This window comes from Amia ocellicauda, chromosome 1 (genome assembly GCF_036373705.1).
Source record: "Amia ocellicauda isolate fAmiCal2 chromosome 1, fAmiCal2.hap1, whole genome shotgun sequence".
Lineage (NCBI taxonomy): Eukaryota > Metazoa > Chordata > Actinopteri > Amiiformes > Amiidae > Amia > Amia ocellicauda.
Window position 1 is genome coordinate 11915806 of NC_089850.1, and position 122498 is coordinate 12038303.

At 40.6% G+C, this 122498-nt stretch overlaps 4 protein-coding genes across 10 annotated transcripts; 2 read left to right on the forward strand and 2 right to left on the reverse strand.

Moving 5' to 3' along the window:
- The first annotated feature begins 632 nt into the window (after positions 1–632).
- LOC136758598 (NADPH oxidase 3-like) lies at positions 633–8239 on the forward strand. Its single transcript, XM_066713129.1, has 13 exons — positions 633–674; positions 1348–1443; positions 1558–1668; positions 1762–1846; positions 2635–2780; positions 3073–3254; positions 3581–3710; positions 4314–4406; positions 4944–5206; positions 6002–6164; positions 6841–6981; positions 7069–7193; positions 8062–8239. The coding sequence occupies exons 1-13, from the start codon at positions 633–635 to the stop codon at positions 8186–8188; spliced, it is 1704 nt and encodes a 567-aa protein (XP_066569226.1). The 3' UTR covers positions 8189–8239.
- A 1033-nt stretch (positions 8240–9272) lies between these two features.
- tfb1m (transcription factor B1, mitochondrial) lies at positions 9273–29591 on the forward strand. Of its 6 annotated transcripts, none has more exons than XM_066719390.1 (9): positions 9273–9351; positions 9567–9629; positions 10187–10331; positions 11198–11349; positions 11539–11647; positions 12128–12279; positions 13118–13237; positions 28105–28232; positions 28614–29591. In XM_066719390.1, exons 3-9 carry the CDS (start codon positions 10199–10201, stop codon positions 28870–28872), a joined length of 1053 nt encoding a protein of 350 aa, XP_066575487.1. In that variant the 5' UTR covers positions 9273–9351; positions 9567–9629; positions 10187–10198; the 3' UTR covers positions 28873–29591. The 6 variants fall into 6 exon arrangements, with proteins under 6 accessions (XP_066575487.1, XP_066575658.1, XP_066575644.1 ...); XM_066719547.1 differs by having other exon boundaries at positions 9286–9311; XM_066719477.1 differs by having other exon boundaries at positions 9291–9336.
- Positions 19547–23448, reverse strand: LOC136765381 (claudin-20). The gene is made up of 2 exons (XM_066719584.1): positions 23012–23448; positions 19547–22488 (listed from the first exon to the last, which is right to left on the reverse strand). The coding sequence occupies exon 2, from the start codon at positions 22382–22384 to the stop codon at positions 21707–21709; it is 678 nt and encodes a 225-aa protein (XP_066575681.1). The 5' UTR covers positions 22385–22488; positions 23012–23448; the 3' UTR covers positions 19547–21706.
- A 2467-nt stretch (positions 29592–32058) lies between the features above and the next one.
- On the reverse strand, positions 32059–108601 carry LOC136765538 (rho guanine nucleotide exchange factor TIAM2). Of its 2 annotated transcripts, none has more exons than XM_066719598.1 (27): positions 108444–108601; positions 81068–81169; positions 79087–80304; positions 74746–75181; positions 72207–72379; positions 71221–71445; positions 68471–68656; positions 68106–68252; positions 65780–65842; positions 61374–61541; positions 58779–58883; positions 58590–58668; positions 58391–58480; positions 57634–57885; positions 53441–53544; positions 40855–41025; positions 40351–40419; positions 39541–39666; positions 38598–38706; positions 36831–37010; positions 36013–36131; positions 35796–35904; positions 35388–35446; positions 35151–35253; positions 34691–34778; positions 33838–33980; positions 32059–33368 (listed from the first exon to the last, which is right to left on the reverse strand). In XM_066719598.1, the coding sequence occupies exons 3-27, from the start codon at positions 80302–80304 to the stop codon at positions 32740–32742; spliced, it is 5151 nt and encodes a 1716-aa protein (XP_066575695.1). In that variant the 5' UTR covers positions 81068–81169; positions 108444–108601; the 3' UTR covers positions 32059–32739. The 2 variants fall into 2 exon arrangements, with proteins under 2 accessions (XP_066575695.1, XP_066575704.1); XM_066719607.1 differs by lacking the exon at positions 108444–108601 and adding an exon at positions 84896–85079.
- Positions 108602–122498: the final 13897 nt, after the last annotated feature.

Genomic DNA, 122498 nt, shown 5'->3' on the forward strand with positions numbered 1-122498 from the left:
AATTATGTGTTGAATATATGCAACGTATATTAAAAAGCAACAACTTAATTCATGTATTTAATTTGTAATTGAATGTGCTGAAATGTAGTCCTGCAATTGCATGAATGTGCATACTGCTATGTGTCCTGCTTCCTATGCTTGGATTTTAATAAATAATTACTTTTTTTCATGTATTTACAGGAACGATTGAAATAGTTGATCACAAAATAAATGAACTGAATCTGAATCTTTGCACAGTACTTTCATTAATTCTTTCACATTTTCTATGTATAAATGCCCTCCATTCATTTGGACAAAAGTAATCCAATAGGGTATTTTTTGTGTGATCAATCTGCAGACAAAATGGGTTGATAATAAATGAATACAATAAATAAGTTAAAGGGTAAGTTACTAAATAAGTAAGATGCTGCTTAGTGTTCCTCTTCTAGTTTTATTACCTGATGAAACTGCAAGTCATGACAGTGGATGAAGTGAATCTGGTGAAAGAACATTACAGTAGACATGGAGTTGGAAGGAGCTACTCGTCCCAGTGCGGACAACTCTGCGCACATTAAGACACCTGTATGGCAAGATAAGAAGGGGATATTGTACGAGGCAACAGTATGTACTTGTAGAAGCATCAAGCAACAGACATGGACTGGGTTGTCAATGAAGGAATGTCTGTTTTTGTGGTGGTAAGTTTTATCTATTATTTATACAGTATAGCTTTTTTGACAAAATGTTTATGTTAAAATAGCTTAGGAATGAGAACGAGGAATTTATCTTTTTTGTGAGGCTTGGGATATTTTAATAGACCTACCATGCTTTTTCGATTTTGTACTGTAGTCAATTCTGCAATAATATATTGTTTAGATAGGAGAAACACACACAGTTGTTGTCTGAAGTATTAATACTGTTATTTTCTGATTGATATAGTATTTAAATATTGTTGATTAAGCTATAGTTCATTGTGAACACTTTCAGCCTATGGCGAAAAACTGTACAGATCCCAGTTCATTGGTCTGTGTTCTATGGAGTGTGTATTCAGTGATTTTATAAATGTATGTACAAGTCTTATGGTGTAAATTGTTCTTTACACTTTTGGATCTGCAAGTTATTTGACAAATTGTTACCTGTATACAAACATATTCACATGTTTTGTCTCCCAACCTACAGCGTGAAATATTTAATATATTTAACAACCTGTATTATAAATTATAAAAGAAAATAAATTATGCCCAAGAAATGTTTTACACTATTTTGTAGAGTTGGGTATTTTAAAAATGTAGAAAGGTGTAACTCGATTTCAGTGATGTAAATGCTTCGAATCAGTAGTTTAAATCCAAGCATCCTTGTCTTCTCTTTCAGCTCTTGTGGCTGGGATTGAACGTGCTTCTGTTTGTGTTGGCTTTCCTCTCCTACACCAGAGACGAGGCCTACACTTACACCCGTGCCATGCTGGGAGTGAGTACAGCGCACATGACCATGCTTAAATGTACAATTAATCAGATGACGACTGGACTTTAACTGCTGAGGGTCTCGGTTGATGGTTGGTTTATTATGTTTCCCAATTACCAGTCTGGCTTGTCGTGGGCTCGAGCTTCTGCAGCCGGTGCCAATTTGAACTGCATGGCGGTTCTGCTACCCGTCAGTCGCAACCTTATCTCCTTCCTGCGAGGCTCCTGCGCTGTAAGTGCCATCCACGGGCTACTGCACAACTTTTCCCCATTGTGATACCTTTTGCAGTCCTATGAAAACACTTTTGTTTATTGTCCACCTTAGTGCCAGAAGAGAGCCCTCAGAAAGCAGCTGGACAAGAACATTACCTTCCACCGTATAGTTGCCTACCTGATAGTGGTGCATTCAAGTAAGACTGAAAACCTGTCCTTTCCTACTAAAAAAACAGCAGACATCAGAAGTACTGAATAATGCATCAATCTAAAAAGCTAAGTTGCAACGATTCACTGTTTCATTATGTATGAAACCATGGTAAACAACAAACAGACAGACTCCATTGTCTGATGCAGCTAGGCCACGTTATGCTTTTTTAATTGGCTTAAACACAGCACTTTTGATGTTGTTTTTGTTGTTAGTGGTGCCACTAAATAGATTCACTGAAATCATATTCAATGCAAGCAAGCATCAACTGTCTCTGTTGGTTAAGGATGTACTATGAGGAGTTATTTTTTATGAATTCACAGCAAACAGGAAGGAACCTCTAAATACAGGAAATGGAAATACGCAAATAGGGTCTTTTCATAAAACAAGAAAACCTGATCCAAATAATCAGATAATAAAACAAATACATGAACAAAATAATGTAATATGAACATGATGCAGTGTAAACCTATTCAGAGAAGAGTATTAAAGACAATTCACAGCCATTAGCTATGTGCATGTGCTTATGATCAGATGATACCATAGTCCTATCTAATTGTGCAAGTCTATATTCAGTGGGCTATTTTTTCCCACTGTGTGACAAATCCCACAAAGAAAGTGAGGTCATAAATATTTGAGTGCTCCCCTCTCCCAGTGTTCAAGACTGCTTCTGTGTGCCTTCCCAAACAAACCTGTTACGGCTCAGTATTTCAAAATGTTATAGGGATTGTATTTTATTTTTTAAATCAGTAGTTCTTGTTTGGTCTGTCCCTGTAGTCATCCACATTGTAGCACATCTATCGAACATTGAGAGGTATCACGAAAGTCAGTCACTGGAAGCCGGAGATCTGCTGCTGAAACTCTCTAGTCTTGGGGAGAAGTGCAACGAGACGTACCTGAACCCAGTACGGACTTACAATACGGTAAGAGAACTGAAATAGTTTTCACCTCACCAATCTCTGTTAGGAATTCCTGATCACTGTTCAGTTTTATTAAAAATGATTCAGAAAGCCACTTCCATTTGTCCCTTTTGCCTCAATGTATTGTAATAAAGGTGCACTTTTACAATACAAACCTTCATACAAACACCAACACTGTAATAATGAGGAATGTCTTGCTGAAAAGCTAGAATTTGGATATTTTCATGGGGAAAGTCTTTACATAGTAGTTGTTTTTAACCTTTTGTTTTAAAATAAATCAATGTTGTTGTTATAGACTCCTATGAAAGAAGTCTTGATTAATATATCCGGAATTTCTGGATTGGTGATTGCGGTTGTTCTAGTCCTGATGGTGACCTCATCAACGGAGTCTGTTCGACGATCATCTTACGAGGTTTTCTGGCTAACCCACCACTTTTTTGTTGTGTTTTTTATTGGACTAATCATCCATGGCACTGGGTGAGTGAGAGTGAAGAACAGCCTTTACTTTATATACTGTTTATACTTCAGTGCTGTACATTTGCTCAACGTATAAACTAAGGTGGTTTGTGCAATTTCTTAAGAACAGGAGCAGAGGATGTTCCTTATGCTAACGGGAAATATTGCCCTTTCCAAAAGTGCCTGGCACAAACACTTGAATAAACCACTAATAAAAATGTAATTAAGGAAGTTCACCTATTCAGTTACATGTAAAACATTTTCTTTGGTTTTAAAGAACCTTGTTGGTTGTATAAATTCTTATTCTAATTTGAATGCCTTGTTTATGTTTTTATTCTGTATTTAAGGAGGATTGTCCGAGGGCAGACCCCACAGAGCCTATCAGACCACAACGTGTCTTACTGCAAGCATCACGTGGATGAATGGGGAAATGTCCCTCAGTGTCCTTTGCCACATTTCACTGGAAACAGCCCAGCCGTGAGATTGATCCCTCCTATCAGTTTAGTTTGCTAAATGGGCAACTCCAGTCATAAGTATCCTTGAGCAACTGATTAGGTCCTGGGAGAAACGGGTGATTTCTTATCTAAATAATTAGTTTAAATTCCGTTCTGAGAGGGAAAGAAATGCAGAGGATATTATGACCCTAAAATGCCTTCCTTTTGGGAGGATCATTTTACCAGACTTGGGCTTTTTAGATTTAAAACAATTGCAGTGTTTCACAATATATTTGTTTGCAAGCTATCAGTTGCTTCCCCTTAGTGCTCTTTGAGTTTTAAACACCATAACACATGGAAGTCCAAAAGCTTGTTAAAGAAAAGCTGTTGCATTTAGAATGTAAGATCTTTTATTGAATTGGACATTACAATTTCACTGTTCTCTTCACTAAGTTGAATTCTTCAATAATTGTTTGTCACAGCACCTTTGTGTTTTTATGAGCCTGTGATATTAACTCATCTGTTCATATTTATTTAAACCTTATGGAAAATTATAAAGTATGCATGGAGATTCCCACAGAGTATGTGACTTCAGAGATTAAAAGCATTTCAACAGATGTCCACTCAGATCTAATTTGTCTTTCAGTCATGGAAGTGGGTTGTCGGTCCCTTGTTCATCTTCGTCTGTGAAAGAATTGTGCGTTACTATCGATCCTTGCAGCCCGTGGTTCTAACTAAAGTAAGGAATATTTTGACCGCAAGTATTAATTTATTGAAGCTCAGCTTTCTTTTAAATGTGATTATCCTGCATACACAAGAACACAATTAAAGGTGACAGACACCTAACAAAGGCTATGTATTGTTTTACTATTTTTAAATGTACCTTTCCTGCACCATTTATTTATGTAATAATAATAATGTATAACTTTTACGAAACACATTTTAAAGAAATCACAAAGCACTGTACAGATTCACATAGCAGTAGGATGATTATAAACAAGTACTCAGACAATCATACAACCAATTTGTTACACAATTTAAAAAGCCACAGTGAAAGGATGTTTTTAGCACACATGTGAATACATTTTACATGATCTCTGAATGGATGTGTCCTGCTAAAACTCCTTGGAAAATGACCAGAAAACAAGCAAATGACTAGGGCTTCTTTAAATGCTTGTTTTGTGATTAAAGGTCCATTGTGTTGGCTTACCCAGGACACAGGGGGGAAAACTTAACAGAATGCAATGTTTCATTACAAAATATTCTGTTATTTTAGGTGGTAACCCATCCTTCAAACGTCCTCGAACTGCAGATGAAAAAGAAGAGTTTTAAGATGCAATCGGGACAGTACATCTTTCTTCAGTGTCCCATGATATCACCTCTAGAATGGCACCCCTTCACCCTGACGTCAGCGCCGGAGGAGGACTATTTGAGTGTCCACGTACGCATAGTGGGAGACTGGACCGCCGCCCTGCATGCCGCCTTTGTGGATCCGAGAAGAGATCCTGGGGTATCTGCCTACTTGACTCAGTTGCCTAGGCATGTTAAGTCAACTTCCTCATCCCCCCACCAAGGTTTCATGCTTTAGAAATAGACATAGAAGCAACCTGTAGTACTTGAAGTGGGAGGAAGTTGTATTCATTTGTTGGCACCTTTATTTGTGCACACTCTGCAGTAAACCATGCCATGAATTAGCAACCATATTAATTGAATAAGCATGTGTATGAATTAGGCCTATAACTCCTGCCCACAAAATAAGAATTTTCAAGACGTTTTTGCAAACATTGCTGCTACTTTATTGAAGAATTTAAAGCCATAGATGACATTGTTAAAAACAGATGCATTTTGTTCACAGGCTTATTTGTTCACAGTTTTGTAATTTGTGATCACGATATTGTAAACTGCCCACGATTCAGTGAGAAGCAATAATTCATGATTTATATAATGAATCGTGGTCGCCAATTTAAAAAGTGTTCATAGCTCATGCGGCACAGATTCATTTGATGTTATTCTATTTGGTTTTATTGTATATCAGCAGTGTTAACTCTGGGCTATAAAATGAGACGTTCTCAGAGTAGAAAATGTATTTGTGCTGAAACTAAACTGCATTTCACAAACAGGAAATACAAGGATTTTACACTATAATATTTAAATTGCAAAATTGCCATGTTTGAGAGTGCATTTCTAAAATGACCCATTATATTATAATATCTTCGGTCATGTCTAGTTTGAAGGCATGACCAGAAAGAGTTAAACCAGGCTATTACATTTCTTTGGGGTTTCCCTTGTGCCTGTTTTTCTTTCTTTCATGCTTTGCTTTGGCATTTCTCCCAGACTGGCAGTGGATGGTCCATTTGGCTCTGCCAGTAGTGATGTGTTCCAGTATCGCATCAGCGTGTGCATTGGCACTGGGATAGGAGTGACTCCTTTTGTCTCGGTTTTGAAATCACTGTGGCACAAATCCTGTGACTCTTCCATGTCCCTCAAACTTCAAAAGGTGAGCTGTGACCTTTTGCTGTGATTGTGACTCCCAGAGGACCCCCTACCCTGCTGGTTTTTGTTCCAGCCAAGCTCTCAATTACTAAATTGAATCCATAATTTAAGTAATAATTTACTTAAATTTGACATTTTAAATTGTGTAACTGATAAAAACGTAGTTCCTAAGATAAGTTCTGCAATTTTATGCTCAACTTATACCCCCTACTGTTTAAAATAATGAATAATGAATAATGAAAAGGCTCTGATTTAGGAAGTTACTAATTCAATTAAGGGTGCAACTGAGTAATTGAGAGTTCAGTTGAAAAAATAAACAGCAGGGTAGGGGATCCTCCAGGACCAGGGTTGAGAACCACTACTCTCAAATCACAAGGTAAAAATGAATAAATAAATATGTTTGTGTGAATCTTAAGCATGATTTAAGCATGCATTATAAATGTCAGTAATTTCAATGTGACAGCACACAGAAGACTATCTTAAAATTTCATATTGAAAGCATGGCTGGGATTAAATCAAAACTTTGACCCACCCGCTAATAGAAAACTAAAGAACTGTACTCAGTTGCAGCTTCATTTTTAGTGAGATGCCACTTTCTTCTAATCATAAATGTAACCGCTATGATGTACAGGTTTGTAGTTTGCTATAAAGATTCAATGTAATTTTGTTCCCTCTCCAAGCTGTACTTTTTCTGGATTTGCCGCGACAAGTCTGCCTTTGAGTGGTTCTCAGACCTGCTGTTCTCCCTGGAGACCCAGATGACAGGGAAAGACGATCTCCTGAGCTTTCACATCTTCCTCACGGGATGGGATGAGGTTCAGGTGGGTGCAGGAAGCAAACGTTTCAGTGTTGTGTTTATCGAGTCGTCTACTGTGCCTCTTGTCTGAAAAGCACCTTCAACTCCACAGGCTCGGCACATATCGCTGCACTGCGGAGAACAGAGAGATGTCATCACAGGCTGCAGGGAGAAGACCTTCTATGGCCGGCCAAACTGGGACCAGGAGTTCAGCAATATTGCGGCTGCCCATCCCTGGTAAGTTCACAAAGCTGGTTTGGAAGGCTGAGTAGGTTAGAGAGGGTAGGAGTACTGGGTTCATTTCCTCCTCAAATCATAAAGATGAAGACAATCCATAGGGTTACTTGAACACAGGGTCCCCCAGCCCTGGTCTGTTAACATTTGAGAGCTATTGCCTTGAAGACAGGCCACTGAAAGGCACAAACAGGGAGTTCACCAGGCCGGTGGTTCTGACAGTAGCTGATTACACTCAGTGATGCCAGAGCTGCACCAGGTGTGTGAGCCACACAAACCAGGCATTGTGCTGCAGTGATAGAGGGAGGAATCCTAAAGACAGAAGTCCTGTTCTTGCGCATAATGGAAACGCTGATAGTCTTCAGACAGACTCTGACAAGCCCGTGGCGCAGTATCTCTGCTGGCTGACGGATCAACAGTATTAGATTGCATTCAATATACTGTGCAGAGACACTTGGCAATCTGTTTATGTGGTTTCAGAGGCTGGTATTAGATTAATTAAACTGGGTGAAATATGGGTGGTGTACACTGAAAAAAAAGCCATTCATGTTCTGTACATACTTAAATCGTGGCGGTGTCTTCTAAGCCTGTGTGCAAATGCATTTATGAAGCTGGGTAAATAGTGTTATTCTTACTGAACCAAAATTCAGTAAAAATTAATTTTGCAATGAAAGCAAACCGCTGAAAATATACTTTTGAAGGGTTTTGCTCAACTATTAATCTTCACAGACCACATCAGCTGTATGTATGGAAATGTCTTTGTATGGCATTTATTAAGTTGTGGTGATATATTGAATTTCCAAACCTGTCCGGTGGAGATTCCTAAGTGGGTAATGTGTCTTTGTGTGTCCTGACGGTTTCCTTGCTACAGTGGAAATATCGGAGTGTTCTTCTGTGGCCCCAAGCCCCTCTCCAAGGTCCTTCACAGGATGTGCAACCTCCACTCTTCCCCTGACCCCCGGGGGGTACACTTCTACTTCAACAAGGAGAGCTACTAATAATCACTCGGCACGGGATCTGTGGCAAGAGTTAAGAGGGTTGACTGATGTGCACGGCCTCCTGGGAAGACGCTGGTCTCTGGAGAACAAGCATATCCTTCACTTTCCTCCCTCCTCCATCGCCTCATTCCCAGGATTTGCATTGAGCTAAACTCTAAAGAAATTAGCTCCTTTTTTGTTTCAGCGCAGCTCTGGGACAATGCTTATTTCCTCGCTCGTTTGAGGCAGCCGGTCCTCTGTGTATTATTGCCATTGTTGTGGAAATCGCATTACGTTTTTATTAGTGCCCATATCTCTTTATGAAAAATAAAAAGGATAATAAAATGAGTCGGTATTCCCCAAAGCCACCATGGTGCTTGTTCTATGAGTTCCTTCCGCCTTTAAGCTTTTATTATTAGTGTTTTTGTGCATCTGATAGAAAAGAAGGGATATCAATTTAAAAGAGTGTTGGTAGTTTTTAAATGAATTCCTTCCATTCATTAAAATTATGCCTGCCAAGTATTGAGGTTAATATTAATTTATTGTAATCCACTGAAACCACTGGGGAAAAAAACTGATTTATTAAGTTTACAGTTTTTAAGTACTCTTAATACTTTAAGTGTATATACTTATTTTTATATTCTCAAATAATTGTTGATCTGTCTTCAGTATGCAACATAAAGATAAAATGTATTTCAATTATTGGACTGTTGTCTGATTAAGGTTACAGAATGTGTGTTTCTTCGGTTCTGTAAATGTAATCCCAGCAGCAATATAAAACAATCTGGTGTCAGGTAAGAGAAAATGACTGTTTGTATATTTTGTACCTCCATATTGAAGTCTCAATTTCAAATGTGCATCAGGATGACTAAAAACAAAATGCACGTTTTGCCCTCCCTGGTCCCCACTGTCTTGTGTGCCTCTGGCTGAGAAAGACAGGGCAGCTGTGTAAGAAGCGACTGGCTCCCTCTAGCGGCGCCGCGCGTCCACAGCACGCACAGGATACAGGCGGCTCAAGGGCAACCGGAAGCTCCGCCTTCTCTGAAACGTGATTGGTCGCGGCGGGAGCAACCTCGACGCCAACAGGATGAGCTGGACGTCAGTGTGAGACGTCACGCTGTGCGGCAGGATCGACAGCGGGCTGGTGAGAGACGGGTGTGAGAGGCCGGGTAACGTGTCTTGTGGTGTGTTTTATGCTGCGTTTTAGGTCTTATTTGTGCTAGTCGACTGTGAAGCCAATAGATAAGTGACGTTAATCAGCTTGTCGATGTAGAAAAAGCGAACTTGCAGGACGCTGCGAAATCGACCTCAAACAGATCCCCCGAAATAAAGACCTGTTTAAGTTATGTCCTTCAGTCACATCTTTGAAACACAATACTTGCGTTTATTCTTCCTACAGCTGGGCCACATCGCTCGCCTCAACCTCTCCAGTGCCCTTAACGTAAATAGGACATTAGGTCAGGTAAGACGACTTGCTCAATTATGTTGATGACTTAGTGTCACAGTGTTTTGCTCAGAAACGAGTCCCTTTGTGTACTGAGTCTCTTTGCACATAATTGATGCTTATGGGATTAAAATCCGTGTAGTAGCAGACGTAGCAGGATTATAGAAAGTTCAATCCTTCCTTTGCATTTCTGATTCCCTATTTCCAGGCTGGTTTTGCTCCCCCAACACACCGCTAGATGGCGCCACCACTAAGCATGTAGCCCAGTGCTGTATTATGGTTAGAGTAAACAAACCTGCAAAAAGGAAACTTCTATTCAAAGTGATGTAGTGTGAAAAACCTGTGCATTGAAGGAAAGACGTCCCTTAAAGTCTTGCTGAGGCACAACCAGGCTGTAATGAATATAGAGGCCCAATGGCAAACTGAAGAGATTTCCATTCAAGTAAAAGTATTGTTATCCTTGTGTGTCTGTTAACCTCACATCACAGACTGTCTGGCCTTGATGACTTCTCTCTATCTAGTACAAATACCGCTTATATCTAAGTTGGTGCTTGTTTTGTTTTGTGCCCTTAAAGAAACGCATAGGTATGGCGGTGTCTGGTAAGGTGGCGTCTTTTCGGTTGCCCCCCCTCCCGACCATTGGGGAGATTATCAAGCTGTACAACCTCAGGGCTGAGAAGCAGCTGTCCCAGAACTTCCTGCTGGATATGAGACTCACAGGTGGGTCGTGGGTCTGGGGTCTGGGGTGGGCAACGGGGGTCATCGTGCTCCAGTGAGGAGCCATGGCACGCTCTGCATGCATTGTGGGTATCCTGCTTTAACCTACCCACTGAAACTAGACAAGACACACTCACAATATGGCCTAGACCAAGTCAAAACTTGGACCTAACTGCAATAGCAAATAACAGACTTATACCCTGCGGCTTTTTAATTTGTTGCCAGAAGCCGCTTTCTACTGATTGTAAACTGGGTTTGTGATTTGTGATTTAACAGGTACTAGGTCAAAGATTTGATTTGGTCTAGACCTATGATTACATTTTATGCTATACATAACATCCTATGCTATATTTAATGCTGTTTTTAAGTGTGCCTTCTGATCTGCATCTAATGTTGTCAATGTCAGGGAGTGTTAAAGGAAAACTTGTGAAATATTGAAAAGTCTAGTAATACAGTCAGAATTCATTAGCAGACTTGTTAATGTATCTTAAAGTTGATGCACACAGACCCAGAAAGTGTTATTTTGGGGAACTGGTTATATGTAATGGGCAGTTTGAGATCACTTGCCTTCATAAGAAGTCTTTGGCACAGTTTGACAAGGTGAGCATTTGCTATCGGTTCACCTAATGTATCCGGCCCAGTTTCATTGAAGAGAAGTTTAATTTCTGCAGGAATGAAGATGTTAATGTTGAGATTCTGTTCTAAATATTAATTGAATGAATGTAAAACATTTTGGGATAATAATCATGCCTTGATTCTGAAACTGCCGTGGTGTTTTTTAATGTTCCATTCTGGACACAGGTGCATTGAATGGATTTTTATTAGATTTTTTTGAAATCCCCAAAATATTGTATGTTGTTCTTGTACAGATAAGATTGTGCGTCAGGCCGGGTCTCTGAGGGGCACTCATGTATGTGAAGTAGGCCCAGGCCCGGGAGGATTAACTCGCTCAGTCCTCAATGCCGGAGCCTCTGAAGTCTTTGTGGTTGAGAAGGACACCCGTTTCATTCCAGGTTTACAGGTAGGCACCTTTAACAGGGATTGAATTTACTTGAACAGTTTATTGAACAGACAGTTTGAGTCGCATTCGCAGTGGCAATTTGCTTGCTATTGAATGCATTGGCGTTGGCCCATGGCACATCTTGTGTTGTGTTGTATCTTGTGCTGAAAAACAGGTGGACTTTCATTATGTCTTTTTGTGTTTTCATAGCTGCTTGCTGAAGCTGCTCCAGGAAAAGTCAGGATTGTTCACGGTGACATACTGACTTACAAGATGGAGAATGCATTTCCCAAACACCTTTCTAAACAATGGGAAGATGGTGAGCGTGAATGTCCTTTCATTTGGAACCCTACCAAGTGTGTGTGTATACTGACAGGATAATCAGTAATAAATGAAAAGCATTTACTCTGAATATAAGGTAATGACTTTTGCTCTGCTCTGAGTATTGAGTATTGAGTATTCATTCAGTTAGTCTGCAAAAAGTTCAGTCATACAAACCAGTATATATTTACATCCCGCAGGATATGGATGAGGAACGAGTGTAGTAATTGCCCCATTAAGCTTGTTGCATTTCCTACGTCAATATATCTATTTCAGTCAGTGTGTTTATAATTGTGTACACCACTCATTAGGCTTCAGTGACAACAATGCAACTGAAGGCGATAAAAAGATGAATAATGTTCCCATAGTATTGAAGTCTTGTTGGCAGACATACATTGAAGTCTGTGATAAAGGCCTTTGGTAGCTGTTGTCTTTATCCAGAGACCCATGAGTAAAATCTGGTTTCTTTCCTGGACAGACCCACCTGATATCCATATCATTGGAAACCTGCCTTTCAGTGTCGCTACTCCACTCATTGTGAAGTGGCTGAAGAGTATTTCCAACAGAGCCGGGCCCTTCGCATACGGCCGCACCCGACTCACTCTCACCTTCCAGCAGGAGGTCGCGGAGGTATGTTATAGCCGAGTTTGAAAAAGGAATACCGTGTGACCGCGAGATCATTTGTTTTCCCTGACAGAAGAGAGGGACAGATTTGAGACAGACGTACAATCTGGTTCCATCCAGTTGCTTTTTCCATAATGAATACATTTCAAATGTTGAAATGTGGGTTAATGCTTGCATTATGCTCATATATTTGTTACCTAACATCAAAGTCACTCCCTGGCCTTGAGCACTCCCTCCCTTCTCTCTCTCTCTCTCTCTCTCTCCAGCAGAATAATACGTTTTATTTTCGGTGGTACTTAATGAGTAAAACTGCAGAAAATTAAATTGCACAGGCTAATGTGATCTCAAAGGCCATTGATTGGAGCCTAGCTGTGAATTGACTAGGGAAAAAATATATAATAAGGTTCATCATGTTGCCACTCATTTTCCTAAGCGTCCAAGCACAAATAAAACATATTTCAGCGGTGCAACCCTGTCTTAAAAGGTCTGGGAGAAGTGGGACCGATAGTGCTTCCCCCATAATGCACTGGGCTACAGTGTGTTGTTTGGCAGAAAATCCTCAATAGTAGAAAGTACAGTACAGTGAATTGTTTTGTACATTTTCTATGGCATGATCAATGATTTATCATGTAATGATGATGTAATTCTGGTTAAAAACCACAAACAAACCACTGACACTGGGATCTCACTCCCTGCAGCAACAGTGTTGTCCTCCTGTGGGGTGGTAAACTGTGCCGGCTCCAGTGAGCAGGGTGGGGTGGCGCGTACCTGCTGTCCCAGTGCTGCGTGTGTGCAGGCCTGTGCTCTGAGCCCACGCTCTCTCCCTCCCTCCCTCCCTCCACAGAGGCTCAGTGCCAGCACCGGGAGCAGGCAGAGGAGTCGGCTCTCCATCATGGCGCAGTACCTCTGCAACGTCAGGAGCTGCTTTACTATCCCTGGCCGGGCCTTTGTCCCCAAACCTAAGGTAAGAGCCCCTTACAGCAGGGTAGGGTCTGGCTTAGAGTGGTGCAATGAAAGTGATGATTTGGGAATATGAATACTTCGGTGGGTCTTAAGTTTTGGCCTTGATGGTTTTGTCTTCTGTATTGCAAACCCTGCTAGCTCAGGTTGTTGTGCCTTTAAGAGTCTCACAACTCTGTAGTTTTGAGTAGGATGGCAGGCATGCAGGCTGCTTTGGATGCAACATGTCTCATTGCAGGGGGCTTTGCAAAACTCCAGCGTTTTTCGCAGCAGATGGAATGTGACAAACTATACGTCCAAAAATAACCCGATTTAAACTACCCAAGTTGTTCGTTTGCTCGAATGTGTTTCTTTCAGAAGCTTTGATGGCATGTCAGATCCAACATTGCTGAGAAAAGCGCTATTTCGGAGAACTAAGGCTCCAGTGGAAAGTTTGGAAATATATTTCTCATGCACACAGCACTTAACTGATTATAACAAAACAAACGTTTACAACCCCCCGTTATATCATGAGATACCTGGTAATTAGGAGCGTTTTATTGTGATTCATTAGGAAAGGTTTATCAAAGTCATGGCGTGACATTGGCAGAGCTTTAGAAGGCTGTAATTGCTGTAATTTCATTAGAACTTCTTTGTGCAGCTGTATATCATTATGTGCCGCGCATTGAGTGGCCTGTGCGAGTGAATGGTGACAACTGTGATTGTACAGTGTGGGTTGTGAGTAGAAGAGGGCAGTCTCATTCTACAACTCTTGCTTCAGAGATACACTATAAATATTGCTAGGGAATGATGTTTCCTCTTGCCGCAGTTGAAGCATTACAATATAAAACAGGCCGAGGTGTTTTAGTTCGGATTTTACTTTACATGGGTGTTGTGTCTATCAAAATCAACTGGACAGCTTTGGTGTATGTATTTTGAGGTTTATACATCTTGCTCAGAATGAAACGTATATAATCTTCAAAGACTGCGAAGAGCAGGTATTGGTTTGGTTTGGACTGGTTTAACAGTTTGTTTAGGACAGCTGGCCCATTGTGATTTGTTTCTCCCGCCCCTCAAACCATTCTATATCACAGTAAAGCTATATATTAAGGCATAGAAAATCCTATGTTGTGTAAGTTAGTGTGGGTGCTATTGCCTTTTTTTTTTTAGACAGAGGAGTACTCCACTACTCTCTTGTGTTAGTGGAGATGCCAGATGATTTCTTAATCACAGTCTCTTGTGTCACCAGACTTTCCCAGAGTCCTTTGCTCTGTCACAATGGGTGAGGAGCAAAGAGGCAGGAGTGGGTTACATAATTGGAAAGAACCAAAGCCACCCAAGCGTGTGAGAAGTTAAACGCCAGTAATGGAATTTGCATCTGTCTTATCCATTGGAAGTATCGGCTAGGAAAGAAATCTCCCTTTCACAATTGCCTCTCCCGATTGGGTATTTTCTCTCTCTGATATTTCCTGATAAGGAATCTAAGAAAATGCCCCAGTTGTGTTTTTATTAACATCCATTCTTTTCCATTCAGTCTTCAAAAGCCTGGTCAACAACTTAGCTCCATTTGTAGAAGTCACATTTGTATTGCTGTATTGCTGTTGTAATGGAAGGTTACTGCTATCGTTCACAGGTGTCTCGGTTGTTAACTGTTAGAGACGTCAGTGGGGTTGTGATATAGCTTATCAGAGTACTTGCAAGCCGGTGCAAGAGAGAGGTAACACTATAGCACAGTGTAAGATCTATAGGATTTATCTATAGGCTTATAAACTGTCAGACATTCCAGGGTGTTTTCATACTTTTTAATGTACTTGTGCGCATCCATGATTCATTTCCAGGCAGTTGCTTTTCCTGGTGAGTAACTCATTATGTCACCCTCAATCACAGCCTTTGCCCTTGGAGGGTTCTGTCCAGAGCGATTAGCTATCCACTCAGACGTGCTGAACCATGGGCTTCATTTGCCCTCAGGCGTGTGAGTGAACTATACAAGCAATGTCACTGATCATCTTCATATATAAAAAAAAACACAAAAAAAACCTGCGTTTAAACGGATTCATTCACCTGATTTTTATTTCCGTACTGCATGTCAGAATCCGTCTCCTGTGTGTAACGCCTCCCAGCTAGGGAATGGCCCTTTATCAGCAGCGCGACAATGGACTCCCCCTGCTCCCAGCCTGTTCTCAACTCTTAATTGCTTTTGATATCCTTGAAATGTTCTTGCGATATACACTTTTTAACAGGAATGCGATATCTGATAGGTATTGTTCTGTAACATGTTATGGGAACCTATCTCGGTACAGAATAATTATTGGAGGGAAAGGCCATGATGATGTACCCTTTCTTTCTTTCTTTTTCTTTAGGAATTATTTTCTGTGTGATTTAAGAGTTCTCGCCTCCTGCACGGGCCGTGACATATACTAAAGCATCAAGACTTTGTAGTGCCATAGTACATGTCACTTCTGGACAAATAACTTGCTTTGTGAAGCCACTACTCAGAAAGAAAGGACAGTTTGTGTACAACTCTTTCTTTTCACAGAAGCATTGTAAAAAAACAATCCAACCTTAACCACATTTATATATCTTATTTTTGGCATAAAGTTTGTGTTTTCATCTATCTTCATCTATATAAGAAAATATTGCCTAATAGTGGAATTGCAATTTTTCAATCCTGCTTAGATGCATAATCTTGTTTTAATGGATTGTGTATGTTAATCAATTTTCCTATGTACATGGAACACACAATTTGCTAGCAGAAATCTAGTTTTGAGAGGCTCGTGCAATAAAGTAATTAAAATGGGATTATTTTGCCTACATTAATCAAAAAGAACAGAAGCAGGTGCTGAGTAAGCAGGTTATTCAAAATAAATAATGAATGCCATACAAATGTATTTCTTCTAAAAGAAGTCTGGCATTTACTGGGGGGTGGGGGGTGGTTCTGTTTTTAGTGTGACCTTTTCTGTTATTTGTGGTTGTTTATTTTAGATCTCAGAAACGGTACATGTCCCTATTCCCAGGTACATTGTAAAATGGAACTGAGCTCAACTTGACAAATCTGTGAAAAGCAAGCAAACAAACAATTCCCTTCAGTGCTGTCCAACATTTGATATTGGAGCCATTTTTATTGAGCCTTCTTAAGTGCTGCCGCTAACTTGAAATTGTCATTTTTGCACTACACGGCATGCAGTAGGATTTTCAGAGAAATTTGTAGTAGCACTTCAAGGTCATCTGAAAACCTGACACATCTGGTACATGGAAAGAGAGCCATGCTGCGCTTTAAAGAAATACACATTCATGTGTGGATGTCTCACTGCAAGCAGCATAGTGGAATATGTTTTGTATGAAAGTTACTCCTGAGTGGGACTGATTAAATGTAGCGAGTGGGTTGTATGATAGATTATTTTTCTCTCTCAGATTCAAGTTCTTGTGGCGCTGCATTATTCCTGTGTGCTTGTTAAGAATCCTGTAATTAGTCTCTTGAATTCATACTGCTTTTTGGGGGGGGGGTTTGTTTCCATTATTATTCAGCTTATTCTCTGAAGCCAGGTTTTGTTAGTGGGTGTTGGCATGATGGAGTGCACATGAATCGACTGAGCTAATGAGATGTGAAAGAAGTCCCTGTCTCTTTTACCATGGCAGATTAACCCCCAACACCGCCGTTGCTCGAACCGAGTCCCAGTCATTCAAAGTGCATCATACATCTGAGCTAACATCAGTGATTTGTCATGACAACAATTGCTGGTAATGCCTTTGAAGAGACAGGGAGAGGAGAATGTAGGTTAAATACACCAAGGAGCAACCTTATTAGCATTTTCCCACAAGGAACCACTTTGCTCTGTGGTGTGTTGCATAACATCTTTCGAAATGTGAGAACTCTTTTAATGTTGCATCTCCAGGCAGAGTTTTCATTTTGCAAATGTATTTACTTTTTCAGTGACAGACAAAATCCAAATGCACTGAAAATGTCTCGACTTTTGTGAAACGGAGGCTTCAATAGCCAGAAAGCGCCTCAAGCATTTTGGAAGCAAGCTTGTAAAACCATCATACAAAAGTAAACTCCAAATCTGGTTCATAACATTTACTGGGAAATTAGATGCGAATTAGAAGGGGGAGGGTTAGGTGAATGTGCCATTCTATGAACAAATGTCCTGCAAATCAAATTAGACTCATTTGATGCATTAGGTACAGAGCAGAAAAGGCCCAGATTTCATCTTGACATATTGACTCTCGAAAGATATAGCCAGCTGCAGCATATTGTCGTAAATGTATTTTATTTCTCTGTATTTCCCCCTCATTGGTTCAAGTCATATAAATCACCAAACAGAACTTAATTTAATGTATTGATCGTGGTGTAAAGTAATAGATTTCCACAGCTAGGTTAGTGCTGTATTTGAAGGTATTGTAAGATCCTACATTTGCATGATCCAGATAAACCAAGATCCCTTTGTTCCGACTGGTGCGAACAGAGGGGAAAAAATGATTCAAAAGCTAATGGTTGTTGCAAAACGAGTGGGACAAAATGTACTATTTCTTCCTCCCACACAATACAGCAAGTGTCTTGGCAGAGATGCACACTTATTCACAGTCAATCTAGCAACCTACTGTGAACATTATTTTAAAAAGATTTTTCTTGAAGTTGAATCATGGTGTTGTAGGCTATGTTATTGATGTGATTTGTGTAAATCAGGAAAGTGCTCATAATACCATGCTTAATTGCTGCAAAACACAAATAGTAATGCTGACCAAAGAAAAAAAATCAACATGATTTATTGGTGGGTTTAAATATTATCTTGATGGATATTAACCCTTCAAAATACAAGTGGATATTTTTAAATTAAGCATTCAGAATGGACCAGGAGAGACTTTTTTACCTAGTTATACAAACTGTGCTGTCAATGTAGTCCCCTATTACTCTTTCTTTGTATTGCATCAGTGATGTCTGTTTAATAACAAGAATGATCAAATTGCAGAAGCAGGTTGGGGAACATGATTTGGATCTGTAACCGAGTTATATAAGAATTTCAGATCTGAAAGTTCCTTTAACGCAACATATTGCGCCTCCAGAAAATTCGCTGTGTTTCTTGTTGGCAGCAGAGTAGGTGTGATCTCTGAACAGAAAACATTTCACAAATCAATGCATAGGAGAAGATAGCTACTGTCACAGAAATCAAACACACAAAGAAAACCTGATTAATTAAGCTTTTTAATTGAGATTAACAGGGATAAACCGCTAACAGGGAAAGGAGACAAATTCAAAAGCGGAAGCTGATGTTACAGAGTGTATCACAGTGAAATGTGCAGACTGGATATAGTATAGTATGCAGTACAGCGCCAAGCATTCAAAAGAGCAGATACTAACAACAGTATCTGAGAATAGGACTTTTTGAACTATGCAATGCCTCATGCTGAAGGTAGATATTTATACTGCAGCTCTGACAGACTTTTTTGGAAAACTAAAAGCTGCCATTACATTCAGAGTTGCTCATTTTAATAGGACAAAGATCTGTATCTGTATCATTATAGTCAATGAATAATATTTTTATATAAATGTCTACTTCTCTCCTACTTTCACTAAGCTGAGGAGCAAGCTATGTTGCTGAAATTACATTACAATTTATTTATTTTTGCAGTTTATTCTTATACAGAGTACTACACATAAAACTGTATCTAAGAAAAGCGATACACACACAAAATAAGCAAGTTAGAAGTTAGCTAGGTCTCCTATCAAAAGTTTGTCATGACTTTCTTTGCAGAGGTTTGTGTGCTCTGTCTCTCACATCAAACATATTCCTCTCCTCTGTTATACACTTTCTACCTTTGCTACCGGCATTGATGAATTGTCTTCTTATAAAGAAGGTATGGGCATGTATGTCTGTCGGAGTAAGTAAGGTAGAACACAGATACCCTTTGCAAAATGCAAAAGAGTAAGGAAGGGGAACTTCCATTAACAATAATAGGCATTTCATCTCATGCTTCTTATTCTTGCGTATCCCCGAAACCTAGGCTATATGAAATGTATATTTAACCCCACAATCGCTTTCTACATTCCTAGTTTGTATTGTACTGATACACAAGGTGATTGGCACTTAAAAATAATACTGAGAACCAGCTGCACCTAATTAGGTTCAGGAATTTGAATATTGAAATCATGTTCTATTATACTTGCATTTGTGCTTCACTTTAGTTGATATTTTCTAGAAGGTGCTTGGGAAAACAGTCATTTTGAGCATCATAATAATAAATCACCCTCACCTACCCCAGTGGTTTGTTGCTCTGGTACAGAACTGTTTTACTATGAACTCCCTCCCTCCCCCACCCACCCCACATCTATGCTGGTTTCTGATGTTATTGCTATACAATTAATACAAATTAGGTTTTCAAAAGGATTGGCACAGGCTTAACAATTAACTATACATGATCAAAAAACAGCCAGGTCCCCCACGACTCCCACAGTGTGTGGTTATTAAGCCTTCAGGTGGTAATTTGGTTTCTGCCATCTGTTCAGCTTCAGGAATTGAAAATCAAGGCGAACAGAGAACAACTCTATTACACGAGCACAACAACTGTAGTCAGAGTGTGTAATCGCACGACTATCGCCATACGCAGGCAGCACATTGGTAAATTGGTCAGCCGCGACAGTATGTTGTGTGCTGTTTGTGCTCTCCCTGTGAGGATTTCCGCAGTGAGGATGCATCTGTAACTCTGAGACTCCTGCAGGATTGCTACAAATAAAACGAGCAGCAATGTGCCTTCCTGAGCTGAGAAAAGCATAGTGCTGTAAAGACAGAATACGTAGCCTATCAGTGCCCAAGTCAGGGTACTGCTTCTGTATTTCTTATTTCAATAATCATTTGATCAAGGTAAAAGATTGTGTGTTACTCTGTAAATACTTTTTCTGCCCCTGCCCCATTTTTAAAATCACACTTTGGTTTGCTCATTTCTCCTAATTTGTTATAGTTTTAGTTGTGTGTGTTTTTAATGCGTGGTGAAAATTGGTATGAATAGTTCTTACACGCTTTAACTGACAGAAAGTTTCCCGACAAAGTAACACTATAATCTCCTGAGGTTCTGAAAGAATATACCAGTATCGTGTTCCTGTACAAATATGTAAGCTGCAATAGCCTAGTTTATAAGCAAAGAAGCTTACGTTCTGCTAATTAAAAAATGTTTCTGTTTTGTGCCACTAAATCATTGCAAAGCATTCTTAACACTATTTGCCTCCCTTATTGATTAGACATTTTGCAGATCAGTAACATTTATGATTGAATAAGTAAAAACTGAGGTACGAACCATTAGGAAATGAGTAGGTTGACTTTTGCCAAAGGTGTGTGTATGTCTGTCTCAAGCCTGTGAGATTTACAGGAGGGTGAGGGGTTGAGGTTGGGGGGACGGGGGGGTTGAGCAGAATTGCAGCCGGGTGCCTGCCGTCTGCAGTTTTGTTGAGAGGCTTTGTCCCCAGGAATTGATCCCCTCAGATGTTTAAGTAAAAGCGGCAGATGTTCGCTATTAATGGGGAGCTGCGGAGAGAAAAGGCGACAGCCCCTCTTACATCAATACCCGGACCCACAATGTAGATGTTTGGTCAAAGAATTCTGTAACCATGACAGTCGAAAAAAAAAAAAAAGCAAACGAGTGTGAAGCACATGCGGCTGTGCGTGGAATAAATGAGCAGCGCGCACTGTCTGCGAGAGCTTGTTTTTGTTTGGATAAATAAGGAGCAAGGAATGTAATTACGCAGCCTATTGTGCCGACGAAAGGGCTTCATTAGACTGCGCTCAACACCCACAGACAGGAGAAGCTTTTGTTCCATGTTATTTTTCCAACTACGTATCCCTTTTTTTCCTCTTTCTTGATCCGGACTATAACAGTTTGGTCGGTATGAAGTACTACAGCTTTTAACATACACAAGTGCATCCTGGAGTTTGTCTGCGAGCAAGCATTCCACGGTTTTATTCACAGGCTGTAGATCGCATGCTTAGGCAGAATATCAATAATCATATTAGCTGCTGAGAATGAAGGAATAAGTTGGAAGTATTATTCCAGCAGATGGTGAAAAATACAAAAGCTTGGGTTATATTTTTTTCATCTATTGTCTCTTCTGCCTTAAAAAATAATCCTTAATGATAGGTTGCAGAAAAATGATTGCTTTTTAAGTTTCAGACCCCTCTGCGACAAACATTTCTGAGATAGAATGGCTAATCAACTTCCACCAAAGCCTGAATATTAATTACCAGCACTAACATTCACATCAGAATTAGTCTTTTTTTCTGCAGTGCCTCTACTGCAGCACCAGCCAGTTAACTCTGTATTCAGAATCTGATTGTTCCCAGCCTTTCGATTGGGAATACTTAAAACGTTTGTGCTTTCCATACAAAAACAAAAAGAATGAAGGAAAAAAAAAAAAGAAACAGTGCAAGTGATTGCCCTCCTCCCGCATTTTTCTCCTTGCAAATGCAGAGTAGGCAGCTACATTATACCAGCTGTCTCGGACTTGAAATTACACATAGTCCTGCAGGCTATAGCCAACCTTATTGTCTAGAGGTTCGGAGGCTGAAGAACATTGCTGCTGCTGCTGCTGCTTGTTTGGAGGAGAGATCTGAGGTCCCGGCTGCTTCCTGGAGCAGGACGTGCAAAAGATCGACCCCCCAACGAAGAGGAATCCCGAGGACACAAAAGCCACATACACCGCCCCCCCGGGCTCAAACTTATTACTCTCGGGAACGGAGGAGTCCAGGAAGCTGGTGATGACCTCGTTGGTGAACCAGGAGGCTGGGATCAGGCAGAGGAATCCGGCAAGGATGAGGCAAACCCCCCCGGCGATGGCAGTGTGCCTCTTGGCTTGCCTCCCGCCACCCCAGTGGGTGCACTTTAACCCCACGGAGGACAGACAGATGCCCAGCGTGGCCAGGACGCAGCACAGGACCATAGTGGTGCGGGCGGTCTGCAGGTAAGCAGGCAAGGACAGCACGGAGTACTTGAGGGTGCAGCTGAACATCCCAGTGCTGTACCAAGTGCAGTCCATCCACAGCCCCTGCATCTGAGAGATGGCAGTGATGATATTGGAGCCCACGTCCGCGCTCACTTTCCAGTTGGGCAGCAGGGTGGCCACCGTGGCCCCGAAAACTCCCAGCAGCGCCAGGATGAAGGCAAAGATTTGCATGCCGGTAGAAGCCATCCCTTTTCCTGTTGTTTTTTTTTTTACAACCTCACCTTGAGTCAACGTGGCACCCTGACGATGATGTGACAGAAGATAGCTCCCTTCGCCAAGGCTTCAGCGAACTGTGTGATTTGGAAATGAGAATTGTTGAAGTTGAAAAAGCCAGCGTTTTACCGGCACACGCGCGCGCACACACATTAAAAAAAAAAAAAAAAAAAAAAAAGAAGAAAAGCCAGATAAGATACTGCTGCTGCAAGTAGACGACAGGATTCATTCGTAAATGCCTATGTTTTCAGTTTGTCTGCGTATCTCCCCAGTGCTCTTGCTTAATACAAATTGGGAAAAAAAGAGTTTCTGCTATTAACAAAAAAATAATGTCAGTACTTAAAGGTGCAGCATCCTACTTTCAGCCTAGAGAGAGTGTTACTTGCTGATAATGGACCTCCCTTACAGAGAAATCGGTAAATCCATACTACTGTAAATTAACTTGGAGATTGGAAATTAAGTTTAACTCGTTTCTCTTTTTTTTTTTATGCAGTGTGAAGAAATAAGTGCATCCCTCTTCCCCCTTAACAGTATTATGAAAATAGCAGAATCAACTGATCAATCAACATCTACAGTATCGGAGAATGTGAGAATCCTTACCTCTGTGGCTGGTGATTGTCAGTGCGGTGATGTGTCAGGTTGTCTGCTGTGATTTCTAAACACAAAAAAAGGGTTGAGGGGGTGAGGATTTAGCTGTACAGATCCATTCATGTCATCAATTTCCTTAGCAACGCTACAGCTAGAATAGATTCCAGTTATGGTCCACACATGCCTGCTTTGTGCTTTTAAAACAGGGTGATTTCCTTTTCAGCAACATAAAACGAGGCTTCTGCAGGGTAGACTCAAAAAGGAGTGTATTTTTAAGGAGCGGGAGAATTTTCATTGATTTAAATCTGCAACGTCATCCTCTAAAAGACTGTGATGTGCAACTGTTGAAATTCCCTTTTCTCACTACTTATTAATACTGTTTATTTTTAAACGAGGGATTTTTTTTTTTTAAACTAAATGATTCTGTTTGTCGTCAGAGATTCTGTTCAATACATAATATAAGCACCCTCTCACCGCTCCCCCTGATATTTGGCTCTCATTAGTCTCCAGCATTAATGACCCAGGCAGGTTTTTGTGGCATCTCTCAAGTGTTTGTGGGATCAGAACCCGTCCCCTTCAAGAGAGCGCAGGGTGGTCCCTCAGGAGGCTATGAGAAATGGTAATATCCCACTGATTGAGCCGGACCACGCTGGTTATGAACAGGCATGGATGAACTCTCTCTGGGAGGCAGGGAGCACAGCTGCTGCCCCCCCCACACACCCACACCTCCCCCAACACCTCCCAGCGCATCTCTATTGGGCTGCAATGGGAAAGTGAAGCGTCAGCACAGTGTTCCCGGTACTTCCTCCACTCAAGAGGGAGCTAGCAAGCCGGTTGGTACTATAATATAAACACACACACATGCAGTGACAGACAACGGCCAGCCTTCTGCGAATAAACTTGCCTGGATACACAAGTAGTATGGTAAACGGTGCTGACCTTTGTGCCACATGCTTTAAACTCTCATGCTGGCGGGTGTTGTGCTCTTTCATGTGTGCCTCTCCATCTTCACTGAGTGGATCCCAAAAGCGTCTTCTGAAGTCATGCTGGGGGGAAAAAAAACTGCTGATAAATAATAGAAGTGCCCATAGCATGTACTCGGGGAATCTTGACGTGTTAGTCTGTGATGTGTGGAACATACCGGAAACATTTTGCATTTGTGTTTCCAAATCTCAGAGCTCAGGTAAAACAAGACAGCCCATTGACGGAACTAAGCCAGACTCCTCAGTCTGCGTCCCAGCGCTGCGGCTCGGCTGAAATGTGTATGGGCGGCACAGTCACAAGCCAAATGTGCGATTAAACTTAGTCATGAAATAACACCTTATTTGGAAAAAAGTACTGCATGACTAAGAAGCACAGATTGCACAGCTTAAACATTCATAAAACTATAGCATCTAATACCAATGATTTATTTTTTAATTATAACTATCTTGATAATCAAGGTTGATTTAATAAAAAAAATGCATACTTGCTTTTCTCAATAAATAATAAGGCAATAATCAGTGCCTATAAAACAACTGCCTTATCCCTCTAGGTATATTACCCACATTTTTCACAAAGAGAAAAGGAATGAATGGCCCTATCAATAATGCTCGACTAGATTACACAGTTCTGTGCCTGAAATGCATGCAGTTTGAAAGCCGCAGCTAATTTACTAGCAAGTTTGAATGCGGATCCAATACATTCGGCTCTGGCAGGGTCCCAGCGTGAACAGCGTTACTACATTTAAGGAGCCTATTTGAACACAAGTTGGAAGGGGGAATTGTTGTAGGAGGATACACGTGTCTGCTGGTTTACTGTTATTGACATTAGTGCAGCTCAGTTTTATAGGGATGTTTTAACGTATCACATGTGAACATCATCAAGAGAAATTGACCTAGAAAGCCACTTACCTATCCTATAAATAAGACAAGACGTGGAAGAGTCTCTCCTCTATTTTTACCCTACTGGTACCTCATCTTGTAGCACAATACCCTTGCGTGGCAGTGTTATCCCAAGCGAGGGTTGAAGTGCCTTCTGGGAAAATTGTAGTGACCCTAAATTATGGGCATATTACTGCAACTTTGCTTTTTTAGCACACATTCTACTGTCATGGGATAGCACTGGTTTTACTGGATGCATATTTGTGCCTAGGGCAGCTTGGAGAGCGTGGGAAGTGATACATACGCTTGCTGCAGCACAAGCTGTCTTTCTTTTTGGAAGCTGCCTACTTTTTTTTTTTAGTCCCTCCTTTTAGCTGCCGAGCTAAAGCAGGTTGCCTTCCAAAGGTATTGTCACAGTAAATGTATTCCAGCTCGTCTCCATATTTATTATTTAGTTCTGTATTGAATTGTATGAGCTGGAAGTAGCCCATTATTATTGAAGGTGCAGATGCACAGTAGTTTAATCAAGACCCCTCTTCTCTCTGGAGGGCCGGAAGCTGAAGAGGGGTGCAGTTGGAAAGAGGTGCTGATGGGTCAGTGTTGGACACTTAAGTCCGTCTTTGTAAACGGGGTTCAGGAAATCGATAACATGGAGATGGAGACAACCTCCCTCCTGTAAGTATACGTAGGTACTGCTGCTATTATTTAAGGGCTTGTGCAATAAGCAATAGCCTACATTAAGGAAGTGCCCTTGTGTTCAGTGTTATTCAATGAGCGACTCCATGTTTGGCAAACGAGGAAAGAAACCGAACAACAAGTGCTTTTGATCTGTATTTCATTCGTTCATTGGGACGCCAATGTTTTGAGCACTGGGAAAGCTTTGAACTCGCCTGGTTTCCATGTCCAAATTCTGCCCACTGAATCAAGTTTTCCTTATAGCTTGACTGTGTGAGTTTACAGGTTTGGCCTGGCTCCAGATCTAAAACTTCAATGCTGATTTTTGAGAAACAAGGGTAGGATTTAAAAACCAGATAGCAGAAGAATTTGTATTGGATTGAACATAACTGTTGCATAACAAGGCAATTTAGAAACCAAAGTTGGTCTGGGATTAATTAGGGGTGATGTTAAATGTTTTCCCCTTTAAAAAGGCAGGTTCTTAAAAAAAACGTATAAATGTATGTTTTAATTGCCGGCCTCAACTGGGAGGCCGACTTTTTATTTTCTAACTTGGTGTTGCTTTGTTCAAATGCAGAATTGGTACATAATGGCACAGATAGAGGTATACATGTTTAAAAATAATTTTACAACAGGTACATTATCTATTATTTGGCAGCTCTGTCTACAATTTGAAGTGAATAATGTGGCAAAAAACACTTCAATAAAAAATCTAAAAGTCCCCCCCCAAAAATAAATAAATCTGAATATACATCACCATTTTAGGATCATTATTAGTTTAGATTATTTCTGGCAAGGAAATAAATTATCAATTTTAATATCTTTCTTTTGTGATAGCAATACTTCAGAAATTTCACCTTGAACGTCTCTCTGTCTTTAATGATCCGAGCTACATCATCACAGCATGCAATTTAAAAGCTCCTCTCAATACAAGGTTAGTAGCATAGGAGTTTTCCCGGTTTAGATAACAAGCTGATTCAGAAAGGATAGGATATATCAGGGCAAGGCTTGTGCCAGCCTTAAAGGTTGAAATGTATAGGCTATAGTACAGTCCAGTACAGTTAAGAATACATACAAATGTAGGTGACATTCAGTGGAAATAATGTTGTTAACAAACGATTGTTGGTCCCAAATTAGATGTGAAAGCGTCTGTCAAATTTCCTTTTTCATGAGATATTGTAATCTGGAGACACGACAAGACTGAATGTTCAGAGATTCAAATCTATACTACAATTGATTTTTGTTTTTATTGTTCTTCCCCCCCTGAATTGATTGAGTCAGTTGAAAGAGCAGTGATGCTTTGATAAGCATTGCCCCAACCACCCCGTTCCTCTAGCAACACTGCAATCTACAGCAGCAGTTTAAAAAAACAGAAAAGTTGATTGTCAGAACAGACAACCCTCTCAATTCACAACTGTAGAAAATGCAAATCCCAACTGATAGGCATGCAGCTTACATTTGATCAAAATGTAAATCGGTTTTCACCTCAAGATTAAATAAACAAATCCATACCTGTGAGATCTCCAGGTTTCTCCCTCAGTGCTGCTGCATTCTTCTCCTTCACAAAAGATGTTGCAGCCGGCTGCGAGGCTGTGGGCAAACGGTGCCGTCAGTCCTCTCCAGAGCACATTGAGATTAAGTAGGCAGTAATGTGGATGATGATTACCAGGTGAACACAGGTTGTATAGTACATTCCATTAGCCTAAGCCCACGTTGTGGTCTCAGCACGCCAGTGAGCCGTAACCGTGCGGTAGGTAAAAATAAAACATAAAAAAATAAAACGCATCATCATAATAAAAAGCTGCTGGGTCTGTTATTTGAAATCCTTGAAAGCTCATAGGTGTACACATCAACTAGTATGTGTGTGTTTGTGTGTGTGTGTGTGTGTTTGCAGGTCAAGAAAAGCTTGTGTGTGTGTGTGTGTGTGTGTGTCTTGCGCATAGGTTTTCCTTTTCCTATGAGAACAGGAGGAAAAAGGCAGTGGAGAAAGTCATCTGCCGGCAGATGAGAATGAAAAAATAAATAAAAAAGGAATATGGGGCTACGCTGGGTAAAGCATGAGTACTTCAGCAGCTCCTCATCTCGGCACAGCGATGACAGAGAATTATGACTCTGCAGTTAAATGGAACTAAAGCACGGCTCCCGTCTTCACCTTGCAGTAGCAGACTGCTCATCCATCGCTGCCTGTGTAGTCTCATGCTGCTTTCCTGCGCGGAGGAAATCTGAAGCATGTCGACGGACGCTGACGGCACACCGCTCCACATCGCTGGATTTCGGAATGAGAGCTTTAGATGTCGCCTGCATCCCTATATGGCACCTTTTAAAAATATTATTTAACAATACTTCCCCAATGAGGCGAGGACAGGAAGCAGGAGCCTTATTAAATATTCCTTTTCTGAAGAGGTTGTATTTATGGTCCCTCTCACAGGTGTTACTGTGGCAACCGGAACTCTCTTCGCATCATGCTGCGTCATTTATTTATTTAATTTCGGTTTAGTTTTTCTTCCTTCCCCTGAAATCCATTCTTGTATCTTCCCGAGACTCTAACCCGCTTGTGTCTTTGTGCAGGTGGATGTCGGGGTCGTTCACTTCACTCCTCTGGTCGTGCCCAAGATAAACCAGCCCTTTGAGGTGGTGGAAAAAGTGGTCAAGAACGTCTTTCAGTTTAGAAGGAAATACTGCCGGCGAGGGATCGAGTAAGAGCCAGCACCTTTTTTTTTTTCCTCTGTCTTTCTAGGAACCGCAGATACATTTAGCCTCTCGATTAAAGCTGCTATCAATACACACTTCCACTGTGCTGACACAAAACTTTTCTTCATATCCTCATGATCACCCACATGCCCAGAAAACAAAAGGGACACTGAGATGAGAGAAGCAGTCGTGACTCGTATAAGAACTTCATACCAAAGCAAAATGTTCACAGAAATGCAAGGGTCACATCAGTTATATTTAGACAGAACATAAAAATAAAATCTAATCAGTGCAAAAAAATAATAATTTATTGAAAACTCTCCTTCACATTTGTCGCTGGTGTGCGGTGAATTGTACCAGACTGAATTCTTGTTTTTTTTTTCCAGAATGCTTTTTCCAGAAGCCCGGCGTCTGGAGCTCGCTGAACAGATGCTCCGCAGGGCCGACGTAGACCCCACCCTCCGTCCCACAGAGCTCTCCATTCCCCATTTCAGCAGCCTTTCGGACGCGTACAGCGAACTGTGCGCCGAACACCCTGGGCTCCTGGACTACGAGTTCAGAGATGAACTGAGTCAGAAGAGGAAGTCAAAGAGCACACATCACAGCAAAAGTCATGTGAATGTGGAAGGGGAAAATAAAAGATAATGGCTCTGGCAAAAGGAAAACAGACCGCAATTTTCTTTGAGCCAGGATATAAATTATTTAAAATGCAAGTTTGTTTTTTTTTCCAATAGAGAGAAGAAATGCCTTCGCAAAATAAAATGGTAACCAAAATGGAGGCAAACGAGGGCTCTGAGCAGCGGTGGAGGACAGTGCGTCAGTGGTGTGGAACGAGGCTAAGAGCAGCATCGCGTGAAGGTTTTTGTTTTATTTTTTGCCAACAGACTGAGCTGGAATCTCAGCTGGAATGCAAAGCAGCCGTATAAGCTTGTGTCAAAACTAAATCAGAGCAACTGAAATGCAAGGTTGTCTGCTTCTTGTAATCTCAGAATTCACTTTTTACTCCAGCAGCAAACATCTACTTACAATAAATCCTTAGAAGGCAGAGAATAAGAACAAACGTTTTGTGGGGAGATTGTTAAGTATAATGAATGATCTTGGGCATTTTTTTTTTTATTCTAGATGGGATATAGCTGGTGAACCCAGGCTATTGTCATCTTGTATCGGATTGGATTAGAATAGACAGTTCTAGGTTGTACCGCAATGGAGGGAGCTCTTCATGTAAAGCAAAGGAAAATGATTGTTTCAAGTGTCATACAAAGTGTATGTGTAAAGTGTATCAAATCCAAATTCTATGGAGAAAATGTTTTCCACAGTACCAAAAACTGCTGTCACACTGTAATTATATTATAACACTTAAGCTATGACTGCTGCATTAATTATACTACGTGTATTGAGTAGACCCAGTTTCAAATATGGTGGGGACCCAACTTTCCTTGATCTACCCAAGAAATAAATTAATCAATGATATAGTGTGCTGACCATCTGGACAAAATCCCATGGTGAACACACTATACGGGTGAAATCTTACCGGAAAAATATCCACATCATCTAATCCAGTGGTTCCCAAACTTTTCCCACACTGCGGCCTAGCTGATTGTGGTATAATCGTGGCTTTGAGATGAAGGTTATGACGTAGGCTGCAGGTCAGCAACGGTTTATGGACAGGTGTTTGGAAACCACTGATCTAATCTACACAGGCAAAATCCCACAATACAAATAATGTCCAAGAAGAGCAGACATTAGCATACCTGCTCTCAAGGTTAGCTGTGTGAGTAATGAGCTCTGGTGAGGGTTTGAGCTTCCCGAACAGAGCAGACTCGCCCTGGGATTTTACAAAATGCTCTCCACTTTACAATGCTGTGTAATTTTGACCCACTTTTCCAGACTAGTGTGTCTGGGATATGGTCACAGAGTGAACTACCAGCTAAAACCCTCAGCAAAAACACTGAGCTCTTGATGCTGGTTTTATTTTAACAATGCAACTTATTTGTCCCTTTTTTTACCTCCTCAGTCTGCACTTGCCAGTTATTAAATTCTGCAACCCCCTTGACCCCACCTAGGAGTCTAGAAGTGTGCTTTCACTACAAGAAGGATTCTTCAAACCCAGTCATCAGTGCCAGCCAAGCTCTTCACATGCTAATTGAACTAATTATTCATTTACCTAAACCAAGTGAAAGAGTTCCCTGGGTCTAATGCAGGCGATGATTTAAAGAGACCAATTAAAGCTATGGCCCTGGAAGATGGCATTTCAAGAACACTAATATAAACAGTGATGGCTTTAAAAAAAAAGAATGGTCCTGATCTATACCCACATCAGAAAGAGAAAGTACAAAATAAATTAATAGAAGGTGACACTTGCTTTTGAAGTTTAGATTACAAGTTGGCACAACATGCTTTGTTCTACAGCCAGGCGGGTCACAAAATATTTAAAATGTTTTTTCAGTGTGATAGAGAGGTTGTCCAGTTTACTCAGTTCTGCAGATTGACAGCGAGTCGGGATTACTCACCTGCTGTTGAGGAACCACACCCCGCTGAGCCACCACACGCCCCCCTCAGGATACAGGGAGCACCTAATAGGAAGAACAGCATCTGCCATTAGGAGGAAAGAAGGAAATTGACATCACTCAGTAAGCAATCACACACACATGCACGCTGCACTGCCAGCTGAGTCGACAGATCAGAAGGAAAAATCAATTGGGGTTTCAATTCCAATTTGTTCAGATAAAGGATAAATGATGGCAGTAGACCACTGAATGTCAAAATTAAGTACAAAGTGATAAGATCTAGGATTTAACGATGTTCAGACTTGGAGGGGAATTATTTTGAACAGTAGGAGTACAAGGAAGCACTTTCCTGTAAAGAACAAATAACTTCATAATTCGCTGGACAACATATTCTAAAAACAAAAAAAGCAACTGCAATAAATGGCAGATTAAAACCATTAAACTTAACTAGTAGTAGCATGTATGACCCCCTGCAAATGAATCCTAAGGAACGCTACAAATAAATGATCCTGTAAGTGTGGGTGCCTCACTTTGATCTTACGTAACATGACACTGGCATGATTTTAACAGCCAGATTAATTAAAACAAATTACCATGCATCCTTTCTGAAGCTGCACCAAGTGAATACATGATCCATTTCATATCAACCTTTTGAAAATAGCGACCCGCATAAGGTTTAAGAAGTTCCCTTGCAACCAACTTCTTGGTTTGCCCCTTTTGGAAAATCATCCGAAGCATTAAAGGATGTGCAAAGCAAAGCAGTTTTCTCCAAGTTTAAAATAGCTTGATGTTTCTCACTTTAATGCAAATACTGTTTAGAGCATAAAAAATTGTTACCATGGTCTGATCTTTCATGCACATTAATCATTCTCTTATCAATGGAAAAGCCCTTGGGGAAGAATTGGGAATTAACTAAATATACAAGTCACTTTTTTTGAGTTTTTACCTCAATACATCAAATAATTTGAGTCACAGATTTAAGGCTTATGCAAAAGGTAACAATCACAAACATTTATGGGAAATTAGTCTTGTGGTTTTGAAGTGTGTGTTCAATACAAGTAGAACATGTTGTATTACCATTACTGGCTAAAACAAAACTAATGGCAATTCACTTTTCAACTTTGAATGGGTTCCTGTGGGAAATAAAAATATGTTGGGAACAAACAGAGGGATGATAAAGATCCCAAATTGAGGCGATTCAAGTTTAAAAGGTACAGTCTGCTTTAAAAAGGGGGTGGAATGTACAACTTCACGAAGCGCTTTCATATTGAAAATAAGTGAAGGAAGAGTATCTTTTAAAAAAGCAGAACCAGAGTGCAACAAATGTATTACTAGACACTGTATTTATTGCAAATTACAGTATTTCGTTTTCTCTTTACAAGGTCAAGTATGTGTAAAGCATACAAAATATATCCCCAAGTTTACAGTACAGTCATTGAGAAAATACAATATACAGTCTAAGTCTGAAAACAAACATTAAGTTTGGCCTCTGTGCCACGGACAACCTGAAAGCTTTATTTCTTGCCAATAGCTAACTGAAATGAGTGAAACCACTCTTGAAAGCAATGCCTCTGACCATTCACCTCTACATTGTCGGAGATTAAAAATAATACTCCTAGGTTTTAGATTTAATATAATTTACACCACAATGTTACATTATACAGTAAAGTCTCTTTATTGTTAAATTTTAATCCATGTAAAATCTTCAAACAAAAAAATCCACGCTTAGGCGAATTGCCTGGTTTTGTTTATTTTCCTATAAAAAGAAACAAAATAAAAACCTATTATCAATAAATAATAAAAAAATCCTGGATTTACAAGTAAAAATAAAACATACATTTAAAATATTTAGGCAAACTGTGTTCTTAGTGCACAAATACAGCAAGGCAGGGTCCCAGTAAATCGCATGTGCTTCCGCACATCGGACCCGCTCGTCTCATTGGAAAGGAGGGGATCTGGCCCGTCTTTAGCTTAAAGGTCGGTGAGAGTCCGGCCCTGCGCGGCTCTATAGGGTAGGGACGGCCGCAGTGTCTTTGCTGTCCGATGGCTCGTAAAAGCAGTCCTCATTGACGACCGACGCCAGGCTCTGCACGCTGAACTCGCGCTCCAGCAGGGCGTTGAGGTCTGCGGCCGGCCCGTCCGACTGGCTGTCCAGGGAGCGGTTGTGCTCCTTCATGGCTTTCAAAATCCCTTTTTTCCCTCTCAGGCTGTTGCCTTTCCGTTTAATGGGGCAGAAATGTGCCCTCACAAGCTTGGGTTGCTTCTCCGGCCCCTCCGGCTCCTCCCCCTCAGGCTGCACGCGGGGGGCCGCCTCGTCCGAGATCTTCAGCCTCTGGAACCGGGCCTCGATCATGTCGGAGGGGGACTCCCTCCTGGCTGTCTCGCAGAAGTCGTCGTCATCGCTCAGGATGTCCGACTCCTTGACACTGGCATGTTCCGACATGCCGCGCCGCCGGTCCGAGCGGGGGGCAGGTTTGGGCTCCACGGGGCCCTCGGTGGCGGGGCATCCGCTGCTCTGGGTGCCGCTGCTCAGGCTGCCCTCGTCCGAGTCGAGCTGGCCCCCCTTGGCCCCCTCGCTGCCTGCCGCTCCGTTGAGGGAGGGCTGCTTACATAACCAGGCGGCTCGGGAGGAACCTGCGATTACACAGATGTTTTAGTTGGCATGAAAAATAAATAAAATAGAAAGGGCTGGAAGCTGCAGCCCCTACCATCTGATCATGCATACGTTATATCAGTCCGCATTATTTCTGTTCAGATGAATACATGCTGTGCTTACAGATTCTTCCTACAACAATGTCTATTTCCCCCCAAATAAGGGGAAATTAAAAATGCACAAGGCTTTAATTTATTATTTTCTTAAATGAGCTTTCAGGATAAGAAGCTATAGTGGCAAGACTTATTTTTTGTGGAAAGACATTTTGTTTCTAATAAAAACTAAAATATATTTTGAGTATTAAAATGGAAGAAATTTCAATAAGATTTAAGCTTGTTAATTATAAACTGAGCAAGATGTAGTCTTTAAGAAATCCAATATACTGTAAATTAGTATTTGTGGGGCTTAGGTTTAAGCAGTTACTGGTGACGTCTTGTGCGGTTCTCTCACCAATTCTGGCTGATGTGGGCATTGTGCTCCTCAGCGGTGCGAGACGCTCTCTGCAGAGCCTCTCCAGGGGCAGGTTGCGCCTGACGTTCTCGCGGAGAATGGAGCGAATCACCTTGATGATGTTGGCCTTGCTTTCAGGAACACTGCGGCAAATGAAAACATTACCACCATTTATAAAACGAAACGGCGGTTTGAACAGCACAGATTGTAGACAAACCACAGAGGTTTATTTATTAGTTTAACGGAATTAAAATTGAGTATCGTGAAATATGATGGCTTGCAAAACCCTGCCTGAGCAGGTAGTTCAGTGATGGTCTCCTGCCCCAGCTCATACAGTCTATATAATAAACAAATGCATTGCACCATGGTTACATAAATGCATCATACACAGTTTTTCTAATTTTACAAGAGCAAAGGGGTTTAACAGTCCCTACTCAGTCATGCAATGAAATTAAATTGTGTTTGGTCATGTTATTGCAATTACAAGCACACACAGGAACAAGTCAGGGGTGTGTGCAAGAAAATTTAAGATTTTATAACTTGAGTTTTCTTGAAGCTTTTGTTCAAGAAACCAGTAGGTATGGTTCAGGATTTGCATCAGCTTACATATCTACTGCCTACATATTATCATTATCTGCTGCACGCATTAAAGAACAAAATAAAAACTGGCGATGAATCACAACATACAAACTAGTAGTCAGTCATGGTTTATTTATCGTAAGAAGCCACTTTGTACTACTTCCAAATAAAAAACATAATCTTTAGATTTATAATCTGTGATTCACGGGTATGGAAAAGCTACGATTTGGTTTAGGTCTCAAATTAATCTTGACAACCAAAAATCAGGCCATACCTGCTGCACAGCTGAAATACTGTTTCTGGTCTCCCTTCAATTTCAGATTTTGTGTGGATCAGTTCCCAGATGCAGTTAGTTTCTGTTCCTGCAAGTAGAAATACAAACGTTTTATCCATTTCAACTGCATTTAGATGCAAAAACAACCCAGTGAATGCCAGTATTGTGAATATAGTATCCTCTACCTGAAATGTAGGACAAATATAAGCAGGATTGTTTATTTTTATATTTCCTATCCACTCAGGCATCCAGAGCCCTGACCACTGCTCTCAAATCATATGAACTCAGCACTAAAGGTGTAAGTGCTGCGTTTGTCAATTTGTGTATCCATAGCTGTACACAAATGAAGTCATACAAACTGCTGTTGTATCATATTACAACAAATCAACACTAGTATTTGTACATTAAAGCAGGGAGACCGACTGCCCTGAAGACTGGAGCTAAAGCCCCACACACTGACCTGCGGAGTTGCCCAGGCGGACCTGCAGGGCTGACAGCGGGATGAGCCAGCGGAACTTAAAGGGATCCAGATCCCCATGGGAATAGGCCGAACGGGCATTGGTCTGCAGAGAGAGAGAGAGAAACCGCACACATTAGAAACCATGGATTCTGACCATTTCTTTGCAGATATCTAGGCATAAGTGCAAAGTTCAGGAAAGGAATAAAAATAAATAAAAAAATACACACGATGTCTTACCATCTTCTTTTTAAGTTTGTTGCTCTCTCGGTAGACTAGTATCACAGCTTTCTTGAAAACTAAGGAGGGAGGGAAAAGTTTAATCACAAAGTTGTAGATGCTCATTGTGTGTTCCTGAAGTAGTACATTATACATCTTAACCAGCGCATGTGCCAGAAAGACTTACACTTGAAAACAAAGAAGTAGTGCAAATGTTAAAACCGACCACACAAACTGATCTTATTCCTAGAAACCTTGGGATTAGATTACTGGAATAATACAAAATAAAGGCCAAGCTTTACATCAGGCCATTCCACTGCAATGTGTAATGCCTCTTGAAAAGATTTCCCATTGTGAGATGAGTAGAGGAATCGTTTGAGGGAAACGAGGCTGCTGGCAGCTGTCTCATTTCCCTGCTGGCACACTTACCAAACACAGTGAGCTCAGGGTCCTTTCTCATGCGGCCCAGAGACGGGAACGGATTGAGCCAGACGACAGAGGAATGCATGAGGAACTCTCCCATGGAAATCTCTGTGACCTTGGGACGAACCAAACAGAGTCTTTTAGCATGGTAGCAAATGTCAGGTAGTCTTCTCAATACAATTACCACGTACAAGCACACATTCCCAGATGTAAACATTCATACCTCTTTCTCTGTTCCACTTTGTTCTGCTACAAGCTGGTCAAACACAGTCCCATAGTCCTCATATATTTTCTGCATTTCATTGATGTGACTGGCAACCTTCTCCATGGCCTTCAGGGCTTCTGAAATCCGGCATGTAAAAAACTATTAATAAACACCACTGCCCCACATCCACACTCCTACTCTTCTACGATATCTCATGTTTAGAATGAACAGCTGTAGAACGCATCTTAAACCTGAACCTGGTTCACAGAGACAATGGAGCAGAACTGTATCAAGAAGTTATTACCGTTAATCCCATGAAAGGATAAATTAGTGGTTCAGAAGGGGTTCAGTGTAAAGCTAATTATTCTGCTATTAAATTAATACTGTTGTAGGAGGTCCTGGTCCTTGAGCTTTCATTCCAATTACTCTCCATTAACCTGGGATAATGTGCACAGATTGAATGTACGCAGGCGGATGACCTTGTCCTTTATACCCTTCTGGAAGACTAGTGTCTTGCAAACCTCAGACTGTGTCGCTACTGAGGGTTGGCACAGATTTCAGGTTCATCAGAAAGAAAGCGACAGCTGTGAAACTAAAGGTTGTATGAACAGCCTGGATGTGATGCAGTTTTCATACATGTGTGCAGGTCCATTACAGCTTGTCCCTTGTGAATGTTTAACACAGTAGATCTACACAGGATTGTGGCACTTCTCATTGTTGGTCTGTTTTACTCCTTGGCTCTTGTCCCAATTCTTCACACATTCTACAATGCTTTCCCAACCGGTACTGCATGGTGCAAAGAACAGTTCACAGTGAAAGTCTCCAGGGCCTCTTGCCTGTGAGGTGATAGTGCTCCTCGCTGTCTCCATCAGTCAGGGACACCAGCTCCCTCAGCAGCAGGGGGTATTTGAGGACCCTCTGCACCGGCTTGATCAGGTAAGACTCCAGGGTGGACGAGTGCTGCTTTGTGGGGTTCCTGGCATCCAGGAACTCTTTGAAGGCTCGGTCCGTTTTAGCTGACAATGGGGAGGAGAGGGATAATGTCAGTTACAGGCTTTTACACGGCCTAGAATACAATTACACAGGGGGGAAAATACATCGTTCATATAAGTACAACAGCAAGTTCAGAAGCTGGTGGCACAGAATGTGAATCACAGATCTAACAAAACAGAGTTCAAGACCACATTTGCCTAGCGGTTATGTGAAACAAGATGAATCACTTTGGCTGATGTATCTATCCATGACAACTAATCTTAAATCTTATAAAAGAAAGGAATTGATTGTACAATTATTGACTTAAATACTTTCATTTCCCCCTCTTCCTCAGGTCTTCCGATTTATAGTTTTACTTATTCCTACCATCTTTGCAGTTTATTGATCTGCCTTTACCAACATTAAAAACAGGCAAATCACATAAGTCAGTGGACTTTGGAGACAGCTTGCAGGTTAGAGTTTGGATTCCAGACCAAATCACTTTTTAGATCGCAGCTAACAAGCCTTTGACCATTCCTGCACCGAAACTATGATCTGTTCCATGACTAAAACCAACCCAGTGTCTGCAACATCCTTGAACGTCTAATGCCTTCTCACCACAGGGGGGCAGTGCAGTGCACTGCAATACAGTACAGTACAGATCGGCAGACTGCCCTCTCAGAGAAACACTTTGGTGAGAACACACAAGTCACCTGCAGACAACTTATTACAGTGAACCATGTGTTTTTTTGGCTTCTCATAACACTTCATGACCCGGACTGATTTGAATATATACAAAAGTAAATACACAACACTTGGCACCCAATACAGGGCTGTAGGAAAAAGGTAAAGACAGTAAACTAGCACCAAACACAAAATAGTGGAGTGCGAGTGGAATGTTAACTGAACAAGGAAGTAGCCCTGCTTCTCTCTCAGCACTATTATAACAAAATATACATAGAAAAGCAACGCAAGGGTAGACCCTGTTAGTGCAACACTGCAGTTGTTTGATGGGTAGCAACAGGCAGTCACACCGACAACTCGGCCTGCTATTTGCATTCGATTAACAAATAGAGAAATCAGAACACCGAACTGCTTGAAATCAGTTTGAATTATGTTGATCTTTAACACACGCCAAGACAATTATAGTGACTGTTAGACACCAACAATCTCATGCTCGGCCTGGCTTTGCTTCTCTTTCGTTGGAAATTGTAGTCTTGACCTCAGAATGGCAAGTACCAGGAATAGACGGAGGGGTTGAGGAAGGGGGAGAGCATCAGTGCTGCTCTCAGACCAAGAGGTTTCCTTAGTAACCAGGGAACCTCGAGAGCACAGCTCCTTCTAGCAAGGAAGCCCTGAGATTCGAGTGTGGTCTCTGCAGCCCTCAGCATAAACAAATCGTCTTTGCTTTGTTTGGATAACAAATTAATAATAAAAATAATTTAAGAACCGCTCTAAATGACAATGGCTGTAAACTTGAGACGTGTTGGACTACACTAATGTAGACATGCATTTTTAAAAACAAGAATAAAAAAAACGGTAACAATGTATTCCCACTGATCTAGTACTATGCCATCAAGTTGCACTGAATATTAGACTGTTCGATCAAGTAATGAAATTTCAGGCAGTACCTCTCTCCAGCACTTTCTGGACCTTGATGTGGTTCGCACAGAATCCACTGTAGAGTTTGAAATGGTCAGCGTAGTACAGGAAGGATCCTCCCAGGGAAAACAGGAGTTTCTGAAACAAATGTATAAAAGATATGGTCAATCTCAACTACACCTGTGATCAGATTTTGCTTTGGATTAGTCAATAAAGCTGCTTGTGACTGAGAATACTATTAAAAATTGCATTTCCATCAAGTATACAAGAAGTACATGTGTGCTAGTTTTCTTCATGTATACAGCATGTTTCACAGCTGATCACACATGTTCTGCATACGAATTACCAATTGCCATATAGACAAATATGATAGCTTTGCTATTGGATATTAGAACTGAAACCTCTTTGAAAACTATTCTTCAATCTTAAACTAACAGCTCATTGTTTCTATAAACCACAAACTAACAGATTACATCCATGGTAAAAAAAATAAAAATAAAACAAAAGCAGGATTGTGTTTGTGGAGTTCAGCACATCAGCAAAAAAGGGAGGAAAGTAGTACAGTACATTTCACCAGTTACTGAACTGTACCAGCAGCTACTTTGCATTCACTCTGTTTAAAGGGTGGGAAAGAGACATTTGCAGCTTCACTTGAATTGCAAGAGCATGCCATTGACTACCATATGGGCTGTAATACATTGTCACTATAATTAAAGCATTACTGCACCAAAATTAGGAAGTTGCCCAGCTGCTTCTAATAAGGCGATTTAAAAAAAAAAAAAAACATTGGATTCATTCCACCACCCCTCCATACCTGCAAACATGGCATGAAGCTCAGCTCTTATGACAGGGTGAAACCATGTATAGTTGGCCAACACAAGCTGTGCAAAATATATTGTTGCAGACTAAAAGCAAGTGAACATAAAAGGACCCTCCCTTAAAAGAAAAAAAAAAAAAAAAAGTGGGCCTCACCTTGAACTGCCCTGGGGTCTCCAGTGTGTTGAAATCCGGGGAGGATGCAATCCTCTCCTCCAGGGTCTGCAGGAAAACCTTCTGGAAATCCAGCATCTCGGGCAGACTGCCGAAGAGGGACTCCATCTGACGAAAGAACCACAAGAGTGATGAAGACACTAACACTTTTCACCTAAGATATTGTAAACATTAGGTCTGTGTGGGACTTTCAACGCTCTGCTGTCCTCATTACTGTACAATTGCCAGTTATCTCTCCATTGTGGCCAAGTTGGCAATCAGACACATTGATGCAGCCAGACACGCTAATACAATTGACCTGAGAAAGAGTAGGAAAAAGAGACATCAGCTGCCAAGTCTGGTGGCTTTTCTTTTTGTTGTTATTGTTTACATGGGGAATCTAGATCGTAAGCCGTAGTGCTTAACCGCCAACCTGGCAGAGCTCCCACACATAAACCCATGTGACCAGTGAGCCGGTAACAGAGGATGTCCCCACCAGCTCCTCCCACACTGCTGACATCACAAACACCAGTAGCTGATCCAGTTTGAGAGATCTTTGCCACTTCTGTTCCAGAGTGATCCGACAGAGCACTCTAGCAGAACAACGGAAGGGTTTTGCTTTCTGGAGCAAGGGAATAAAGTGACGTAAATGAACTCCCACGCACACGAGGAGGGCTACACTTCGTGCCGTTATAAGTCAATTAGGGCTAATTGACATCAAATCCTCTTCCTCCAGGGAGCTGACTGTACAGCACCAGTCAGTATCCCATCACTCCCACTGCATATGCCACCCTCAGTCTCCTCTCCGCTTACCTCGTCCTGTGTGAGGAAGGTCTCGTTCTGCAGGGGCTTCAGGTAGATCTCGAACAGGCAGGCGAGGTCCTGTGGACGAAGAAAGGGCACAAAGAAACAAAGTGAAAACAGGAAGCGCAATTAGCTCATTATCAGCGCACATGATCAGTAAAACTTGGGCGCTTGCCACTCTAATTGGATTTTAAAGAAAGAAAAAGAAAAGCCACTTGACTCTGCCAACAAGCATGGCTCTAAGAGGAAGCTTTTCTTAGACTCCAAACAACTTGCTTGTTTGTTTTTCTGACTAGACGTTCTCCAGTTCGATGGAATCAAAGTTGGTTTTCCATAAAATAGAGGTAGGACATCCACAAGGGGGTCCGGGTAGGGGACTTGTGGAGTTGCACTGGTGACTGTAAGATTTATATGTACAACTTGAATCCAAATGGCTTTTATTCATACTTTTGTACAGACTGTGACTACTACACTATAAAATGATTAAGTGTCAATTCAGTTTGCAAGACCTACCTTCACATAAGACTTCTCTGTGTCCACCAGCTCCTGGATGACCTTGCGCAGCCTCTCCGTGGCCGACATGTGCCTGGGACAGGGCCGCAGCTCAGCGTCCCTCTGTGCCTCCATCAGTCCCCCGGAGCGCTCCTGAAAGCTCTGGTACAGCGAGCACACCGTCTCCACACTCTGCACAGACAGCAGGCGAGGGGGAACAGGTTAGCTTTGAATGATCATCAAATGCAGCATTTTTGTTTTCAAAGTGCAGAGAAACCTTTTAAAATGGCAGTGACTCATGAATAAGAGTGATTAAGAGGTCACCCCAGCATTTGTGCGACTATGGTGAAGCACCTGCTGATGCCCATTCAAAAACGCAGGCCTTTTGTTTTACCCACTACCTCCATTGGCTTAATTCTCAATTGTACTTGACTATTGATTTTCAAGTATATTGCATTATATTTCTTCACCTCATTTACCATATTTCATTTTACCATTCAAATTACTGCATTATGCTACATCTTACTGGCACATGTTCTACAAGACTGGAGACATTTTTAATATCCCCTGTCCTCTCCACACCTTTTATATTTATTTTAGTTTTTTACAGCTGCCTGAAAGACCAGACTAACATTTGCTACTGGGGCTTTTGTCAAGAGAAGAACTCAAGAGCTTTCACAGGGAGGCAAAATAGGTTGTATACATATAAAAAAAATGAATAACTTTACACAAACCCTCACACACCATTTCTACATGCTGTTTGGTAGTCAATTTCATGTATTTCAGGGGACAATTTAACTCCAGAACTATTAAGAGCAATGGTTTGGTTGGAACCACACACAGTTTCTTCAGTTCCCCTTGAAAGGGAAAAAAACAGAAGAGTTCCCTGTTCTGAAAAGTAAACCATTTCTTGTTTCAGTCTTATTGTTAAACTGCTCAGTAAATGACCATCCCAGCATGGAAACCCTGCCGTATAGGGGAAGCTAATGGAGAACAAGAATTCATTACACAGCCAAACGTTATTTAGTGCAGCTCCTGTCCGACTTTCTGATAGAAGTGAGCTGCTAAACAGTACATTACATACAAGGGCAGCACTGTAATGGATAGACTGCTGTAGTTTAACTGTGCTTTTGGTGGGTGGAGATGTCATAAAACACAAGTACACATGTAAACACACATGCTTAGAAGCTAGGTAGACAAACAATTTAAATGGTACATACACATTTAACAGCTGTGCCTCACTCAAGAGGTGTTTGAAGACTGTCAACCCCTATGTAAACATAAAATTACACTACGTAAACATAAAAACTGCATTACAATATAAGTACCTGAAGATCAGCAAGGGAAAGAGCACGCACTAAAGGCTAGTTAAATAACTCTGTGATTGCCTGCACAAACCGCTCTCTAGACATATACATTTATTTCCTAATGTAATGCCTGTTAAATTTGCCCAGCACAGATGGGACCACCCACTAACGCGGTGGTTTCCAGTAGCTCCTAATGATCATTAATTAGAAGCAGCTTATGGGGTCATATCAGGCATGGCTCCAGCTTCAGACGTTTCTATGTTAGGTTAGGTTAGACTCCAGAAGATCCCAGCAGTAGGAATGAATGGTAACTAAAATTACACATTACCTAGCTTTTAAATAATCTTCCTGGAATGGATACATATATTTATCCATAGAACATTATCTGGCCATCTCTGGCCTATTAATGCATTTATAATAGGAGTGGGTCAGGCTGTCCCTAGCCTAACTTGTTAAATACAAAGAATACAGTTTCAAGTAACTTCACTGGAATGGATGGGAAGTTCCAGTATTTGACTGCCTAGTAAAGCTAGAATATATATTTTCAGTTTTATAAGTTAGTGCATTCTCATTCAGATCAACCCATTCAACACACAGCTTCCCCAGTCTTTGTTTTTGCCTACTTCCCTTGTAATAAAAGTGAACACAATATAAACACCAAAATAATGATCATTGACTTTGGCTGAAAAGGTCATGATGCTTACAATGTGCCATTGATTTTCCTGCTTTGCTACCATCCACCATTTTCTTTGCCATTTCTGTTCATCTTTGCCTGTTGTCTACAGTAGATAATGTAGCAAGTCAGTAGGGGGTAAAACTGATCTGCTAAGCCAATTTGCCTTACTAACAGACCTAAGTAATGATACACTTATCTTGCGGTAAATATAGGGATCTTAAACCGATTTAAATTTTTTAAATCATGCCCCTCCACCCCATCACTACAGTCTGTCTAAATCCCAAATCGGAGGAAGCATGGATTTGCCATCACACATGCCAGCTGTTAAAGGAAGAAACTGTAGTTTGACTTTCATGAATTACTTTAAAAGACGTATTACCATACAGATGAGATGAAACAATAGGAATTACAACAATGACACAGCTCAGATGACACCCCACCTAGCCCTCAGATTCCTGCAATTAAGGTCACAACGTTGCCCAGAAGTGGAAATTAAAATACCAAAACAAACAAGACCATAAAGTCACGAGCCATTTGCACCCTGCAGATGAGGAAGCTAAACTGGTTAAGCCAAAGAAACAAACAGCAGTCATAGCAGCAGCAGCAGGGAAATTAAACGTGATGGGAAATTGATTAGACAGTGCACATTGTGTTTCTTGTCTTATGGTAATATTATAGTCCCTGATGGAGCTGGTTTCTGCAAGTTTAAAGCAGCAGGAGTCATCCTTTTTTCCACCACCCTTACAGAGACCACTCAGCACTTTAAGAAAACTGAAGAACATGCTGCTAAAGCCCACTCTCTGCCAAAAACAAAAATCCATCCCCTGACAGTCAAACACAAACAGAAGTCCTGGTCGCATTCATAAACATTAGCAGCATTGAGTCCAAGACTCCAGCCAGGGGATGAACAGACCAATAGGACACCAGTTGTTTGCGAGTCTGAGGAGCACCTCTCTCAGCTCATGGCTCCACACAGAGCACACACTCACCATGGCCAGCGCTCTGTAGATGGCCCCACAGGCCGACGCCAGCCACCTCCTGGTGCTACAAGTCAAGGAGCCGCACTTCCTCTGGGGTTGGCTTTTTCTCTGGGCTGGCATTGCAGGGGACAAATCGTCAGACACCTTCTCGTGCTGGAAATGCACCATGGCGGACAATCTCTAGTCAGCAGCATCCCCCCGCCACCTTGTAGGTGACCCGACACTACAAACCCTGCCTTATCCTAGGGAAATACACAGAAAAGTGCAAAACCTAGAAAGCTCCACTCCAAAGCAAGCTACTCATTCAGGAATAGGGGAAGCGTCCGAAAAGACACCACACATTGATTGTGCATCATTCTGTAGCCGTAAGCATTTTGTTGAAACTGCTGATTTGTAAATTCTGCATGCAAAAAAAGAGAGAATCTACCTCCCTGGACTTTTTCTCAAACACAACCTGCAAATGAGTGTAATTGCTCTTCTGTGGCACACAAGAAACAGGGGATTATACTACTAATATAAATACTATCATGGAGCTGCTTCTGCCAAGTCATCACAGCAGTGGAGTGCGCTTGCAGGTTTTGGTGTGCAGCCAAATTAAAGTTAGGAGGGGTTTTTGAATACATCATAGAACAGTGCAGGACTGGTCATGGGCTAATTGCGCCAATGTGTGCAGAGACATTTTAGAATTGTCACCATATAGCCACAGCAGCAGGGGGCAGAAGAAGCTCTAAAGAGCGATTATACACAATGAGCCTCTCGCCATGAGGTCACATTTTGATTTAGGTGGGCCGGTGAGTCCTGGGGCATATGTTAGTCCTGTAAGATTAATCCGTTAATGGAATACAAGAAATTGCAATGCATTTGGCTGATGCCCTATAAAATCCCATCCTCATTTCCACTGTTCAGTTTAGTCGACACCCTTACCCAGGTGATTTACAATTCTTACAATACATCACATTATTCTTTACATACAATTACCTATTGATACAATCTAGGTACAGTGCCTTGCTCAAGGGGACAGCAGCTATGTTCCCACCTGGGACTGAACCCACAACCCTCCACTCAGGAGTCCAGAGCCCTGACTGCTACACACACTGCCGCCCATACAGCTCTGGAAAAAAATTAAGAGACCACTGCAAATTTTTCTTCATACCGCATCTCTACATGTATGGCAGCCATTCCATTCCATTCATGTTTTTATTTGGAATTTGGCAGAAATGTTGTCAGTAGTTTATAGACTAAAACAAAAAAAATCATTTTACCCAAAGACATACCTATAAATAGTAAAACCAGAGAAACTGATCATTTTGCAGTGGTCTCTTAATTTTTTCCAGAGCTGTACATGTAATATAAATGGTGCGCACACACTCATTGGATGAATGATTCAGAGCCAAGAATCAGATCTTCCCAATTAAAACTTTGAGGCAAGCATCCTCATATGAGTTACCAGCAACACAATCTACTCTCCTGCCTGGAAGCAACTGAATGATAGTTTAGACCTTTAGAATTCTTAAATAATTTCAAATTGAACTCAACATAGCAATAAAGCAAACAAAGTATACATTAATACCATTCATAACAATTTTAAATATAGATTATGAAATAAAGCATAGGGGATACATTACAATTTTGCACAAATTCAGACACGCAACACGCACACATTTAGTTTAGAGTTCCTGACAAAATACCAAATTCATCTGGGATGAATTACATTCAAGTGATGTAACATTTTTGCATAAGCAAATCACCCCACAGTTATCAGTCTCCCCTCGCATTCCCTATCATAATATGAAACTGCTGACTCGTGGCCACAGACAAACGGTGTCTGGACACTAATGGGAGGAGGGATATCTCCCCTGCCAGGACACTCAGCCACCCAGATTAATCCATATCCCCTTTGTTCTGCACGTGTAGTCAGTCTTGTACAGGGCTTATTTATAAGACTAATATAATGCATGATATTCATCATTAAACACATTGTTTCTAGAATTTAAACATCTGTGTTTCTATTCAAATTGTTCAATTAAAATCTCAAACGGCTTTTTAAATAATGAACAGCCATCATTCATTATGCAGATACTCGTAATTTCAGTTTCAGAGCAGAAAAAAACAAATTACATAAGGGAATATTGACAGAAGAAAGAGTACTTAAGAACATTTCAGTGAAACAAAAAACAAACTTGTCTTAAGTCTGTGGAAAAGCTTTTTATAATGAAGGAGCACAACTGCTGGAAAAGGATACCCGATTAAAGAGAATGACACCAGCATAAGACATCCCAGTAAAAAGTATCAAATAAGGAAATTCTTAAAACATTTCTGGCAGCGTGAAATAAGCATTTATGTAGTCTAAATGTCTCCGACGACATACAAACCACTTTCTTCACTTACAATGAATGCTTTCTTCTTTTGTTCTTTCAACCAAGTTCTTCACTCAAAATATCTGGGAAGTTCTTGTCAGTTTAGATCTTCTCTATCATATACACCCGAGACTGTGAAGTCAACTCTCAGTCTCGCTGAAATCACTCTGGTTAGTTTTATTCTCTCCCTTTCTTATGACCCTACTTCCTTCATTTGACTAGTTCACTTGTCATTTGCAGCAGACTACGAGACCTTGCCTTCATTGGAATTGGAATTGGAATCTATGTTGTAAGTCGCCCTGGATATAAAGTCTGCCAAGAAATTAAAAAAATAAAATAAAATAAAATTGTTCTTGAAAATTATTTAGTTTAGGTGTCCCTTCAAAGTAATCATAAGATATTCTGCTGCAAGAAGATTTTCCTACATATGTTCACCCACACACAATCAAATTTCAACATTCAGAATTAATAGTCCCTTAGTGCAAGTTAACACCTGCTTAAAGACAGCATTACTAATGCAGAAGAACAACACAACGACAATTAGACTAAAATGTAAAAAAAATGCCACATACCAAGAGAGTGGTTTCAGATGATTTCCTGCAAGCCATACAGGAGGCAATGTGTTCACGCAAACAAGCTAGTTTGTCCTTTAAGGAAATTTTCAGAGACAAGAAAGTAAAATGCAAGAAAAATGGTTTGTCCTCCATTTCTTCCGGCCAGAACCAGCACATGGTCAGAATGGACTGCACAGCTTCCGCGGGGGAATGGTTTCTCACAAACAATTCAATCAGAGTAGACAGGTACACACAAGGCCTGGTGTTTTGCGCCGTCTTCGCTGCCATTAATCCAAATTAAATCACATGAACGGCAGGTTTGCAGCCTCTATATAGGAGTAAATACTTTGGACAGACGTAATGTAAGCCTGGATTATTGGCCAGCTCCAAGCCATATGTTGACTGAGGGACTTCAGTCTTACTTCCATGAAGGTTCTGAATGGCTCTGAATATAACCCCACTTTGGCCCGATTTTACCAACACACTTGAAGTCAAAAGAAGATATTTAAATGAAACCATTACAGTATTTTACATGCTGAGGAATGGGGACGTGCATTGGAAATACACCAAGCTTAGTTTGGCTTTCCAAAGCCACAGCATTACAGGAGATTTACAGATAAGAACGCCATTCCTCTCCGCCCACAATTCCATCTTTGGGATCTTTTCTGTCATTCTAAATGCATTCATGTAGGTTGTAGCCAAATCAGTATGCTATAAAATTTGAAAGATTTTAAACTAAAGTTTTCACCTATTAAAATCAACAAGGCACTGCTATGATACTGAAAACATTTTTTAAGAGCATTAATAAAACTACATTAACAATGATATGACATTTAGAAAAGGTTAATTACAATACAATGTACTCATGTGGGTACAGACACCACCTGTGGCTACACCATGCAGTAAACTAAATGGAAACTACAGCTCCCATGATTCCTAGAGGGGCCTTTCTGATTAAACGTCTCAGTGGTGGGGTCACAGATCTTGCCTGCTAGGAAGTGGCTCAGCAAGTCAACTCAAACACCAGCACTCAATGGGGGGCAGTTTTTGGTTTCCCAAGAGGGCAGAGATGAACAGAGAAACATGATCTCTGGTCTGTGTGGTGTTCTTCAGAACAACATGAATGTTATTGGTTGTTTTATATGCTGGTATATAATCTTTTGATGAAGCATCTGCCAAGAAAATTTGATTTAGTTAATTTAGTCTTCTCAAACATATTTTGACACTTTGAAGTGTGCCTTTTCCGAGCTGTTTGTAAAGGAAACGGAGGGGAAAAAATAGCTGCTGTTGCAACATTTCAGGAGAGCCGTCCGGACAGAATCAGCAGCACTTCTTGGAAATGCGATACAGGCCAATGTGACGAAACTGTGGGTTTAATTAATGTAATGTACTTCGGGAAGGGACTGGTCTCAACCAGATACTAAATCTAAGATCACCCTTTGAGTGAGCTAACACACTAGATTTTGTCAAATTATTATGCAAGGACGGGACAGCCTTCAAGTGGCATTTATTCCTTTGGTAGCGAACCCAACTGGCAATTTTACATGTTTTCATAAGGCAAGTGTGATCAGTTGTCAGTACTGTTAGAGCCGACTTCCTCTTCAACGATCTTGAATTAGACCGAAGGAGAAAAATCACACATTTCAACACCCCAAGAAGCCAAGACCATAAATCTGTGCACTAGAATGTGTATCATACTGAAACCAAAAAAGGAAGGGTTTAAATTGAGTGGAAGACCGACTGCTCCATTCAGTTAAGAGCGATGAAATTGAACCTATTTTAGGGCAGACAAAGTCTAAACCTATCTGACTGAACGCTGAAAACTGATCCGGGAAATCTAGGTCTTCCTTGGCAGATGCAAATCCAAGACAAGAGTGTTATTGCTCAGATCCTGTAAATCTAACACTCTAATCCTTTATAAGATGTCATAAACACAGCACTTAGATCCAGACGACCAAGCAACTAAGCCACCACATAGGAATATTTATACTTGTTGCAAATTAATTCTAGCTTAGTCTGCCATAGATAATTTGCCCTCTGCATAAACTTAAGTGGAACTGACATTTGAGTTAATTACCTTCTAACAAACAATTATTCCTGGTATGCAAGAAAATGCAAGTTCCTCTGAGCGATTGCAAGATTTTGGCTGGCATTGAGGACCCTTAGACTTCAATCTGAATATAATCAGATTTAAATTACAAAATCAAAAAGTAACACCTCTGGAGTGCCAAACTAAGCTTTTTGAATTTCATTTTATGTCTCGGGTTCCCTGCATGTAAAATATTGTTCCACTTTCATTTGAACCTCTGTATTGACCGCAAGTCTGTTCATTAAACTATCCAAAGTGTGGCTGCATCCCGCCCCCCCCCCAAAAAAAAAGACTTATCTATTCCTATGACATCATCACATGCGATTATTTTTCCCCGCAATGCCCGCTTCAGTATTCAGATGCTCGGGGTGCTCAGATGGTGTTCTGTCTCAGCATTTCGCATCGTCAGCATGAAATCTCTAATTAAGCCCTGCCAGCAGCAGAAGCAGCAGCATGTAATTCCACCATCTGGGACTGAGGGAGATACCGGGGGCTAACAAGGGAAGTGGCAATATAGGCATCACAGATAAAAACAAGGTTTGAGATTAATACCACCTCCCAGAAAAGAAATTAACCACAACCTAAAGTCTTGCCATGGTTTCTTATTAGCTCAGATCCCCAGAGCATCAGTCCTCTTGTTTGTCCAAAGATTTTTCTACCAAGTGTTAGCAGACTTTCTAGAAGACACTTTTGGTTCTAGAACGCTCTCCTGCTCTCATTTCTCATAACTCAAACACCTTAATTATGCAAGAGTTAGGCTTGGGAATCAAATGCAGGTTGATTTATACATTGGAAAAACTATTCAAATAATTTATAAAGACAATATTTACATGAGTGATCCATAAGTATCAAGATGAGACCTGCAAACCACATCTCAATTTGCCATGTCCTCAACTTAATCAAATGCACTGGTTTTTCCATCATCTAAACTTTCTTCCTTGAATTAAGGCAAACGGGTATTGTGTTAATGCATGTCCCAAAATCTGGATCCGTAAAGCAAATGTGCTTTAATCACATACACAGTAAGCACGGATTTGCATTTGTGTTTTGTAGAAATATTCCAGGATCAAAACAGTAGATAAACAGTACCTCAACAACAGTGCTAGACACATTGTTGGCATAAACAGATGTGTTCATCCTTGCACTGTTTATCTACTAAGGGAACATGTTTTTAAAAAGGCAGCAAATTTAAAATAAACCTCAAGTACGTCCTTAAATGTAATGTGTGTAAACCTGGTACCCACTTTTGTTTAGGGAGAGCTGCACTTAATATCTACTTAATAAAGTACAACACAATAACAAATAAGATTGGCCACATAAAGGTCAAACTACAATATTCATGAATTATGAATTCCTGTATTCTGTACTTATCAGTAATACTGCAGTTCCATACAGCTAGTGATGGACTAAGATAGATATATATATATATATATTATATACACACACACACACACACACACACACACACACACACACCTCAAAAAAAGAAAGAAAAAAGCTTCCAATTCCCATTCAAGCAACTAGCATGGTCAATGAATTAAAACTGCATGATTTCTGGGTTAACCTAGTTTATACAGAACAATTTCTGTACATCTCATGCAGTTTAATATTTAGTTCTTGACTCGCACGTGCATTTAACACCCAACAGAAATTGTTAACTTCACTTACAAATTACCGTTAATTGCAACCAAATCTAGGCAACAGGTTTTCCAAAATGTTAAACCTTGATTTGATTTCCCTACCAAGCACAATTCGGTACCTGCCATCACTGGACAAAAACATACAAACTCATACTTACATATTAGGTGAATAGTCAGAAATCAGAGCATTGCCCCCAAAAAACAGTTACACCTGTATGCTACACAACTGAGATGATGCATCTATTTAATCATGTAACGGGTAAATCTTCAGCCGAGGTTGTGAATCAAAGCCGATCTGAAAGACCGTCGGACAACAACAACAAAAATCTGTATCTAGATAATTTTGGAGACTTTTGCTTCCTGCATCACAAATTAAATTGGGCACGGCTCTCGCTTTTAACTTTTGCGATAATGGAAGTGACACCTCAACCGTCACCACCGTCTCCGATGTGGAAATGTATTCTGATCGGACTAACTCCTCTCAGCCTCAAACACCTCCAGCACACAGTGTGGTCTGACCGATTCTCCCACTTGAAACGCAGAGCAGGATTTACTTAATTGCACTGTCCCTGTGTTCCTTGCAGTCACTGTGACAGCAGCTGCCATGGCCTCCAATGTGCCTTGACAGTAATAAGCAATCTCAACAGTAACAAAGAAGTAATGAGGCATTAAATTATACAGTGTTGCAGACACTGCATCAGTCCCCAGAACCAGTTCACAGCTGCCTCACTGCCACCACGCCTGGAGAAGAGCCCAGTTTTGTGCCCTTAGTTGGGCTGCGTCCAGCACTAGGCACGTTTAAACAGGTGGGCAAGGAACCAACTCTGGGATTACTGGCCTTCAACACTTCAGCAGTGCAATGGCTCATTCGTGCGGCCGAAGACAGAACAAATCAAGGAAGGCATTCATTACCAAGGTTCCCCATGTGCGCCCACTTGACACAAACAGACTTTCTTTACTGGATGTTTTTTGTTGGTGGTGATGCTTTTTAAAGTTCATAATGACTGGCGGTGCAATGTTTTCTCAAAAGGCCCTGATTTACTGCGAGTTAACCAGCAGGTTACAACAGGCTAAGGATCAGTACGTGGGGCAGTAAGGGATTGGGGCTGACAGAACATTCCTGTTGTACTGTGGAATTACAGTACCACATTAGCTACACAGGTGTGAAGTGGGTCGTGTGTACATCCGTGTCCTGGGCTCACAGGCATTAATTAACTAGCAGGTGATCACATTAGTGCTAGGGGAAGAGGCAAGCAAAAAAAAAACACTTTGAAGCTGCGATATATAAAAAATAAGTTTGGTGCAGCTAGAGGGGAAATGTAAAACTTTCCATGGACAGTATAACATAAAAAATTACTATGCCTCAAAGCATGATGGGTATACAGCAAAGGACCTATGCAACATCCTTAAACATCTGTAGATAAGGCCAAATTCCAGAGTTTTCTGTGAATTTTCATTACAAGCCCCTCTCAAGTGCAGCTCTCATTTAAAATATGACTTCTATCAATCACACACAATGTAGACTGAATAAATAAGGGTTTGTGTTCATGTATGCATAACACATGGATACATATTCAAAGCAACATGGATTCAAACATAGGATTAGAATCAAAATGTACAATTTATAGGGACACTTCCAGGCTAGATTTAAGAGTAAAAAAAAAAGCATACACCAAAAAATAAGTATACATAATACTACGGTTAGAACTAAAACCCTTTAATACTTTGGGTACATTAGAGAAAGCATAAGGTATCAACACACACAAAATAATTGAATTACTTAATTAGCATCATCTTACCTATACAGCCTTGAAGTAAGCCAGTTAAATTCCTTACTTTGAAATGTAAAATTGACAGTACTAAAGTGTTTTTTTTGTATTTTTGATTTAAATGTTATACACACTAAACTTCCTTAGAGCAAGACACACCCGACACTTTTTACTATGGATGACAAGAGAGAGAGTTCCTTGTTGAACTTAAGTTCTTACACCTGGTGGCAAAGTGACTTCTTGAGTAGCCAGTCACTGAGAAGGAATTCCCCACATTGCCATGCTGGTTAATTAATCAATCAAGTCTCCAGAGCAGGCTCACCTGAAAGTCCTACAGCTTGTCTTATGTTCAGGCGAGAGAATTCACCAATAATTTAGTCAACCATTGACCGTTTGTTTGCCATCTCTCAAAAAATGGGTGGTAAATGTAACCCGACGCTCACATTCATGTTTTTCTTCCAACTGAGGTCTCAAGACTAATTATTTACTTAATTAACAGTAGACAAAATTGATTTTCTTTCTTAAACAGGTGTAGAATTCAATTTGCCTATAAAATTGTATGACTCATAATGTATTTTTGTTTGTTTATTTGTTTTTGAATTATTTAATTGTTGGTGTTTCAGACAATTAGAAATGTTTACGGTCTGAAACAGAAAATTAGTCCAATTAAAGGTTTAACAAAGCATTTAAAAGAAAATACAGGGAACCCATGGATGATGGGTTAGGGAAATAAAGCTTTTTCTCTGGTCTTTTCCACCTTGCTATTACCACCTCATAATGGTTTAGTATTCTGGGAGGGCACAGCGCAGACTGCTATTCACAATAGCTAATTCACACTTGCACAGCTCATTGGACACAGATTCACAGTGTAACACATCTAGAAATGTTCCTTGAATGTTTCTTCATCTTGGCCAAGGCAGAGACCAAATCAAAACTTGGACCTATTCACGCGTTGCAACATGAGAAACCTGTAGCCAATCACATTTTTTATTTATAAGCAGTATAAAGTGGCTTCTGGCACTAAATTAAAGCACAAATCGTTTGAGGCTGGCAATTCGCAGTTCACTGGGGAAGAGGATAGGTTTTGATTTGGTCTAGGCCTAAGGGTGTTGTGGGGTAATATCTCTTTCGATGCTCCCGTTTAAAAGCTCCACAGAAATGGGTTTGTTTACTACAGCGACTTATTTCTGCTCGATTCACAGGCAGACGTTTATGTGAATGCCCCCCTCCCTCACCTTTCGCTGATGCTCCATCTTCTCTCCGGGCTGGGACTGCAGCCCAGCGTCATCAGTGGCGGTTCCTAGGGGTGTGCCGGGAACATCAGGGACATTGGAAACGTCTGGAGAAACAAGTGGAGAAATATGGCAAACCATCTGGAACCCCAATACAGATTTTGTAATATTTCGATTGAATAACGCACTGTGCAAAGCAAGAATACACATTTGTACTTTGAAACAAGCAGACAAATGCCAACACCAAAAACCATGTATAAATAATAAGAGGAAAGACTCTACACCTGACACTATCGATAAGGAGTACAGTCTTGATTTCACGCTTCCAAGGTTATTCTGAAACTGAAAAATATATAATCATCTTCATCATCATTAGAGGAAAAGTGGAATCGTGATTTTAAATGCTCATTCCTTTGATCTTTAAGAGAGGAAGACAACGTTCCTCCCAAAAATTCCTCGGAGTTGAATCATTACTTTTTTAAACAAATTAGGAAAGGAATACTGAGTGCATCTGATGAAAACAGCCCCTTGATTACTTAAACATGTAAACCATTAAATGGTTTTCCTACCAATCACAAATTTAATCACCTCAATCAGTCACCACTCTACTGACTCGGAAACCCCAGTGAAGAGATTTCAGCCATCACCTAGACCCCCCCCCCAGTCTGCAGGGAAACATCTACACACAAATTAGTGCAGCGTCTGCAGTTACTAATCCAGAGGAAACTATTGTATTCCATTGCAAAACTGCAATCCTGATTTCTGACATAACAATAAATTGCTTGTCTGAAAGGGCATTTATAAGTTAGATAATGATAAACTACATTACAAATTAAAGGTTTGCTAACATATCCTGGATTGTGAAAACACACTGATATATAAGTTTACTGAGAGCATTACATGTTCCCGTCATCATCAATGTAAAGAAAATGGCATCACAAATACTGATCTCAATCATTCCTTCCTGTGACAAGTTTGGTTCTTCAAGAGATAAGACTGAGCGATTCCTAAAATACAGGTTCTTCACACCTTTAACTTCTCGAACAGTTTTTTTTCTTCTTCCAAATTCCATTCTTCTAATAAAGGAATAACCAAATAATATAAAATAGTTTCTATAAAGAATGCTTTTCTTTTTTAATGTATAACCAGGAGCAAAATAATAAATGGGCACTTTCACTGTTGATGTTCTTTGAAAACATCTGTGTGGAGACGAAACAAGATTTCCATTTTGAAATGCATGACTGTATATTATTCAGAATAAGAAAGGGGGAATAAAAAGCAGTCTTAAATAGAATGCATGTTTAAAATCGATCAAATTATACGTGTACATATAGTCTACACAAGCATTCCACTCGTTTCAGTCTCTTCTCTGAATTGTAGATTCAGACTACAGAGAAATGACATTCATTTTCTATAAATATCTAGATCGTTTTTGTCCTTCCCCCCCAAGGTATTTTTAGCAAAAGTCCACAATGGATTGACTTCGTAAGTCGCTTAATACATATTAGTGTCCATGTTGGCAGTCATTTAATTATCCACAAATGGATATGAAGGTGGTCTCCTCTGTTGGCAGATATTTCTAAAACACTGCAGCAGTTAGGTTGTATCATCATTGCCCCCAGCAGGCAAAATGGAAGAAGTGCAGCCATTGTTTTTCTTTTTTCCCCTCAAACCTATTTCATGGGACAGTGGGCAGTCAGAGACATCTCAGGTATGCATCTCTAATAAAGACTTGTGTCACTTTTGAAATGCTTGTTACTAAGGGTCCATTGTATGCCTAGATGGTCTTTGTAAGCTTACAGATTTCTTGTTGCTTTTTGCAGATGTATGCTCTGGAGGAACATTCTAGAAACGACTCCTTTAGACCACAGAAACCTAAACCTCACAAGCATTGTCCGCTCAAACCAGATATACTGTGTCAGAGGGGCAGAAGTAGGTACCTGCTATGATACTGGTGCTGATGGCGGCTAGGTCTGTTTAGTGCGAGTGTGGATGTTATTATAGGTTACTCCTACTTTCCTCCTTTAAAAAGCCTACAAAACGCTTAATCCCAGCCTCCAAACTCCTGAGTGTTGCCTTGCATTACTACAGCTCTTCCACTTTAATAAAAACTGTTGAGAGGTCCTCAGAATGATGTACCCACCAACACTTAAGAATGTATTTAAAATGTACAGTGTCAGTATGTTTTTACCACAAACTTCCTGTGCATCTGTGGACTGCATAGATAGTACCTGTATTTATCATCTTAATGCTGAAAATGCAAATGTTTTTGCCAGTAATCAGTCCTATGTAATACCCTTTTGGTTGCTAGTGGTCATATTCATGGAAGAGACGCAAGCTATTAAAAACAAAACAAAACTATAAAACCCCTTTCTGTGCATAATTTTGTGACCGCTTTCAATCTCCAGCTGCACCAATTCGTGTTTTACTGCACATCTGTACATGTGTAGCGTGTCGTGTCATTTTAGAGCAGAATTGCCTGTTTATGAAGATCCCTTCAAAACAGACCCATTAAAAATTATTTCTATCAATCACACACAATGTAGGCATCCAAAAGTTGACCTTCATGTATATTCACAGCCAATTTCCTGATTTTTCTTTCCAAATTGGAAAAAGAAGTCTAAAGCCCACCTCACTCAGACTTAGAAATGTAAAAGTAGAATGGACTTACCTTAGCCAAGATATGCGTATAGTAACCTTATTTTATATACGTAAATTTTATATCCATCAAATATAGGCAGCGCCCACAGCCTAGTACAGTAGACACCGTCCACACTGTCGGTATGAACCTTACACTATAACCCTGACAATGCTGCCATTCAGCGGCTTCTAATGCCAGACTGATTCCAATGCCGGTGCCATAGCAGAGCGCTTCCACAATAGAGGAGGAAACAAACACTGTCTGTTGTTAGCAGGAGATAAACGACAGGCTGAACCAGTCACCACCTCATCAGAGACCCAAACCAAATGGAGATAATTTCACTTTTTTTTTTCTACCGTTTTCTTTATTTTAAAGGAAGTGGGAGGAGATCACAGTACAGTTTGGGTAAGCTACACAAATTTCGCTCAAGTCATCATTTAAAGAGCAACTGCAGGACAATGCACCATATGTCCGTAACGGACAGATACCATGTAACCACAATGTTAAACAACAGTACATCTCGGGTGTTTTTTGTTGTTATTGTTTTCCCCAATGAAAACTGCTGCATATTTGGGATTTCACGAAACCTCTGAACTGGCTCTTTTGTGCCTCTGACAATTCAAGAAGTGACCTGGTTACATTTTGTCAGAAGACACACAAACCTCATATAAATGGAAAACATTGATTTAATAATGTTGTCCATTATCATTAACCACAAATACCTTGCTTTCCTTAAAGTAAACAGCCGCAAGACTTCTCTCATGAGCCAACAGTACCGATAATCCAGTCAAGGGAAGACAGAAGTGAGCAGATGAAAATCATACATTTTATGTCCAACTTCTGTGCTTACAATATGCACACAAACACACAATCCTTCCCAAGTGTTAGTTCCACTGCTATAATTTGACACTTTTTAATGTTTCTGTGACGAAGACAGTGTTACTAGAAGCCAAAACCCACTGTGTCTGATAAACTAATTTGCATGCTTTCTCCGAACACATCTTGTTTTGATAAAAACCCTAAAAATACCCATTACACTTCTGTACCTTGATTGTAATTGCACGAGGCTACACAAATATATACTGTTATGATGATGATTAAACACAGTTTAAATATATGGGGTAAATAGATCTAAGGGTGTGGTGGACAGCTAATAGGACTATAGGCCACAGTTTGGCAGTTACAAATCTTTTTCCAGCTTTGCAATGGTTTTCAACTGAGAAGTTACATAAGTCATGAAATCACACATGCACACATGCTCCTCGACTGATTGCAGGGAGATTGCGAGAGGATTTGACAGAGAATTCAAATTCCTCAAAATACCCAGAGGACTACCAGTTCAACCATAAAACGAGGTTCTGTAATTGATTAAAAAGCAACTGAAGTGTGTGGGAAGAGACCAACAGCCTCATCATTCATTTCAATCAGAACAATTTTAACAGATGTCAATATTCATCCTCGGACTGTACAACTATGTGCTGGCACTGCCCAGTGAGGGGGGAGAGACCAGACTGGGAGGTGGCAGTTCACTGGCTGTGAAGGGCGAGATGCTCACCTGCTGAGGCCTGAGTTGTGTGCTTGTCCAGGAACTCCTCCAAGAGCTGGGACTGGTTGGGAGGCGGGATGGGCGGATTGGGGTCAGCCGTGTCGGACTCGGGCCAGGCCAAGCCCTGCAGGTCGACGGGAGCATCCCTTCGGAGAGTGAGATTTAAGATCTGCTCGCTGAAGAGAGTCTGCATCAGGCCGAGGTCCAGGGCGCACACACTCTTCCCATTCAGGACCAGGATCTCATCCCCCGGCCGCAGCCCTTCCGAAACAAAAACCACCAGAAACAAACAGTTATTTGACGCCTTCGGGAAATGACACGCGCTGCCGCTGCGCCAAGCAGAGCCTACGGCACGATGGAGATTGTTTCGGTTTTGTTTTTTTCAAGAGCACAAAGCCTTGCTGAATGTAGACTTGTTTTCATTTGACACAGGCCAGCTGTTTTATATCCTGCTCTATAAGGTCACACAGTTTAAACAGTTTCTTTTTATACTCTATAAATAATGTCTGGACTGAGAGGGAGGGGGAAGGAAAGATCCTGAAGCATGATGCACCAGCTCTTCACTGCATTCCGTTCATTATTAGCCTCCCATTTCTGTTCTGCAAATTGTTTATCCAGGGGTTATGCCCAAGAATACGTCTCAAAAGTTTTTGCTGGTTGTCTGTCAAAGAGGACATATCGGGAGTAGAGGAGAATATCTAGGCCTGAATCCCAGCAAGAATTGCCTCTAGGTGTAGACTCTGAATGCAGATCAGAAAAACACTACCTTTGCCAAACGCCAGCCCATCCGGAAGCACCTCGCTGACGAATATCCGGCTGTTCCTGAAGCCATCCACGTGGCCCGTGACGGCAAACCCTGAAATCACAACCAGCAGGTAATAAACACCCTGAGTCCTGTCTTGTCTTCACACGTCTTCTGCATGCGCTCTCAATATCGAGAGATATATCGAGTTCCTGGGACTTACCAAAGTCAACCGTGCTGGCAGGCCTCGACAGACGCAACTGGTAAACATTCAAGGGGAAGACTTCCAACTCATCGTAGAGCTGTTAAAATAAAGAGGAGGGGGAATAGTATTTATCTTATTAACATATGAGTCACAAAAGCAACACAGTGCTGATGAATGATGCTCCACACAGCTTGAGCAGGATCTCACCAGTTCTTGAATGAAATCGCTGGACGCAGGAGTGCTGAGCTCCACGGTCTGTCCCACGCTCCTCCGCAGGCGCAGACAGTGCTGGGCTGGGTCCAGATTTTTCTTCTGCAATGCATAATATTGACATTGGGTCAGCGACTGTTCCACACCCCAGGGGATAGTCTCTGCCACACACACTGAAATCTCACAGTGAAAACCACGTCTGCTCTGTGGCTAGAAGGATTATCGTTGACCTCTTCGAGTTGTCCATCAGGAGAGCAGCGTCTAATTTTCCTATGGGCCCATTGTAGAGGGAGGTTTAAATTATAAAGAGAGGTAGGAAACAGGAAGTAACATGCAATATTAAGGAGGTGTTTACAGACTTATTCCTTTTGTCGTTCTGTGAAAATGAGCTGTGCGGTACCCCACACAGCTGGACAAGTGTCTGGAGCTCACCACCTGTGTGTCCTGTCCAATTAGTCAAGCCAGGGTATAAAGTGTCTACTGTTATCTTCTAAAGTGGCCTCAAGGCACAATTCCATTAATAATTTATTAAAAATGCGCCTGGTCAAAAGGTTTGCGTTTCAAATGGGCCACAGAAGTCTATGACCACAACTGTGTAGTCTTGTGGACTCATCTTTACCTTATGCTACCTTGCTTTGTACAACGACCGTCTCTCATTCTGCCGACCACCTTCGCAATCTTTTTCCCTAAAGTCCCGCTCCCTTCTCTCTCACAGCTAAAATGACAAAACCATAGTCCTCTTTTCATGACTACTGGTCTCCATCAAGCCTCTGTGATCATTTATCAGCTAGGAACATAAAGGTACAGTTCAACAAACCTCTAGGAAAGTTGCCATAATCAGTTCAGCGCTTAATCAACTGCCCTCAGCAAGACTCCCACTTCCAAAACCATCTTTTCCTCCTCAGTAGAGAGAAAGTATCTTATATTCACTAAATACAAATGCAGATAAAATCCCATTGAATTGAACTGGCTTCTTTCAGAACTAAATTTTGCTTTTGTTGAACGGTAATGCTGGTCTCCTTTAACCTCCTAAGATAGTCCATTCAATTGCGTCTCTTTCTCCTGGCAGGACTCTGTAATGTTACTAATAACTAGATCCCATCATCACTGAAGGCCAAATCATAATGGTTCCCAACCATTCAGTATTCCAATTTCCTTTCCCACCGCCACAATCCACTGCAAATCTCACTTTATAACGATGCATGGTGTCAGTGACAGCTCATTCTGGTTAAAAACCTTTTCTATCTACACTTCTTTTCATAAGCTGCCTTTCATGGACAAAGGACCTAGCAATCAAAAGTAGAAAAAAAACAAAACAAAAATGAATCAAATCTGAAACCAGCTTCCCCCTCCCCCATCTCGGCTGAAGCGTGTTTACACTTGACATAAATTTAAAATAATTGGTTTGTGTTGGTAACATTCGTAACACAATCTATTAATTCCCAGGCATGAGTATATGAGTTTCCCCAAAAATGATTATTATAGACTTTTATGAAGGCCAGTTATTGTTATAAGCATGAGAGAAATACTCAAAATTTAAACCATGACCCAATAATAAACCTTCTTGGGGAAAGAATGCCAGACTCTCTTCATATGATTTGAAGGTCTCGAAGCAAAAAAAAAAAAAGAATTAATTGATTTATGCTACATTTGTATTTTTTCAGAGTTACTACTAATAGAATAACCTGCTGTAAAAAATGAGCCACAATTTAGAACAAGAACTTAACCATGTCTGTGAAAAAAAAAAAAAAAAAAAAGTAGATAAATAAAAAAAAAAACAGCCTCCTTCCCACGAGAAAGAAAGTGTACTTCTGCAGACTCCGCCTTCCCTGGGTCTTATTGACACGGGCACTGCCTCAAACTCAGACTGGGCCCACTAAACCAGAATATCCCATTTTGAGTTAAATGTGGCAAATACTGGGAAAAGTGCAGGAATGTATAGCATAGCACACTGGGACAAATGCCCTGGTCAGAGGTTTGTGAAGTAGAATACACATCATTGGAATACACAAAACCCTTGTCAACTCAAACTACTGTAGGAAACTAAAATGTACTTCACTACAAGTACAGTTTCTAAAAAACGTCAAAGTAGAGTAGCAAATGTACTTTGTGTGTTTTTTCCACAGAATTAAAACTTATAATAAACAATTAAAAAATGCTGTAAAAATGACAAAAGAATCAACTACTTTATCTTACACCACGACTGCACTAAAAATGATATCAAGATTTAATTAAACCATTTAATACGTTTTACTAGACTGCAGGACTGCATGTACAACTAACTCGAATATAGAAATAACTATTTAGTTTGATGTTACTCACAAACTGAACAAATATGGTTTCTGCAAAAATACTAGCATGAGCCCACTACAGTATTTTATTTTTCTCAAGATAGATTTGTTTAGAAGATAAGCGAGTTTGATGACCTATCCAGATGACTATCACAGAAGTCAGTTTGGATAATCACTTGAACTTAAGAGTTCTAGCAGTACATGAAGGTGGACTTCTGAATTCCTGCCTTTGATACAAGTCCAGTGGTTTTAAACAGGAGCGGCCAGCTGTCCGTCCCTACAGTCCTCTCGGTCCACTCACCTTGCACGCTGAGGAGAGCACATCCACAACCATGTGATCCCGTTTGATTGGCACTGTGATGACTTGGCTGTCTGGCATGTAGACATAGGTCGGAGTTTCGAACCCATTGTCCCACTGGCCGCCTTCAGGTGGTGCTGTCGAGTACATGTTGGCCGAGCTATCTATTCTCTGTCGGAATGGAAAGAATGAAGTCGGACACATGAATAAAAATACGTGCGAAGACACATGCACACACAAATGGAGGAAAGCGTGTGCATAGGCTTCTTCCTCATCTACATAATATATATAATCCTGTAAAAAAATCTGCCTGTCTCTCCCAACTTCCCAGTTTTAGAGGGATGTTTGCAGTGAAACTGAGCCTTTTAGAGCACACATACTTTGTACATTGAGAAAGTCTTGAGTTTCAGTCAAGGAGAAGTACTTATTTTCTTTCCCCCAATGAAATGCAGGGTTTTTCAGTAATGGGAGAGATGAGGTCAGTTAAGGTTGCAAATAATTTCAAGCTCCTCTGGCACAATCTAGGACAGTACAGATTTATTTACTCGTTTATCTTCAGGACTTTTCCTCAAAGTAGGGTAGCAGGAATAGAATGTGAACAATGACTTAAATCAAAAAACAATGCATCACAGCAAAGATCAACAGTGGGTCCAATATGCAAAAATAAAGCAGGGAAATACAATATTCCCATATGTAGCCTGACAAATAGGCTGATATGCTGAATACTTTATTGAAGCTGTTCTTGTGCATTCATGTTTTTATTTTTTTCAGGTGGAAGCAAAGAATTGTCATTAATCTAGGCTTGGAGTCATATTCAGGGATTATTTTGAGATGGTGTATAGTGTCCCATCAGATTTTTACTATGGAGGTAATCCTTCTTTAAAATAAAAAATATTCTTATTGTGAATCATCTCATTATATAAATGTTCAAGAAAAACAGGCTTGGGCATCTTGGGCATTTTCTGTTCCACGGAGCTCTAAAGAAAGACTTGACGAGTACTCTCTGCGCTCTCTTGGTGCATTATTCAATGTCCAAGTGGGAATACAAAAAGCTTTCATTTGGTTCTGGGGTTCAATAAACGGAAGTATTTATTATATTTAATTTATTTTTTTCAGTGACAAATAGAAACAAAGCACTTACACCTGCCAGAAATAGACAAAGCAGAGCGAACACTAACCTGTGTTCATATAAGGCAACACAAAACTTTGTCAAAAGGTTGACAAATCTTGCCAAAATAAAGACCCACATGTTTTCCAGTAAATGTATTTCAATAACCTTTTCAGTGACCAAGAAAAAGGCTTAATATGTGTGTTCCTTAGGTAATGTGTTTTCAAAAAGAGTAAAAGGCGGCAACTTTTTTTAACGTCTTTCCAGAAAAAGTTGTGTAACTGTTGTCCCCCACGATTGTGTGACTGGAAACTTCTGTTGCTACCGGTAACCAGACTGCATCTCTTCCCGAACCACCATTTGACTAATACTAGAGTACTGTGCATTCATTCATTGCCACAGAGTTGTAACAGTCCATCCAACTTTCCACAAGAATTGCCAAGACCGTAAGCTTGTCATGTCCAACGCCATGGTGTCTGACAGACTTTAACCAATACTTTACTTCAGACTTTCCTTCCACAAACAAAAACAACAACTTTGGATGGTAATCTCTGCCCAATTTATCCTTTAATAGTACAAATTGAGAAAAGAAAGCTCTAAAAAGGGAGTTCAATTTGAGATATAAAGATCATCCACTTACACAAACTGTATATTTAGCTTCTGAGGAAAATCCCAATCTCAAACACTTACAGGATTTCTTTTTATAATTATTCTCTTTAATATAACCTCTATGGAAAAATGGAAAAAGCCCCATCAATTAAACAAATCGAAGCAAGACATCTGGTGTCAGTGAAACCAATCAGCTTTATTTTTACCAAAGCGATGATTTTCATAAAAAAAATAACCACAATCATGAATTTCTAAATGTCTCACTTCCATGAATGTGCGTCTTTTCCTAGTTAATTAATAGTCTTAACATTTAGGCTTTTTTCATAGTAACTGATGAGTCCTGATGGAACTTCAGAACCCCCCCCTGCCAAAGTAATTCAAGTCACCATCATTTAAATCACATCCTGCACAGAAACCGGGGTTCTGGTCTGGAACAGCTGCAGTGCTCATATGTCCAACCCATTAGGGAGAAGTGTGTGAATGTTCAACAGCAGGATGACCAAGGGACTGCGCTGCAAGGTGCTGCATGACCCCTCAATAAATCAATAAAAAGCCTAGGACCACTGCCATTATTTGCTATAATAACATCAGAACTGCTGTGCACAAAAACAAAACCAACAAGAAAAAACAAGTCCGTGCTGGAAATCTATTCTTCAGTGGTGGCGAGGGATTTGCGACCAAATACCACAGACTGAATAAAGGCCCGTGTCGGAGCCTAGCACTGGCCGCTAATGAAAGCGGTGCTGCACGCGGCCCGGGCTGTTGTTATTCCTGCGCTGTGTCAACAAATTGCCAACCCATTTTGACAGCTGCTCAGGGGCTAATCCGATCCATCACAAGCCAGTGTGAATGCACTAATTTCCCCCTTTTGTGGATTACGGAGTCTGAAAGAATTGATTGGTTCAAATATTCCTGGCACCTGGTCCTAGAAATACACTGAAAGTAAAAAAAAAAAAAATCTCATCAGGAAAAGCTTTCCAACAGGAAGCAAAACTTGCACTAGTTCAGCGAGTATTGAAAGCTTGTGCCTTAAACTTATTTCTCTCTCTTTTTCTCTCCAAGATATGAGCATAATTTATTTTAGGTGAAAATTTCCAGATCTTACATCATGTCTGATAGAAGCCACATTCTTATATATATATATATATATATATATATATATATATATATATATATATATATATATATATATATATATACACATATACACATATACATACATATACACACACACACACGTGTTGCTTTAAAAGAAGGTTTCTAAACTTCTTTTGTGAAGGGCTACACTGATGAGAGACTGGAAACAGACTTTTTTGAAGCAAAACAACAACATTAAAGCTTATTCAAATGAAAGAGAACCCTTGTGCTTACAGACATGTTCTCCCCCCATATCTTACTTTTACAGTCAGTCCTTTAATATTTCTCACATTGTGCTGTATTTTAAACTACAGAAGCTGCCTCAATATAAGGCATTGTGTCCTATGGAAGAGTATAGTAACTATCACTATTAAGAAATGCCCGAATCCCTTACACAGCGGCAGTCAGAGGAAGTGTTTTAAAGCAGGCCATTGTGTCAGTGACCACAACTGTAATGTGAGCCGTATTCTCTCTCCATTTGCACGTATAGGATCTTATATAGGCTTTAGAGAACAGAGGCACAATTGTTGTACAGCAATTGTAAAACGTGTTTGTCTAGCGGTGACACAACACACCACCTCTACGCTGATCACCAAGAAAGCTGGGAGAGTCATGCATGGTGTCTGGTTTATGGCTGGAAAAATTGCTAGTCACAGACAGTTAGAAACCCATCCAAGACACCGCTGTGATCCTTACTGTGCACTTTACACCGCTGCTGTGTGTTAGAAGTTCAGTCTTGATGTGTAATGGATGACTGGACTGGTGTCCCTCACTACCTCTTCCTGGATGGGGGCCAATGTGTTTAATCCATCTGAAAACTGAGCTTTGGTTTCTTGAGATAGGAATTGTGAAAACCTGTTTTCCCCACCTCCCTTCCCATCACGCTTGTACTGCTACTAGTGCACACTTATTTGGAGCTTTCTGATAATTCCCAGGAGGAAACCAAGAAGAAAAATAAAAGCAAAAAGTGGGGAGGGGCCTTCATTCCTCAAATTCCACCGACACCTTTGTTTTAATCAACCAAATGTCTTTATTTTCCCCCGCCCCAACGATTTCTGGAAGTCATAAAAGTAGAAAAGGCTCCTGGTTTTATGCATTTTCCTTAGCGGTTTCGTGCCATAAAAGTACCTGTGAACATGAAAAGGGGAAATCCCCTCTTTGATCTGGAGCTAAAACTTCGAAACAGTCCTCAGTCTGCGCATCTACTACAGGAGTTATACATTATACTTCCTTCCAGAAGCTTGGCCTATGAACATAAAATCTTATAGGAATAAAAAAAGTCTACCTTAAACGAAGTACAAGTAGGGCTAAACTAATGAGATTGTACTATAGTACTGTATCATGTTTTGTATCCCCTTTTCCAGTGTTTAAGGTATAAAATCATTTCAACACGGGGCATAACATTCAACATTCAAACTGGAAACAAAGGGGCAGAAATCTTATACAAGGACACACAGGAAAGCCAGTGATCACAATAACAAGATCACATATGGGGATAGAAGCATACATGTTTGTGTGAATTACTTAAAAACACTAGATAAAGCAACAGTCTCACCTCACAGCTGCTTGGATTTATTGTATGATGGTTTATTTGTCCTCCACCATTGCTTTCAAAAACCTGCAAGTCAAAACAAAAATGCAGTGTCACTCTTTAAGCAGCAGTAACCAGGCAACGAACACTATAAATAAGCACACATTTTTGTTTTTGCTGCCTCTTCTTTTTTTAAATGAAAAACGCTATTTTAGCTTCAAGCTTTGATACTATTTCCATCCACAGAATCCTTTTAAGCTTTATTGGAAATAATAAGTAGTCTAGAGATGCTCAAATTATAACTCCTGTGGTGGCTACATGAAGACAGGAAGAAAAAAAAAAAAAAAAAAAACTGGCTGGCTGGCTGGCTTTGAGCAGTCTTTTTTTTTTTTTTTTCCCCCAGACTGCTGTCTGTCTTGTTGTGGCTGCCTTACTCAGCCTAAGCTCTCTGGCATGGGTGACTAATTGTGCACAATAAGAGCTTACTTCATGTACTAGGGCAGCAAGCTAGGGATACTCAAACTGTATAGCGCAAAGTACCACAATTCCTTTTTCTATGAGGAACCGATTTGCTTTGTGAGGAAACATACAGGATGGACACCGCAGTGTAAGGATTCTGCTGTTGTCTGATGCTGAAATGTGTTTTAGTTTCGTTTCGTTTTAAATAGAGAGATGAAAAGATGAAAGTTAACGGAGAGATGTCAGGATGAATCCTGCTTAACTTCAGACGTCTTACACAAAGCGGTCTTTTGCAAACGGGGCAGTTTTTGCAGCTGACCCCTGATCCCCTGAACAATTGCCTATTCACACTGGAATTTAGAGAAAAGCCAAGCCTTATCATGGCAAAGTCTTTAATCTCAATATTACATGTAATCACATGGGTCCATCTGATACACGCTGATGAGATGGAGTTAACACAGTCAAGTATTCTTGTAGTCGTTTATAATCTGTACATAAATGTCTCATTAGCAGTGTGTACACAGCTCAGACAAGCGCAGACTTCTTCGGTAAGACCTTGAATCAAGTGAAAAAAATGGTGTCATCCTTTTGTCTCCCTAAATGAGATCAACCAACATGCACTGCTGAAACTTCTTGTGGGACACACATACACACATGCATAGGGTAGGACTGACAGTGCAATTTCACAATCACACTTTGCTTTCCATAATCCGCCATAAGTTTAATTATGGCATTTAATTATCATTATAACAGTTCGCACAGCGATCCTCTTGCAGAGTATTTCGACTCGCCAATAGCACCCCAGATGTAAATGGGAGAACGCTTTGCCAGGAACACGTGTGAGTATCTTTGAAAGTAATTAAATGCTCCTAACAGTTCTGCCATGTTCAATTGCCTCCACTTGTAACCGAAGCAGTGCAGTCCCTTACAAACACAGTCTAGTTAATATTTAGTGAATGACATGTCTTATATATACCATCTGTTAGTGGCTGTAGGGCTAGTTCTGTGTAATTTACCACATATGGCTCTTAATAATTCATGTTACATTTCTATTGGCTTTTAACCGTTTCGCTCCGAACAGCATGAAATTATGCAACAGCCAACTGGGGTTGATTTCTAGAGCCATAACTTCTTAATGATCTTCAATTACGTCTCGAGCAAAAAAGGCTCTTTGACACCATTCGTATTTATTGAACGCAGAGTGAAGAAAACACCACAATATTCTGCGGCATCAGACCTCCACACTTCAAGAGCTGGGCGAATTTGTTTAACTATGCAATCATTCGTGACTGCACAAAGGGGGAACTGCCTGGGTTTTACACAACATTGTATAGTTCGGTCAAACAGTAAATGCATTGACCCGATTGACTGGATGAACTAAAGCTGTATTTCTACATTGTGGGCTAAATTTGATTTCAGGCTCTTAAATGGGGGAAGAATGGATAAAACAGACAGGCATATGTAGCAACCATAAAAAAGTCCTATCAATAGGGATTGTACATGTATCCGTATCAGTTAATGTATAAGATAAGAATAAGAACATTTGTAAGTATATGTATATGTACAATAGTTATAATACAGTGGAATCATGGGACACAAGGGCATTGACCTGAAAAGCAGCTTCCTACCCTCTAAAAATAGAAATTGATTTATTGATTTAAAGTCTGTTTAAAATCAGACAAAGAAAAACTGCAGAAGGATTAATAATAGATGAGGTTTTCAGGTTTACAACTTCTTAAACTGGCGGCTGAATGCATGACTGATCTTTCGATATTCCATGTGGTTGTAAAGGCCTACATTTATACTGCAAACACACAAACAGACAAATGCATTCAATATACTGGTAAACGTCCAGTTTAGTGTGACAGGAGGTGGTTGTTTTTATCTGTACCTGCGACACAGAGGGCCTCTTCTCTTTGCCGCGCTTGGTGAGGCTGTCCAGGCCTTTCAGGGAGGAGAAGAGCCCGCTCTTACTGCGCACCCGCTGAGACAGGGACAGGGAGCGCTTCCGTAGTGTGGCTTCGTCCCGAGAGCAGATCTGGACAAAGACACGGAGACAAAACCTCAATGAACTCTGGATTCTGGCTTCTCCCCCTCATTCTTCCTATAAATCTGTCAAACAAAATTAATTGTGCAGCTTAATATAATGTATACTTAAAAATACATATACATCCACTATACAGATTAAGTAGGCCTATTTGGTATCGTCTCGTCCTGCCTGTGATAGTAAACGCACTGATCTAAACTCATGCTCACCAGGGCATGGAAGGAGGAGACGGAGAAGATGCCCAGTCTGCTGAGCGCCATCTTGGAGGGGCGGCTGGCAGCTGCAAGTAGGCTCTTGGGATTGGGCAGCTCCCCTCCCTGCAGGCTGGCCAAGTAGCAGCGCATACGAAACAGGTCCATGTTGAACTTCTCCAGGTTCTGCTCCCACTGCTGGATCTGGTTTGGAAAAGGTGCAAACGAGACCAGTCTGAAATGTCTCCATGGGTCAAGTGTAAATTCCAAAGGCAGTAATTGCTTTCGCATGGGGGGAAGGGAGGAAGGCAGCAGTAGTTTCCCAGGAGGAAAAGACACACATCTAATCCCTTTCTGACAAGTCTCTAATTCACCGCAATAAATGTCAGCCAACAAAGGTGATGGAGAACAGAGCAGCACAGCAACATACACTTTACAAAAACACGTGTACCAGATACAATTCAAAATCCCAGGACTGTGACGCACTGTAAATTAGGAAGGATAAGTACAGAGGGTTACATTTTTCTTCTAATTAACCTACCAATACTTGAAAATGTATCACAGAAACAAATGTGAATAGTTTAACTCCAGTATTAACTTGAAATCCGCTTTTATTGTGATTAACATAGTTTGGTACTTTTGTCATCATCTGAGGCAGTTAGTTGTACCCACAGAGCTATTTTGTATTATGCCTAAAGTACATCATGACAGAGTATCCAGTTCCAATATACACAAATACTGTGTAAATACACAAATTTACTGTTTTGTATGCATATTAGACAACCATTCAAGTAGCAATAATGAATGGATAGTTATAAAAATAAAATATCCTGACGGGTCATTTAAAAATGGTAAAATCTGAAACCCTGCCAAGATTACAATTGAAATGCCTCAAATACACAATACGGAGCTTCAAGAACTATTTGAAATGTTTCTTGGGCACAATATAATGCACTACATTCAAAGGAGGACTGGAGGACATTTTGTATGAGTGCTTTTGTACTCATAGAAAATTATCTTCCTGGATTAATGTATCACAGAATCAAATCTTAAAATGTCAAAGAATGGGCAATTATTGCTTATATAAGGCCTACTGTAACATACTGACACATGAAACACCATACTGCGTCCACGTGTATTATCCCTACCTTATGAAAGCAAAAAAAAAAAAAAAAACTGAATCGGAATGGTTACACAAAATAAATCGTGCCCCTCCAGTATGAGTTAGATTTCCCATGTTTTTAATATTGTAACTAAAATCCATGACCCGCCCTTAAAAAAAGAATGGCAAGCCGAGCTAATGCCCAGTCGGTTTTTCATTGCATCTCTTCACGATCCATGCCAAGCTCACACCATAACAGTCCCAGCATGACTGCCCCTGCACAGTCACTGCATATTGCACCCATATGGAAAAATGAGTCACTCACACACAGCGGAATGTGATTTGATCTAATTTTTTGGCATTATTAACATGAAGAAAGAATGTCTATTCTCCTTTCTCCCCCACCCCTTCACGTGGAATTGTTTGAACTCTGAGATTATCATTGAATTTGCGAGAGGCCAGAAGTTCACTTCAAAAAGACCTCATGGTATTGATTTCATGGGACACGACATCAAAGCCAATTGGTTGGTGGGGATAAAAGCCTTCACCTCAATCTATCAGCAAGGGCCTGGCCTCTGGTTCTCCAGTCAGCAAAGCCATCTGAACTCCAGCACACAATCCTTGACTCCTGCCCTTGTGTGGCCACATTGGAATTAAATCCACAGCAACAAATACACCCCATAATCACAAAAAGCATCTCTGCCCATTTTCTTCTAAAGGAGAATGAAACATGAGGTTCAGGCAACTTTGAATTCCAATCAACATGCCTTAAGGCAGCCATAAAATAAACCCTGTTAAGAATTTAGAAGTGAAATACCTTATAGCATCATCATATTAACTGCAATGTGGATAGCACAGAAGAATACTGGGTCTTTATTCTTAATTTTTTTCAGAATCATGTCTGAGGTTAATGCCTTGTTTCCTCAAGAACGATACAAGACCAATTTCCTGGCCTTTCATTTAGGGGGAAAGCACCTTTTTCAGCCATCAAACCTCCTGCCTTTACTTCCCCTCAGTAGATCTCTTTATTCACTAATTTGTAACAGGGTCCCAGGACTCGATGCCTAGCTGACTTGGGCACATGTAGGAAACATTTTGCTGCAGGCAAATCCATGATTTCATCTGGTTTTCTCTTCAGGCTGAAATACTTTGAAAGTCGATAATATGGAGTAAGAGCCCATTACCACAAACATCTGGAATACAAATTGAATGCAGCGTGTAGTGGCAGCAGGCCTCTTGGTTATATATGCATTCAAAGTCTAACATTATACTCTGTCAGATTCATTTGATACACTGCTTTCTTTTCATAATTTGGATCTCTTATTTCCTTCCCTCAAGAAGGATACTATAGCAGATATTAAAATAGACAAATAATAATAAAAAGTGCATCTTAGTTCTCTTCATTTCAGTTTTGTTCCAATAACGCATTTTGGATCCTTTGAACAAAAGCTCATTCATTTAAAAGCTACACCAAATGTAAACTAATACAATAACCCAACACAAGCAAAACCAACCCACTGCATCAGCCCATTCAGTGTCCAAAGCACTTAAGGAGCTTTTGTGCAACTTATTACATATATATTCTGATATTTTACTTTGTAAAATATGTAAATGCTATATAGGCTACCCTGCAAATTCTTCCTTAGAGCCCCCCTCCCGGCCTCACCTGGTTTTCAATGGCCTTGCGGTTCTTGGGGTCACTGACGATGGTCAGCTGGAGCTCCGCCATCTTCTTCATCTTGCCGTCCATGTCGATCTTCTGGATGAGGCTCCGGGTCTGGCTGCGCAGGAGCCGCACCGTGTCCTCTTTGCCGTGCTTCTTGGCGAACAGGGAGGCGCTGGCTGAATGGATGGCGGTGACCCAGTTCTCCAGGTCTGTTTGGTTTGTAGCCTGCACAACAAAAGGGCGAACACGCCACTCCACGGGTGAACAGTAGATCGTGTCTACTCAAAGAGAAGGGGGGATGGGGAGTCCCTTTTCGTTCACATTTTGGGTTGAGGTTTTCTGGCAACCTGAACTCTGATTCCGGAAATATTTTTCTAATTTTGGCAAGTTAATAACATACAAGAATTCTAATTTCTTTAACAAAGGTTAACTTGTGATTTTATTATTTGCAACCAGTGTGGAAAAACTAAAAAGCAACGGCATAAGCCAGGACTGTGTTCTCTTTCCAACAGGAATAAAGAGGCCAGACAACCAACTGCCATAAGAAATGGCTGCCCATAGAGACAGAGGTTTAAATGTTTGAACATTCTTTTCTCATCCCTCTATTTAACATTTTCAAATCCAGCAGTGTCTTCTGGGAAAGCACGCTTGTGGCTGCACAGACAGTTTTCTTCTTTACATCATGAGAATAAAATTCAATTTGACATAACAGAGATTAAAAAGGCCAAAATGGATCATGATTGTAATGAGGCTTTACTAAAATTATATGCTTTCTTTTCTTTTCTGCATTTCAGATGAACGATCTCTTTATTCATACTAGGATGAAATAAACAAAAATACAATTAAAAATGTAGACACTCAGTTCAGTGAATGACAATGTGGTTTAACAAATATGCATACAAAGATATAAAGTCACAGCATATGGACAAACGCAGACAAATAGGCATACATACATGTATAAATCAAAGGCCCGATAAAAAACTAACCTGAAAGAGGTAGACATCCCCAAAGGTATTGCTTAGGCAGAACACATTTTCTTTCTTGGGGTGTTCGGGAACAGATTGCACAATGCTGTCTTCAGCAAACAGGGCATAGCGCGGAGAGAAGTCCTGCTCCATCGAGTTCTTTCCATAAGTTTCATAAAACAGAAGTGTGCAGCCTGAGCAGAAAGAGAAGAACATGTTTCCTTCTATAATTAATCAAGAACAGACGCTCAGCAGTCATGGTAACAGACGGTCAAATGGAGTAATACTGTCAGAATACCCATGAGAATGACCACACAAGGCTGCCCTGCAATGTTTTAGAGAAACGACACTGTACGATATCCATGTACCTGTAATGGTAGGTGGACAATGTAATGGATGTGGTACCTTGCAAAAACTGACAAGTAAAGACTTACCAAATGCTTCCAATTCCAGTACTACTTTTAGATTTGGTACACAAATTGTATATTTTTAGACATCATTATAAACCACAGGTTAAAGTTGTTCTCCATTACTGTGGCTATTAAGTTACTATATTTATTAATAGAAATGAGGTTGTGTGTGTGTGTGTTAGTACCGCTTCTACAAAAGGAAATCCTGATGATTCTGATGAACAAAAAAAATAAAGCGATGATGACGTTCTTTAAATAACAATGTGACAAAAGATTGTCAGAGACGATTTAAAAAAATGCAAAAGCAGATGTTCTAATTAGTTAATGCCTTAATATAAATCACTGTGGAAACTAAATATACATGCCTGCAGGATGAGAAAAAGGAAAATGCGATTACAAATATTATTCAGTTAAACCTCTGTAAAGCGATGGCTTCTACACACTAGAATTACACATTCATCTTTGCATTTTTGGTGCTTTGTCCTTAATATTGCACCTGTATTGTATTCCTTGTAAGCTTTTGAGTATGTCAGCGAACTCTGCTCAAAAGGTACTCCATTAAAGGAACAAAAGATTCAAAGCTTCATCTAGGCAGGGCCTTGTTTAGTGCAGTTTTTACTGCAATTAAAGGTAATTATTAGGTCTTTCTTAAAAGGCGATGAGATGGAAAAACTCTTTTCCTGTGGCATTATGCATTCTGACAAACCACAAACCAGTGGCTAGTAATCCTTCACAGCAAACTAAAGAGAAAGACAACACTAAGTACTGACAACAGCTTTGAAGTGAAGCCAGAAAATATCCATATTCAATTTTAATGATTTATTGCATCAGTCAAGGAGAAGTTGTTGATGTGAAAGAGCTCTCCACACACAGAAAAAAAAACATCCCTTTTAGAAACCACACCGCCTGCCACGTGTGATAGGCAGTTATTTAAGTGATACATTTATCACACTATTCATAACCTGAGCGGAAATGTGTCAACACTAAGGGTTATCTAATGCCACTGAAGATAATATCAATGAGAGGCCAATTTAAAGGATCGATATGGGACCAAAATAAGTCATGATGTTATACACAACGCATGCAGCTTGTAAAATCCCAGGGATCACCTGCACTCTGCCTCTTTACTGCAAAAACACAGCTATTAGGAAAAAGGGAATGTTATTTTGAATGCAATCAAAGAAATTTACTGAATCGTATTAAAAAAAACAAAAAGGAACCTTTTTCATCAATAACACACCGACTAGATTTTATTGCTCGCAATAGACCAGTAAGGAAGGGCTAGGAGTAGGACTTCAGGTCCTTCAAGTGCAGGCCTGGATTTCTTCATAAGCCCTGTATTCCTGGCTGCTTTGCATTTTCGTGTGTTAAACAAAGTAGTCTTTATATCTCCCCTTGAAGGTCAGCCTGGGCATTGAAACTAAAATAATTTGTCACCCTCACTACTCAGTCAAAAGAACCCAATTAGATTAATTAATTCAGGAAGGAGAGACATCTTCTCACAGATGTTATAAATATCACCTTAAGGCAGTGACACTCATAGCTGGAGAGCCCTAGCCCTGTAGTTTGCATTAGCAATTTCCAATCTGTGAGGGGATAAAGACCTGGAAACAAGTGGTAATTTAGACAAGTATTCCAGTAATTGGTTCAATTAAGTCATTAAGAGCTCAGATGGAGTGAAACCCAGAAGACCCTGAGGCTCCCCAGGACAGGCAGGGGGTATCAGTGCATTCAGGTTTTGGAAAGCAGGAGGGTCCAGACCTGGTCCTGGAGAGCACCAATCCAGTTACCCCTACAGGATAACCAAGATCCCCAAGTCCTATAGACTGGGGAGACTTGTAATTGGTCAATTAATCATGTCCATTCAAGGAAAGTCTTAAGGGTATTCAGGCATGTTTTGTTTTTGTTTTTCAAAATGATCCGTACAAAAAATGGATTTACTAAAAAGTTAATTGCTTAATTGACCATGATTAAAATCTGGCCATTCATAAACTGATGCCTTTTGTACTCAAAATTGAAAGGTTCCCCATCAGCAACCTTTTGTACTCAAAAAACCCGCTGATTCAGGGCTTTCCATAACGTATTAAACAGAGCAATACAATCGAAGACCTCCCTAGAGGCAGCCGTTGCTGGTCACAGCTTTGACTAACCTTTCAAGGTCACCCAGAACTGCTTCCACTTCCTGCGCGGCACCAGCTCCAGTTTCTTCTCCTTCTGCAGGGTGACCAGGGGTTTGAAGAAGAGCCAGCCCGCCTTGCGCACCACCCCCTGCTCCTTCTCGAAGAGCAGGTCCAGCTGCTCCAGGGAGCCCAGGGAGTCGCTGCTGGTCTCCTCCGTCTCGGTGGAGGGCTCCAGGCGCTCGGGGCTGCAGTGGCCCGTCTCTAGCTCCCTCATGAAGTTCTCGTAGATGTTCTGCCGCAGGGCGTCATTGTGCAGGGCGTTGGCCGACTCACTGCGCGTGGGGAAGGCCTGGCCTGAGTTGGGTGACCAGAGCAAGCTGGACACCTGCGAGGGGGAGCTGGTGTCGGCCGTGAAGCCGTCGATCCCGCTGTCGAAACACTCACTGGTGTCCTTGCACTTGGGTTCCTGCGAGTAAAAAACATGGTCTGGTGAGTTACTGGGCCGAGTATTTTGCTGCACTATTTAGCATTCTAATTCTGGCCTTGGGAGAGTCACAGCCTTGAAGGCAACACCATGTCTGCAAAAACCAGCAGACCAGTGCTGATTTAGATAATTGGCTCCCAACCCTGGTCCTGTAGGATCCCAATACTGGTTGGTTTTCAGTGCAGCCCAGTTTTCAGCCACTTACCCTACTGATCTCTACCTGTTATTAAGCTGCTATTTAATATTAAGTAACAGTGGCATATTTGACTGAAGAAAACTCCTGTACTTTTGTCAATGGCACCGTCAGACAAACAGGATTCCATTTAAAACCAATACAGGCGTTTAGAGCTCTACCTCGCTTGCATTTTGCTCATCTATGAAATGCAAAACCAACGTTGAGTACTGGAAAGCCAGCTTCCATGACACAGGGAAGGAGAGACACAAAACTGCCAAGTTCCACAAGAAAACCTTGAGTCCTTGGCAGTGATTCCATCCAAATGCAAGTTATTTAATACGGCAAAGCAATATTTAAAGTCAAGGTCTAAGAGCTATTCACCCCAGAGCATGCAGCAAAGTTCAGGTTTTAACAATAACACAATTCAATGCCCTCCTAGGCTTACATTTAAATTTGTACTTCTAGAATTTCAAAAACACTTTATATTCAAGTACCAGACCCACAAGGACCTAAAATGGCTTTTCATTAAACCTTGGGAAAAAGACTAAAGTAGCCGACTACAATGAGCATAACTGCTGCTACAAGAGTTACAACAACAAGGCAGATTTAATAACAGACCGAGATATGGCTAAATGGGATAAGGGGTAGGGCTAAGTCTCCATCTTGCCACAGCCTGCTGAAAAGGATTTTTTCAGAACAACCTCTTAAGTACTGGAAGAAGGGGACGGACATAATTTCTGTGACTCTCAGTAACGGATGAAAACAAAGGGAAACAGCCTCTTCAAAATTTCAGACCCGATTCAAAATACTCAAGATATACTGTTAAAGGCCCAGGCCTCCAGATGATACAAATGCCTATGAATTGCATTTCATTGTGGGGGAAGCCGCTCTAGTGCTAGTCCTTGCTCCAGTTGTGTGCCAATGTGTGTGGAGATTAAAAGACTAATGAAAGAATATAAAGCTTAAGCCAGGAATTATCTAAGTGGAGGTGACATCTCTGAGAAGTGCAGTTCCTTACTACTGTAAGAGCCACAGTGAAACAGAAAACAATAAAAACATCCCAGAAAAGGTTCCCATCCACATTTAGCAACTGGCATAGCAGAGATCAAGCTATTAAACAGACGGGAGGAATCCTCAGACAGGTCAACACACACAGCACAAAGACGTCAAGACCATGCTTAATGTAGAAGGCACATTACTACAGTACTAATGGCAGGTGGCACCAATTTTCTGATTAATTTCTCCTTGCATCTAAATTGTCATCAGCAGGTAAACATGCTCAACAACAGATCAGTTATGTGGCAATTGTTTTTATATCCCTATCAACTTTCACTTCAAAGAGCAAAGCAAAACAGCTTTGGGGTCTTATTGCGCACGTCAATCAGAGATATCAAATATCACAATGTCTTAAAGTAATGTCTTCTATAGCTCCACTTAAATATTTTTTCCAAACCAAGGTATCCCAAGATTTTCTGGAGGCTGCATTCCAGATTAATTTTGTCCCAGGATCCATAACATTTTCTTCCTTTACCACACCTGTCAAATTCATATCCACTGGAATGATCACAGTTTTCAGGAGAGGGTTTCCTTTTTAATGCAAAAAAAAAAAAAAAAAAAACAATGAAGTGAACAAAAGAGAAGGCTATCCCCAAGTATAAAAAGCCAATAATTAGTCATCCTCCAGCCCACACACAAAAAGAAAAGGGAAAAAAGGAAACCAACTTTTTATCAACATAAAACCCATCATCAAGTCGCTCCACACCGCACCACTCTGTAAAAGCGCTGTTCTCATGATATCTCCCTAACAAAAATATACTCAATGATATATCCTAACAAGAGGTTTATAAAAGCTTTCATCTAAAACCACTACAAAATAAGGGATCTTCATCAAGGTCCACTGTAATATCAGCCATTCACCAACGGTTATAAACAAGTTTATCCACATGTTACCGAACACTGGCTGATGATGCCCCATGTGTTTGGGGATAATTTATACATACATACGGCAACAGATGATAGCGAGGCGTTCTTTTCAGGCAGCGTCACTGCTTACCCAGGCAAAACCAGCCGTCCTGAACAAGACCCATTGGCTTCTCATGGCGAGACGGTAAAGACCTTACATCCCGCTACAAGCATCCCCTTTGCTAGCGTCTTGTCGAGTGCCGCATCACGTAGATCACACTCTGAGCCCTATGGCCCTTTTTAGACAGCTGGGGCACTCGCTTTGCCATGTGGCGCAAGGATAGCATTTCATTTGCAGCGATGCGGCGCGCTACCACACAATGCTACCCTGCTGCCAAAAACCTGTCAAGTTATCATTTCCTTTTTAGCTTCCCTAACAAGCTGGGAAATTAAGTTTGTGTTTGCCAAGCGTCCAGAGATGCCAGGAACGAAATTCCCTGTAGCGTAAAAAGCTGTCCAGAGTGGCCACTCTTGAAGGGAAGAGGGGGCTGGGGCCGCAGGTCTTTAAAAACCATGGCCTGTGAAATGGAACCTACAGCAGACGAGCATCATGGGAAGTGGCCACATACAGATGCTTGTGACCAATTCGAGCACTTGCACAATGTCTTAAATCTGTAATCTGATTATTAAGGACTTATTCCCTACTTCTTATGAAAGGTGCCTGACTTCAGGAACTGCACCCTTTCCTATCGGCATTAACATCCAGAGCAAAGTTTGAGCAACAACACACTCAGTGAGCACTCTACTAGTCAGAGCTTGTTCACTCCCACCTCACATCTACAAATTGTGAATATACGCATTTATTTCTGGAGAGAGAAGTTGTGTCGTTAAAGCTTTCTGCATTTTACGCCATTTGAAATATAAATAAAACCACTTCAGCCATTCTCCCTTCCTTGATTCTTCGAGCTTGAGCGAATGTTTGAGGACGTGGGACTTTCCACACTTTCACAGATTTTTTTTTTTTTTTTACCTACCACAGAAAAGACTAAACATGCAAGTCAGTCTGAAAAAACGTAAATTTCTACAGTGTTAAAACATGCATGCTATTTATGGAACTTCATCTCAAAGTCATCAGTCCTTGAATATCCTTGAAGTCTTCAGCATTCGTAAATCCTTGAAATGGTTAAGGAAATTATGCATTGTCAGTAACAGACAAAATAATTAATTATACAATAGAAATGAGCCATGTGCTTCCAAGATACACACTTCATTAGTTATTTCTCATTTATCTTATTCAGGAATTTCAACATGACTAATGGGAATGTGCCTGCTTAAGACATCTGTTCAAGGCTCATATAATCCCTGTATGTACACTTAAAACATAAAATAAAAAATAAAATAAAATAAAAAAATGTTTTAAATGTAAAGGCAGAAGTTTTATTCTTAAATTTGACAATTGAATGTGATAGCCCTAGACCTAATCCTTGAAAAGCACATTCAGCACTTAAAATACAGTCACAGACTAAAGTGCTGGCACCCTTGATTTAAAAAACAATTATGTACCAATTTATTTTATTTAATAAATATTGGTAAATTAAAGTATACTTATTTAGAAACAATATATTTTTGAAGTACACGGATTCCCCCTAGCTGGTATTAGTAAATATCACTGCTGATTGAACTGAGGGATACCACACATTTTGTCTGCTAACCCCAGAGATATGCATTTATTATCCTAATTATGCTAATATGCTCTGTGACTTGTATGTACTAGTGCCAAGTGGTTTCAAAAGACAAAAGAGGCTCTGACCTGCAGCTTTCTCTTCTTCCTGCTCAAGCTCCCCGTCCAGTCGCTTATTCGCCTCATTCTGCTCTTCAGGGTTTCTTTTTTGGTGCTGTTGTCCACAATGGGTCTGGACTTGCGGCAGGGGAGGGTGTAGGAGGAGTACTGCTTGGCGCCCAGGCACTCTGCCTCGGTGGCCACATCGAGGACCGAGACAAAGGAGGCGCGGTGGTGACTGCGAGGCACGTCCAGGTACTGTGCCGACAGCTCTTTGTCAGCGGGGAAGGTGGCTGCCAGGCTGGCGTTCCTGTACAGGTCCTGGAGGGACACGGGAGACACCCTTTGTTCAAAGTTCCTCTGGTCGCTCGGTAAGACAGTCTCCCCAGCGTTGCTGTCAGAAGTCCTGACGGATGAGTAAGGGTTGTCCATGTCAGTCATGTCTCCAGCATTCCCCCAGGGCGAGTCGTACCAGGAGCACTCGGAGCTTAAAGAGCTTCCCTTGCTAGTCCTCACGCCCGAGTCACCTGCCCCCAGGCTCTGGTCGGTCTCGTACGCCGTTTGGGAGTGTCTCCTGAGGATCTCGGGGTTGCTGGGCGTGGATTCCAGAGTGGGGGAGTATTTCAGCAGCTGCACGGGCCCCGAGGACTCGTCCACCACCAGCTTGTTGTTGTTGGTGTTGGTGAACTCCACCCTCATGGCACCATCAAACTTGCCCAGTGTTTTGATGAGCACCTTGGGGCTGCTCTTGTCATCGGCGAGTTCTGACAAGGAGATCTTCTCCGGGGTGTGGAGGCCGTTTATCAGAAGGCCGTTGCATTCAGGAGACGCCTTGTTGATTCCACAATTGTTCTCCGTCGTCTCGGCACCAAAGTAGTGGAAGCCTTTGTCAGGCACGAGGAGCCGGTTGCCGCGTTGCCCGCAGCCATCTGGAGAGCCGGGCTTGTGCTTGCTGCTGTTGGCGCTGCTCTTGCCACCTTTGGTCACATAGTCATAATGACGGGAGGCGTAGGGCTGGCCGCTCTTGTGCTGGGAGAGGCAGCCCCTGGCTAGAGCCCGGGACTTGTACCCAGAGCCCCCTCCTCCGCCCCCACCACGCCCCCAGCCGAGCGGGGAATGGGCCTGCTCGTCTTTGGCGTGGACGGCACGGAATTTCAGGGAACAGGGCTTCGGTTTCCCGGGGATGATGAAGCCACTACTCTTCGAACCATGAAAGCTGTACTGGCTATCAGAGTTCCCCATTCTCATCTACAAGAGAAAGGGGTGGGGGGAAAAACATGTTAAATCAAGTTAAAGAAACACGCCTATTCCCTGAAGAATATCTACTACTTATAAAGCATATAGAAGTCAGCTGTAAGTGATCTAGAATTCAGCATTAATCATTTTACTTTTCTAAAGTGTTTGAGGACTTGAATCAAACTGCCAATAGTCTACAATGTGCTGTAGCTTTTTATATTTAGTTTGTTAGTGAATTTTTGGTTCACTGTTTGTTTAACCGATAAGAGAGCCTTTACAGTTTATGGAAAGCATGCATTTCATTATAATTTGAATGTATGAACAAGCATTGTTTCTTCTTAATTCTTTTCCTAATACATAGTCAACAAAAAACTGTTGTCAGTGATTCAATTCAGATCTCCAGACAGAAGACATACATTTGTTCTCAGGAAGAGCAAATGGAAAGACTCTACATCTATCAACAGAGAGATGTTCATGGAACCAAACGGGGGGAAAAAAATTAAAAAATGGTCGCGACAAGCTGCTCTATGTGCGTTCACGGATGTTATGTGTGACGGGACCATGGAAAGACTTCCAGAGAGACTCAAGGGGTTTTTGATTAGTAAAAGACGTGCATGACCTTGAAGGAATATTTACAGTCATACAAAGTAATAAAGGCATGTAATGGTAGCAGCAGTTCAAACTAGAATTATCGCACAAAGCAAAAGGTGATACTAAAATAAGACATGGAGAAAATAATGGAGTTTCCAGTGACAATTAATGTGGAGTCCCTTACCAATTGTTCTCTCTCTTATCAGTGAAAATCCCACCAATCCGCATGATCTTCTGGACTAAACTCCGCTTCCTTGAAACAGCAGTCCAGCTCCTTCAAGTTCATCTGAAACCAGAAATAAAAGTGCATATATGTTAGTAGCGCACAGAAGCAAAACTGGCTTCTGCTAACGGTTCTTCTTCTTCTACACCCGAAATTAAGATGAAAAAGGAAAGAAAAACTACACTAAGCATACTGTTTTTTTTGTTATTATTTTTTTTTCTTTTCTGGGCTCTGCAACGCTCAATGACGTCTTGGTTTGATAGGTAGGAAAACTTTTAAAAAGCAACTTACAGTGGCCCCGTATTTATTTTTAAACTCTGGAATTCCATGTAATTTAATTTTTTTTGTCAGCTGCCAAGTTTGGCCATCAGCGAGAGCCAAATAAAGCAGCCGTTACAGCATTTCTATAACGCTCTCCTCTCTGGGCTATGTAACCACCCTAGAACGTGTTATTTTTTTCTTCCCTATATGTCTGCCTGTCTGTAGAAGGAAATATTCTCTCATTCTTGGTACATATCTACACCCTGCTTTCACACAATTACAATTGTGCCTTTAAATAAAACGGAAAGAAAGTGAATTAATAAAGGCACAATTGTCAGTGTAAAGAAAAATACAGGAAGCGGCTGAACACAAGAACAGTAGCAATGTTTCAGCTACTTGGAAAAGAATAACAGCAGTGTTTTCTTAGACTGAAATGGAAACAAATTGCCTGGTTCAACACCACATACGCAAAAGCTAGATCCAAGGTCTACACAGGGCAGACGTTATTTTATGTTATTTCATACCTACTCTTTTAAACACAAGGACACACGACGCAGATTAACGCGCAAGGCCAAATTCAGCCCGTTCCAATAACGCCTCACTCAAGACAGTGACCAAGTCTGGGACGTAGACTATGAGGGTGACGCCAAGCCTTTACAACACGCAATAACTAGGACATAATTTTCTGGCTAAACCCACATACACATCAATACACTGCAGATTTCCCCCAAATACATACACACAGACTTCTTTATAGTCATATATCATTCAGTAAACAGGTTTCCCCATTTAAACAAGAGCCTTGTTAAGCCAAACTGCAAAGATTCAAACTTTGTATGATGCAGTTTCACCTACCACAAAGACTGTACATTTGTGGACTCTTTGATGCATGCTGACCAGAAAAGAGTTTAGCTATTCAGGTTCTTCATTTCCAAATTAATTTAAATTATTCTGTTGCAATTTCTGCTTGGAGTATGACAGTACTGTACGACTCCAATTAACCAACAGCATTCATAACAGAGTAACATTTCCCAGAATTCATGGGAGTTTACCAAAAGTGTCCTATGATGTCAAAAATGTACAGTTTTTAGCACTGCTCTGGGTAATTACAAATGACAGGAAACTGCATGGTGCAAGGGTTGGATGCAAACACAAAACAGAATTCAAACTGTAACTGACCTACGCTCAGGAAAACTAAGTCCTGTTGCTCATCTGTCAGGAAGATGTGCGTCAAACATAGAGGATGCCATGTGAACATCCCTCTGACGCTGCAGAGGGTATGTGAGGTTTTTAAGCAGCTTTCCTCCTTGATACTGCATATCCGCTCCCGAGCAAGCAAATCCATGCCCCAGAGCACACCATCCACGTATCTCTGAAGTAGAGCAATACAAAAGGACTGAAGCCACTATTTCTACCCATCATGTCTGCCTGGAATAAACTCGGTCCAGAAAAACAAACCCATTTGTGCATCCCCTCCATTTGAGGCCCAAAAGAATCTATGTTCTGGACAGTCTGCCAAGACTAAGACTGTGCTTTAGGTCTGAAGCAAGGGTGACCATTACACACAAGACCCCCCAAAGAGCCCGAAAGTAGAAAACGGCAGAACAAACCTTTACGTGAACATGAGCAGCTTTTTCAAGTGACACTGCACTGGCACTCAAGTCACACTATGCCTTAAGTCATATTTTGCAGGATAATGCAACGCTTTTATAACTATGACAATCAGCCCCTTAAGCTTTCCCGGCGGTCTGTTAAGCCGTTTAGAGAGGAAAGCGCTTAAGATAAGAGAGGTCTAACTTTCTCAAAGGATTTTTTTTACACCCAAACATCAGCAGACATTTGGGGATGTCAAACTCCAAGTCAGATGCGAGAGCTGCGTTGACCGCTGCTCTGAGATGCTTTTTGTGCGGGTCGAACCCACCTTGCTTTGAAAGCACGGTGAGCGATTCAAAAGCCACACTTTTGTTCTGTTTTCCCATAGGCCATCTGCTACTCCCTAAGAGGAGCCCCATAACCCTTGGCCTGCATTCTTGAGGGCCGCTACAAAGCCCTAAATGATTTGCTTCAATCAACCATTTTGTTTAGTCTCTCTTTTCTCACAAAATATTCGACTGCTGGAGACGTTCGCCCCATTACAAGGACATAGTTTTTGAAAATATAAATATACAAGGTTTCTAGAGAGTCCTGTTGTTGTTTGTTGTTTAGAAATATTTGCCGCCCATGGCTATCGGAGATGAAAAAGAAAATGGTCACACTGTATTAAAGACTGCAGGGATATGGAGGACAAATTATAGATCACACTGAAGGAGGAATTGATCAAAGTCATAATGCACTAATCCTGGCGTATTGACTGACGAGTGGCTCTCTGTTTTCCGACCATTGCCACAGCTGCCTGTTATAAGTCAACCTAATTCTGCCTCTCAGCTGTATTCATTATTTATTCGAATAAAGTCCAGGTTATAAACACAGGTTTGGTGACCCAGTTTTATAAGAACTCCACACACACAATATACAAAATGGTTCTGTCTGTTAGCAGGAAGTTCCCACAATCAACAATATCAAACAAAATAAACACGTGACACTTAATCTGGCAACCTAACAAAATTATTTGCAGGCACATCGTGGATAAAGTTAAGAGAATACTGAAGACAAGACAAAAAAGAGAATTTATCCAAACAAAGGATAAGACTGTTGTCAAGTCCCTGATTTGGTTAAGCACTGTCAGTTGTACGATCCATGAAGTCATTTTGCAAAAGAAGAGAAGCAGAAGATCCCACTTTCTAATCTGTAGATGGTCTGCAATTCACACAAGGACCAACCAAACCTTCCCCATGAATGTCAATGACAATTAAAGTGGAGTTACGCGGCTTCTAAAAGTGTGTCCTTCAACAAAGCATCATCTATTGCTCTAATACTAAGTGAAGCAACCAATAAATAGGCTAAAGATATTTTATACATCATTTCTTCCCCTTCCTGTGACTAGGCGTTGACCATCTATGGTGCATACACTAGTGATATAATTTTGTGACCAATGTAGTACGGTGGCTTCATGCTAACCTGTCTTTCAGTGTCGCCAGTTTTTAGTGACAGAGCAACAACAGAAAAGTGGGACAGCAAAACAAAACATACAAAAAGCAACACACATTAATGCTTATGAGTGCTTTTCCGTTTACCACAATTACAATTCTAGTCAACAACAGACAAATGAAGCTGCTGCATTATCTGCAAGATAACACTCTCCTTTCAAAGAGATCTGCCCACAACAATTTTGTAAAACCGGATTAGAAAAAAAGGCACTGGACTTACTAAACTGAAATAATAATGCCTTCAAAACCAGGATGGTAAATAAGGTGGTAGCAGACAAAAGACCAGCTCATTCCCCCTGGGATTTCAAAGACTCATACGCTTTTTGACTCTGCACCTGTATACAGGATAAAACAGCCCTGTGTCTTTCTTCCCCCTCTAATCCCATGAAAGAAAAAGTCAACAAAACAAGTCAAAGCACAGAAAAAATAAAAACATCCTTACCTCTGTTCAGTTGCTTTAATCTATCAGTCTTTTGAAACACACAATGAGAATTAAGTGCTCTCTGATTTTACACTGGCTTATAAGGCTCACTCTTTCTTTCCTCCTCTCTCGGTCTCTCTCTCTCCCTCCCTCCTATAGACAGAGACACATACACACACACACACACACACACACACACACACACACACACACAAGGTTTCCCGTGCGAATGCTGATGGTTTGTGACTAACATTCTTCAAAAGTAGAACCGTTAAGAAAAAAAAAAAAAGTGTTCCCTGGTTGGGATGTATTTTTGTTTGCTAGCTACACCCTCCGAACATTCAGTTTTTTTTCCATTGGAGGAACAGGATGATGCAGGCTTAACCAAAGTGGTTTTCCATGGGCCGCTTGAAATGATTAGCCCAGACAGGCTGCCATAATACCTCCGAGTCACCAGGGAATGCACTATGACTGGGCTCTTGTTTGACCCTGCATACCACAATTACCACGAGAGAGAACGGTGGAGGGGAGCTCCCACTGCACTGATTGAACAAGAGAAGGAGAGAGAAAGAGGGAGAGGGAGGGAAAGAGAGCGAGAGAGTGAGCACGGGGGGCGGGGGCATTTACCAATGAGAGGGTTGCTGCTGTGCTGGCGTTGTGAAAGAAGAGGGGAGGCAAAAAGCGAAGGCCACATGCATTCCACTAAATGAATGGGCCAAATGTTAGGTATTCTGGGGCTGTCTTTTGAGTACTCCTTCCCTTTTAAAAACATGCAATGTTTATCTACATCACATACTTGAGGTTAACAGAAACAGTATTTAAAGTGTGTGTTTTTTAAGTGTCAGAATGGCCGTGCAATTGCATATGATATGAACTGGGGATGTCAGCTCAGGGACTGTTTTTTTGAAGGTTACTAACTGGCAGGACTTAGCTTGGTGTTTTTATTTTATTTTACACGGCAGGTTGTGTAAATCTATTAAAACAGAGGAAGAACATGGAGAAAAACCTTAAACTGTCAATACATGTATGCATCCCCATTACGGTGTGTCCACAGTGCAAGAACAGTTTAATTTATAGTTCAGAGCATGAGCATCTAAAATGATATGCGTCTACCATTCACAGAGGTATTTCAAAGTTCACACACAAACACCTCTTTTAAAAACGTGTCGGTGCTCTACAGTAATCCAATTAAACCCCTCTTTAGTTTGCAATTAACTTGTTTGCTGTCTGTTCGCTCCACTATGATTCACTTTGTTGCTGCAATACAATACAGTGCAGCCTCCGTTCTGTCTTCTCACTCGGCCGCTAGCGATTTATCACAGTCATAGATTTTCTTTTTGAAGGGTGACTGTACGCTTATTATAAGTGGTATGTATATGAACTACACCACCAATAACCCAGAGACAACCCAAAGAACTGCAGTAGTTCACTACAGCAATTAATTTTAAGTGTTTTGATAGGCTTGCCTTGTTTCTCTTCCCAATTTGTTTTTCACAGCTCTGTTTTGGCTACATCTACAAACAGCTCTTTAACTTTATCTGGCCCATTAGGACTTACACATGCTGGCTACACTATTGAAGAAGTAACACGTTTTTTACAAACAAATAAATACAGGTTAACCAGGAGCCCTCCTCTCACATGAAGTGAAGAAAGGAACTAAAGATGTGAGTTGGAGAAGCCTGTTTGGCGACGATAGGTTGCAGTCTTATCTGTCGGAAGTGAAATGTTAAAATACAGTTGTACAAATGGAATTAACACAGGCCTAATTTTATTACTGTTGTTGTTATCTTTGATGTGTTGATTGATGCTGGTCAGCATTATTCAGGCAACAGATGGAAACAAAGAAGTTGTTTTAAGTCCTCAACCAAATACCTGTGCCCCAAAACACACAAACGTTATACTATTATAGCAGATTGAAAGATAGTAGCTGATTGAACTATCCTAAAGACAGTAGGTGTAATACAACTCAGTGAAATTAATAATTAAAGTAGCCCCCAGAAATTAGTAAATACAAACTGATGATTGCATTATAGACAAAACTGAATGAACAACACAAAACCATTAACAATATAAAGAATAACAAGTAAATTGTCCAACACAATTCTCACAGCACCATCACTAACTTACATTCTGTCAGGGCAGGTAAACTGCATAGGAATTTAAACTAACACCTCTTAGCCCATCTGAAATCAATAACAAGTTGTTCAATTAGTTCTTTATCAATCCACTAAGGATGAAGGCCTCCCCAAATTATTTCCACTTTCACGATCTTCACAAGCTCCTTATTTCATCAACCCATCTTCTAGGTCTCTCTCATATCTTGGGATCAATTATATATATTGTATGTTTTCATATATTTATAATACATTTGTCACATAATATAACCATATATTATAAAATGTAAGCTTTTCATATGGAAAGTTTATTTGCCAAATACATTACTATAAAATAACTGTTTCACATTACATTTTTCTCACATATACTTATAAATTACTAGTATCTGAGCATTCAGCCATACAACAATCAAAGATTGTGTTTAATGTTGCTTTCCTAATTAACTGACATCCTTTATGTTAATATATTACATATTAAATAATATATCACCAATATTATATTAAAAAGCATGTGATGGCCTGTATAGATACAACAATTTAATTGTTAGAAACCATTACCTGGTGAAAATAGCTATGAGGAAGCACGAAGTGTATCTATTGATTAGATTATACTGATGAAGTTACAGCAGTAAAATGAGGCTTGCTGCCGTCAAACCATCATATCATGTAATTGGTCAATTATCCTTGGCACTTCAACACACTGTTGTTTGTTGTCTCCAGCTGTTTTAATGAATTACTGCCCCTTACACTGCGCTTTCTTGACTCAATAAATGTCTTTCCCTATAAACTGCAGTGTACAATTACATGCCAATTCAGCTGACGTCACTAAATGTGAACTTTTGATGTATTTTCTACTCTCACAAAACACAGATCATTTGATATTACAGGCCACATCCATACAGAGCCTCCCAGTTGAAGATACAGTGTGGCCTCCAGACTGACGTTTTACAAATCTTCCTCCTTTAATAGATGAAAAGAGTCGTCCCGGACAATACACAGTCACACTCAGCACTTCGTGGACATGCGTGTTACAGAAAGGACGCAGTGTACAGCACTGTTCGTGTATTTGGATGTGCGTCTGTGCCGAACAAAGCGGCTTGTATCCTACACACTGCGATCACCGGCATGCACAGACCAACACAATGAGGCGCTCGCTCAGAAGACTAATGTTGTGAGCAGTAGGACAGCTTCTCGGTTTGCAGGTCTTCCTGGCCGTGCATTCAGGGAGCTCACAGAAAAGAAAGACCTTCAAAGTTCTGCCTGACTTGCTGGGAGGCCAGAAGCAAATGCTCCCAGAGGCATGTCCCATACATATTTATAAAGAGCAGGTGCCTCCTTATTCCAGTGAGTACAATACCCATCAGCCCTCATTAAGCCATCCTGTAACCCAATTAATGGCTTTGATGGGCATTTGAGAAGAGGGATCAAATAAAAAAAAAAAAAAAAGAAAGGGAGGAAGAAAATAATACAAAGTACTTATAATACGGATTTTAAGGCTTAATTCCCATTTTATATAAACCTACACTTTTAATTAACTTTTGACTCAAGAACTGGTGACAAATACTTTCACACTAAAATTACTTCAGTCTTTATCATCAGATTTGATTTGGTCTCCAACCAGGTTTTAATTTCACCAGCCCAGCCCAACAACATTTAATCAGTGTGTGACGTCCTCCCATAGCTGACTAATCATGCCCGGATACCTACCACCCATGAAAACCTCTGCTTTATTACTACCCAGAGATAAGGCAGTAATTGTGCCATTCACAAGCAAAAAAACAAAACTGCTTCTCCACAGGGGGATTTTACATTAAACTTCACTGCCAGAGTTAAAGCCCTCTAGTAACTCAAGAGACACTCCACAAACATTTTACCTACACAGCACTGTAAAAAAAAAAAAAAAAACACACACACAAAATAAAAACACTTAACCATAAAGACATTCACCACCAGTGGCTTGAACCTATAAAGACAAGTTTACCATCTGTCAGGGAGGGTAATAGCCCGCCCACCCATTTGACTAGCTTTGAGGAACATCACACACAGACAGACCCCTAATAGTTTAAATGGCTGCACAATCCTCTAAGGGCTCTTTCCATCCATCAGAAATAACAACTGCACTCCAAACATGTATGCTGCATATATAGTATTCCCACAGCAGCCTGGTCATAATGAGGGGGAACAAAACAAGATGTTTCGATGCAGACTTTTTAATAACCTAGCCTCCGTCCTGAACGCTTGGATGAATGTTTCCTCCTGACGTGCAACTGTTTATGATTTGTCTTCATCGATTACATCAGTGGTATTAGGATACAGCTGCCAACCAGACGTTTCCCCGTCAACTGATCAATTCTTTTAGTCAATGAAAAGCCGCTGACCGAGAAAGGACGGCAGGAGACTACTGGCATTCGGGAGCATCGGGGTGCTTCTTTGGAGCAGAAGTCACTGCTTTTGTTTCCCTGTATTCAGAGCTCACTGATATGAATTACAAAAGGTGTCCGCTGAATAAGAGAGTAAACTGGGAGGAGATTGTTTTTGGAAATAATGTTTCTGAGCCCGTTAGAAAAAATATAAAGACAAAACATGTAAAGATAAATAAGCCAACCATTCCTATATACAAATACACTGTTAGCATTTCCAAATGAAATTCAGAGCTGGTTAAACAAGTTATTTAATGGTTTACCACCTACCTACATAAAGACACCCATGCATGTGTGTTAGATAGAGTATCTGTTACATCCTTTTTCTTTGCGAGTTCTTGGCATACAGTTATCCTTTTCTTCATGTCGTTTTCACACACTAAGCTTTCAATTTGAAGAGAGCCTGATTCAGTAATAGTACAGGAATTGAAACACAAGGTACACTACTGTTTTCCCTTAAGGTCTGGGTTCTTTATACCAGTATTGACTATTCTTAGCAGGGGAACTGGAATAGTCATAGACTTTTCCCCAACTACAACAGTGTACAAGAACAGTCGTGAAAAAGGAAACTGACCGACTGTTGTTATTAGGTTACACTTACAGCCAGGTGCCATATATTTGCCGCAACAAAGTTCGACATCGAGAAGGCAGAACAAAAACAAACGAAACTCAACCAAACAATTTGCAAATCCAGAGGCAACTAAAAGGTTCCAAACAGACGGCTCTTAAAAACCTCTTTTGTGTCCCTCTGTGAAAGCGAACTCTCAAGGCCAAAGGAGAGGAAATCCACACCTAGAACAACCAAGGATATTAATCAGCTCCCAGGAGGGCAGTCAATAACTAGCTCAAGTTCACTTAGCTACAATCTGTACACAATTTTCACTTTCTTTCACTGATAAAGTAAAGGGAAGCCCAATAAAGCAAATAAGGTATATTATGAAATACGTGCACTAAGATAAGATATGGTTATTATTATTACAAGGCATGACTTAACAGGAATCCCAGAGTTGTTTTTGTCTTTTGCATGAATGTATTATAAGCAGCTTCTGAAAAACAGATCAAGTACACAAAAGCATAGGTCTAATCCTGCAACATAACAGGAACATGTGTTTTGTGTTGTGCTTGAGGATACCCCAGAGCCAGAAGTAAAAAAAGAGGACTGTTTTGCGTTATTATTATTATTTTTTTAACTGTATTGTTGCTTGTAACTATAAATAGACCGATATGTATTTTCATACAGACAAAACACCATGGTAATGTGCCTTGATAGATTTGCGTGTTTGCTCTTGGAAGTTGGCAATTCATACAGAGTGAGAAGGACAATAATTAAACACTTCCCACGAGTTCACAGTGGGGCCTGCAGATTAAAAAGTGAAAACAAAACAAAAAAAAACTACAAACAGAGTTCTGTAGTCTGGGGCGCTTTGTCCTTGGAAACATGCACACACACACACACACACACACACACACACCTTGAGACAGAGTGATTCAGGAAACAGGGGGAAGAGTGTGCGGGGCCGGGCGGTTTCCTCACAGTGAGACGGCTTGTGCTGTTGCTGTGGGTGGGACAGACTTTACTCTTGGTGTGGCCCACTACAGCTTCCTCGCCCGCCCCGCAGCATCCCTGTACTGAAACACAGCTGCCTTCGGGGCGCTTAAGGAAAACACCGCAAAGGAAAAAAAGAAGGAAGAAAATCCCCTCCAGATATGCCATAGGTTAAAGACGGTTTTCCTCTAGAGAGGCTATTCCTCCACTGGATCTTTTTTGCTGGGAGCAGACCCATGATGTATGGTTTTGTCCATCAGTGCATCAGACCGCCACGCCCTCTCCTTCTTTGTAGCCTATAAAAGGCGTTAAAAAGGATCAATAAAGGGCAATTCGTTCTTACATTGAATAGGGTCACCTCCTTCTACCCCCTCGGAGGGCGAGATGGCCATGTAGCAATCTGTCAATTCCACACTGATTAAATGTAAGTGATTAATACAATTAGCCTTCAGTTCAATTGTTCTCATAAAGTGCATTTTCCTCATGATGAATTAGGTCTTATAATGCATCACTCGACTGACCAGCTGTACCAGAGGGGTCACAGGCAGTGCCGAGCGAAGAGGCAACACAACTGGGGAAAATTGTGTCAGGGTACATAGGAGGATAGGTTTCCAAAGCGGATGAAGAATGCGCTGAAAATATCAGGCGCGGTACAAGAAAAGAAAAGTGTTGTATGAAACTCAGAATAGTTTACTTAAATGACAAATTTAAGTGGGGTCAACTTGAACCTTCCTTCTGGTTTTATTTATCTTATTCGTATTTTATTTATTTTCTAATCATACTCCGTGGTGGCACTTATCCGAGCTTATCTTTAGCAATGGAGAAAAAGGCCACATTCAATTAGGCTCCCCTTTTTCATTTATTATCTCAGTGAGGGACATTCTATCAAAATCCTTAGGAGGCCTTTCTTCTCTTGAAGAGCCAGAGACACAAAGCACCAAATTATGCAATATTGTTCTCCAGAGAGCAGGCCACACCCGCCACACTGCCACACAGAGCAGGGATGAGTGCCTTGTGTAACCAATTATATTCAGCGCCCAGATGCTCCTCTGGTGTCCTTTTGGCCCAGGCTATACATCATTCGCTGTCGCGTCCATTACACAGGAATTCCTGAGGAACACTACTGCAGTCAGGAAGCAACTGTTTACAGACAGCTTCTTGTGCGTACGCTGGGATTGACTAGCACTGGAGCTTCAAACACAGTCACTCTCACTTGCACACAACTGTTACGGCCTACACTGATAAGGATAGGGGAAGAGAAGCAGAACTACAGGCCATACAATCAATTAATTCAGATGGACAACCACATGTTTTTTTATTTTTTTGGCCCACTTAAGACAGGGTATTTAAATTCAAAGCATGGGAAGGATTTCTCAACATGACGCACATTCTTTTTTTTAAACTAATTTGAATATAAATGAATACAAAAAAAAAAGATTTTGTTTTAACCTAAACAGACCTCGGAGTTTGTTAAAACAGTAGCAGGATTTTTGCGATTGAGTCTTTGACTTGGCTACTACCGCATACCCTCAGTGAAGGGGTCCATCTGGCAAAGCTTTTCTTCCACACATAAAGGACAGGGTGTGACAGTAGCTAATCCCCACTATTGAGAGTCTGTGCAATGGAGTTTCCTTTTAAAGTGGCGTTTCATTCAGTAACCAGCACAGTAATGGACATCATCTAAATCATTTGATACATAAATGCAAGAAGGAATGAGGTTGTGAAGTGGAGGAATTTATTTACATTTTGATTGATGACGAGGTTGCCATCAGATGAGAAACAGAAGATGCTTCAAACATTTTATGTCAGCAGCTGCACTGAGGACTGATGAACGAGAATGAGAGGAGTGCACAGAAATGGCCTCAGCTACAGGTCCTCTCCCGGTTTCCTGACCATTTCACTATCAGTTCCCAGGGGCTTTATGTACACATCTCTGCGCACATGGAATTCTGGGAAACTAATCGGCGTAGCAGTATAATAATGCAAGTTAAAAATCAAGGTCACAGCTCCTACTACTCCAGCACAGCACAGATGGGATGCACAGACTGAAAGCCTCTTGTGGAATCACCGGAGCAGCAGGAATGTCTCTGGGGATTTCTCCCTGTCTCTCCTGTGGAATGACAGCAATCTCCCAAGAGTCCAACCCTGCCTCGGCCTTCAGTTTAGAACTACATGTACAAAACCCAATGCATAAATACCCTGTTTGCAAAATCCCATTCACTGGCTTAGGGTAAGCAAGAAGATACAAGAGTTACACAACTGTACTCCAATGTGAGACAAAGCTCTTGAATAAAAGAGATTAAATGCAAATCACAAGTCCCACACCTGATCACTGACTGTCTTTTGATATAGGATTATTTCATGTAGGCTACCTAATGCAAATTGTCCAGCAAGTATTGTATTTTTAATTGGCAGTTTGAAAGTTTTGAAATCAAGTCTGTCAGAGTTAAACTACTTATTTCATATACAAACAGAAAACAATAACAACGTCTTCTTTTCAAAATCCAAACTGGTCCATTGGCAATAAGCAGAGGGATTTGTATCAAGTGTTAAATAGCAGAATATCCAATGTTTGATCAATAAGGGATTGAATTTCAGGTCAATTAAATCAGGATGTAAAAGCCTGCTTAAAACAGAACAAAACAAAACTTGGCAAATCTGACAGAGCACCTTGCCAACAGAACCGAAGACATATCCGCTCATTGTTCGGTGTAATTTTATTTTTAAAACTTTTTGATCATTTGTTTACAGGTCGTTTTCAGCCTGTCTGGGCACAGGCTCAAACTCTGTAGCCATGGGAATCATATCGCAAGAAAGGTAAGTGATAAAAGGCAACATCCCAGATCCCTTTGCCTGATCAGCTATAAAAAAGCAGTTATTATCCTTTACCCACTGAGGCCAAAATTCCTCGGCTTGCTGTTGGCACACTTGCTATACACCGAAGTTACTACTACATAATTCTGCTGACAAGTCCTTTCTTTGAAGGGAAGAGGTTAAACAGACAAAGCCCTCGACTCTCTGTGTGCAGCAGGGTGGAACCTCCTCCACTGAGGTTGTTTGGCCTACCATTCAATGGCAGCTGGCAGCCGTCCAATCAAGTGGCTCCTTACTTATCAGGTGTATGACTCACGACTCCACGGGAGGCAGAACCCCTCACGGCAGCCAACTCGCTGTTGTATTTACAAGGACATCATTCCCACCAGTAGGTCCCTCCGCCCATGCCAAGGCAATTAGGCTACAATATGGGCAGAAGGTATCTTTGGGAATGACATTCTAAAACAAAGCGAATACATGAGACTGTTACTGTGATGTCATGCCCCGAGACTTGGTAAAGTGTTCAAACCTGTTGCGTCAGGGGAGCCATTCTTTGCTTGCGGTGCTTTGTTGCTTGTGGGGGGGCTGTGCGAATCGGGTGCTTGGGAAAGTGATTTGAATCTGTACGCTGAGCCATAATAGACTCATGTAGAAGGGATTTTATTTTAATGAGGTTGCAGAAAAGTGGTTTCCTACCTTAGGATTGCCAGGAACATGGTTTGGAAAATGAATTACTTTTAAAAAAGAAAATAGAAGAAACACAAACACATTGAATCCACCCTATTGTGAGGGAGTTTGCCTCAATCTAACATTCAGTAACTTCAACTCAATGTCTGGGCGATACAATATTTTTTTGGAAGAGTTGGGATACTTTAAGTTAAAAATAATAATCATTAAAAAATGCCTGTGCTAGTTAGAATTTTACATTTATAAGACCATGTCTGTCAAGCTGGTAGAATAAAAAGCCTAAATTACATAACTCTGAAATACACATTTGTTTTAAGAACCCAATTCTGATTAAGTTGTTAAAAAATGTACTGTTGCTTAAGTGCAGTATATAGATGCATTAAAGTTGGATGGAAATCAAATCAGTAACCTACAAGCACCACGTGATTAATTGAAACAAATCAACATATATAATAATTTGGAAAACTGCAGAAATTTTAAAATGTATTCAGAACTGCTCTCACACCTTTTATCAGCTCTGAGAAATCAGGCTGTTAGTGGAGAGTAAATTACTCACTGGCCCCACACTTCATCTGGAGAGAGCTGGATGTAATGGCTTTCCAACTGCAGCGACAGGACGACTCATTTACACAAGGACTGGGCCAGTCATTAGCAGTTTTCACACACAGGGGGATGCAAGTGATCTGACAATGAGCTAACGGTTTTCCCAAACAGCGAAGAGTTTGCACATATGTAACAGCCCACAGTAAGAAAGGCATCCACAAATACAGAGGACCTGATCTCATACACTGACATCTCCGGTGGTGTATTTGTGATATATTGCCTAATAGTACAAAGATTAATCTAATTTATGTAGTATCGCTATCATTTTGCGGTTAATGTCAGAGGTTAATGCTTACTGTTGGAACATGCAGTTAATCCATAAAAATGAGACAAGAATTAGTTGGGAGGGGATTCATGGCAAATCATCACTGCAGGACCATCACTGAACCCGCTACATTCATAAAGTCGGATATGTTGTGACACTGTAGGCATATTCTCAAACACACAACATGGAAGTAAGCACCACCAAACCAAATAGTTCCCTCAGATTAATTGAGTTTTTACATGGACCCAAATAGTGTTACTGAATATCCGCTTTCCCAGGAATTGCAAGGCCAAAAAGGAGAATTTTGAAATGCGTTTTTAAGAGCCAGTAGGTCTTCGTTAGTTTAATGGGTACATACAACTGTACAGCTAGAGGTACATCACGATTGACATTTGAAGTGCTAGAATGGGACTATTTCGCAGCACTCAAAAGCGAAAAGCTATTTCTTTCTTCAGCGTCTTCAGTCCAATCAACACGTCTAATCTGCTTAAATCCAATTATAAGCATTGTGCCCTGCTTTCAGTATTTCTGCTCTTCTGCAATCAAAATCAGACCAGTTTTGCAACCAATTACACTAGTGAAAAAAAATGTCATTTGGTTCTTTCAATTTAGTTTGTCAACAATTTAATAAAAACTAATTGAAATCCTGAAAACGATCTTATTACATTCACATTCTCCCATCTCATCTGTCTAAATCGATGGAGAACGTCAAAGTGGAACATCTGGTGTGCACCACTAGCTGGAGTTTAGGAGCCAAACAAATTAAGAGTAGAAACACAACACAAAGCTTCACTTCTTATATAGCATTACAGATGAACTGAGGCGGTGTCGGCAGCCAAAGTGTGCATTTCACAAAAAGCTGTAGGGAATATCGAGAAAAAAAAACAACACAAAAATATGTTTATTGTTACATAACACTTTCAATCATCAGAAAAAAAATGTAAAATTCTAACTATACCCACTTGCACTCAGTGAAAGATATGACCTAACAACTCTGCTTAAATGATGTGATAACTTTATGGTTAGGCCAGATGCCTTTAACGGCTACAGTTTCTCTCAACATAAACGCTGAAAAATAAAATCACACAGCTTGTGCCAGGTCCACAAAAACTAAAACACAAAAGAATTCACGGACATGCCATCATCCACGAATAGCGACAAAATGGAAATGAAGTCTTAATGTTTTTCTGGCAGTTATGCAAAAGGTCTAGAATGCAAATATAATTGTATTAGCTGGACCCAAGTCCCAAAAGACCAAGCCTGCAGCAACAGGTAATGTGTGAGATTTCAAAAACATTACAGAAACGGACACAAAATAGAGTTAATTAACATTTAATCTATATTCAGTTCCAAAGCCTTTAATAAAGGGTTATATTAAGAAAATCACTTCACAGAACAACGACACTTTTAGCTGGTGTTTACTTTATAAATCTAAAAACACATGAGGCAGACTGCAATTTTGTTCTTTTACAAACGGGACCCAAACAACTCTTTATTTATATCAGTATTTCTGGTTCCATAGAATATTTAAATGGAGATTCTGCCATTCCTACTCTGAATTGGTGCATAATTGACATAGAGTAACTGCTCTCATATTAGTGTTTAAAAATATTACATTTTGTTCTCGTTCCCATAAGCAGTCAAAGGAATAAAGCTTCATAGTTAAAATATTCACTGTGGTCAATGCTGCTGTCAGACTTGAGTTTCCCTAAACTTAAACTTATTGTGTTCTGGTCTCAAGGATAAATGAAGCATCTGGGAACAAGATTTCACATAGAAAGTGTCTGTGACTTGATGGGCAGATGTGCAAACTCTCAGAGGTCAGGAGGGATCTCTGTGCTTCCTTATGAAAGGACAAGGATCCCCCCCCTCAGATTCCTTAATCAGTGAGAGTGGAGGAAAGCAAAAAAGGGGATTTGAGTTTGCTTTTCTTCCCTCAAGGCAAACCCTTGTTAAAACAAAACAAAAAGAGTGCCATTAACATCTACAGATGGAGCGGACTGTCGGCTCAATGCCCAACAGGAAGAAAAAAAGAAACAACACCCCAAATGTCAGCGGGAATATCCTTTCTGCCAGCTCACTCATTCTTGTGTGTGCCGTCATCCGCTCTCAGTACGTTTGTCTTGTGAAAAAAAAATCACAAACTAAAACCACACGTGTGTACACGCAAGCACGCTCACACACACACACACACAAATTGCCCCCAATTTCCAGGCGTCTCTTGGAATCATGAAAGATGAAAAAAAGGGGGAAAAAGGAAAAGAAAACTGCCAAATATCTCTCAGGCGCCCATTCACAGCGTAACCCCCATTTACAAGCACTGAGTGACCAACAATGCGGTCTGAAGTGGTGTGTGTGTGTGTGTGTGTGGGAGGGGGATTCGTCTGGGGGGGGAGGGGTTGTGGAATAAAATAAATCTGTAATTAAATGCAGCTCCTAAACAGAGAGCCACATGGCAGCCTGACAATCTAGACAACCCCATGGCAGCCCTGACTGAAATAGCAGGGGAGGGGGGTTGTGTGGAGCTAAGTTATGATCCCTTGTTAGTCAACAAGGGATGCCTTTTGGAGGCCAGGAGTGATTAACAGGCTTATTTAATTACCACTCAGGAGGTCACCTGGTTTAAACAATTGTTTCTGTTGAGCGATTTAATTTTTTTTTTTCATCATTCTAAGTATTTCTGAGCATTTTTTCCTCCAACAGTGACTTACTGCAATGTTAAGTATGAATGCTGAGTTTTGACACTAGCTGGCTGCTCTGTAGAAAATATAAAACAGGCCCTATTATTTGTATGTTTTCTGCACAAGCCAGTCTGAACCGGGGGATCGGGGGGTACACAGACAGCTGAAGTGGTCTCAGCTGCAACAACAACATACCTAATGAGACTAAACAAGATTACACGTTTCTAGACACAGTGATAAATGACCAGTAAGGCAGTACAAAAACAAACATGGACTTCCCGGATTAACATTATTCCTTGGTTTTGTTTCTAACCCTCTTTGGAAAGTTTACAACTTCTTACAGGAAGATAAGCAAAGACGTTGACCAGTTTGCAGTGGCCTGAACTTTATTATAGTTTTAAATTGGAAAACTCATCTAATCCAATTTGCAAATCTATGTAATTATCAGTCTGTTGTCCGCGTGCTCCCAATGTGGTTTTCAGACTACACACGGTCTCGTTGCCCCGTTCGTCAGACTGAGAAGATTTATTCCTTGAAAATTACCCATCATTCACTACATTTCCCATTTAAGCAGCTGTAACTCTGATCCCCCACACAGGATTATAACAGAGAACCCATTTAGGAAAAAAAAAAGCATGAAGTAAGATGAATGCCTATTAAGATCATATCTATTAATATAACATCTATGCTTTTCACAGATTACAGTGTGACGTTACTCAATTTTGCAAGATGGCAATTTCTTGTCTATTCCTTCTGCACAAATTGTGTATGAAGATGATTTGATCTATTGGTAAACATGAAAAGGCCATTGTGTGTTGGTTCAGGTTGAAATCAGCAGTGCGTGCCTCAAATGAAATAACGGTTATTGTACTCTAATTACATCCCATAACACATGTATCAAAATAAAACACCTGAAGGGATGTCTGAAGATGTAGAGTTTTCAGATACCATATCAGTCACCAGGTGTTTAGAAAACAAACAACTGAAAAAGGAGGAACAAAAAACAAAGGATACATTAAAATAAAAAAGCTTACAATTATATAGCACTCTGATTATTTACAAATCAGCAGGAAATCTTGGAAAGAATTTGGTTAATACAGAGCCTAAAAGCCCCACACCACAAAGTATGCGTGTACTGTTGCTAGTTAGTAGCTCAGCCTGCAGTTGCTTTCCAGCTTGGAGGCAAGAGCGACTGCAGTGACTCAAGTCTTCCTCTGTGCGTCTGACTAAACGTTGGTTTCTTCCCTCCCACATTTTCCTTTCTCCAGAAGTCCATCTGGTCTGGCCACAAAGGCACTGTTGACTGAGTAAAATACCGAGGGATGACCCGCGGCCATTAATCCCTGGGGCAGCGCAGATTAGACCTGCCCCTATTCTGGTCTAAAACACTAAATCAAGGCTTTATTGACAGTTAACGAGTATGACAGGAAAACAGGGAGAACTCCTCTTGAAGGCAGAGCCGTGTGGGTTGATCGGTGACAGGCGTTACAAAGCATTTAATACCACCGCTTTTGAAGCAACTGTTTTTCAGCTCCTCAAGGTAACTAATATGTTTAAGAATGTGGGGACTGGTCCAGGGGGTGGGGGAGACAATACTGAGTCACATAACTCCACAGCAACATGTACAAATATTGCCAGTTATAAAGCTTTTTAGGTTAATACATCATCTCCTGGTTAAATTTTTTCCTATATAGATACACAATCACTGCATCTCAGTGAATTATGCGTTTTAGATTTAAATTTACATAGAATAGAAGCACAATATTTTAGTTTCTGCCTGCATCTATTTAAGCGATTTGGAATATCAACATTTATCAAGTAAAAGTATGTCACAGGTCTGGAAAAAAAAAAGTATTATTATTATTTTGGTTTGTAATCAAACATTTTGGTGGTGTTGCTGGGCGATGGATATTTTTAACCTTTTACAAGCACAGTCAGTGGCACTCTGTCAGTTGCATTGCTCATTGTGGTTTGGATTTGAACTGAGAAAGAAAAAAGTATATAGCTGACCTGCATTATGCTTTCAGTTTTCCCAACAGAAAACTGAGGGCTGCCAAGGAAAATATTTGCTCAGTTCAACTTGTTTAAAGGTATGCTCCTGGACAGCACCCTTCCTTTCCGTTCAATATTTATATATTATACCAACTGTTTTGCTACATGACCAACCAATAACATGGAAACAATTGTGCTAAGTTGATGAAATGTACTGAATAAACTGAAAAAAGTGGTCTGACACACAAGCTCTCTAACTTGTTTTCAAGTAAAATCCCAAAGCCCAGCTCCTTACCCACAAACCATTACACAACTATCAACAGCAGAGGAAACCTAGATTATTCCCCTATAAAAGCCTACTGTACTATGCCATAGGAAAACCAATGTGAAGTATAAGAGAATGAAAGTCAATCATGGTAAAGTAGGGAGAGGTGATACAAACCATAGAAAACCATGGTAATGCCAAAGAAATGCATTGGAGCAAGTGCAAAATTACATGCAAATATACTGCAGTAAACGTTTACAGGGTCCCTTGAAACAATATCAGTATCTCTAGTAGTTCTAATAAGCGTCTTGCTTCTTTGCCTGTAAGTAGGACGGATCTGCATTTCATGATTCTTACACGATCCACTTTATATTCATCATATTAAAATAATCCCAGAATTAAAGTAAACATGTACATTAAAGATTTTTTGGAAGAAATCATTTCACAGCACGGTCCCTGGAAATGGCTCAATTAGAAGCATTTTTGTGAACAAACTAAGCTAGAAAAGTGTCCTGGCCTACTTTTAATACACATTCAAACTGCTTGCCAAAGCTGAAGCTTTTGAGCTGAAATAAGCCATGAAGACAGTAATCGGCCCAAGCCTTTTGGGCAGCATCCATTTCGAAATTAATTTAATTGACCACATTTTGGCTTGTGAATTACAGTATTTCTGTTGACCCAAAACAATCAGCTCTCTCTCTGTTAATCTTGGGCACAAGTCTGCTTAATACAAACAAGAAAGAGAATCCTATCACATTCCTACATCAGCCATCCTTGTCTGCATGAGGAAATAAGCAGTAATTAGGTGTAAAATCCACCAAACATTCCTCGGCAATCCAGCTGAAGCAGCAATAAAAGAACCGTCTACATATTTGAAAAGCCCTCTGTGTTTTCCCCATCATCCAGGACCATCGGATGCTACAGAACTGGGACACATTGGCCATATTGCAACGTAAGCATACTTTTACGTCATTACCTTAAATTAAAGGGGCATGGTTAACTAAGAGGGTTAATAATAAACAATATTAAAAAGCTATCCAGAATTAATAGAAATCCATGATCAACACCAACAACACCATCCACAGAACTAGAGTCTAGTGGGATCTTAATGGTAACTGTGACACACAAGGAGACTTTTACACTTGGCACCTGGTCCTGATGTGCCATTTTTTCACCGGTGGTTTCTGCCCAGATATAAAATTATATATCGTTCTTTATTGTCTACAGTATTGTTTCATTTTATTTAGCTTTGTTCTTATCCCCACCCCCCGTCATCTGGTCACAGGGCAGTATTGGGCATGTCTATGTTGACAGAAAACTGGAGTTTGAGTATACAGCTGAAGTCGTGATTCATTTTGTGCTATAAATATTTCCAATTAAACTATACTTATTTATCAATGAATCAGCCTAAAGTAAACTAAAGATTGAATTAAACTGAATCAAGTTAAGACAATGGGTTTATAACTATTTGGCATGCAATCTGTGATTTCTGTGGGACTCTTAGCTCTCTCTAACCTGAGTCAGAATGTACATTATTTTATTTTTTTATGTTTCCAGCTGCCAACTTGCTCCCCAGTTGGTCAAGTGAGACTTTGAAAAGAGGCTTTAGCTGAACCCAAAAGCTGGGAGCTTGAATGGAACGCAGCACGCATTTCCCTGAACCACTTATCACATCCATGATATTTGCAGACACAAAGAGATATGGGCCCAATCTGCCATACACCGTCCCAATGAAGAACATTTCCTCGCAAAACAAATTAGGCACATTATCTGCCTCTTCAGCGCCGGGTACTAAGTGCTGAGCCTGTAGATGACATACAGCTGTACTAGGGCGAAAAACATTGGCTTTTGACTACTGTTAATGGACGTCAGGCTGCTAGGGTGCAGCTTCCATATAGAATGCATTCTCCGGCTCCTGTAATTTTCTATATGGTCTTACAAAATAATACACATAATTACTCTGCCCTTGAAGAGTCGAGAGTTCCTGAAGTGCCACTGGGTTACAGACAGGCTAGTCATTTCCACTCACCCTGTGACCAGGAAATGATCAGCACAATTTACCCTTGGAGAATGGAAAGTGAAATAAATGTAGGACAATGTATTACATCCTGAAAAACACTTACATTGAAAACAAAAAAACAGGACTATGGCAAGAGGTGGTGTTTTAGGTCTTTCACTAACCCCAGACGATTAAACACCCTGAACAGCACACCCTTTTGCAAATAAAGTGGCTTGGAGTGAGGCTTCTTTTCAAGGACACATTTCACTGCGTGTAATACGGGGTGGACCATTTTGTAAAGGTCTAATAAACACAAACATCAGGGAATCACAGGACAATGAGTATCCATAGAAATGCCCATTCATTAATGGTGCAAGGAAAGCTTTGGGCCAGAACAAGCGACTCTTTTTATAGAAATATGAACACCTTCCTACCTTCCTATTTCATTCATACAGCAAGTCACAAGTCCTTTGTCGCTTTGTCGACGTATTTACTTTATTCTAATAGACAGTTTAATTAAAATGTTCACAGATCACAGGCAATAAATCCCAATTTAATATCACAGTGACCTATACAAGCCTTTTTTGTGACTCAGATTAATTTATAAAGTTGACCTTGTTAGGACCAACTCACCTATCAATCATTAAGTAGACTTGATTTAGAAACAAATACATTAAAACTGATAATTTTCTGAGAATACAGATGCAGTTGTAGGGAAAGAGGGTATGAAGGGTGCAATGGGACAAAGAGAAATGTTCTGTGCCTAAAACTGTCTGAATTAAAGTTTTATTTCAGAAAAACAACCACTGCCAACTTATGCTAGGGTCAAAGCTAAATCGCCCAAGTGATAGAGGAAGTGGAAAAATGGTTTCCTTTATAACATTATGTCATTTTAAAAGTTACCAATAACTGCAGATCTATTTAAAACAGTGTTTCAGTAAAAAAAAATCCCCAATGACAGGGTGCAACAGCTAGTTTCTTGTCCTAGTCACATCTCTCTTTAGGTCTCTTTCAGGAAACACTGGACGCCTGTATGAGCTCACCTACTTTTTATAGACTGCCCAACATCCAAAATGCTAAGATTTGACACTTTGCCATTGGCTAAAAAAAATGTAATCAAGAATGCCCTTTACAGTTCTGCTTCCTATGACTCAGAAAAAGGCGGTGCACACCAATGAACTACGTGGAGAGTTTAACAGTTGCAGATAACTACGCATTGAATTAATCTACGTTTAAGTGTTAGGATAACATTGGAAAGATTGATCTAGTTGACTTAATAGCCTGAGCATATTTTTTCGGTTTGGTATTGTGTTTTTCTAATTTACTTACTCCATACACTCAATGTTTTGCAGGTCCTACTACTACTACTACTACTACTACTACTACTACTACACATTGTATAAAATGATCCCATTCTCCTTTGAGGAATGTGACAATAAGAACAAATATTACCTACGCCTGATATGTTGCAGGCAGAAACCCTTATATGGTGAAAAATGTTCTGAAGGAAGACATGAAACATTTGTGTCTGAATGGAAGATGACATCCACAAGTAATACTAACTCGCACACGCACACTCTCCCTCTCTCCCTCTCTGCGAGACGAGTGTCCTCGGCCCGGCGCATACCGATTGTCAGGGGCTGTGTTCGTTGCCAAGCCGGCAAGCCTCTGGTCCCTGGTTGCAGAGAGGGATTATTCATGTGCAGTCAGTGCTGTAATAAATCTGAAAAGTTTGAGGGGGCTGCGGTTTAAGATAAAAGATCAAATTTGAAAAAGGAACGAGACGCTGCTGTAATCTCCTGATTGCAAACTACACAAGCACTAATGATCTGAAATGTTTGACTATTATCTTTCCCAGATTGCTTCTACGCTTCATTAACTGCACCTACTAAATGGGCTGCCGAGTCATACATTACCTCAACAGAGTCTGGATTTTCTAGTCACTTTATTTATTTGTTTAATTTGAAGCGTACAGATCTGTAACTTCAACAAACAAGAAAGCAACTATGATGTTTAAGCTGAAAGTCCACATGCGTATAGATGAAAATATTCCAACAAGACATTTTATTTGGTTTAAGAAATACTGGTCATTAAACTATACTTATCTAGGAATAGTATATTTTCAGAGTTTGACAAACATCAGTTCAGCCTGTAGAAACCTGTAAAGATTCCAGACACCATTTCTAAAACCATGTGCTTTTTTGGTTGTATCAAATGTAGCCATAAAAAGTCAAAATGTTGACTTCTGTATGTAAACCTAAAGTAACCGAGACACATTAGGTAGAGAGAAAAAATACTTCCGTTTTATTTTATTTTTTATAGAGTTGGGCCAAGTGCTTTTCTACTCTAAATTCACATGCAAACAATGCAATAAAAAGTATAAATGGAGAAATACAGACGATCCTGCCATTACAAACAGGAACACAGAAGAGCGGACTGGAACAGCGTCTGAGCAGCGAAAGATGTCACGGCGAAACAGAGAGAGCAGGACTGCGGTTTCCATGACGCTTGGGCCTCTATGTCCCAAATGGCATGCCTTGGCCTTCCTGAAGCACCAGGGTGTGTTTGCTCCGGTCACAGACACACTCCGGGGTTCCCGGCTTTTGTTTATCCTTTGATGCTTCAAAAAGTCCAAGTCAGCACATCTGCACTCACCATCGCAACCGGGCCAAATGGTAAATGGTGCTTTCTGAAAGAACCACACGTAAACGAATGCGCACGTTAAAAGCACAATATGAACTGCAAAGGGTGTACGCTCTTTTATTCCTTTTTTGTGCATTAAACTACCAGAAAGCAATGCATTTTATTATTGATTTGTTTCAGAATCCTTAGCAATGGATTTGATGTCCGTAGAATTGAGCGCTGGCTAAGACCTTGTCATCTTTAATCCCATAGAGGGCTTATCCGTGAATCTGAATTGAAAGCAGACTTGTTACAGCCTAGCCTAAGTTGTAGACTAAAAAAAGAACTGCATCACTTGGCTAAAACTATCAAATTCCAGAAAGTATCTCCCATCATTATGAACCAAATGTAGACTGATGTACAATATAGGCCTACTGCTGCACCAGGCTGAAGTGTTTTCAGTCTTGTAGTATTTGAAGTTTGAAGCTGTGGGGTGAAAAATTCTCTCTTTTACAGAACACTAGGCGAGTGCTAGGTTTCTTTTGTGTGGTGAAAGCAGTCGACCTCTGACCTTTCCTGTTGGAGTCAGGACACAAGAGTCCCTTGACAACTCCATCCCCTGTCGACTTTCAAATTAATTGAAAGCAACAAAAAAACAAAACAAAATACCTTACTATATCCCCATATTCACCACCTCGTTTACAAACATACATACATACATGTGAAAGCCTAATCTGCATTTAATTATGGTTCAGATGGAAATGACTAGCCACAGGGGAAGAAAGCATATGGGAGTGATGTTATTCAGAACTGAAGGTTTCTTTTGTACTACTGCATTGTATGGCTGCACATATGTAATTCGATGTGCCCAGTGTACAATTGTCACAGAGGGAACGGGTTGTACTTTGTGGGTATTCTTTAAAAAGGCTGTGCGTTAGGATGCCTTCAGTTTACACCCTGTCGTGACTCAGCGCTTGCAACACCACATAATCCAAACTTGAGCACAGACAAAAATTGAATTTAAAAATAAATCACTAGTCAAACCCTGCTTGGCCTGAATCATTCATCGGGACAAAGGGAGAAAGGTAGACATTATGTGGGAAACACTGGGAAATGGAAACTGACAGGACTGACGTGGCAGTCACAGAAAAGGGAATCCCTCCGTGAAATGAAGGTGACTTCAGCCACGTCTCATAGGCCCATGTCCAAAGCTGAACAACACACTGGGTGAGGGGTGATGTACTTATGCACTTTCCAGAATACAACTCCCATTGCACCGCACTGTGATCCACTAGGCAATATAGTCCATGTCATGTTCAACCTTACACAACAGTCTTTGGCAAATTTGCTCACATGAAGGTAACAAGTTTGAACCATCCACTCCCTGTGATTTAGCGAATATACGAATGTGAATAAGAAATGTACCCAACCGATGAGCAATAAGTGGTTAGAAACACATTTGCTGCATTAGAAAGGATTAAATTGCTAGTGGGTTAAGAAAAATGGCTTGCATGTTAGAACCTGATGTTGGTCTAATGCGGTTTAGTGAACCACAACCTCCCAGTTCTTGCTGCCTTGGTTGGGAACATTTGAATTATAGGTCCAACTTAGAAAGTCTGTGTGGAAATGTACACGCGTTCCAGAAACAGTGACCAACTGGTTTGATAAACAGCATTACCATGAAGCAGAATATTGTATTTTTTAAGATAAGGGCATCTTCTCCTTAACTACTGTTGGAGCCACTGCTGGGAGCTCAATACACATGGAAGCTTTAGAAAATCGTGACAGACACGGTACCCCCAACACTGTAAAGATCATTGCAAAGTCTTGGTGCTGTATGGATGTAATTCTGCATAAAATAACATTAAATTAAATGAAAGATAGGAATTCCACCTCCCTTCCCCTCCCTATACTTCAACAGAGTAGTTGGAAAGGTCCCTAATTGCAATAATGTGCTGATATTTGGTCTGTGGAGTATTTGATAGGGTCTAGTAATAATGCAAATATAAATCGCTCACTTAGCCTAAATGTAAACCAACTGCAGTAGCTAACCACGGATCTGACTGTAGCGCTTTATAGACATAAAATAACATGGTGCATGTAAATAGGTAGTTGCAAACATTATAAATCACAATTAGTAGTTCTGCAACTTAAATTACACTTCTCTTACAATGATGATGCCATTTTCCTGATATAATTAGAATAATGTGTTTTGAGCTTTTGCCATATTCATTCTCAGCCGGAATTTGCTTTTGGCAGTCATTGGGTTCAGTGGAGATTTCCCCCCCCCCCCCATCTCTTCTTTTGTCCGCTTAATTGACCGTCTCTGTAACACCATATGACTGCGAATATGTCCGAAGAAAAGATTCATCAATATCAATCTTTATGTGAAATGGCTTTTTAATCCTCTGCTGACAAGCCTTCAGGGTTGTGCAGAAGAAAGACACAGACCCCCCTTTAAGACGACTGCACTCACTGTGGTATCCATCACAACTTTGTCTCTCCACCAACCACCGTGAAATGAACCCAACTTTCCATGCATCGTACACAACATCTTGCCAATGTCATCCTTAAAGGGTCCAGAACAGCAATAATGAACGTTTTCTACAACTAATAAGATTGCACAAAACTGCACCGAGAAGTAAGCATGCATTCGTTTGCAACATTGTAGCAACGTCGCCTGTTGGCATACGGTTGTGATAATGCTGCAGCACAACGTTATAAAGAAACCAGAAATAAAGCCGTGCACTTGCATGTTGCTGCAACGTTTAAACAACAATGTAACATTATGGCAAACCTTTGCGCAACGTCATACTGTACCGCAAACTCATTAGGAAAGCAATTTCTTTCAAGACCTTTGTGGTAACTCGGAGGTCCCCCCTAACAAACCCCCAGGGGTTCAAACAAAGGTTTCCCACCCCCTGAATACAACCCCCCCTGATTCAGCCCTCCGTGCACAACCTGCGCCGCTGTATCACCGCCGAGCACCCAGCGCCGTCCAGCTGTGGCACGTTTTTGCTCTGTAGCCTCGCTTTCAACAATAAAGTGCGTTTTCTTACAGTTGCGCCTGCACTGGGGAGCACTCCGGGAAAGGCGCAGTGACTACAGAAACATGACCCCGGCAAGCATATCTGTCGACCGTGCCACGTTTAAAAATGTGTCCCCAAAACAAGAGGCATTTTTGGAGAATAGGGCAACACGATCTTGTCCACTTGTCCGGCGAGTTGCGGCCCGTTTTCAGACCCTCGCACCCAGACAGCGGCGCTTCACTGGCCATTGAGATGCTAATGCCTCGTCGGGACTCCGGCGCAACAGCTGTAATCCAGCGCAGCACAATGCGCCGCTGCCCGGGTGTGCACGGCAGGGAAACCAAACTTTATTCTGCATGCACGCAGTCAAGTTGTATAAAGAGCTAAAACAGACTTCGGCGCTGAAAGAGACTTCAATCCGCCCGTGCTGCCCACAAAGAGAAACCAGAGCCCCGGTCCGACAGCACAATGGACCTGTTCTGGCGCAGAAGGGAGTCGAAACGGACCAGAATAAAAACGCTGCACAACTTACCCGATGCTCAGAGGAAGGCAGCTCGGTGTCTACAACTGTGTTCACTTGTATATTTCCATCCGCTTTCCTACAAAGTCCGCAAAGTGGCGCTTGTGGCGCAGGTGAGGGCGCAGGCGCTGCGCAGGGTCCCGCTGCCGAGCTCGCTCTGTCCCCCGCTACTGATGCGCGCACTGCGGGGCGCGGCCACACCCACCGCCGACGGACAGCGCCCTCCGCCAATCACGGCCCGGGCAGCAGCGGCTCATTAGCATATATGTCGGCTTGACCAATGAACACCGAGTGGGGACGGACCAGCGTTTAAAGGGAATTGCCTTTTTTATAGCAGTAAACGAAACTATTGTCTGTTTGTTTTTAACTGTTAATAAGTTATTTTCTATTCTATGATTTGAATACAACATAGAAATAACTCTTATAATTATAAGTATAGATTGGGGAGGAATGTGGTATATAAGTCATATATATATATAAATGACATATATCATACTATGTCATAATATAAATGACATATTAGCAACTCCTGACCAAAATACAACAAATATAACATATATAAATAAACACCAGTGTTACTTAAATACAACCAATATCAATTATAATTAACCTTCCAGGAATTACATTCAAAAGAGGAAGTTCCTTGGTGTTATGTGAATACATTTCTCATAATAAATAAATACATAAATAAATAACTCTTTCCCAACTAATCTTTTGTCACTTTTTGTGCATTCAATCATTTATCATCTTCCAGGGCATATTTGCACAGGCTGCACTATTCTCTTCCACCACCCATAGTACATAATTTTAATGGGGTCAAGGCTTAATGACTTTGATGATCAGCACATCATTTTCAAAACCTGTTATTTTCCCTCTTGCTAATAGTAGCGATTTGGTTTTCTTCCAGGACTGTTTTTATGACCATCAGAGTGTTTTTTTGCCAGCGTGTGAGAGTATGGAGTGACAGTGATGGTACAGATACATAAATAACATACCTATTTTAACTATAGCACTTGTTTCTGTAACACAAAAGCAACCCCAAGGAATATAACTGGAGCCACAATACAACACTTTATAAAACACTATCTTTATCGTCATCCATATTTATTTTGTCTTAGAGCTGAAAATTGTCAACTCCTGTCCATGAAACCCGTCTCCATTGCTCTTTCGAGTCGCCAGTTTTCTGTGCTGCTGTTTTATGCTGCTTTTCTCATATGAACAAATCTCCAACTGACCATTTTCTTTTTTCTTTTTATTTTCAATTTTCAGGTGCCTTTGACATGTTGCTTACATTTGTAACAGAAAGCAGCAGTAAACTGACTAGCCATTAAAACAATATTAATCTTGGACCTTCAAATTAGCATTTTAAAGAGAATGATCGGCAAATGTCCTTTTGTATTACCCACCTCTGTCTTCCACATTAAAACGTGTCAATATCGTTCAATCAATGAATGGATTAGTCTGCCACCCCCTATTCATACACATATATTTGAATAACTGAAAAATCAATCAGTATAGGCGTTGGCAGGTGAGAGGTCTTTAACTATAAATACTGAAAGAGAGGCATTATATCTGATATCTCCATCTCATGGTTTTCGGAGAATAGGGTCACCATAACTGAAGAACGCCAAAACTACCAGGATGTACAAGAGGAATTTGAAGCAGGTAGCTCTCAGCTTATGTAACTCCCCACAAGCAAGCGGATAACAAACTATAAAGAGCTTTTAAAGTCAGCAGGAGGGGTTTATAGTAAGTCCACTACAGGTAATAAAGTGACAAGGGAAACTGCATATTTCTGAAGTGAAATGGTAAGTACTTGTCTTTTGAAATGGTAAAATGATTTTTGGTCTGAAATTATATATAAAGGTAGATGGTGAACATCCACAATTAACTTCTGCTATGCTCCACCACGTTTCATTACTGAAAAATGTAGGTGCTTTTAAGTGGTCTGATTTGAATGCTTCTGAACGATTGCAAATTGGGGTCTCCATATCTCTGGGGGAATGTTTTTGTCTGGGGAAATGTTTGCATACTCTACATTGGAAAATGCTTTGTTATCCCTTAATAGTTTCCATTATATACATGCAGAATAGTTCAATGACTGTTTGAAGCATTTCTCCTCACAACACGAGACATTTATTGGACATGTTCCCACCCTTACCTCACATTTCTTCATTATCCTTAACAGACAATTGCCTCATAATAAAACAGAAGACGACTTTAAATATCAGAACAGTGGGCCCCAAAACACTCGTGGTTTCTGGCCCCTGAATTAAATCCCTCTCCCCCAGACTGTTTGATGATTTTGCTTAGCCGTTCCACGTAATCTAAAATGTCAAACTGTTCTTCAATATTTTGACAAACACGGTTTTCTATAGGTACACAGAAATGAAGTTAAGGTTGATAGGCAACCGAAACATCTCTTTACATTAAGGACGGCCACCGGAAGAGATGGAAAGAAGCAAAACACGTCGAGAGGACGGTGTATGTTTTGACGTGTGTATTAGGCGCTGTATTTTCAAAAGCATCTGTGTCTCACTGTGACTTTCCTGTTCTAAATAACTCAACACAGATTTGACTTGAAAAAAAAAAAAAGGGAAAAGCGTCTGTTTCCTGAAAGGACCAGAGCCAGAATGAATCCAAAACTGCAGAAAGGAACAAGCTAGTTAAAACGATGTACTGCAAGAAGTCTGATTGTAAGAGATGTAGTTTGAAAGTTTAGGATTTCTGTTGTTGTTATTGTTGTTGTTGTTGTTAGTTCCCCTCCCTTAAGTATTTCAAGACATTAGTAACAGATTGAAGATATAAACTTCATATCGGTGAACTGAAAAACCAAACAATAACAGCTCATCACAAAAATAATTCTATTTCTCTATCCTAACCATACTGTTGCCCTTCCTTCTACCCCAGTAATTGGGTGCTACAGCCAAATCCTCATCTATTTCATATACTGAGCTTATTCACTCCCCACCCCCAACTCTGTTTCATGTGGAAAGAAAAAACACTTTAGCAGGTTCAAGTCCAAATCTCTGCTGTGGAGGAGGGTGGGGACCATTGTAAAAAGCAACAACGGAAGCCCGGAGGACGTATGGTCGTAAATAAAACAGAGCTAATCAAATGACTAATGTTCTTGTGAAGAGTAAAATGTACTGCAAGATGTACATACGTTTGGAAACTGGCTCATTCTAGGTTAAGAACGAACTAGAGCCTGCCGTGATAGTTAAAGGTGTCTGTGATATATGAGATCAAATCCGAAACAGAACAAAACCCTGCATCCATTGAGCACGGTATCCTGGTACGATGGCTGTATGGGGTTTAATTAGATCTTTATAACTTCATTCTTCCACTTCTGTCGCGGTGGGGTTCAGTGTGCCACAAAGGACCATGGGCAGCTGTGACACCCTGCTTTCACAAGACTGTTGAGGCCAACCTCCAGACTCCAGCTATTCATTTGCATAATTGATCTCTGACTAAGACAAATGACTTGTGTGAATGCTTTCTCTTTAATGGGCAGAAAATGAGGTATACAGCGGGACGCCCCTTTCTGCCCCTTCTTGCGTTTTCCTGGAGAATATGAATAGTTCGGTGTCTCACAGCGCAAGAAGTTGGCTCCGACTCCATCGCTTTGACTCAGCTGCTCGTGAGAGATTCGGAGAGAGGCGTCTGTGTGGAAACCCACTCTGTCACCCAGCAGATAGGGCAGAATTATACAGGTGGCACTTTGAGAAATAAGATCCCATTTCGCCTCTGTTACAGCTATTGAAACCCTTTGTTGTTTCACTCAATCTCCAATAACTCACTAAGAATCTCTGTATTTTTTCATTTTCCGATTTCGATTCACGTGTTAATCATGAGGAAACAGTCTTGCTTACAATGTGCTTCTCCCTGGTTTTGAAATGCTAATTCTGTACATTGTGAAAAGGGATCACGAGATTGTTTCTCTGCATGTTTTTAGCAACACTACACTGAAAAAATAATACTTGTTTGTTAAATTAATTAATACAATTACTAACAGCTAGTAAAAAACAAAACGTGTCCATTCTACAAGTAATTCTTAGTCATGTAAAATATTTGGTAGCAATTTCTAGTAATGTAAAATTTAAGTAAATCTATTACTTATGTTCAGTAAACAAAACAAATATTTGTTAGTGTTTATATAATAAGTGAACTTACTTTATATAAAAAATGCACTCCACAAGTCATTTTAATTAATTGCTGATAAGAAAATCAAGTTATCCGGTTACTTGGTTTAAGACAGATCAAGTACAGCCAAGTAAATTAGCAGTAATGAAAAGTAAATAATAGTAATCCCTAGTAATATGCAAGTAAATGTTTTATTTGTTGTAAGTACAATACAAATACTAAGACATTTATTTCTGTGAGTGTATAATGTGGTAAGAGGGGTTACTGAAGATAAAGACCATTTCTTTTTAGAGTTTTGTATTATTTTATTAATTATGAAGTGTCGATTATGGCCGGTAGGGCAGGTAAACTACCTAGCTGTCGGCTAAATGTTAATGTGAAGGACAGTCGGACTGCAATGACAGTATACTGAGAACTCAGAGCATTATCTCAAATCAAATCCCTGCTACATATTCAGTTGAAATGCCTGTTCCTGCTGTTTAATTCTTCTCATTATGTGGATGGCGATTCTCCCTGTATTCCCATGGGCTTGAGCAATTATCAAATAAATATTAATAAATAAATCTCATACCACACACCAGTAAAGTACTCAAATGACAACCGACAATATTGGTTTATCAAGACCAGTGAGTAAAAAAAGTGTTTTTATTCATTTTACATACACGTTAGACACACAGTTCACATTACAACAACAAGTGTATGAAGTATGAAGCACTTGATATAATCCTGGCTTGATGGCTACAGGGCTTTCGGAAGTGAAAAAGATGCTTACGGTCATCTACGAAGTCAGACAAAAAGGGAGGTTAACAAATGTACTGATGACTGCCACCATTTTGGTATTGCCTATATATTGTTTTTTCACTTTTTTAGTACAGGGCAGGTTGAATTCTGGGAATAAAGACTGTAAAAGCACAGGAGTCGTAAAAACTTCACTGAGCTGCATTTATTTTTATTTTTAAGTAGTCCTAAGCCTGATAAAGAAGTCAGTCTCATACATCTTTTGTTGTGATGAACCCACTGTTTTGAGGAGCAAAAGGGAGATGTTTCCCAAGTTGTAAATGATCGGACTGGTTGCTCATTTAAAATGCAACAGGCGTGCTATCAAAAAATAGTTCTTTAAAAACTAAAACGAGCCCTATTTTATTTTATTTTATTTTATTTTATAGACATAAATATAAACCACTATTTGTATGCACGGTGCCACAAGCAGAATGTTTTTGCAAAAATGCTAACAGCTGAATTTGAGATTTGTATCAATAACAGGTTTATATTTGTGTCGTATATTTATAACAATAAGACGTCAAATTCTGTAGACGAATCTGAAACGTGTAGTTGTCTTTGAAGCAGTAGCAATAACAGCAGACAGCTCTGAAATAAAACTGAATCTCGGTTTCAAAAGCAGGATCAACCATGAAATTGTTCCTTTTTCTGTGATGTCATCAGGGTGCAAATCTGTACACACGCTGAGATGAGCAAAGTGTGGATTTGTTGCATCTAACAGCACACCAGGGTTAGCCAATACAGCACTGAAGTATATAGCGCCTTTAGACATGAACTGATTTCGAGGCACTGAGCAAAAGGCAAAAGGCCACCTCAGAGGGATTTCAAAAGAGATGCAGACGGAGACATTTTGGGAGGGAGTTCCATGGGGAGATAGTTGAAAGACTTGGCACCCATGATTTTCAGTCACTCTCTAGGAATGACCAGAATGTTGACGGTACTGGCGGATTTCTAGGAAGCTCTGACTTCAGAAATAAGGGGCTGCCAAGAAACGCAGTCCAGCAAATAGGGGTTGTTAAATAAAACGTTTGTATAAAAAACCTGTGTGTACATCAATAAAGGACAGGCATTTTCGCTACGTTTTTCTCAGCCGTTGGTTTGCCATTGAGAATTTTTTTAAGAACATGGCGTCTTAGTCTGTAAAATAAAGCCTCCATTCTGGTTGAGATCACAATGTTTCTTGATTATTTCTGTATTCATTTTTAAATACACAAAAAAACATTTGCATTTTCGCTGTAATACCTCCCGTTCAACTAAGACAGAACAGATATTGTGGAATCACTTCACTGCCCACCGCTTTCTTGACATTGAAAGAGACATATTTAACCCCCGTTTTTTTAAGAAACACAAGAAACATTTCGATTTCTTTAACTATTTAAAGTGTTTTTTCCTTCTGCTTTTAATAGGTTGACAGCTTTCAATGCATGGTAAGGTGCCTGCTGTCCCATTAGTGCTCTTTTGTGATAACTCTTTTGGAAACGGGAGTGAAGCTACCGCAGAGATGATTATTACATGGCGTTTAGTGACTTCTGAGTGATGTTTGGACTCAGCTTGAGACCTTGTCTGTGCAGAGTCAGTCCTGAGTAACACACTGAATGACAGATGTTTCTCTTACTCCACCCAACTGGATGGTGAGGTGAGGGAGGCCAAGGGAAATTAAAGAAGCTCACCCTGTTTAAAGTGAATATACACCCCTGGCCAAACTGGAATACTTACTGAAACTAAAGGACTTTGATACGTTTGTAAATGGAAACAAACTTATATATAATATAATGCAGTGGTTCCCATCCCTGGTCTTGGTCCCCTACCCTGCTGGTTTTTGTTCCAGCCACGCTCTCAATTACTTAATTGAACCCTTAATTGAAGTAACAATCTGCTTAGATTTGACTTTTTAAATTGTGTAATAAAAGAGTTGGTTCTTTAATAATTTCTTTATACAACTCTATACTTAACTTAACCCCCCTACTGTTTCAAATGATTAAAAGGCTCTGATATAGGAAATGATTGATTCAATTAAAGGTTGAAACAAAAACAAAAACCAGGGCCTCTAGAACCAGGGTTGGGAACCACTGCTATAATGAATAAGAACTGAAAGAAACAACTGACTCCACATTATTTCTTCTCATATGTTGGCAGCTAAGGCCACATAATCAGACGACAAGATACTTTTTCTTATAATCCTTCTTTATGAATATATATTATATAAAGCCTTATGGACAGCTCTGCGGTTTGTGTTGTTGTTTTGTTTAACCATACAGGTAGACAGCTTTCACAGGCATAATAATGATGAAGAGCGTGTGGATATGGCATTATGACATAACACAGCAACGTTACTGTATATGAACTATATGAATTGAACTGCTATCAGATGGTGTACAGTAACTCCTGGACAAGACACCCCCCATCCGTACCAGCTCTAAAATCCCACATGTACAGCACAAAGAGGTCAGCAAAGTCACAGTCCGTGGGAATAGTTCAAATGCTTCACATTACAGAAACCAATGAATTACTCAGGTAGTGAGTCTTCATGAAATCACCCAACAAATAGGCCCCTTTATTCTTTTTCTCTGGGAAAGAAAAAGAAGGCTAGGCAGTCTGGTGCTGCAGGCAGAGTCTGAACAGAAAAACAGCTCCTCTGCCAAGTGCGAAGAGAGAACAAAAAAGAAAAAGAAAAAGGCTTGCCTGTGGTGTACACTGTTGTAGCTATGGGCCTTTCGCACCTCGCCTTTGTGTGCAGTGTGGATTTGCTCCTATGCAATTAATCAGTGTTGTTTTGTTTCGATTCGCTGCATCATATATCATCTACGTGCTGTTTGAAAGGGAATATGTTTATGCCCAAGATTCCCCGGGATCATTAAACATTACATAATACAAACCATCACAATGCAGGGCCTGCCAAAACTGCTGGAAAGCAAAAGACAATGGGCCTGGAATTAGAAGCTGAGGTTGCAAGGCATTCTCTGCTCGCCACATCTTGAGACTTCAGAGGCCATATTGGACCAGCCCTTAGTGGGGAATTTGAGCAAACATTTTCTTTTCTCTTCTTTCTGTTTATTGCTGGAATAATTATTGTTGTTATTATTATTATTCTGGTCTCGCTGAACTGCAAATGGAAAGTATGGGTAATGTTTCGATCACATTAGTACACAAAAGGTTGACTCAGAAAGCACACAATCTCAGTAGTGCTCAGGTTTCATGTTCAGAGCGATAGATCCCGTTTCGCTTAGGGCAACTTCAAGAAACGTTTTGTCTCAAGGCTCGCTTGGTTTGTGCGGCAATATATAACAAGACTCCTCAGTGGAAAGTTCCTCAGAGGTTCAGCATTCAAATTCACAATCTAACACTGTACATCCCACAGTATTTGACACGTGAGGGAACAGATGAAAAGCCTGCTAATAGTCATCCATGACCTGACGTATATTGGTTCAGTAGACATGTCTGGACACCCATGATTTATAGATGTGACTCATAGTTACTGCTGCTCATCTGTAAAAAAGGAGAGATCTAATAAAGGGACACACACACACGCTATTGAGCACGATCGCTTTCATTAACTAATTACCTAAAAGGCCTGACTTCAATAAGTAAAAGCCAGTCTTCGGCAATAATAAAACCACTTCCTGCTTTTTAACACACATGAAAAAAGATACATCACAAACAACAACAACAACAATATCGGAAAACGAATACAAGACAGTCGCATATGATGGCGTTTTGAGGTTGTAAAACACACCTTGGTCTGTTCTTACTGCCCCCTTCTGGCCCCTTCTTGTTACTACGGTTGAAAACATCCAGAAGTCCAGCAGCTATGTAAAGGTCACATGCATCTTTATTAATGAAAGAACGGCTTGCAGGGCATATAGATGTTAACTTAGACTGCTGATTCATCACTGTCTTATAATAAGGGGGGTTAAATACAGCAGTATGTTATGAAATGGTCAAATTTAATAAAAAGCAAAACACTGTCACTAAGTTCTCAAATTTGCTCCATGAAGCAACAGTACGGAAGGGAGTTCCTTCATTAAAGCTAGACACTGAACTATACATTACTGACCACAGGGAGTTCATATTCTATTAAAATTCAAAAATGAACAAAATAAAAAGCAGAATTAGTCACAGTACTGTTTAAACTGCCTCCCACTGCACCAGAAATCTAAACGTACATACAAAAAAAGTGTTTATATGTTGATGGATAGTGCCAGGGGGAACCATAGTAACAATTTATTGAAATTAGAAAAATAGAAGTACAGCCCATGCACAGATAAAGAGTGAAGTTAGTGGATTCGTTTTAGAACAGTATGCGTCAATGTTTCACAGCTAAGAACTAAAACTATATATATATATATATATATATATATATATATACGGCTCTGGAAAAAATTAAGAGACCATTCCAAGTTCAGAAATCAATGTTAAGTGGTCTCTTATTTTTTCCAGAGCTGTATATATATATATATATATCCATGGTGATTATATGTATCGAACGTCTCCACAGAGAACAGCTTTTATAATACTGGTTGAGTTCAGCTGGGTCCTGCAAAATGAAAATGAGAGGATAACAAGCGTGCTTTTGAACTGCTGAAAACCAGTTGGGTCAGGGTAACTCACATTTACATAATTATGGAGGGCATTACTACACTATTACCCTACTGCCCTGGGGTGGAAGTCTTTGGGGGGGATAACTTCTAAGCAGAACTGCATCAGATGCCCTGTTTTAATTCCTCTTTGTCACTCATGTTGTGTGGGTCCAAGCACATCAGTAATACCCCCTGGAAGGCTGACAAGATTGGTCTATCTCCCGGCTTCACACCGGGGTGGAATAATTCTCTTATCTGTTTTGTTTTCTCGATCGAAAAGAAAATGCTCCTTGATTCATCTTTCTCATTTGTAGCCGATTCCCAGAGGATGTGGCCAAGCAGCTCCTAAGCCTAGTCTCCTCAAGCGTAGGGGATTATGCTGCCATGATTTAAAAGCAGTGCGCAGGAGGAAACGTCAAAGCAGGGAGATCGGACCGGAGCAGAGCTTTGGGGAAGTTCTTGGGAGAGGTCTGGAGCATTTTGCTATTTCAACGGACAAGTCATGTAAACATATTTTAAAAGACAAACACCACCCATGTACTCAATCTGTATCACAACTAGACTTGCAATTGCAGGATTTCATCACCAATATGGCTTCTAATGCCGACTACCATTTTTTTCAATTGTTTTTCTATTTGATCCACAGCCAACGTTGACCCTCCCTACCCTCCCTACTTACAGATTCACCACCCAGGCCACATGAATATTTTAGAAACCCCTTATTCCTCCGTCGGCAGAGTGCCAGCGCTATCGCAGATGTCATTTCTGCCTGGCTTTAATACCTTTGCCATCTGAGAATTTCTTTTTGGCCCTCCATGGTGCCTGTCATCCAGATACCATATAATCGTGGAGGTAAACAGTGCTACACTAAATCTCATTTACAATGGAAACTAATCGGAAGAACAGACCTGAGCTGTTGAAAAAAGTAATACAATTATTAAAAGTATGGGGGGGGGAAAGAAAAAACGCACCCAGGGGATTTAAGCGCCTGCCATCCGTTAATGAGCTCAGTCATAAATATGCAAACCCCATCAATGCAGAGGAGAAGAATATTTATGTTTTTAAAAAAGCAGACAAAGCTGGGCACCTTGCTGGCATAGTACACTGTATATTGTAGAAAACAGGATTTGCAAAGAGAAGGTTTATTTGCATGTCTGTTTACAGCAATTTGCCTGGTGTGGGTTTCCATGGAGTAACACAAATGCCAAATTTGGGTTTTGGCAACTGGTATACTTCACAGCACTGCATATAATGGATACAATGAACCAGCACAGAAATTCAGTATACAATTCTGTGGCAGTGGTAGAATAATTGCCCACAAGTAGGACATCCACATAATACCAAAGAAAGTAAATGGATTGGGAAGATGCATCAAGCAGAACTGTAATGAATGTGTGCTTTTCTGCATTGAACTTCATTATCTTGGCTCTTGTTTATCATGGGCGTTATCTATCAAGGTTTGTCAACCAAAAGGCACTGGAATATGAAATGAAATGATTAAAGAGACGCCAAACACGGATCAAGATGGTTCACGTCATATTGGGTTTGAAAATGAAGGCTGCTGGTCATTTCTCCTTCACAGAAAGGGGTTTAAACCGGAGTGATGAGGAAAATATTAGTTTTTCCACTGCGGTCATTACAAGGCGCTCCTTTCACGTTGGTTGGTTGACATTTTGATTAACCGAAAGGACCGCAAGAAAACATTTCTCACCCAGGTTCTGCCGGGCCTCTCAGAGCATTAGAGGGAAGGATCTGAAGCCAATCCACATGACCGTCATATGACAACAAATGTCTGCTTTGAAAAAAAGAAATACATTGTGGCCGGACTTGAGCGTTTGTGTCTATTTTAAACAAACGAAAGAAAGATGCTTTATTCTCGCCTTCGGTTCACAGCAGTTCCCCGGCTGTGGCGAGGGAAGAAGGCGCGGAGTGGGTTTTTTAACGAGCAGACCGCAGCGCTGGTCTGTCACAGAGGAATTCGAGGAGCGTATCCTGGAGCGATGTGTGAGTCAGCACATGGGCACAGTCAGCGAGGAGGACACGAGTGCTGCTTCAAAATCACTCCTCGGAAGAAAAACAAAAGCCATCAGAAGATGGAAAAGAGATCTGTGGAGTGCTGTTGGGATGGGATTTGGACTCAAGCTCGGTATCTCAGGACCTGGGTTGGGTTCAGTAACTGATTCTGGGGTGGCAGCAAGTTATTTTGGTTGCTCGCTGTTTTGAGGTTCTTGACTGAACCTGAATGACAGCAAGCCCCCTCACAAGCTTAATTCGCCTTAATTCCTCCATTTTTATTCCTAGGGGAGAATTCTAGCCTGCAAATTCGAAGATATATATATTTTAGGAAATAGGAAACTGAATGCAGTGTGTTCCTAAAACAACATGGGCTTTGTTTCATATGTCGAGAGTGGATCACACTAGACACGTTTGTTCAACTGGAAGACTGTGCAGTGAAGCGGTCAACCTAGCACCGGTCATTTTCCTCTTGATGACAAAGAAAACTGATCGCAACCATTGTGTATAACGAGTCCGTATTCCTTGTTAACTAAATAGTTAATTATCTTGATTTAAGTAAATATAACTAGATTAGAAAGAGTAGTAGTGTTTTAGTGTAGTTGTTAGTGTTGTTTTGTCCACTTTTAATTCTTATAAAATATTTTATTTCTTGCAATCTATAAAATGGTATAGGTCTGTTGGAGTGAAACTGAAGCTCATGTTTATTCATATATCCCTTATTTTATTTTTATCTTAGAAGTGAAACAAGTAATACTAGCTAGTGGGAAGTAAATTAATAAACACATCATACATGCCATTCTTGATGCACCTCCTGCAATTTACACAAGAAAAGCCTGAATGAAGAGCGAGGTTTTAGTTTTTAAAGGCATTTCAGGTCATATTAAGTGCTCTCTCAATGCTGCCCGTGCAATGCTGGGTGGCTTTTCCCTCGGCAGGAAATGTAGCAAACTGCTTTGCTGGTGGATACTGTTCTGTTAGTGTACATATTTACACAGCCTTCACATGGACGAGTTCAAAGACGGATCCAATTAACCCAGTCACGCTACAGATGCCAATTATGAGAAATGATTTGCAAACCCTAGAATCTCTCTTGTCATGTGCTGCTTAATAGAATGGATAGATTTATCTCACCTGATGACAGAAGTTATATCAGGTGTGACATTTCTTTAGCTTGGCTTTTAATGGTGGCCAGAAAACACCTCACTTTAGGTTTACTTCAGATACTTACAAAAATTGATATTATTTGAGTTTAGCCTCACTGTGTGTCTTGCACAAAACCCCTGTCAATATCTTTCACAATTTACACTTTTATGTATAGTCTATACATTATTAAATTAAATGAATCCCATGGCAAACAAACTGGTGCTTAATTGAAAAGGGATAATTAAGCAAAAATATGCAAAAGTCCGCTAAGGGTTCAATTTAGTAACAGAGCTCCATTTGAGCCACTAAGGTACCAAAGACCAAAGTGTGCCGGACACAGTTTCACAGGAACAAATCTAGTTTTCATATTACAGGGCTCTCAACAACAGGACTACAGTGACTTCTAGTGGCCAATAAATAGATTTTTGGGGGGCCTGCCAATTCTCAAAAATAAGTGCCTATAAAAAAACATTAGGAAAATAAATAAACATGAAGGATGGTGAATTACATAAGTGGCCTTGTATGTTGCTCCTCCTCTAAATTTAGTCCTGGCTTTTACAGAAGCTTTTGATTTATGTAAGCTGGGCCAGACAGTTTCATTATAACAAAACCTGAGAAACAGCTGGGTAACCCATCACTTGAGTTATATTACATTAAATCAAAAGGAGAGGAGATGGCGTGTCATGGGCCACAGTGGTCACTTTTTTAATGATTTCTCAATTCTGTAATAAATAAGCCCCAGCAGTGTCTTTAGCGTGTTGTAAAATGGGCAATGGACCTATTTTATTCTTTAGAATTAACTCTTAATTGAGGGGCATTTTTCCATTACGCTGGTTGTTTATATGCAATTGCCTTTTCCCCTTCCTTACGAGACTCGACGAGGGTAACTTGGAGAGGTCAGCTGTACAAACGCTCTCCCTCGTTCTTGTGCGAGTCTAAGAAGGCAGGCTGTTTTGACACGCCAGACGTCTCGATATTGAAGAGACGGATCGGCTTGCCAAGGTTTCCTGTATTGCAAAGCACTTCCACAAAGTCTCCTGTTACAATAGCAGTGCCTAGAAACGGTCTGCAATCATCTAATGGGGGACCCATCCGGACGGTGCTATGACAGAAGTAGTCTCTCCCATCAGCTGAGGATCTCTGGATGTTTTGCACGTCTCTTCACAAGCAAATACTGAAAGCTTTGCATGGCAGCAACATAAACTCTACTCTGTATTGCCGTGAGAAATGCTGGGGCTCAACGGGCAGTTCTGAGGGGCTGTTCAGGGATTTGGCAGTTCTCCATGCCTATATGGTATTAGTTTCAATTTTCATTTGATGCCCCCTGCCGCTCTCTGTCAGTCCTACGTGTGGCAGGACCTTGTTTGGACATGAAAGACAGTGCTAGTCTCTTTGTACCAGGCAGTGA

What these genes read in the sequence shown, in the direction of transcription:
- LOC136758598 (XM_066713129.1), top strand. Translation starts at nt 633, where the DNA reads ATGGACTGGGTTGTCAATGAAGGAATGTCTGTTTTTGTGGTG. An exon ending in AGCCCGTGGTTCTAACTAAA is followed by an intron (nt 4,407 to 4,943) that starts GTAAGGAATATT and finishes CTGTTATTTTAG; the next exon opens with GTGGTAACCCATCCTTCAAA. An exon ending in CGGGATGGGATGAGGTTCAG is followed by an intron (nt 6,982 to 7,068) that starts GTGGGTGCAGGA and finishes TCAACTCCACAG; the next exon opens with GCTCGGCACATATCGCTGCA.
- tfb1m (XM_066719316.1), top strand. Translation starts at nt 9,513, where the DNA reads ATGTCCTTCAGTCACATCTTTGAAACACAATACTTGCGTTTATTCTTC. An exon ending in TAAATAGGACATTAGGTCAG is followed by an intron (nt 9,630 to 10,186) that starts GTAAGACGACTT and finishes GTGCCCTTAAAG; the next exon opens with AAACGCATAGGTATGGCGGT. An exon ending in TCCAGCAGGAGGTCGCGGAG is followed by an intron (nt 12,280 to 13,117) that starts GTATGTTATAGC and finishes CTCCCTCCACAG; the next exon opens with AGGCTCAGTGCCAGCACCGG.
- LOC136765381 (XM_066719584.1), bottom strand. Translation starts at nt 22,384, where the DNA reads ATGGCTTCTACCGGCATGCAAATCTTTGCCTTCATCCTGGCGCTGCTG.
- LOC136765538 (XM_066719598.1), bottom strand. Translation starts at nt 80,304, where the DNA reads ATGAGAATGGGGAACTCTGATAGCCAGTACAGCTTTCATGGTTCGAAG. An exon ending in GGAAGAAGAGAAAGCTGCAG is followed by an intron (nt 75,182 to 79,086) that starts GTCAGAGCCTCT and finishes TTTTACTCGCAG; the next exon opens with GAACCCAAGTGCAAGGACAC. An exon ending in GTTCTGGGTGACCTTGAAAG is followed by an intron (nt 72,380 to 74,745) that starts GTTAGTCAAAGC and finishes CTTTCTGCTCAG; the next exon opens with GCTGCACACTTCTGTTTTAT.